This window comes from Ruditapes philippinarum, unplaced genomic scaffold, assembly GCF_026571515.1.
Source record: "Ruditapes philippinarum isolate M1 unplaced genomic scaffold, ASM2657151v2 ctg167_1_1_1_1, whole genome shotgun sequence".
Taxonomy (NCBI): domain Eukaryota; kingdom Metazoa; phylum Mollusca; class Bivalvia; order Venerida; family Veneridae; genus Ruditapes; species Ruditapes philippinarum.
The window spans coordinates 390,701-506,852 of NW_026851615.1; the positions used below are offsets into that span (position 1 = coordinate 390,701).

Sequence of the window (116,152 nt, forward strand, 5' to 3'; positions counted from 1 at the left end):
TATTTGACATCCAAAGGAAAATAAAGTCTATTACGGTAAAAGTTTGATTGAAAATATGTTTGACAATTATAGTCAATAAAATGCTCATTGGTGTACAATTATAAAAAAAAATCGAATTATTTTTCCAACATAGTCACTTTAAAGGAACAAATGATAATAAATGCAACATATATGTTTAACCTATTTTATTTATGGTTGGCATAAAATTTCCGTCATGACTGGTCATTAAGTAACATAAAGTTAATAGAGTTTGAACCTTTATATAAAATAGAATATTATAAAATAGTTTTGCTTCGTCATCGATTGCAAAAACCTGTAATTTTATGTTAGATTTTCGCCATATCGACGGCTGAATAAGAGCATTAAATATTCCAGACAATCTGTTATAGAATAATATTAACAAATACATGTATATCAATTATAATATTATATGACTAATACTCATATCCTAACAGTCGGAAGTGACATTTTATATATTGCTTATATATGCTTCGGTAGCTTAATATGTTTATTAGATATAATCAATTAAAATTATGTTTCAAAAAAGAGACAATGCGCTGACAAATGCCAGATATGATATACACTTGATATCCGAAGCTTATAAAATATGTTTTATAAATATTATCAATAAAAATTAGTAAAATTTTGAAAAGACTGATACAGCCATTTGTATATATAAATACATTTATCAAGCATATCACGATCAAAACTGCCATAGAATGTCTAGGACATTCCAAACCAGAACAATTACTCAACAGGTTTGATCGTATATTCGTCTTAGGAATACTGGCCGCCTACGTAAAACCCCTTTTTTAAGAGGAACCGTAGCATCCGTTGGCATGCACGGAGGAAACCTCCTCAGACTATTCCTCGGAATATAGAACAACGGACCTGCTCAGATATACCAGTAAACATATAAAATACAAAATACATACAGCTCAATAAAGAGAAACGTTCTTTATCAGAAAAATTATTATTTTAATTAAATAGTAGTGTGATATGTAATGTAAGTAAACTTGCTTGAAACCATGTATAACAATGTAATGATATGATAATAACCATTATATCAATACTTTTTTAAAGACAATATTTGTTTTATTTACACATGGGTTAATTTAATTAACAGTGTTTTGTTTTGTACCGACATCGGTTACAGGTTATCTATTGACTATTCTACAAATATCCGAAAGTCAGTTGCATCCCACAGATGTTCGAAATGTTTATGCTTACGTACAGGCCAGTTAAATGTATGTTTTGAACCGACGTCGGATTCAAATGATAGGGGTCTGGCAGTCGACGTTGGTAAATTTCCGGATGTCGCAAAACAAATAATGACTGTTGAAATGATAATTCCAGCCATGACGAAGAAGGGCTAAGTATCGCGGCTGTCATTATTACCTGAAAACAGAAAAAAGAGACAACAGCAAAGCAAATGGGAAGGGCGGGTGGGTATTTTTCCGTGTTAGTTCACGGCAGCTTCTGGAGCTCGGAGACTGGATCGAAAAGGAATTTGCAGAAGCGTGCTCGGTTTATATACCCAGTCTACTAAGCATGCGCGAACGAGATTGAATGAGTTAGGAGGAGGAGCCAAATATACAGGTCATTGCAAAAATACTGTGACGTATAGTGTAAAAATAAAGAGTTTAAACTCAAGCGCTTAAACTGAATATTAATGTCAACAGAAATAGACATTTTGTAATTTCGGTTTCTACAACCATAAAATATGTAAATAAATAATGTACTGTTTACCAGAGCTGCATTACTTGTACTGGTACTGGTACTGCAGTAGGTACTGCAGCGATTTTGCAAGTACTGGTACTGATACTGAATTACTCTTGCAAAATTTTGCTACTACTGGTACTGGTACTGCATTACTGTCTTAAAAAGTGGTACTGCTATTGCATTACTAGGCAATACTTTTGGTTTTGATAAAAATAGCATCAATTTTTCTCATAAAATAGAGCTGTAAATTACATTTTATTTTATTTTTGTGAAAAAGTAAGTTATCAAATCTGCAATATTCCTTCAAATGTTAACATAGTATTCATCGTAAAAAAGCACCAAGGACTTTATGTAAAAATTAAATTGAGATAAACAGACTCAATAACTCTTTATCCTAAAATATCCTTATCATATATCTGGTATAACGGACAATAGTTCTTTTGATTGTGAAACACATGCCAATATAGACCATACTTCAAAACAGCCACGTTTTAAGCTTAAACAAATACCTAACGATTTCATGGAAAGCGATATGGTTAGGTCTGCCATCTTCAATATGATTGATCGCATCGAGAAATGCAAGGAAACGCAGAGTGAAATTGACGCTATCTATGATAACCTATGCAAACTGATTACTCGAGAAATGCACGACAAAATTCCGCAAATAAACGCATCTAGGAGAACACAAAGGCAACGAAATCACTTAAAACCATATTGGAATGATGAACTCCAGTCCCTGTGGTATAATATGAATACAAAGGAAAGGGGCATTTTTAAAATGTAATCAAAATAACCGTTATAGACAGACATTGCATAACGAATATATCGGTGCACGTAAAGGTTTTGATAAGCTCCTGAGACAATGTGAACGAGCGTATAGGTATGCAAAGGCGATCGAGATTGAAGAAATATCGACTTCTAACCCGAATGACTTCTTGCAAAAGATTAAAAGTTTAGGGCCTCGAAAGGACTCCTCTTTACCGATAGAAATTATTGATGAAAATGGAACTCATATCAGAAATGAGCACGAAGTTTTGAATAGATGGAAATCGGATTTTGAGAAATTATATAACGGTACAGATATTGGTAATTTTGATGATATACATTACAGGCAGTGTTTTTCCTCTTAACTCATGCTATATCCTTACAATAAACAACAAACAATATAATACTATTTGAAAATGTATTATATGTATGGAGCACTTGGACGATCAGTGTGTAGTGTGTAATACATTCACATTTCAATCATTACATATAACAATACATAGTTACTATAATAAATGCATCAAAATATATATATATTCATTTTAACACATTCATAGACAATAATCTTAAAGTCAGATAATAAAGTCATCTTACAAAATATATTTCATCTAGATGGTTAACACTGAAACCTTTATTCAAAACACATTTCTTGCCAATTTTTAATTTTTTAAGCTGATATTGCCTAGTCGATCGTCCAAAGCTGAATGACCAATACTACACATTACTTTAGCACGAAAACTTCGTGCACGAAACTATGCAATAGGATACTTCATTCGACCAATGGAAAATAATTTTCCTCTAATTCGCTTTCGCTCAACCGTGGAAAATTATATTTCCTCTTAACTCATACTATATCCTTACAATAAACAACAAACAATATAATACTATTTGAAAATGTATTATATGTATGGAGCACTTGGACGATCAGTGTGAATTTAAAGAACGGGAAAACAAAATTAAAAATTGGCAAATATTTCTCCTTAATAATGTAACAGATCAAAATACTGACATTTTTCCAATATAATATTTATAGTCCTAAAGATAAAGAAACGGCTAAACGCTCCTTTAAATTGTCTTTAATGTAACCATCTTTCGCATTTTCGCTGACCCAACGACCATGTCTCTTAAACATACGTTCTTTAATTCCACATTCACTATTTGCAGCAGCGGTAGCACCACCGCTTCGTAAAGAATGTAATGAATATTTACTTATATCTGATACATGTGGTTTCAAAGCGTTTAAAAACATCTCACGCAAGTTCGTGTAAGAAGTTCTACAACGTCCATTTTCTCACTTTATATCCTGATTTCGTTTTTGACAAATTACATAATAGAAAATCTTCACCATTGAGCTCTGCCCATTTTTATATAATTTAACACATTTTCACAAGGACATAACAGAGTTCCCGTTTTCGCAATCATTAACCAATGACCATCTCTATATACATCCGTTTTACTTTTCTCAATAAAATAGCCATATATGACTGTTCAAACACTATATCCGATACCTTTATATTCAATAATTCAGCACTGCGCAAAAAACCTGCATAAGCTAAAATAATAGCACATATGATTCTTTGATTTTTAATATTTTTCTTTTCGTAAAGAGAATTATAAACAGCCAAAATATTTTCCAACTGTAATTGGCTCTTTTTCTGTTTACAGGTTTTGCTAAAATTCTTTTAGCAGCTTCTAAAATATTTAAATTAATTTTAGAATCAGTAGGGGAAACTAAACCATTCAAATCATGGAACCATTTAATAGCGTAAAAAGCTGTTATTACAGGAGCAGGAGTACGCGCAGTTTGAATTAATGAAGATAAATAAAGTGCCACAGTTAAAGTTTTAGCAGGTAAGAAATCCCCACTCCCTAAAGAATTACACAAACCCCACTTTATCCAACGATTAAATGCCAACTCATATTTCTTACAAGTATTAGCCGCTCTTGACTTCTTCAAAATGTCTGGGAGTAGGTCAATCTTATCCGCCAAAACCGGTGGCAATTCATCAATATCGTCCTTATGAATCTGAAAAAACAGATTTAAATTGAGAAAAATTTAATAAAAACAAATGTTCAAAACATGCTTACTGTGAAATACATCAATATGATTCTAATAACACTTTGTTACTTGTTGTTATGTAATTCCTTAATATGTAAGAATTTATAAGAAAACATTTCATGTTATATCGTGTACAATTAATTTTATAATTAAAATTATCACGAGTCTAATAAAACTTAAAAAACATAATAATAGATCTAAATTGATACGATAACATGAATACAAACTTTCTTCAATATGATAAAATATAATACTTATGTTTTAAACAATCCAAATAACTAAGAAAAAACTCCATTCAGCAAGTTAAGTGAAAATTAAACTGAACATTTATATCAAAAACAGCTCCAGAAAGCAAATTGATCTTAACATCGACTCCAGTGAGCAAACTATTATTTTATAAATTCCGATAAGCTTTTGATCTTACAGCTCCAGTGAGCAAATAATTAAACCACTCCAGTGAGCAAAATACTATTAAATAATTTTAACTCAAGTGAGTTTTTTGTCCTTACAGCTCCAGTGAGCAAAATATAAAAATACTCCGGTGAGAAAATATTATTTTTATTAACAGGGTCAATGAAAAATCCGCTCCAGCGAGCATAATATTTAAAACTGCTCTAGTAAGCAAATTTTTAATATATAACAAGAGAGCAAAATAAAGCGATAATAATATCTACAAAAACATCATGAATCAAGGGAAACTACTCAATCTTACTAGGTTTATGACTCTGTCAGAGTAAACTCCCCTAACAATTAACACGTAAAGCCAACATACCGAATTTTAAATCGATATTTCCAAAAATTCCATGACCATTCTTACATTTCGTGTAATATTTAGCCCTCCGTAGGCAACATAATAAATTCTTTAATTATGTTAATGAAACAACCATTTTGGCATAATAACGGCCAGAACGGAGCTGATTTCCATAGAGGGACAATTAATATTCCCTGTGCCCGATCTAAAATCATCTTATTCAAAACCCTGTGAATAAGATAAAAAGGGGGAACAAATAATCCAAATTCTCCAGCCCAACTTACTGTAAAAGCATCTACACCTTGAGAACTAGGATGCCAAAACTTGGAATAAAAACGCGGCAATTTATGATTATATTCTGAAGCGAACCAGTCTATACTCATTTTTTCCAAATTGTTTTTCAATTAAAACAAAAATTTCTAGTGATATACCCCAGTCATCATTATCGACACGTTTTAACATATAATCTGCTTTTTATTAAGGGAACGAGGTATCCACTCAATTTCTATTTCAAGAGAAAAAGAGTTATATAATTTAAAATATATAATGAAATCTCTTGTAATATTTTGTTCATGGAGCCTTTAGTGACTATTGAAACAACACCCTGGTTATCCGAAAACCATTTTACACGCTGATTCATTAACAAATGCGTAAGTGATCGAAGTACAGAATACACTGCAAACAGTTCCCTCCAAGTAGAGGATTTTTTACTCTCTTCTGGGGACCATTGAACATGGGAAACACCGTTTAAAGTATTTACTTCATAACCAGCAAATTCCTAGTGATGAAGCATCACTGTAAACTACTCTTGAACAAATCTGAGACTGGAAAATGTTCCGGGAATTTACATTATCTAACTGTTCAATCCAAAACTTAATTTGCTTAATACTTTCCTGAGAAAGACAAATGTAAGAATCCCATGATAGAGAATGTAAAATGTCAATACTCAAATAACGGGTCATTATCTGTGTCACATGACCTATAACAATTGTCATGGAAATGACCTGACCTACTAAACTTGCTACTTTCCTAACTGGCGCACGCCTGTGTACCTTCAAATCATGCAATAACTGAGAAGCAGTTAACTTAGCCTTATTAATTCTTTCCTCAGAAACCATTATAATTCCATCTTTAGAATTCAAAATGGCCCCTAAAAAATGCAAAACCTGTGTTGGAAGCCAACACATTTATTTGCATTCGGAATAAATCCTGACAATAACAGATCTTGTTTAACCTCATTACTAAGCAACAATGCTTTTTCATAATCGCTCGCACAACCCAAACCATCATCTAAAAAAGTTAATACCAATTTTCCTTCACTTCTCCATTTTGCAATTAAAGGTCTAGTTACTTTTGTAAAAAATGTAACACGCACTCGATAACCCAAACGGTAAAAAAAGAAACTTATAAAAAAATCACTTGACCGTCATCTCTAACCCAAGAAAATCCCAAAAATTCAGTGTGTGGTTCAAAAATTTCAATGAAATGATAAGCACTAGTAATATCAAATTTAATCATAAAGGAACCCTTTTGCAAATACGATAAAGCTATCCTTAAATCTTCAAATTTCACTGATTGCTTCCATAAATGTTTATTCACATTACGAAGATCTAAAATCAATCTCTTTTTACCACTATTCTGTATAGATACAGTTAAGGGATTAACAACTTGTGGAGGGCTAGAACAACGTACAATAAGAGATCTATCTAACAAATCCTGAATTGCACATGAAACAAATTCTTGTTCAGATAAAGCAGATTTATTATTTTTACAAAAAGTAATAGTAGGTGTTGAATAAAATAGAATTTTATAACCAAATTTCAATACGTCTAAAATAAAATCAGACGCGCCTATGTCACGCCAAATTTGAATATTTTTTCTCAGTCTACCTTTAACTATTATACATTTTTGACCTTGTTCATACTCATGAAAGTCATGTGTAAACATAGTATAATCAAATTGATACTCATCTTTATACACAACTTCATTTTTTGATTGTTGACTGGTTCCCGAGTGATTTGGCTGTGAAAGGACAGTCTCGTCGGAAATGTCCGAATTCTCCACAAGCGAAACAGGGTCCTGTAGCGGTCGAGCCATAGTTCTCTGAAACGTTAATGAAACGTGGTCCTCTGAGATAGGGGCGAAAAAGACTCCCTCTACCGAATCCCCCGGAAGTAATCCTCGATGATGAACCGTAGAAACCGGGGTTATTACGTACTGGAAAAGCAAAATCCATGGGAGTATACCTCGGAGAAGCAGAACGTTTATTGGCGGGAAATTTGCTGCCTTGTTTCTCTTTCTTTCGTTTAAGAGCCTTGTTCTCAGCTCTGGTGATTTTCGCTTCATCATCTTCATCACTCGCAACTGGATTACTGACATAATTTCTGACCGTGTCCCAGCCTGCCGTACTTGTGTCAGCTATTCGGATATGCTTGTTGCGTTCTTTAACTAAGCTTATAACCTCTTCTTAAAGCTCACAGCTATACTGATATTTGCCGTTTTGTATTCCCCACTTAGCCTGCTTAACTTTTTCGTCAATACTACTATTAAGTTCGTACTGAATCTTGTGTCCTTCAAATTTCCATGTTAAAACTTTCTCTGATTTTAATTTGTCTACTTCTGAAGATAAAGATCGTGACTTGCCTTGAACTTCGTCTCTTAAAGTTTGAAAATCCTGCCTCTGTGAACGCAGTTCATCCAAAACAAGCTGTAGTTGATTATTATAACCATGAGAGCTGCCTTCTGCTTGCAAGTCAAGACCACGTGGTGAATTGTCCAAGTTTTCTTCCGACATTCCAAGGACATACAAGTTACACACTACACAGTTAATTTAAGCTGATATTGCCTAGTCGATCGTCCAAAGCTGAATGACCAATACTACACATTACTTTAGCACGAAAACTTCGTGCACGAAACTATGCAATAGGATACTTCATTCGACCAATGGAAAATAATTTTCCTCTAATTCGCTTTCGCTCAACCGTGGAAAATTATATAAACCATAAGGAAATGATAGAGCGTAGAAATGAGGATCCGTTATATACCCCGAATGCATTAATGAACCGAAATATTTCAATTGAAGAAATCTCCAGCATTATTATGAAAGCTAAAAGTGGGTCAGCTCAGGGATTTGACCGTATTCCGTATGATGTATTGAAATTCCCAGCAGTCATTGCGGTGTTGAAGGAACTTTTTCAATTGATATTTGAATGTAGCATTATCCAATCAATTTGGCGTAAATCGATTATATTCCCAATTCTTAAGGATCCAAATACTGATAAACGAGTACCCTTACATTATAGAGGAATCAGTCTACTGTCTTGCGTTAACAAATTATATACTGCGTTTATTAACAAACATGTTTCTGGATACATGGAATCAAACAATCTTATGGCCGATGAACAGAATGGTTTCCGAAAAGGCAGGTCTTGTGAAGATCATATTTTTACACTAAATAGCATTATACGTAACAACAAAAACACATTCACTGCTTTTATAGACTTAAGAAAGTGCTTTGATTTTGTTGATAGAGACTTACTTTTGTATAAACTGTTACTTAACAATGTCGATGGGAGAGTTTATAATTCTATTAAAAACATATATGCTAGTGCATCGGCTTGTGTTCGCATAAATAATAGCGGATTACCAAATTATTTTGTCCATACTGATTGGTTCGATTGTACTACTGGATTAAAGCAGGGGTGTACGCTGTCGCCGACGCTCTGGTCCGTGTTTGCAAATGACCTCATTCACGAAAATAATAGCCTTGGGCTTGGAATTAACGTTGGTTCTATGATAGTATCTACATTGTTCTACGCGGATGACATAGCGCTGATCTCAGACTCAGACATAAATTTGCAGCGTATGCTTGATGTTGTACATGAATGGTGCAAACGGTGGCGCGTCTTATTTAATACTAATAAGTCCAAATGTGTCCATTTTCGTAGAGGACCTACACAGCGCAGTGAATTTATTTTCAGAGTTGGTGAAAATGTTCTAGAGACCGTTGATCATTATAAATATCTGGGCATAGTTTTTGATGAGGAAATGAACTTTAATCTTAATAGTGAATCATTATCTAAAGATGCTGGAAGAGCTTTAGGGAGCATAATCTGTAAAATTCACAATCTGAAAGATACTGGAATTAACACATTTGAAAAACTGGTAGGCAGTTGTGTGAGTCCAATATTGGAGTATGGCGCCTCCTCGTGGGGCTTCAGGTCGTACCAATGTGTTGACAATGTCTATCACCGCGCGCTAAGATACTTTTTTGGTGTACATAGATTTGCACCACTCGTAGCAATGTATGGAGATTCAGGATGGCTACCAAGTGTGCTCAGACAGAAACTGCCTATAATACGATTTTGGAACAGGTTGTTGTTGTTATCAATGCGGGATGATAGACTAACCAAAAAAGTGTTCTTATAAGATTACGGTAAATGCAATACATGTGAAAATTGGTCTTCAAATATAAAAAAGATTTTTATTGATCTTAATTTAGAACAGCACTTTACAGATTTAACAACAGTTAGTATGTCTACTGCTAGAGATAAAATACGAGACCTGTACTGTAATAAATGGCAGACCGATTTGCAATCATGTAGGAAACTTCGTACATATAAACTGTTTAAAGATACCTTTGATAAGGAAGATTATGTTTCACTTAATTTAAGAAAACATGAACGGTCACTTTTATGTCAGTTCAGATTTGGCATTTACCAATACGTATTGAGACTGGGCGTTTCGTTGGAGAAGCAGTGGAAGACAGAATTTGTCGTTTTTGTGAAAGAAATGAAGTGGAGGATGAGACTCACTTTTTGTTATCATGTGATATTTATAGACACATAAGAAACGATATATTTGTTAATGTTGACTGTGTTCAGGACATGAATATAACCATTTCTTAAAAAGTATGTGTGTTGATGACTGATCACATAAGAAAGACAGCCAAATATATAATGAAAGCTTACTTGTTTAGACGAAGTATACTTTACTCTAAACTTATGAAAATAATTTAGGTTTTGCATTTCAACAAAAATTATGTCTCACAAAACTATTTTTTTGTTATACTAGTATGTGCATACTATCATATTTGGTATCAATTTGGTATTGTTTTACCATAACCATTTCCCTCACGTTATCTGTCATATCATGTAAAGTTATATGATTAATGTTATTTATTATAAAAGGTGACTAATATGTCCATTGGGCCGGGTGCATAACTCTTTGTTTAAATGTATTGTACTGTATAAATGTTCATTGCATATGTCACTATAATAAACAATTATCTCTCTCTCTCTCTATCTCTCTATATCCAAATCATTGTATTTACTAGTAAAAGAGCAAAATAATCACTAATTAATTGATTCTATTTTAAATAATTCTATTTCAAGTGATATTGTTAGCACCATAAAAAGTTGTTATTTACTTTGGTTTAAATTGAACAGAGGTGTGAAGGTGTGAAAGGCAACAAATGACTTTTGTGTTTTAAATGAAAGATGATTGCATTGTATTACAGTTGACTGGTTACGAAACAATAAGATATGACATGAATATATGTTGTAAATATTGTTGGAAAAAAGTATGTTAAAACTATAAAGTTGTAAAAATGTTATGTTAACTTTAAAGTAAATTATGATTTTATTTCTTTGCTGAATAATATTTGCAATTATTTTTTTTGACACTGTTAATTCAAACTTTTGAAAAAAAGTAACAACAATCACACCAAAAAAACCTTACTGCAATACCAAAACTAAAATTTTAGTACTGGTACTGGGAATGGAATGGACTGCATAACCAAGTACGGTACAAACACACCCAAGATGCAGCCTGCTGTTTACTTTATATAAAATTAACCCTTTAATTTAGGTGGACTTTTTCCAATATTGGAAAAAACTTGGGGAACAACCGCATTAAAATTTCTATTTTTTCTGACGAGACCCAATACGAACTTTTTGTTTTTTATTTTTATTATTATTATTATTATTGTGTTCCATGTTCTCATCTATAGTTTGACTTGAGACAGTTAAGATGCTATTGGTACAGAGAGGTACCTAAGGGTTCACATATCAGTAAACCTGAAAATTTCGAAAATGGGAAGATCCGAAAGCAACAATCAGAGTTGTGATAAACTTCCCTTCCACAATCATCTCGAGTTAGGTTAACACGCTAAAGATGTTATGTGCGAGAATGTTTTACAACAAAATGATTTATCATATATTCCATATTAATGTGACGTTTAGTGTATTAATTACATTGTCAACATTTACCCTCAGTTTTGGTAATATTTTATTTGTATTCATATTCATAACTCATGTAATTTGAATATTATATATGATATATATGCTCGGTGCCGGAATGAACCATATGTTCGAGATACATTAGTGTCCATGACGGTCCGCATCTGATGCCAACTTTTTCATGCATATTTCCGCAAATCATGTCGTACATACGTGTTGGTACCCGGAGAAGACGACAGCAGCGTCCAGACGTCTTTCTTTCAAAATGACCGTTTGTAGGACCTCGACCTCCCGAGTTAATCACTACAGGTCAAACAATCATCCATGAGACTTAAGATGACTTGACCATGACTTCCTATGCGTCATGTACGCCTCAAAGGGAATCTGAAGAAGGTTTAAAAAGTCAAGCGGATATACATTTTATTACAATTAATGCATAATTAATAAGTGATAAAATTAGCAAATTATATTCAGGGAGTTTAATCATACTTGAATTGCATGATTATCAAATTATTTGCGACAATCGAGAAGGAAAGCTTGCAATTGTAATTTAAACGCGATACACTTGACAATGTTGGTGAATATCTTTCTTTGTTGTCTTATTATTCAAAGTGAGTATTTTTCGTTTATGGTAGATTTATTGAATGTTTGTTGCTTTGATTAATCTTTGACATGAACTTTATCTATGATGTTAAGTTATTTCGTAATTTACCATTGCAATTTGTTTAAATCTGATTCTACATATTTGGTATACCTATTTTTTCATTTCTAGAAAGAAATATCTTAATTTGTTTAACGCAATACTTGTTTAAGCTAAAATGAACACTGTATGTTGATATTTTAAGGTGTATATGGACGCAACCCAGAAAATGACTTATCAAATGATGACTGTACAGGGTTTTGTCCTGCTAATTGGGATCCTGTGTGTGGATCCGACGGGAAGACTTATGGTGAGTGTTTTGTCATATTTTAAATTCTCTGTTTAAGTATAAAATTCTATGTGATGGGAAATATTGAAAATAAATGTCTCAGAAGACGTGTTACTTCTTTTACGATTTAAATGTTCCAACCTTAAAATGGAATCTTCCATAAAACTAACTAGAAACATGATAACGCCTCGAGACTTTGATCTAAATATTTCTATCTTTAAAATTTGGAATAGCATGAAATCAATGCGTAAGTTTCGTGAAAATATTGGGAAAATAATATATTTTTGCACACTAAAACTAGGTAATTGCAATAATATTGATGACGTTAAAAATCAGTAATTACACATTACATTTAAATCATAACTTGAATCTTCAATCCTTTACTTTTCCTAACAACTTAGTTCATTTTTCTCAAGTTTGATTCTTGAAATATTTTATTTTTCTTGACTCATCTGGAGACACGAAACATTAACACAAGGTATACAATTACCTAAAATTCTGGAAACAAAGTGATCCCTCGGAAGCATTAATCACAACAAAATAACATAAGAATTGCAGACTCGGTTTGATTGAGTCTGTACATGAGGGATAATGAATAAGTGCAACATCCCTCACGCCCCCTAGCACCGGCTTGAGCGGTACTCAATTCAATAATTCAATAAAAGTTAAATAAAGATATCCAAATTTATGTTAATTAATGAGTAAAAAGTTCAAAACATATCTTTTTTTCAGGAAATGCTTGTGAATTCAACTTTGGACAGTGCAAAAACGAAGAACTTAAATTAGCTGGTATTGGACCATGTCGTGTTTAGATGAATGGAAACATTATAGTGTTGGAATCTATTAATAAAGATGAAGTCTGAAGAATGGAAGTGTAATTTTGTTAAAAATAAAGATAACGTCTGCAAATCTTTGTTGTTTTATAAAAGTGATATCCTCAGTTCAACGAGATATTACATTTTACTGTGTTCATTAATGAAAACTACTTAAACATAAGTATAAACAATTCATTTACATGACAATTGACAAACAATAAACTGTACGGATTGAATACGAAACTTGAAAAGCCTTTTTTAGAAACTCTCTCCGTAAGCTCTATCTCAAAAGGATGAATGAAATTGTAACAATTATATATGCATTTTTTGTGTTAAATATACATAATTTTTTCACTATAAACTTGCTCTCTTACATGTACACGAACGTTAGCAATTTGAAATCAGGTTGTTCTAATCGAACCGACCTTCATAATTAAGTATAGACATAAAAATGTAAAGGAAGACCCTATAGCTCTGTAGCATAATACACGTAAGTGATAAATGCACAAATTAGTACGTTTTTAAAAACTAATCAAGAATAATAAAAGAACTTTGAAACATGCTGATAAATCACAGAAAACAAATATGGAAATGAAAGTTAATTGTTGAAAGTGTTGGGTAATAGAAGGAATGAACGAAGAAGAAAAAACTTGAACATTCGATTAAATACTAACGTTTCTATAAATAGTAAGTGCTTACGATAAAGGTTGTCCAAAATTTCAGAATTTACACCGTGATATGTTCAATCATTGGTGACATCTGTTTTTCCTACCGCCTCCGTGGTCGACGGGTTAGAGTCGATGACTTCTAATCCAGTTACCGCTCTGGCGTGGGTTCGATCCCCGGGAGATGCTTTGGTAGTTTAGCACGGAGGAAGGTAGTCTATTACTGGTGTAACTCTCCAGGAACGATGGTTAGGAAACTACCCGCCTTTATGACTGAAATACTTTTGGGAAAAGGCGTAAAATGAAACAAACAAAACTTACCGAATCTGTAATTTTCATGTATTTTAGATGTGATTAATGCTTCCAAGTGATCACTCTTTTCCGGATTTTTTTAAACAAAGCAACTTTTTCAAAATACACTCATGCCTACATTTAAAAATGAAAATATTGCAAGCTTGGTTTGATTGAGCCTGTTCATGGTAGTACTGGAAAGTGTATGCTACCGTCCACGCTCACTAGCACCGAATTAAGCAGAATTCAAAATTTAAACACGAAAATGGTAAGGTTTTGAATTAAGATACAACGGCAAATATATACGGCGGATATCATGGGACCTCTAATGTGACAAGTTCATGTCATTCCACGAGAACGGCATATGGTCACAAAGTAAAAGAATGCATGTGCCTTAACGAGAAAACAATAAGCGAAACTAAATAAAAAGTAATTTTGAAAGATGGTTATAATAAAGGCCTCAACAGACGGTAGGATTTTGAAGTACAACACCAATTAAAACTAAGATGTACAGACAAATCTTAATGTGTGAAGGCTACTATTTCTTGATTTCGGAAACCTTAAGTCTAGGTGTAAGGGATAGGACATGTTCTATTTTGAAAATCTTGTCGTACAGATTTTTACAGACCTCCCACAATGACAAGTAACAGATAACCAAATTATCTCCTGATAATGGGTGTAATGAATGAAATTCCAGAACAATTAGGGCTAAAAGGTAAACATAGTAGTAAGATGGGGTAAAAATGATGTTGAAAAACTCTTCAGGAGACCCAAAGTTTTGTTATGTTCGAATCCCAAATTATTCCGAAAAAGATTATGTCTCGGTATTGAATTGTTCTCGAATTAGGGGCGAGGAGGTAGTTTGTATGCGGCCAGATAGCTTAGTCATTAGAGCCGCAGTCCGGTATTCCGAGGGTCCCAGGTTTGAGTCTCGGTCAGGCTTCACATTAAAAAAAAAATATATATATATATTTTTTAAATGAAGGTGTTTCAATCATTACTCATGGCGAAAAAAGTATTTAGTGAGTAAAGTATGTAAAGGCTCAATGTAAAGGGATCCTTTTTAGGGGAAACCTCAGATGATTCTTACAGTGTATAATTACCGTCTGAATGCAAGTAAATCCTACCTTCTGTTGAGGCCTTAATGAAGCCTGCATATTAAAGATAAGACATCAATAGACAGGCACCATATCCTAAGAATGATTATACAGTATGCGAGTAGGAATACTGGAACAACATAACTGTAAAAGGTTAAAATAGAATAAACTAAAGATTCCACAAACACGCACACACAATAATGATGCCGTGCTGAATGATCTGAAAGGATTGAAAATACTGCATCTTTGATCAGAATAACTAAAGAACGCCCAAAAGGACACAAATAAAATGAAGCAACACATATTGTCAGTGACGTTATTTTGCAAAATCTGAGAAAGCTCGCATATGCTACAATTTATTCATATATTTATTTTTGGCAAAGAATAGTCAAATGTGTTTATTTTTGTGTTGTAATTTAAAGCATATTTAGGAACTTGTTAACCAAATGCATATAGTATAAATTTTGGCAATCTGTTTAAAAACTTTTTCTTGTGCGTTTATATCAGAAACAGAATATACATCCATAGACAGCAATGTCAAGCATAGCAAATACCAGGAAAGAAATGAACCGCGTCACGATAAAACCAACATAGTGCATTTGCGACCAGCATGGATCCAGACTAGCCTGCACATCCGTGCAGTCTGATCAGGATCCATGCTATTCGCTATCAGTTTCTCTACTTGTAATAGGGTTTGTTAGCGAACAGCATGGATCCTGATCAGGCTGCGCGGATGCTGGTCGCAAACCCATTATGTTTATTTTGTCGTGACGCGGCTCAAATCTTGATAACCTTTCCCACCACAATGAAAAGTAATTGGTTAAGTCCTGGATACAGTGTCATTTTCATTTTTCAGTTCAATCTGGTACCATAGGCTAACACAGGTCTTTAAGATTAAGCTCTTAACAACACAGACAAGTTTATAACGTAACTGTAGATCTCATATAGGTGCAGAACAGTTCTGGATGCTCATTGCTAATGCAGATCATTTCTTCTTTACTTAGTTAAGTTAAAGCATTCTTGTGTATGATAAGGTCGCCTTTTTCAATTCCTAAACTCAAAGGTTTTGGTTCAAAACCATTTTGCTTTTAAGGTTGTTCATTATGGATTAGGTTGTTAGTCAATATGACTCAAACTAACATTTTACCTGCTTTTAAACTTTCTCTTAAACTTGCTTTAAAACAGTATATATTGTAGATAAACTTCGTCAGATCATATCATACACTTACTATTAATATTTTATTTAAGTAGGTTACGTTGCATGAATAAAGTATTTTATAATTTCTTTGATAATTGTGAAAATTAAAATAATTATCATTGCTCCTTAGTTCATATCACCAACACTTAATATAGAGGGTTTTCTGGTATCTATTATTCCTTGTCGAACGGTATATTGTATATGTTCGCATATTTTATGGTGCGTTATGTTTGTTTTATAATACGAGTAATATTAAGCATAGTCAAGTACAACACAGAGCCGGTAAGATAGACATAGACAAGTATTGTATGTTTGATATCATAACCTAAAGTATCGATTATTTAATTATACCTATTGTTTTGAAATGGTGAAAAATAAAGATGTAAATGTGTTGGTACAGCAGGAAAATAACAGTAAATGAATAGAAATAACACAGTACAAACACAAACAAATTTGTGCTTCTTTCCTATATTAATTCAGACCTGGTTTTGATGATGCTAAGGCAAAAAAAATCTTAAAAAATAAGCAAGCAAACCGTTTAATTTCGGTTTCATTAGTTTGAACGACTAAAATGCCTGATATAACAACTGAATGTGTAATAAATAAGTGATAAAATTAGCCAAATTATATTAATAGAGTTTGACGTCATTTCCATTGCACTTTTATTATATCAAGTTCAATAATCTAGACGGACAATTTGCTATAGAAATCTGTACGCGAAATCTTTGAAAATGTTGGTTTGCATCTTATTTTGTTGCCTTGTCATTCAAAGTGAGTAATCTTTCTTTTTCTTTTTTGAAATAGATTTATTAAATTTTTAAATTATTTAAATTGTTGTTTAGATTGTTCATATAATTCAAAGAGTACATTTCTACTGGTATAAAAATGTTGTCTGAAATTTACAATTAACTGGTTATTATTCGAATCCTACAGAAGTACCTAGTATAAAGAAATGATTTTTGTAATGTAGCAGGAAACAAGCTGGAAATGCGTTAAACTTTCATAAACTAGTAATTAAATATTTTTATCAAGGGCCGTATAATTATTCAGAAATTATATTTTGGTATCAGATCACAGTGATTGAATGCTCATTATTATATTTTGTTGGATTTATGATTTTATTTATTTATGGTTGGAAGTAAAAGTAAAAGTGTCCATCCCTGCTATTGTTAACTAAAAAGGTGACATGCCAATGCTACATTGAATGCATAATTTGCGATAAGAAATTGATAAATCAGACATTGAACTGCGATATTTTAAGGTGTAAGTGGACATGATCATCAAAATGACATACCGGACGCTGATTGTAACCAAATATGTATTGCTATTGGGGCTCCTGTATGTGGATCTGACGGAAAGACATACGGTTAGTGCTTTTACATTCATTTGACAAAATACTAGTAATATCAAACATTTTTATTAACATGTTATTAAACATTTCGGTGATAAAGTTTGAAAACGTTAATTTTTATGCAATAGAATATTAAATTCATAAAATGAAGTTCAAGTCATCAAAGTATTTAGTAATTATCATTTCCATTTCTCGAAAAAAATTTTCTGTTATAATTTCCGGAAAAAATATTGGCCAAATGGTTGAGCAATATTTTGCTCCTTTTACTTTTCTTTTTGTTATATTCGTTAGTAAGGGGGTAAAAAGTAGCACCTTTTAAGGTTTGCTACCTTTGAAACAAAAGTTATCACAATCAGTGCAACCAACTTCCAGTGATAAACTGATCTTAACTACTATTAGAAAATAATTAAGCACATGTTTGCCCATATTAACAAGAAAATTATTCATTTCTGAGGCATAATGTACCTTTACCTAACTCTATTTCTTCGAATTCGAAGTTTCATTAAATGAATTTGTAGTTAAGACAAAAAGGACTGAAAAAGATTTGTGAAAAAAATTGATGAAGTAAAGCATGTAGTGGAACATTTAACCATTTTGTGCACTTTTTTTAAATATCATTTTTGTTCTTTTTTATTTAGTTTTTTATTTAATTCATTTGATTTTACAAACATTAAAAAATATTTTATATTCATGAAATATCAATAGAAATACTGTAATAAAAACTTGTTTCTTCTAAAACAGACTTTCGTAAAAAATGATCTTTAAATTATTATTTTAATAAAGCATTTTTTTTGCAAATACAATGTACCTATACCTTGAAAATATATTGAAGAAATTCAGTAACCGCAGTATTCCTAAATATGTCAATCAACGAATATGCATACATACAAATTATGTTCAAATGAACACATGAAATAAATTTATCTTTGAAAAGTGCTTATCCTTTTAAAAAAAACAATGAAGGCCTAGGCATTTCATTAAAGTGTCCCTTTTGTGAATCATGAAACTTCTTTTTCGAATTTGAATAATAAATTCTTGGTTTATTTGACGCTTCTTTATTAGCAGGAAATGGTTCATATCAAACTACGTATGAAAATATACTGATTAATTACTCAGAAATGACATGAACTAGATGTTAAAGTTATAGGTCTGCATAATTCAGAATTATTTGCATATCTACCTGTTATTGTATCGTTAAAAAAGCTGAATGGCAATAACCTGAACACGAATAGACGAGCTGCTACAAATGTTATTCAATTCTACTGCACAGTATGAAATAGCATAAAAGCCAAATAAGAAAATCCTTCTGGCTGAAAAATCAGTCACATAATCTTAGGATAATCAAACATCTAGATATATACTAACACACTTCAAGTTTAAAATCATCAAATCAAATATATTTCAGGAAATTTTTGTGATTTCAACAATGGACAGTGCAAAAACGAGGAACTGAAATTAGCTCATACTGGACCTTGTCGCGTCTAGATGAATGGCAACATAATAATGTTACAAATAAAGATAAAGTCTGCAAAAATCTTAAGTTGTTTGTATCCCCAACTGTTCAACGATGTTTCATTTTAACATCTACTGTTTGATTATACAACTTGAAGTCTAAGTATCTTTTTTAACTAGAGTAATTTAAAGATGTTGACATAACAGGTTGCCCAAAACTTTAGAATTCACAACATCTTATGTCCGATCTTAGAGATACATAATTATGTTGAACCATTTTGTTTTACTGTATGACTTAATCTCATAAACAATTGCTAAAATAAATGTTTTTATATTTTTTTGTTCGATGACAATGTAAAATTTATAAACCTACATTTCAAATGCCAGCTTGCTATTGTAAGCTAAAATGGTTTTACTTTACAAGTGTAAGGTATTTTTTGTTAAAATTCAAGAATTATTCGAAGAATCTTCATATTATCCAAAAGTGTATAAACACCATCAACGGATATATATAAATAAAGGAAGTAGAGATATTTAGAAAATTCCATTGTCATGCTTCCTAAGAAATCCACTGATAATGTGTGTTATCCAAGAAATGCACCACAATTTGCTGTTTTATGTTTCCTTTGAATTTATTATAAGCGGCTTCTCATTTAGTCTTCTTTTATAGGACCAACTAACTTAGAGGATTGTGCTGTTATCATCTTACTTCATTTAGTCTCTACAGAGATATACCTAGGGGGGGGGGGGGGGGGGGGGGGGGGGGGGGGGGGGGGGGGGGGGGGGGGGGGGGGGGGGGGGGGGGGGGGGGGGGGGGGGGGGGGGGGGGGGGGGGGGGGGGGGGGGGGGGGGGGGGGGGGGGGGGGGGGGTTATTTAGTTTTTTATAAAAAAACAAGTAAAGGTTTGTGTTTTCCTTTTTTTTTTTTTAAAAAAATTTTAAAGGGCCAATTTTTAAATCTTAAATTGTACTGACAATATGAGATAGAATTGCAAAGATGTAAAATTTATAAATTTATTAATTTCATTTTGATATTTTAATAAAAATCATATGCTTCATACAGATTGTCCATCACAAGAACCATCATAAGCCACCTTAAGGTTTCCATCACGGCAATGAGCGGAGTGAAACTCACACATGTTACCTGTAACATTATTAAGGAAGATTATCGCTTCGTCTAATTTCTGTAGAACAGCACGGATGAACATTAACATTTACTAAGGAAAAAAATAAAGGATTTTAATGACACGAGTCATGCTGAAAGAAAAATTATCAATGATATGTTATACTAAAAAGTAAATATTCGTCTTTCACTTGGCCCACCACGCCCTACCATCATGTTTTTCCGTGAAAGTAATCATTGCAAATAATATAGACAACAATGTTACTTCAATAGGTGTAGGATAAACATTTTTAAGAGTGATCCTTTACATGCACCTCGAAATGAATTATTTCATTTTTGCAGTAGTTATTCATATGATTCTTTCTATCAATGTCTACATACAGACGAATATTATGTTCAAATGGGCTCTAGAAATGTGTCTTTGTAATACTAAAATTACACATCCTTGGTTTTATAAAAGTGTTTTCCTTTTAGTAAATCAAAAAACTTTAAGTCTAATTGAAATGACTGTTTGGTTTATTTGACATCTTAAAATCATTCCTCGAAAGCAGGAAATAGTTTATATCAAATTATCCTCGAGTGACCATTTTCGACGCCATTAAAGATTGTTTTGGATGCGTCTATAATCAAAGCACAAAAGGCGCTGAATTTTTTTGGGTCCCAGAATGTCAGAAAGGTGAAGGTTGTGAGATCATAAACCAATTTGTTTGTACATGTATAGTGTCACCAATACTGATTCCAGTTTTATTGCTATAAGACTAATTGCAACACTGATATTCAATTCAATGTTTATTTGGCTTAAACAATTAAAATAATATAATTAAAAAAAAAAGAACATATGTTGCCTGAACTCCAGACCTCTCGATTCCAAAGCGAGCACGTGTAAACCCCTCGACCACAGTTTGTTCTAAGATAACAGCTTAAAGAATAACATATTATTCTAAATTAGAGTTTGTAACCCTTATTAATTTCGATATATTTGTTCACGGTTAATCTGTTGTTTAACACTGAAGTAATTTATCATGGAGCTGAATATAAGCATGTATATCTATAAGAATAACACAATATTAGTAATCTTCGACCAATCGGGAACTATTTTTTCGTTAACGTAAAAAAAATCGACAACACGTACAGGTTGCTTTAGGGTGAAAAATGCGCCCAAACAACACTATTGGGTAATTTTACTGCCACGTGACCTGAGAATAAGGAAATGAGGTCAGCAGACAGGGAGGTATTTTCCATCCCATTTTTGCAAGGAAAACATGACATAGTAAAGTGAGGGTCAAAATTGCATTAGTGAAATCATACAAAAATCTCTTGAATAAGGTATAACATGCTAAATCTTACCTTTGGATGTCTTACTTACTAAATATTGTTACCTAACCAAAGGAAGGAATCTCCTATAGCGTAGTACAGTAATGATGTAAGCGGCCGCTTATATCAATTATGAGGCAAAATATAAATGTCGTTGAAATAGAGCAGCGTAAAAAACGGGTCACTCGACGATGTATAGATTGATTGGTTAATTACTCAGAAATAACATATACTAGTACTTAATGTAAATGTTCTAGGTCTACATATTTAAAAATAATTATTTGCATCCCTGCGTGTTTATGTATGTCTCAAAAACAATAAGATGACAATAATAAGAATCAAACTAGACGAAATTGCAATAGAATTTTAAACATGTAAAGATATAGTATACATATATTATATATACAGATACTTTCTATACATTCTCTCTTTAAAGGCAGCGTTAACATCTTAAGCGCTTACACAGAGAAGATATGTTACAATTAAATACACATTCTACACGCTACAGATAAAAGTATGCGTGCAAAGCGTCATTAAAAAGCTGGCGTTCTTTTTGAAGAAAAGACCAAATTTATTTGACCAGAAATTTGGCACATAGTATGTACAGATGATTTCACCAAACATTTCAACATGCAATCATTTCCATATTATCAGTTTTACAAAACATCATAACATCTTCTATATTGGTAATTTCAAGTTTAAAATTTTTTCAACTTTTTTTTATTCAGGACATGCTTGTGAATTCAACATTGGACAGTGTAAAAATGAAGAACTGAAATTGTCTCATACTGGACCTTGTCCTGTTCAGCTGAATGGATACAAATAAAGATAAATTCAGCGATTCTTTAGTTGTTTATAAAAGTTGCATCTTTCTAATTATCAACGAAATGTTTCATTTGTAACATGTTCTTATTGGACATAAAATGTAAGGACTATGGCGTTGAATTTAGAGTAAGATGCTGAACAAAACTTCAGAACTGACAGCGTGATATGTTCGATCATACAGTTTTTGTTTTACTATCTCTACGATATCATTTAATAAACAACTGCTGGAATTAAAACAGAGAGTGTAATCTTGATAATGTAAACTGAATGTATATATTTGACATCCAAAGGAAAATAAAGTCTATTACGGTAAAAGTTTGATTGAAAATAATTTTGACAATTATAGTCAATAAAATTCTCACTGATGTACAATTATAAAAAAAAATCGAATTAATGTCAACAGAAATAGACATTTTGTAATTTCGGTTTCTACAACCATGAAAATAGGTAAATAAATAATGTACTGTTTACATTTATATCTATAAATTAACTTAATTTAGGTGGACTTTTACTCAATATATTGGAACAAACTTGGTGAACATCTCTCTGCATTAAATTACTATTTGTTTCTGAGCGTAGACCGAAGTACTGTATACGTTTTATGTATTATTATTATTATTATTATTATTATTATTATTGTGTTCCAAAAATAATAATATTATTATTATTATTATTATTATTATTGTGTTCCATGTTCTCATCTCAAGTTTGACTTTGGTTTTGGTAATATTTTATTTGTATTCATTTTCATAACTCATGTAATTTGAATATTATATATTATATATATGCTCGGTGCCGGAATGAACCATATGGCCGAGATACATTAGTGTCCATGACGGTCCGCATCTGATGCCACCTTTTTTTCATGTCGATCTTTCCGCAAATCATGTCGTGCATACGTGTAAGTACCTGGAGAAGACGACAGCAGCATCCAGACATCTTTCTTTCAAAACGACCCTTTGCAGGACCTCGACCTCCCGAGTTAATCACTACAGGTCTAACAATCATCCCTGAGACTTAAGATGACTTGACCTTGACTTTGTATGCGACATGCATGCCTCAAAGTGAATCTGAAGAAGGTTTAAAAGTTCAAGCGGATATACATTTTATAACAATCAATGCAATGATAATTAATAAGTGATAAAATTAGCAAATTATATGCAGAGAGTTTGATCATACTTTAATTGCACGATTATCAAGTTAATTGCGACATTCGAGAAGGAAAGCTTGCAATTGTAATTTAAACGCGAAACACTTAACACTTGACAATGTTGGTGAATATCTTTATTTGTTGTCTTGTGATTCAATGTGAGTATTTTTCGTTTATGGTGCATGTAAATTTATTGAATTTTGTTGTTTTGATTTATCTTTGACATGAACTTTATCTATGATATTAAGTTATTTCGTAACTTACCATTGTAATTTGTTTATATATGATTATACATATCTGGTATTCTTATTTTTAGTTAGTCATATCTTAATTTGTTTCACCAATACTCGTTTAAGCGAAAATGAACACTGCATGTTAATATTTTAAGGTGTATACGGACGCAACCAAGAAACTAACATATCATATGATGACTGTACAGGGTTTTGTCCTGAAAATTGGGATCCTGTATGTGGATCCGACGGGAATACTTATGGTGAGTGTTTTGTCATATATAGTGGCAGGAGTTGGGAGGTACATGGTGTACAAGAATAAGGTGTCTCATCAGTCAGGCTGGCCCTTTCAGTAGGGTTGACACTATAATAAACAAGACCAAGACCGTTAAAAAAATCTTTGTATAAATTTCTTTGTAATGCGAAATATTGAAAATGAATGTCTTAGAACACGTGTTACTTTCATAACGAATTAAAAGTTCCAAACTTAATATAGAATGTTCCATAAAACTAACTAGAAACATTTTAATGCCTTGAGACTTTGATCTAAATATTTTTTGTTGTTGTTTTTTTATTTGGAATAAAATAAAATTAATTTGTAAGTTTCGTGAAAATATTTGGAAAATAACATATTATCTTCATCAAGATAATTGCAACAATATTGATGACGTCAAAAACGTAGTAAAAACCATTAAAAAGGAATTTTCCTGTATGTCTAATATTTATTATAATTAGTTTGTAAATACATTTTTTGTTTATGTCATTTAGAGATTTTCTTTTTAATTTGGAAATTCAATGAAAAAAGATGTTAAAAAGTTAAAACATTGTTTTTCGCCACATACATGATTTTTTATATTTGTATACATGTAAGAATAACGAGATTTGTGCATTTTTTTATAACTTTTGGTTTAATTGCACCTTCTTTTATATGATAACAAATCATTGCAGACAAAAGTAAATGCTATATCGATGTCAAAACAGATTGATTTAAAATATTACTTGAAGTGACAGAAAGACGAAATGAAAATATTAAGATCTACATATTTTAACATTATTAGCATTAAATGTTCTGCATGTCATGTATCCTTCATAAATAAATAATTAATTTGAATCACCGGTGACGAACTCGGTATAAATTTGAATTTTTTCAGAGGTTTCGAAGTAGCATGTCTTCAGATTTATGCTAATGTTCATGGTGATTTGAAAAATGTATTTAAAAGTAGAATATTGTGAAAGGAGCAAAGAAAAACAGCACTTGCAATCCACATTAGCTCTTACTGCTAAGTAAAATATGGTTATTTACGTGAATACTGCAAAATCAGTCATTGATTACACATAACATGTAAATTATTAGTTGAATATTAAATCCTTTTACTTTTCTTAACAGCTTAATTAATTTTTCTCATGTTTGATTATTGAAATACTTTATTTTTGACTCATGTGGAGACATTAAATAATAACAATTACTAAAAGCAAAATAAAACTATCCACTGAACAGTTAAGTTAATTCATTAGTAATATAAAGTTCAAAACGTATCAACTTTTTTCAGGAAATGCTTGTGAATTCAACATTGGACAGTGCAAATATGAGGAACTGAAATTAGCTGGTATTGGACCTTGTGTTTAGAAGCATCGAATCGTCATTTTGTTAAAATAAAGATGAAGTCTGCAAATCTTAAGTTGTTAAAAAAGTCATATCCTCAGTTAAACCAGATGTTACACTGTGTCCATTCATGAAAACTGCTTCAACTTTCGAATGAATACTATTGTTTCTATAACTATTAAGGTGCTGACGATAAAGGTTGTCCAAAATTTCAGAATTGACACCGTGATATGTTCAATCATTGGTGACATCCGTTTTTTCCTTACTTAACGACAACAGAAAATGCAATGGGGGATGTTACACTTTCCAGCCCTGTCCGTGAACGGGCTCAATGAAACCGAGCCTGCAACATTTTCAATTTTGTCGTTTTTTTACCCCATTACCCCATGAGCATTTTGTGAAAAATGGCTGTTTTCATTGAAAAGTCTCCCGTTACAAGTTCAAGTTGCTATAAAACTATAAAAACTGCTTCAATACTAATCAAACTTGGCACAAATGTTGACTGGACCTTTGCCTTTGTAACAACATGCTCAGTCTGAAATTTCCTGTTACCATGGCAACTAGGGGGCATCTCAAAATTGCCAAAAATTACTATTTTGCGTTGATTTTTTCCATCAAAATGGATTTCAAAGTGCTGCCACTTCTCAATGGATTGAGATAGAGTCAAAGGCTTTTCAGCATTGATTACACGTTACCTTATGATCGACCTGGGGCCATTTTTAGCTTCCCACAAGTCCAAAATTTTCTTGGCGATGAGGGGGACTCCCCCCCCTTCAAAATCCCCCAAACAGAGAAAGAAGGGGGCACATCCCCTTCTGGCAACCCCCTGATGTATCTTTTGGATGGGGGGGGCCGCGCCGAAAAAGTGGTCAATTTTTTTTAAACAACATTTATCAAACAAAACAAGTGTTTGGGGGCCTAAATAAGGCATTTTTTCACCATTTGAGAAAGGAAAAAAGGGGTAGGGGTGAAAAGGCGTAGAAAGGCGTATAATATCTGGTAATGGGTTAAAACAGAAAATGATGAAAATACCTGAAATTACCTAAAAAACGCGTATTTTTTCCATGTTAAACATGGCCTAGCATATAATTTTGAAGAAAAAATTGCCCTTTTTGTAGATTTTTTTTTTTCATTAAACCCATTACCCATGAGCATTTTTGTGAAAAAATGGCTGTTTTCATTGAAATCTCCGTTACAAGTTCAAAGTTGCTATAAAACTATAAAAACTGCTTCAATACTAATCAAACTTGGCAAAATGTTGACTGGACCTTTGCCTTTGTAACAACATGCTTCAGTCTGAAATTTCCTGTTACCATGGCAACTAGGGGACATCTCAATTGCCAAAAATTACTATTTTGCGTTGATTTTTTTCCATCAAAATGGATTTCAAAGTGCTGCCACTTCTCAATGGATTGAGATAGAGTCAAAGCGCTTTTCAAGCATTGGTTACACGTTACCTTATAATCGACCTGGGGCCATTTTAGCTTTCCCACAAGTCCCAAAATTTTCTTGGCGATGAGGGGGGACTCCGCCCCCCTTCAAACCCCCCAAACAGAAAAGAAGGGGGCACATCCCCCTTCTGGCAAACCCCCTGATGTATCTTTGGATGGGGGGGTCCGCGCCGAAAAAGCGGTCAATTTTTTAAACAACATTTCTCAAACAAAAACAAGTGTTTGGGGGCCTAAATAAGGCATTTTTTCACCATTTGAGAAAGGAAAAAGGGGTAGGGGTGAAAAAGGCGTAGAAAGGCGTATATATCTGGTAATGGGTTAATAGCATTTTCATGGCTTGGAAAAAGCAGCATGATTAACTGCGGAATGACATTAATTTTGCCAGTATTAAAAACTATTGCAAAGTAAATAAAAACATTCTCATGCATATGCTAGTCTTATTGTACCAATTTTTTTCAATTTATTGCATAGAACATTGGATATTTACATTTTTGTCCATTCGACGAATAATATTTTCTTACCTCCATAAACAAATAATGGACTGCTTCTCTTATTGATTTCTTATAAAAAGGAATCTTTTTCAGACAACCAGACTAAAAAGCACTAAAAATGATGACGTGTCAAATTCAGCTTAAAACACGTTGTCCATCTATTTAAAGAGGTAATGTTTTGCATTGGACAACACTGCATCAGCGTGGGGATCGTATGGTTATAATATATTCCAGATAGTTGTAGTTTGTAATTTCAATTGCTTTACTACTCTTTTTACTTTACTTCTATTACCTGCACAAACGTATTTTTGAATTTACACTCCCGTTAAAAAAGACACACAGCGAATAGAACGACGAAACCACTGCGCTGAATAGATATCTACCAGTGCGACGTTACTGAATTTAGTTGCTATGTGTGAGAACGCTTCCCCGAAATGCACTCACTTGGCCTAAAAAGCAACAACAACAACAACAACAAAAAAATATTATTAAAGAAATAACTACACCATACATAATATGACGCGAATTTAGTGGTCTAGTATATTTTAGTATTTGAACGGGTCAAAAAAGTACTATCATGTATTCCTACTTTTATGACTAATCATTTCTTTTTTCAGGTAACATTTGACTTATTCCTTTACATTCAACAAATTCCTTTGCAGCCATTTACGCTTTTGTAAAACCTCACTCGTGGGTGTTTTTTAGGGATTTCCTTTTTCTCTATTTGGTGAAACATATGAAGAGATATTTATAAACAATGAAAAATAAAATAAACAACACAGAATTCCTAAAGAAATTGACGGTTTATGTCAAAATTATATCCATCATTTAAACAGAATTGCTATGTAAGAAAGGTCACATGTGTCAATTGCTTGACCCACAATGCTCACATGTTTCTATTGTGACAGTTAACGTTTTATAAAATACAGAAAAAAAATCCCTAAAGAACACCTAAAACGACAAAAATTAAAATGTTGCAAGCTCGGTTTGATTGATCCTGTTCATGGCAGTACTAGAAAGTGTAAGTTACCGACCGTCCAAGCCCCCTAGCACCGGCTTAAGCTAAATTCAGAAATTAAACATGAAAATGGTAAGATTTTGAATTAAATAACAACCCGAGATATATACGGCGAATATCATGGAACCTCCAATGTGACACATTCGTGTCATTCCATGAGACAAAGAAAACAATAGGCGGAACTAAATAAAAAGTGATTTTGAAAGGGGGTCATAGTAATGAAGCCGGCATATCACAGATAAAACGTCAAAAGACAAATTTAAAAGACAGGCACCATATTCTAAGAGTGATTATACAGAATTGGAATAGGAATACTGGAACAACCTAACTGTAAAAGGTTAAATTATAAGGACCTAAAGATTCAACAAACATGCACACACAACAATGATGCCGTGCTAAACGATCTTAAAGGATTGAACTTTTTGCGTATTTGATAAGAATAACTAAAGAACGCCCAGAACGAAATTGAAATGAAGCCACCCATATTATCAGTAACGTTATTTTGCAAAATCTGAGATAGCCCTGTTAAGTAAATTACTCGCATATGCTACAATTACTCATATATTTATTTTTTGGGGGCCAAAAATAGTCAAATGTGTTTATTTTTGTTATAGACACTATTATGAATTTGATAAAAACATTTTAATTTGATAAACGTGTGGTAATTTTAGGCATATTTAAGAACTTGTTAACCAAACAAAATGTATATATGTTGGCAATCTGTTTAAAAACTTTATCTTGTGCGTTTATATCAGAAACAGAATATGAACATCCATAGAAAGTAATGTCAAACATTGCCAATACCAGGAAAGAAATCTTGAAACCTTACACACCACACTAAAAAGTAATTGGTTAAGTCCTGGATACAGTGTCATTTTCATTATTCAGTTCAATCTGGTACCAAAGGCTAACACAGGAAGATTAAGCTATTAACAACACCAAACAAGTTAATAATATAACTGTAGATCTCATATAGGTGCAGAATAGTTCTGGATGCTCATTGCTGAAGCAGATTATTTTCTGTCAAACTTGCAACATTTTCAATTTTGCCGTGTTGGGCTTTCTTTAGGGATTCTGTATATATCTATTTTAAGACCACATCCGTGTTATTTGTGCCGTGTGGCGGCTGTAAAAAGTCTCCCCGTACATTTAATCAATGATGTTATATTTTCGATCCTTGAAGATCGTTCAGCACGACATTATTGTTGTGCTTGTGGTATTTTAGTTTCAACTTTTCGGCATTTTCTAGTTGGGTGGTTCCAATATTCATACTTTAATAATGTTGAATCACCCTTAGGATATGTTGCCTGCTTTTTAAATTTGTCTTTTGACGTCTTATCTGTGATACGCAGGCTTCATAATCTCTGATCCCCTTTCAAAATTCCATTTTATTTAGTTCCGCCCATTGTTTTTTCGTTTAGGGCACACGCTTTTTATTACTTGGGGACTATACCGCGCTTTTCATGGAATGGCACGGAAGTGTCACATTGAAGGTTCCATGATAACCGCCGTATGAACACATCTGCGGATGTTTCTAAATTCAAAATTTTACTATTTCACGTTTAAATGTTGAATTCTGCTTAAGCCGGTGCTAGGGGGCGTGGACGGTAGTTTGCACGTTACAGTACCGTCCATGAATAGGCTCAATCAAACCGAGCCTGCAACATTTTCAATTTTGCCGTGTTGGGCTTTCTTTAGGGATTCTGTATATATCTATTCTATTGGTATAGCCCCAGCTTATAACAGAGATATTTTACTTCTAAGTTAAAGCATTCTTGTGTATAATAAGGTCGCCTTTAATTCCTAAACTCTAAGGTTTTGGTTCAAAACCATTTTGCTTTTAAGGTTGTTCATTATGGATTAGGCTGTTATTCAATATGACTCAAGCTAACACTTAACCTGTTTTAAAACTTGCTTTAAAACAGTATATATTTTAGATAAACTCCGTTAGATCACATCATATACTTATTAATATTTTATGCAGGCAGATGCCGTTGCAAGAATATAGTATTTTATAATTACTTTGATAAATGCGAAAATCAAAATAATTATCATTGCTCCTTAGGTCATACAAACAACATTTAATATGGACGTTTTTCTGGTTTGTAGTATTCTTGGGGATAGTATGTATTTTATTTTATATTGTATATGTTCTCGTGCTTCATGGTGCGTTATCCTTGTTTCACTACATGGTGTTATAATATGAGTTATATTACACATTGTCGAGTACAATAAACAGTCATCAAACCAATATAGACGAGAAGCTACCAGACACAGAAAAGTATTGTATGTTTGAGATCATACCTATAGATAACTTTTTGTCTTGTCGAATATTTAACAATATCTTTTGTTTTAAAATGGTGAAAATTAGATATATAAATGTGTTGGTACAACAGGAAATTACAGTATACGAATAACTATACGAGTATAACAAAATATAAACACAATCAGTTTTGTGCTACTTTCCTTTATTAATTGAGATCTTTTTTGATGATTTAAAGGCAAAAAATAAGTTAGCAAACCGTTTTATTTCCGATTTCATTAGTTTGAACGTTAAACTGCCTGATATAACAACTGAATGTGTAATAAATAAGTGATAAAATCAGCCAAATTATATTCATACAGTTTGACGTCACTTTCATCCACTTTTATATGCAACAATCTAGACGGTTAACTTTCTGTAGTAATCTGAACGCGCAATCTTTGACAATGTTGGTTAGAATGTTATTTTGTTGTCTTCTCATTCAAAGTGAGTAAATTTTCTTTCTTTTTGTAATAGATTAATTTATTTTTTATTCTTATATCAAAAATAAACAAGTTACTGTTTGACATACCTGAATTAAAATTTGTTTAGATATTCCAAACGGTACAAAGCCAACAGTATGTTATGATTGTCTGAAAGCTGCAAGTGTTTGATGATGCTTGTAATGTTTCACGAAGGCGAACTGCAAATGCGCTAAATTTTCATAACCGTAAAATTATTAAGAAAGTATATACAACGTATATGTCAGAAATGCTATGTTTTTTTTTTTAATAATGACCATAGTGATATAAAATCATTGTGACTGAATGCTCATTTTTATATTTTGTTTTCATTTCTATTATCCTTGACATTTTTGATAAGACATTAATGACAATAAATGATGAAACAGACATTGAACTTTGATATTTTAAGGTGTATGTGGACATGACCATCAAAATGACATAACGGACGCCGATTGTGACCATGCATGTATTGCTCTTTGGGCTCCTGTTTGTGGATCCGACGGAAAGACATACGGTTAGTATTTTGCCATTCACGTTTTAAATCTTATCGTGAAACTATCAACGATATGAAATTTGACAATAATATCATCAAAGGATGATAATATTTCAAATGCTAGTAGTTTTATTAAACATTCCGGTGCAAGGTTTGAAAATGATTATATTGATGCATCCATCTAACAATGTAATATCAAATGTTATTAAAGTTATTATCTTTTGCTCCGTTTACTTTTTGCTTGGCAATCAATAGTAATAAAGAATTAGTAGTTTGTACAGAAGTAAAAATACCACTTTTTATGACAATTTTTTATAAAAATCAGCGCTACTTATGCCCAGTGATAAGAATATTAACTGCTTTGAGGCTATTATTAGCCCGTTCTATAAAAGAAGAAAAAATATTCATTTTTGAAGCATAATGTGCTTTTACCAAAGTCTTACAATTCTTCGAATTCGAAGTTTAATGAAATGAATTTGTAGTTTAGAGAAAAGGAAGATAACTATTTGCAAACTGAAACAAGATAATTATGTGAAATACAATTAATGAAGTCAAAAAGGTACTGGACAAATCAAAAACATTTGTGTGTGCATTTTTGTTTCTTCATTTTTATGTAGATTTTTTAATTCATTTGTTTTACATACATTTGTAAATATTTTATATACATGAAATATCAGTAGAAACACTGTAATGAAAATATGTTTGTTTTTCAATAGCTGTTAAAAAACATTTTTTAACTGATTTTAAATTATTATTTTTAAAAAGCATTATTTCCAAGTACTTGCACCTTGAAAATATATCGATGAAATTTTGTAACCGCAGTATTCCTAAATATGTTTATGTTTATCAACAGACAAATTATGTAAATAAATTTATCTTTGAAAAGTTTTATATCCTTTTCAAATTATACAATGAAGGCCTAGACATATCATTAAAGTGTCCCTTTTGTGAATCATGAAACTTCTCTTTCAAATTTGAATAAGTTCTTGGTTTATTTGACACTTTATTGCCTAATTCAAAGCAGGAAATATATCAAACTACGTATGGAAATAGACTGATTAATTACTCAGAAATGACATGAACTAGATGTTAAAGTTATAGGTCTGCATAATTCAAAATTATTTGCTTTTCTACCTGTTGTGGTAACTTAAAAAAGCCGGATGGCAATAAATTGAACAAAAATAGACAAGTTGCTACAGACTCTATAAAAATCAAATTCTAATGCACAGTATGAAATAGCGAAAAACGCAAAATAAGTTAAATCCTTCTGGCTGCAAATTGAGTCGTATATTCTTAATTTCATCAAATATCTTATTACAATATCGTTAGAAACTTAAAAACATTTCAACTTTTTTCAGGAAATGCTTGTGAATTCAACGTTGGACGGTGCAAAAACGAAGAACTGAAATTAGCTCATACTGGATCTTGTCGTGTTTAGATGAATGGAAACATAATAGTGTTACAAATAAAGATAAAGTCTGCAGAAATCTTATGTTGTTTGTAAAAGTTATATCTCCAAATGTTCAACGAGATCTTTCATTTTTAATATCTAATGTTTGAACATACAAGTATAAGTATTATTGTTTTTTTATGAGAGCAAGATGTTGACATAACATAACAGGCTGCTCAAAACTTTGGAATTGCATATGTCCGATCATATGTGATTTGATTTTTACGTCGATCCGTTTTTACTTTACTTTACGACACCATTTTATTTACAATTGAAATAACTGTGATAAATATTGTGCTACGGAAAAATAATATAAACCCCTATTTCCAAAGCCAGCTTGCTTAAGTGTCAGATATTCATTGTTAAAATTCAAGATCAAGTAACTTGCTTATACAAAAAATCTTTAATACGGAGATATAACCATATACGATTATACATAAATAAAGAAAGTACTGATATTTAGACTCCAAAATGTCAATACTTCCATCGTCATGTTTCCTAAGAAATACGCTGATCACGTGTTATCTGCACTGCAGATGTTTTGTTTTATATGTCTTCTGAAACTATTTTAAGCGGCTTCTCATTTAGTCTACTTTTTATAGGACCAACATACTTAGAAGATTCTGATGCTATTATCAACTTGCTTTGTTTAGTTTCTAGACAGAAACTTTTACAAGTGCTAATATTAAATTTACATTGTGCTGACAATATGATATAGAATTGCAGTAATGTATAATTTATTATTTTATTTATTTCATTTTAATATCTTTAATCGAAGACAAAGGGATCATACAGATTGTCCATCGCAAGAACCATCATGGGCCACCTTAAGGTTTCCATCACGGCAATGGGCGGAATGGAACTCACACATGTTACCTGTAACATTATTTAGAAAATCTGTTACAGTATGAAACATAATTAAGATTTAACGACTCAAGTCATGCTAAAAGAAAAAATATTAACGATTTTTATAATCAGTGCAGGTATCTCAGTTATGAAATGACTAGCAATTGACACAAGTTGAAAAACAATCTACTGAATGCACATATTCATTTAAACCAAATAAAATGTGAACTTTGTCCTGATAAGAGTTCAGATAACCAACAAGAAGAAACAATTTGCAATATAACACGAGTAAAACATTTTACCATATGTTTTGCCATCCGAGCCGCATAAGGGCATCCAATTGGCCGGACAAATCAAAGGACAAAAATCCCCAGTTTGGCGGTCTTCAATTGATGCCCCGAATATATCTAAAACAACAAATGACATTACGTAATTAAAATCGAGTCATGTTCTTAATCAAAAAGTGAAAACGTTAAATGAAATTGATACTAGTCCCATATAAATTCATATAAAAGCGAGAAAATATAAAATAAACTTACATCCGATCATGAAAAAGAAAACAAATATTTTTGAAATCATTTTGGAGCAGAGACACGTAACAATAAAATTGTAAATGGTTTGCAGGAGCTATCTACTGATAAGAGCTACTCGTTATAGGTCATAATGACCTAAATTTTGCTGTTAAGTACTGATAATGTTAAGTTTACTCATTGTATTTCATTTATTATTGAAATGCTGACTTATATAGATGTGAAAATTGTTATACTACTTTCAGTAATTAACCCTTCAAATGCTTCACTCAGAATTCCTTAACCATTTGTTGTTAATAGAAAACGAACAGGTAATGCAGAAAATATTTAACAAGGTTTTATTTATTCGCACTTTCACAAAATAACAAAAATGAAAATAGAACACATACCGTTATGCAACAGGACATATCTTATAATTGTTATAGCATTTCATACTATAATAAACGCTCTCCAAACGTAAAAGAAAAGTTAAAGCTGTGCACCTCGATCTTCAGCTGCTTGGCAGTTTTTCATTCAAGCATAAGCGTTACTGCACCAGTTAGTCATTCTATTCTTTAAAATTCACAGTACAGCAACTGCGTTGGTCCAATTTGCCGGTAAGTGATGGTGACACTTTTAAAATTAAGTTAGAAATAATAAATAAAGTAACTTTTACTCCACGATATTGTCAAAGTTGACAGGCAAGTTACAGAGAGAGGAACCAATTTAATTAAAATCAGTTCTAAATAACACTCCGCATTTTGATCTTACCGTGACCAAATACGAAATCGTTTCTGGTGACCTTTCAGACAGCCAATCATCGGCGAGCTTTCATAATTTTTAAAGCGACGTGGTGTTTAATTTTAACACTTGGAAAAACCAATACTGAGAAGGACATTTTGACGATTTCGAGAACAAACATAGCGTTGTCCATATAGCCGACAGGTAAACTGGCAAAACAATCTTTCCCATTAAAAGTTGTTAAAAACTATTTTAAATGTTTTTTTTGTTGTTGTTGTTGTTTTTTTCCTTAAAACTTCTTCTAATGCCTATGTAAAAACCGGTTTGATTGCATGGCTAAAAAAGCTTTCCCGGGAAATCCGAATTATAAAGATAGCGAAACATACACGATCGTCATCAGATCCATATAAAATAAATAAGTAGATCTGAACCTTAGTCAGATTGAGAGAGGTACATAAATAAAACTACAAGGTCCTTCAGAATATAACTGTCTATATTTTGTTCTATCGAAATGTCTCGTGATAATACGGGGAGTGTTCAAATGTGAATACAACTAGGCCAGTATCTCGCTTTTAACCATGTTTTGCACGAACTATGTACATGTATCGCATAGATGGTTGTGTAAGTTCTCAATTGATACAAAACATGTGTCTAGCCTTGACAATAGCTTCTCGTGTATACTAAAGCTAAAATTGTTTGGGAAAGGTCTCCTTTCACTGAAAAAATACGGTCCTATAACAAGAACCGCTGTATTCTTGGTATACAGGCGAAAGACATATTTAATGAAATATGACGTGTTTATTGGAACAATGAACTTTCTTTTTCGTTTATCACACGGTGGTGTTAGAAATTTTTAAGTGGTGTGATTTCAGTTAAAGATGCACCTAATGCCCGCCGTCCGAAAACTGCAACTTAGCAAAAAATGTTTGAAGAAGTAAAAGATTTGATTGCTTCTGATGTATGATTCACAACTAGTATAAAGCTAAATGCGTTAGTATCTTTGTAGGAGCCCGTCACACAATTCTTAGAATAAGAAGGATAAGTGCAAAATGGATACTCCATCTTCTTACAAAAAGCCTTGCTCGGATAAGAATCTCCAAATAATTGTTGAAACAGTTCCTAAATACAACAATTGATCTGTTGCAAATATCAGGTTCACTTTCATGAGCCCAAGCGAAAGATACATAACAAAATATAGGCAACCAAAGGAAGTCAAAGACCTTGCATAGCAAAACGCATCATGAGCGTCAAGAAGGTCACGTATGTAATTTGCTTTACCAATCAATGTCCTGCTATTCAAATATACGTACCAAAGGGTAACATTTTAAATGCCAAGTTTAACAAAGGCGAGGTCCTTCATAAATTAAAGAAATATTTCAAAAACCGCCGGCCAGCAACTGGTCTCCGTGGTGTCAAGTTGTTGCATGACAATGCTTCGTCACACAAAGCGGCAATTGTACGAGAATATCTGAAACAGGAAAAGGTTGTCCTGCTTCTTCGCCTTCCTTAATGACTAGATTTTGCACTTTGTGATTTTTTCCCTATTTTTGAGGCTCAAAAAAACACCTTGTTGAAATATATCAAACGCGAAAAATCTCGGTTAAGCTTTTTTGAAAATTGGCCCAGTTGCATTCATATTTGAAAACCCCTCGTAGACTATTTGTTGCCCAGGTTTTTATACTTGTATTATGTTAGCCTGAATGGCTTATCCAGATATCTTTAAGTTGTGTAATTTCATTTAATGTTTCTTTCGTCAAATACCTTACAGTCATATAAACTTATACGGATTCGTGTACAAATACAATATGTATGAGTAGGTCATAGCGACAATATCAGATATAATAAGACTATAATAAAAAAAATAGATGTTTTGATGAAAGCTCATAGATAAAATCATGTAACTGGCTAAAAAAACACACACAAAAAAGTAAATTGAAATATTTTTTTGAAAGAAGATTTTTACTCTTTACGAGTTTGAAAAGAAAGATCAACTAAAGAAAGCTGCCAAATTGATTATTTTCACGTGTACATTATCTGACGTTTATTGCAGTGTCACTTGCAGAATGGCACGAGCCTTGATAAGCCACTTTTAGGCTTCCATTGCGGCAATGAGCGGCTTGGAACTCACACATATTACCTGTAACAATATTGTAAACTCAATTAATTAAAACTTGCGAAGAAAAGCTACATAGAAATATCGAATTTATATCATACGGAAATAGACATGTTGATGTTCGATTTTTTTTTTCTCACCTTATACTATACAAAGAGCTATTTTCAGTTTTCCACACAATGGGATTATTATCCCCAATGAATCGGTTATTATCGAATTTTTGGGTAATCGATATAAACCAAAAGCTACACTCGTCTTCTTTCGACAGTTTTCGTTTTATCCTATTTAAGTACAATTCTATTTTCTTTTATGACGCTATTATTTGGCGGAAAATATCACTTTTTTGCATTCCACAATGCTTAATTATCATCAAGGATTGAATATGATTAAACATATGACGACCTGTCTGCTTCGATACGTTTCATGATTATCAACCTTATTATAAAAATACAAATTATTTAATAATAAAGTTTAGTTTTGCAAGTTTTTGTTTTGTTTGTTTGTTTTTCTCAGTGAATACATCTTCTAGGAGCAGCTTATTTCCTCTTGTACTGTATCTTACCATATGTGTTACCATCCGAACCACACAAAGGCATCCACTCATCTGTACAAATCAAAGGACACGAATCACCGACATTATCAACCAGGCGTTCTTTTAGTGATACCCCGAATACATCTACAATAAAACATGAAATAAATAATATTTGTAAGACTTATAAAACAGAAAATACTTTATAAAGAATATCAAGTAATTAACTCCGTTCTGTAGATCACACACAATTAAGATTTCTTTTTTCTTACATCCTATTAAAATAGTGAAGGTCAATATTTTCATAAACATTTTAAAGTAGTTCGCAGGAACAACCAGTTGTATAGCGAATTTGTAAATGTTTAACCACGATTTGACTGATAAGATTTGAAAGATAATTGTCCCATGATAAGTAAAATTTTGCCAGTTTTAGGACATCATGGTTTAAGTAAGACTTACCACTTCCGTCCACGAAACTGCGTTAGAATTTATGACTGTTTAAAAACGCAGTTTCTCTCTACGAAAAAAGAAACTGATATTGTTCTAAAAAACATGCTAACACGCCCACAGCAGATCACCAAACCGTCGCATGGTATAAGACACCGAATAACTGCGCCAAAGTTCTTTGATAAGGATATTTGAATTACCTCCCTTTAATCATGATATGAATGTCCAGATGTATGAAGACGGAAGCCGGACCGACAACACCAAAATACGTGTTTGATTAGCGTTTTCCGCGTATATAATTTAGGTACTTGATGACAAGCACATTTTATCAAAGTATTGACCGAAACATGGAAAGAAAACTATGCGTAGTACTGACTGTTGTTTCGATTTTGTGTTGCACATATGCCCGGTATAAAGGAATAGGGAGAGCATAGTCTGCATATGGCAACAGTAAATTATTCAAAAATGGCAACCACAACAAAATAAGAAGAAATAAAGAAATGAAACACAAGCATAAACAAAAAAAATATAATATATGATTCAGTAAGTATGCATGTATTGTCATTTTATTTTGTCTAAAGAAATACAAAACATGAACTCAAAACCCGGTAGAACAAGAAAGAACCCAAAACCCGGTAGAACAAGAAAGAACCCATAACCCGGTAGTACAAGAAAGAACCCAAAACCCGGTAGAACAAGAAAGAACCTAAACCCCGGTAGAACAAGAAAGAACCCAAAACCCGCTAGAACAAGAAAGAACCCATAACCCGGTAGTACAAGAAAGAACCCATAACCCTGTAGAACAAGAAAGAACCCATAACCCGGTAGAACAAGAAAGAACCCAAAACCCGGTAGAACAAGAAAGAACCTAAACCCCGGTAGAACAAGAAAGAACCCAAAACCCGGTAGAACAAGAAAGAACCTAAACCCCGGTAGAACAAGAAAGAACCCAAAACCCGGTAGAACAAGAAAGAACCCAAAACCCGGTAGTACAAGAAAGAACCCAAAACCCGGTAGAACAAGAAAGAACCCAAAACCCGGTAGAACAAGAAAGAACCCAAAACCCGGTAGAACAAGAAAGAACCCAAAACCCGGTAGTACAAGAAAGAACCCAAAACCCGGTATAACAAGAAAGAACCCAAAACCCGGTAGAACAAGAAAAACCCAAAATCCGGTAGAACAAGAAAGAACCCAAAACCCGGTAGAACAAGAAAGAACCCAAAACCCCGTAGATCAAGAAAGAACCCAAAACCCGGTAGAACAAGAAAGAACCCAAAACCCGGTAGTACAAGAAAGAACCCAAACCCGGTAGTACAAGAAAGGAAAACGCTGATCTGAAAACATAAACAGAATGAAATAACGAATGTACTGAATACTGAAATTAACATAATCATGTCTGAACGTGTATGATACATTGCAGTGATGAACCTAAAAACCTCAAGGAATTGTATAAAAAATGCCTGAGCGTTAAATAGATGACTAACAAAAGAATGACAAATTATGTACTTTACAGACATTCAAGTGCTTTATGCCTTCACTGATGCTAACTAATCTAATTACAATAATTGCCGAAAGAAGACATAAAAATGCGACACAAATTATAAAGAAATCAAAACAAAGATGCATTTACTGTAGAACATTAACACACAACGCTTAAAATACAGTATCTGTAAAAATGGCATATAAAACAACAAGAACGGTTAGTGGTAAGATATTTTACACCCATGTATCCGAAGAGACAAGCACTATGTTAAAATGATATATGACATATGTTTCAGTGAAAGAGCGACAACTACTTTCTGGAGCACAATGCTTTTGCAAACTGTTACATACCCGAAATAAACTAGACCAAACAATTAGAACCATAGTAAAATCATTGTAACTCACACACAGACATATATACAAATTTATAAAAAAAAACCAACATAAAGGAATATCATAGGACATTTTATGCTAAATGCATTTATTAACCTTTTTTAACAAAATACATCATAACAATAAAGACAACCAAAACATAATTCGCACATTCTCAATTCTTATATTTTAATAAAAAATGGGCTTAACTATGTGATCAATTTTGATATTTTCAAAATTATTATTATTGAATGTAAACAAGCCCACAAAAATCAACAAGAGTGAAACGTTAAAAAAAAAAAAAATAAAAATGTAAAATATTTACTTAATATTGTAAATAAATATCGACGTCTAGGAAATCTAGAAAATTTCTACATTTTAATTTATTATCATTATTATTGTTATTATTTATCTTTTTTATAATGATTATTATTATTAATATATATTTTTTTGATATTGCAATAATTCCTTCAAACGTTGTAAAATGTACAGTTATGCATTTTCCAATTACATAATACATGTACACAACGTTAAAAGATATAATCATGGCGCATGAATAATGACATCCGCTAGAAAATAACTTATGACCGTACTCTGATAAAACCACTTTTATGAAACTTAAACCAGTTAAAACCGCTTATGAAAGCCACGGGTAGGCTTTATTTAATTAAGTATACATAAAGGTAGGTACTAAGTCATTGTCCTAGACAGCTCCTGACTTATCAGTAGGGCATGGTGAGAACATCAGTGTGAGAAAATTATTTAGACTTATTGTAACAATCAATGGCCCTGCATGAGGCAATAGCATTGCCAATGTACCCAGCAACATCCACGCTACCTGGCATGACACCTGTAATTCATAAATCTGTTCGATGATTATTACAAATCTTAGATCTCATCTATTAAATTATGTGTCTCAATCAATTAAGATTGGTTTGATATATTGTTGTCTGTGATGTCAAAACTAAAGTCAGAGGATGCCATCAAAATTTTGTAAATTTTACAATAGTTAAAAAATTTGCAGGTAAACAGTTTAATCTTGTTGAGATTTTTTTGACAAATCAGGAATTTTTCGACAGAATTATACCATTTTTGTTTATAACCACTATATTTACAATCATATAAATAGTAATAATAACAATAATAATAAAAATAATAAAAATAATAATAATAAAAAAAAAAATAATTGCGCCTGCATATAATAATTTATGAAATCATCTTTCACTTTCTTTATTAGAAAAAAAAGTTAATTTCTTCTTATAGACAATTTACGTCTTGTTCCCATAATGCTTAAAAATCTCCCTTTTGTAAACTAGTGAATTGCCAACGATTAATTAAATTTCAATTGTTTCAACCATAGATAAAAAAATCCTCCTTTCATGGCACGAAGACTTGTGATAAACTATTTTATATATGAGCCGCGTCCTGACAAAACCAACACAGTGCGTTTGCGACCAGCATGGATCCAGACCAGCCTGCGCATCCGCACAGTCTGATGAGGATCCCTGCTGTTCGCTTACCAACTCTATTACAAGTGGAGACACTGACAGCGAACAGCATATCGATCCTGATCAGACTGCGCAGATGCGCAGGCTGGTCTGGATCCATGCTGGTCGCAAACGCATTATGTTGGTTTTGTCGTGACGCGGCTCATATATATTTTTTATTTGTTTACATTTCTCGCGAGATTGTTTCCTTTTTGTTAAAATTTCATGGGAGTCTTATCTTATTTTGGCGCAAAATTCATAAACATGTTGAAAATTTGAAAAGGATATGGAATAATGATAACAAACCTTACTGATGAGTGAATTTACTGAAGTATTAAAAGGGATGATATAAATTGTATCTCTTACATCGAATAACAATATATCACAGTTGTCTGTGTTTTAAATTTAGTGCATGAAAAAAAACAACAACAAAAAAAAACCACACACACACAAATTTTTACTACATTGTACAAAACAAAAAAGTTCAACCTTGATAACATTCATCAACAAACAAACAGAAAAAACCCCAGATAGATACCATTGAAAAAACAGGCCTGAAACGAACTTTTTAATAACGGAGAAATTTATATTGTTTTTGTCTTGTTTGCAATTTAAAATAATTTCATCATTGTTTAGTGTTTACCGTTCAAAAAAAAGAAAACAAAACGTTAAAACTTATATATATTGGCTATAACTGAACTTTTTTCGTAAAGAGTAATTATAATTAAGCTAGTTCCGGTTTATTTATGTTTCCTCTTCAAGTCTATCTACGTGTGCACTATTTGTTTGTCTAAAACATATACTCATAGATTACCAATGTTCTACTCACTTAAATAAACGTGTTTCTAAAGTCGTCTGGAATGTTTACTAAAAGTCTATTCCGATATAAGAAAGTACACCAGCATCAGTACGGCAAGGTCTGATAATAGGGTTTTACAGTTCTGCTGATGCTTTTATGGTCGTGTTTGTGATAGGTATGGGAACTATGACGTTAATGAATGTCTGGGGATAATGTCGAATAGATATGATACTAGATTTCATTATGCATTTATAATGCATGAATAAGAAACGGATTTCGTTAGAAACCTAGAATTTAAAATACATTTACTACTGTTGTCTCAAATGTGAATGAAACACATATTCAAAAGAAACGGGAAAGATATGTGCTTTTTTCTTTCTCTTTAAATATGTGTAAATGATATTTTCCTCTATACGTATATAAAGAGGTGTTGTGTATTCCATATGTAAAAATTAAAGAATGATCAATGGAAGGGAATGTTGTCCATAACATAAATGCCCACTGACCGAGACATACAGGGACGGACATAGCGGGTGACAGAACAGCAGCAGGACTATAAAATTTGTAACTGTCAATTTGGATATCTTTGTCTAACCCCAAAACTGACCTGGAATTTTATTTGATATGCAGTTAAATCGTTATTAGTTTAATGAGTGAAAACTATTTAATGAGTGAAAAGTATATAGCTAACGTTACGATCCAAACTTAAAGAAATCAAATATAGTTCAACATTTCAAAAAAGAAAAAAAAATGAAAGTAATTCCGTAGGAGACTTCAAATATTATCATATCTGTTAAATTTTAAAATACGAAGCGCATTAACCATAAAGCATACGGAAAAAAAAAGAAGCAAAAATAGCATATGAAGGTAATTTACATCAGTTCGAGTTCAACATGTGAAAAAATGTTTGGAATTAACTCATCAATGTAAAACTTTCAAGCAAGGATGATGTAATGGTATTTTGATAATAAAATAAACTTTCTTAGTAATAAAAATGTCGGCTTAAACACTTACTCTTGACATTATGAAGCAGAAGTATGGCAAAAAGAAATAAACACTCAAAAGAAATATATGGTATACATAAAATACGATGTTTTTCATGATGAACTTTCATTCTGAGAAGCTGTCGTACATCTTGATGCAATGTTGGTGGCATTTCCTTCAATCTTGCATATTATCATCCCCAAAATATACAAAGGGGGTTTGCTGTATAGTTTGAAATATATTCGACATGTCAATCTTGTTCCTATAGGTTCTTTTCTCAGTATACGAACTCGAATATCTTAAAATGTTCTGCTATTTCCTAGTTACACACTTCTGAGCTTCTGCCACACACCTTATTCACACGCTATATAGCTAGCTAAACAATACGTTATGCAATGCAATACAATATATAACAAATAACTTTATTGCAAATAAAATATTTTACAGTGTTCATAGCTAAAATATATTTGTTCATTTATGAAAATAAGATCAAACATGGCATGAAAAATAACAAAAACTAAAATATATGATGAACGAAGTAATCAGCGTTTAGCCCAAAAAGTATCCGTGATTTATAGGGTATTCTGTACATATATATACATAACTCGTTCTTCGATAAGCTTTGTTTAATATGTCCATCTTTGCTATGACCTGCATCCAATGAATTGTTGTGTAATTAAACTGATGGCAAATGGGTTCATATTTTCAAGACTGTATTTTTTAAAAAGAAAGTTGAAACAGTTTTGAAATTGAAAACAGTTACATCTGTTCCTTTTTCATTTTCAGTTTTTTCAAACAGTACTATTAAATTTGAATTGATGTAATTGCTTAAAAAGTTTTGAATCGCGTTACTGTAATAACGGTATATCTATTCTGTCATAAACTCTATCACTTTCTAAATTTTTGTGTTGATGAAATCATATTAAATTCAAGAAATGATATTGAGAAATTTTTTAAAAAGGAGGTTCAATAAAGTTTCTTTTTAATGAGCTATTTAACACTACATGATAAGATATATTCGCTTAAAAACTTTAAAAATTACATTTTTTTTATCAAGAACGGCACAACAAATAATTATATTCTTCGTTGAAAATGAATATTCTAAATTTATACAACTGTACAAACCATTATTTTTCTCATATGGGATCTGAAATTGATACACTTTATAAGATATAGAGAGTTCACTTTCATCCGGGTTTCATTGTATCAAGTATCACAATTCAGTTTCAAATGATAGAAATTATAGTGTTTAATTTCGGCCTGTAATAGCTTGAATATCTACGGATGAACCCAATCCCGGTATGTCTTTGTTCTGTCCCTGTCAAACGAAGTGCATCAAGCTGGGTATGATGCTGTACGTGCAGACATTTTTATTACCTGCACAATGTCCGATCCTCGTGCAATAACCTGTTCTTTTTACCAGATCGAGCATTAATCGTCCAACAATCTGGAATATATTTCGGATGGGTTTAGGCAACCAGCAATTAAACAACAAAAGCGCAGTGGAGGCAGAGTGTAATTTGGACAAATATCGGTAATTATGATACAAAAGAGCACATAAACATGAAGTTTATATCAGAACTTGATACTTCTAACACTTAGAATAGGGTAGAAAACATCCGACTGAGGTCAAATGATTTAAATACGGTTATGGAAGTATGAAAGAATATTTTTGCGATGTTATTTGTAATTTAATGTAACCGAGACAGCTTGTAAGGTGAATGACAAACAACGGTGAGACCCAGACACTCTTATGGGTAGTTTATCTAATGAGTAAGGGATGTTAATTTGAGAATAAAAATGTCTGCATTATTTACTGAACAAATTGCATTGGGCGAAAAAATACCCGAAAGACACCGAAAAAGTAAAGGATCGGAAGTGCCAGTGTTAATTAAAATGACTGTCGGAGGCATACCTGCATATAAATTAGATTTAAGAAATCAAAAGAAAATGCAACTGATATAAACTGCTTAAAGCGGAAAGCCTTTTAATAACGCTGTTAGAATGTGTCGATTGGATACATATCATATTTGCCAGATAATTGCGAAACATTTACCCATGTAACCGGAGATGAGAAGGGACAAATTGACATGCTTAAATAAGTGACGGTTTCACATAAAATTTAGGGAGGAATTGAATTATGATAATTTTGGTGCGCTATCAATAAAACATAAAAAAGATCTGAAGTCATACATTTCAATTTCAGATTATGACTCCAGCATCTAAAGAACACTTTATTTTGCATTTATACAACTTAGGAATAAACGACGACAGACGTCAAATGCTCTTTAGGATTAAAAACAAAATGCAAATTAAAAAGGACATTATTGACATTAATTGTGAATTGTATTATTCAAATAATGTCATTGACATATTTCATTAAATATATCACTTAACCCTCTATTTCAAAATAAATATTTTAAATAAATAAAATATAAATAATCATAAATATAAAAAATATTAAAGAAAACAACAACAATAAACACCAAACAAACAAAAAACATACTTTTACAAAATAATATCTGGTAAAAAGTTACATATCTAATTTTATATCAATTAGATGGTATTCTAACAAAACAGAGTTACCAACGTCCCCTGCCTAAGGGAAGTTTTACATGAAGCACAAAGATTAAAAAAAAGATTTAAGTATGGATCTGGACTTACAGTTCAAAATTTTGATCAATGCTATATCAACACATTCAACAATAAATTCATTAAAGAGATACGAAGAAACAATTTCTGTAGATGTGTCAACAGAAATAAATTTGTACAGATTTTATCACTATTTCACAACCAGAAAAATTGACAAAATACAAAACCAATATAGGGGTATGGTCTGTTACAGGGTATACTTTGTGTCCGGTTCGTAACTTTTTCATCAATCAAGGTATGTAGGCGATTAGCTTGACATTTTATTTGCTTGGGCCTGCTTTGCCATCATACTCTGTAACAGACCATGTTAGGTTTGACCTTCAAGTGTGACCCTATTTCACAACCAGAAAAGTTGACAAAAACAAAACTAATATAGGAGTATGGTCTGAGGGTATATTTCGTTTCCGGTCCGTAACTTTTTCATCGATCAAGGTATGTGGGCGATTAACCAATGACATTTTATTTGCTTTGGCCTGCTTTGCCGCCAAACCATGTAACAGACCATGTAAGGATTTGACGTCCAAATGTGACCTTGAGGTAGGGTCTGGATTTGCGCATGACACGTCTTATTATTGTGAACATGTGTGCCAAGTTGTTTCAAAATCCCTTGATAGATGACAGTTATGGACCGGACACAAAATTTACTCTATAACAGACCATGTTAGGCTTTAACCCCCAAGTGTGACCTTGCCCTTGGAGGTAGGGGTTCGGGTGCTGCGCATGACATTTCGTTTTAAAATTGGAAACATTTGTACTAAGAAATTTTAAAATCCCTTAAAACGATGAAAAATTATGGACCGTACACAAAATATACCCTTTAGCAGACAATCTAAGTTTTGACCTTTAAGTGTGACCTTGAAGGCAAGGGTCCGGGTGTTGCGCATGAAACATCGAATTAGTACTGTGAACACTTGTACCAAGTTATCCCAAAATCGCTTGATCTATGAAAAAATAATGGACCGGACACAAAATATACCCTTTAACAGACAATGTTGGGGTTTGACCTCCAAGTGAGATCATGACCTTGAAGTTAGGTATTTGGGTGTTGCGCACGACCCATCGACTTCTTATTGTGAACATTTTTGCCAAAATCACTTGATGGATGTGGAAATTATGGAGCGGACATTAAAGTGTGACGGACTGACAGATGGACGGACGGATTGACGAACGAAGTCCATTTCTAAATCTGTCTTTTTACCTTGAAAAGGAGGGGACAATAATGTCTTTATTCGTTTTAAAGTAGTCAAAATAAGACACAAAAAAGCGACAAAATTATTTGTCTATATAATACCAAGTACAGTAATCATAATCTATATACATTATATAGATTATGTAATAGTACACGCTAACGCTGATTTTATGATTAATGACAAATGTTCAGTTACAGATTTACTGTCAGTGCCAACTTCTATATATCATAGTTTGTTTCTAGTAGATGAAAAAATTCTAATACAATGACAAAACACTTGCTTTTAGTCAGCACCCTGAAAATCAATAACATCAAGTGTCTCAAAGGAATGCCAAAGCTAAAAATTTCAATAAAGTAATGCTGAAAATATTAAAGTTCCTAACCGTCTTGCAATCAACATGCGCTTCTGTTGTTTTTTCCCCTATTTATATGTCAGCAATTAAGAAGTAAGTTAAAGAGAACATTATTTATATATACGATGCCTTGTTGCCAACTTTGTATTTGTACTTAATCAATTTGAACAGTGTCATAATGGGTAATCGTAAAAATACAAGGTAAGGCAATGTGGAAATACACCATAAATCTATATCTGACACGTTCTGGAGATGCAACAGATGTTGTACCAAATAAATTTTGTCTATAAAACAAAATGTGCACATAAGTAAAAATTAAGTTTCGTGTCAATTGAACCAATGAATTATAAACTCATTGTGCCTTCTTTAATCAAGTTATAATTTAAAAAAGTTGAATGTCATGGCATCAACACACTCGGGCTGTTTTAACACCTGCAACACTTATATAATCGACAAAGATTATAGGGTAACTTCTGTCTAACCCTTTTTAAATATTACAACCACAGGTATTCAAAAATGTTCAGGAATGAATTCAAGCTCATTTTTATACACATTAAACTCATCAGCACAAAATTAGATAGTTTATCAGTTAAACTGATGCGTGCATGTATCTTAAAGTCATAGATCAAGTTAAGCACGAGTTAAACTCACAGCACGTCAATCTGTACTTGTATAAATTATGTGTTTATGTTCTTTATATCAGCCGACATCTAATGCATCATTTGCAATATTTATGTTATTTATATCTTACTATCAGGCCTGTGTTTCATAAAAATGAAATCCGATTGATAAAAAAGCATATTTCTGACAAAAATGAACGAAATATATACATAATTGGTGAAATGTGAATCCATGTTATATGAAGGACTATGAGCTACTGTTTCTCCGAACATCCGTGCATAATATTCATTTCACAAAGATGATATATGAACACCTCATTAGATTCGTTAACTGGCATCTTAACGTTAGTTAGGTTTTTATATCATGTTTTATGGGATCAAGTAGGCAACTGCAACTGCTTTAGTTCGAAAACTGACAAAAATGAAAGCTTAGAAACGTATTTGGTAAGAAAATATATTTCTGCGGTATAAAAACTTGAAGACAGTATTTTAACATCAATCAAGTGTTTAATCGTCTGCCATGAGGCTATAATCCAGTCATGATTACCTTACTGCCGCCCATATTTTATATCAAGGTCATGTGTCGGTCTTTTAATGTTGTGTTAATCGCTATAAATAGCTTGTCCATTTCTGCACCGCGCTTTGTGCTCTCCCTTTGTTTTGTCCCGTTTCTGTTCGTTGTCTTGCTTGCTGCCTTTCCGAAAGTCCTGTGTGACAATATGTCGTCGAGATCTGCCTCACATGAATGTTCTTTTACCGTGTTGATCTTATATGCATATTTAGCATGTTTGTTTGTTTGATTTAGTTTTACGTCACACCGACACAATATAAGTCATATGGCGACGTTCCAGCTTTTCTGGTGGTGGAAGACCTCAGGTGCCCTTCCTTGCATTATTTCAGGCACGAACCGGCACCTGAGTAGAACCACCGACGTTCGTTAGCTAGATTGATTCCTTCCTCACATAAAAGAATCCAAAGTCCATGTCGGGATTCGAACCAACAGCGGTGAGGGGCAAGTGGTTTGAAGTCAACGACCTTAACCACTCGGCCACGGACGCCCCTATTTAGCATGTACATTGTGTATTGGTTTCTTATAGATTTTAAGAATAAGTATATTTTGCCAAACGATAAAGTCAAATTATCTGTATACCATGCAAATTGTTTCACAATTGATAATATGGTACAAATCTTGCAAGAGAAAATAAGAGAACTTAAGTAACACATAAAAGTGCGGGTATCTTGTACACTTAATCGAATATATTTTATATAGATTTAGATTACCTTAGAGAAATTTTCAAAGACACGACATCCTTATTATTAAATTACTCTTGTTTTCAGTGCAATTTCTCGGCAATTTAAATACAATAAAATTTTTGATTTAATGATAGAAGACAAATATACAATAGTAGATTTAGTTCCGCTTCCAACTTCTATATGTCAAGTGGTGTTTGCCAATGAAACTGTCTGCAGAATTATAAAGAGAAGACTAAACATAAAGTGAATGTATCTGAGTGAGGAAATCAAAGAAATTCGTACCATGGACAAAGCAAATAAACTAAACTTTAAAAACATCTTAAGATGCTGGAAAGTCCAAAGTTCTGAAGGAATAGAAACCGGCTTTATGTGTTAAAACTCATTACAAAAATAAAATGAACACGTTGTATTCAACTTTCAATTTCATTCAAATATATATAACTCACTCATCATTATAATCACTGGTTTCTAAATCAATTGCATGGCAAAGATGGGTAGGACGTACCTTTGACGATAACTTAGATTTGGCCTGAACCCGCCTAACTATCTTAATATTTAAGTGTCAAAATACATTGATAACAAGTTAGAATTCTAGATTGTTTCCAACCGCCATGCCCTAAAGAATTCTAGATTGTTTCCAACCGTCATGCCCTAAATATCAAATATAAGTAGTTCTGACTTGAATATTTGTGAATAGTTATCTAAAAGCGGAAAAATATACAAAATAAAATAATCTTCACTTATCAAAATAACAATTATTTTTGTATGTTTTTAGGGATTTGAAATATCTTATAGAGCTGCTTTATATGTACTTGACATTAAAAGCTGAAATAAAGTTCAAGGAATGACAGCTAACAAGACAGACGGTAATAAATTGAAGGTTAATGTTAACGGATATCAGCAATGACCATGTCGCCTGTATTCATTATTTTACTTTGGAGCAAATTATGGTCAGAGGAAACCTAACTAAATTCTTTAATTCCACCCTTCATCTAGTTGTCCAGAATCCAGATGATATGCCTCGAATTAAATGTAAAATATTCGCGTAAGCTAACACTAGTGGCAATTGTAACCGCTTCGTAAAAATTAAAAGGAAAAGGCATAAATATGTTTATTTAAAATCTAACTTCAGCGGAAAATCAATTGTGACATTGTTTCATTCTTACAACTTGTTGGACCTCTTTAAACACCCCAAATGTGTCATTTTTCACTTCTTGTCAATTTGTCATTGTACTTTCATCGAACGCGGCGGGTTGTACTATACTTAGTATGTTGTTGCTTGCTTTCTTCTGAAATCACCTTGACTTATGCTTGACTGTATGATTTAACGTTAAAATTATTCTTTCTAAAGGTGACCTTCTAATTCTGAGCCATTATAATTAGAAACTATTCATAAATAAGGATTTGTTTAAGGTTTAGTTTTTATATATCTCAAACATCTCATTTATAAACCTTTTATAGTTTTAACTTTATTTCCTTTTGAGACGACGTAAATTCGAAAGAAGGAAGGTATAGTGTATAGCAAAGATAAAGGTTTTTAGACAGCAAAGATTTGTTCATCACGTACAGGAACACAAAGCATAAGCATATCATGCACAGAACGATGAAATTATGTAACCTTTTCTCACAGTTCCTTTAGTGTCTTCTTTGACGTATGTTTGCTGCCTAAGTAATATCTATGATATGTTTATCATTATCTTGACTTCTTTTTGTATCATGACTATATTCCATTGTTTGTCTAAGGTATACCATATTGTGTATTAAATTTCTGTTACCATTCGTTTGTTCTCTATGATTTATAAAAAATCATAACTTTGGACATAAAACAGCCCCCCTGGCATATCACAAGTCAAGACTTTCAGAGACATTGGAAAGTCAAAGTGGTCCAGTTTCCATAGAGTACCAGTGTAATGCCTAAATGTTCGTTTAGCTTGTCATTTAGGACTAAAAGCTCTAGTGCTTTAGTCCATTAAATATATAACACATTTATGAGAAACAATGTACTTTGTAAAAAGCGTACATAAACATCATTTTTGCAAGGCACGTATTCATATACAAGTACATGTATGTAAAATAGACAAGAAAAAAATCCCTAAAGACAACACATGAAAATTGAAACTGTTGCAGGCTCGGTTTGATTTGATCATTTGTGTCCACCACTTTTAATGTTGAAAATTTAGTACCGCTCAGGCCGGTGTTAGCGGGTGTGAGAATTATTATTATTCATGTACAGACTCAATCAAATTGAGTCTGCAATTTTCACGTAAGTTTGCTGTTTTTAATGCTTCCGAGGCATCACTTGTTTCAGATATTGATTGAGCCTGTTCGTGGACGGTTTTGGAAGCTGCAAGTTACCCTCAACGCCTCCTAGCACGGCAAGTTTACGTGTTCTTTAGTGTCTCTGTTACTTGATGATACTGACTTTCTTTATCTTCTTATAGTCAGTTTTTTAATTTAATTTCTATTGCTTTTATCATAGATAACCTTTTATTATCTATATTCGTTTTAAAGACAATTAATCACAAACAAAGCATCCTTTTCTTATTCGCTGACAATAAAATGGAAAACGTTATGCAGCTTACTGAACTGTTCTTAGCGTTTACTAATACAACATACTCGCACTGATTTAATGATAAATGACAAATGTACAATAGCAGATTAAGTGCCAGTGCCAACTTCTATATGTCACAGAGTGTTTCTAGTAAATGAAAACTGTCTACATAGCTGTAAATTATAGACAGAATACAATGTCAGTACATTAGCTCAAGGAAATCAACACAATTTGTATGTCTTGCTGTATGATTAAATCAAGAGGGGGAAATGGGTATTGATAACTGTGTACATTATCGGGTTTTTTCTGTTTTTACAAACATTACTTCGACTATAGTTTGTTCTGCTTTATCTTTACTAATTTGTAAAGAAAGTGTGCACTTTGTTTATACTTATTTCAGAAGAGTATCAGCAAATTTTGTGTCAATTTGTTTTGAAATATGTATTGACTGCACGATGGTTTACGATTGATTGTTGTTAGAATTTTATTTTACGTGTAAATAGCAGTGGAGTGAAGAGTGAAAGTTGTAATACTTGTGATTTATTTTTGTAAATACGTTAGTGCCTTTATATAATTTCATATTTGAATGGCACACCAGTCCAGTCAACATCATAAGATGTTAAGTCAGGTCCATATTGGCTCGATCATTTACGCTGATCCTGACACGAGGTTGGCATAAATTGTCAACAACTAGACGAAAATGCGAAACAAATCATAAGACTGCAACTTCTTTCTTTTCATCAATCGCTATTTACACGTAAAAAAGTTTTAATTAAATTTGAAAATAAAAAAGAAATGTGTAGTCAATAACGTTTTGTAAAATTGCATACCAAATTTACCAATTAATGCACAAGTAGCTAGTAACGAAGAGTTTTCCAGTAACGTTCAAACTCTCTTTTGTATGATTTCAACTTTGTATCGTTTACGTTCAGTAAATTATACAGAAATAGTTAATTCCTAATCAGATAACATAATTATTTATTCAGGATGTACATTTTAATGGTCGATTACAGACGGTGGTATAATTCAAAAGTGGTGAAAAAGGTTGTAAACTTTCTTTTTTTACATTTCCCCCCTAAAATTGGCTTAACAATGTATTATTATGCAATCTCATGTTGTTATCATGGTTAGGTGTATATGAGCGTATGCCAATGGAACTTTCGATCTTGTGATGATATGAAAGCATCTGGAAAGGTGTGTCATTTCAACGGATTAGCATTTTCGTATTTTTTTTAAAGAAAGCCTAGCTTCGAAATGATAATTTTTCATAGTTGCCACTAGCCCGCAAAATCCATTGGCATCATTTCCATAGGCCTTCGTAGGTTGTGGTTACAATGATTACTGGCAGGTGTATTTGAAAAAAAAGTTACATTCTTGACATTTCAAGAAAAAAAGAGATAGTAAAAATCAACAATAACAACAGTTTTAGAGGAATTGATATTATCAGTAGAAAACATGTAAGACTATTTCAGGAAAGGTGTCTAGTGATGTTCAATATCTATAAGAGAACAAATGGATGATAATTATAATTATGATCTGAAAAGTAAATCAAATACGAAGTCCGTCTGTTATCAGTTTAACTTCCTGTAAAATTAACAGTGAAGGACTGAATGTGAGAAGAATTTTCATTGGTCATTTTCAAATTACAAACTGAAGTCGGTGAATCTCATTGGTCATTTTAAAATGAAATGTAAAGGACAGTTCTAACCATTCTATAATAAAATGTAAAGGATAGTTCTTACAATTCTAAAATAAAATTTGAAGGATTGCTCTAAGATAAAATGTAAGGGATAGATTTTAGGTATTAGATAGGAATGGGTAAAGTTCAGTTAATTTGTAAATGATTACAAAATTTATAAAGTCAAAACAAGTTAAAGGGACACCTTAAATACGAGAAGTTATCCTACTTTGAAAAGTCAGCAATATCAATATGCTATAATTTAATTTCAATGTTTACAAATGAATATTTTCTTAGCTACAAGATATGATTATTATGTCATTATTATGCAAGCATTGCTAAGATTTCTTTTTGTATTGAAAACTTAGAAATAACATGATTTTGGATGTTTACCAGTTTTACTTCAGTCTAGTATCTTTTTTAAAGATACTTCATGTCGTCCATTTTGTAAGCATGTGGTATTAAATTGTCCAATCTGATTAGCTAAGGACATGCGGGGTACGGGTGTGGCCAAATCGGATTACTTTTATACATTGCCGCCTAAAAACAGCAACAATTCCTCTTATTTTTCTTGCTATTTTGTTGTTGTTTGTATCAATAGTAGGCATATAATATTAACATATTGATTAATGCTTTGTTATCAGGTTACTATTTTTTTCTATTTTTTTTTTATGGTGAAGGATGAATATTTGAATTCAGCTAGACTTAAGGGTCGAGTCTTATTTTTGAGATTAATTGTAATTAGATGCGTTTCATAAAAGTAAAGAGAAAGCATTAAAATACAATAAAAAAAATTATTTCGAACATATACTCTAAAATTTTAAGTAATACATTTGTCATGTTTGTAAAAATATCATTTTTGAGATTGATCAAAAAAGGAAAATTTATGCTAATTTCTCTCAATAAATATGTCGAAACTCGGGAAATAGCGGCAAAGTAGGTTAGGGTTTATAAAGCTAGAGCAGTATTTAAATTTGTATTTCACAAGTTATGATTATTTAATAATAATATGACTTTTTCTTTTATATCACCACTTACCAAAAATCCAAATATATCCGGTACTTCACATTTAAGAGGATTAAAGTGTTGCAATCATATTTTGCAATAATATTTTCAAAATTGAATAATCGGAAATGGTGGTACACACACCTGTGGTCTATAGATAAACTGACGGATTAAGAAGTGAAAGTAAGGAAAATTAAATTAGTGACAAATAAAGCGAATAAATCTAATAAGGTTACGGCGAATAACTTCAAACACGTTTTCAAATACCTGCGGAGGCTTTTACAATCCGTAAACACCTATTAGGGTGATGGCTTTTATCCCTGCTCGGAACACCGTATATTTCAGTTAACATCTAATTTGTACAGTATAATGACGGGCTCAAACGGGCTGTTTTCAAAGAAAGAGAAAGATGGTATAAACACACGTGCAAATATGTGATTTTACCTTCATAGTTTATCTTCTGTTGTGACTTGAAAGAAAAAACATGTGCTTGGCACAATATTCAAAATGTTGCAAAAATCACGCACGTGGCCAAACAGAACCCGTACTTGCTTTCACAGACAAAAATTGTACATGGAATGCAGTTAACATCAACATGAAATATACGCATATGAAAGAATATTTTACATTCGGGTTTTATGCGATCTGAAAAGAAACACTTTAAGGTTTGATTAAATGATATCAATTTTATTTTCAAGAAAACAAAGTCCTTAAGAAGCAGTACCATCACGAAATCCAGTGGCGACTCTTGAAACATTCAAAAACAGTCCTTGTTGAAAGGTGGTTTCTCGACACAAACATTAGCATACTTGGTGTTCAAACTGGAAAATAGCATTACAGCTTTATAGTAACAAGTATGTTTGAGGAATTATATGAACTTTGTCATTTATTGTTTCATTCCTTTTTAGCATATACAATGTATACTAATTTGCTACACTAGAACCTTAAAGTCCGTGTAGCACACAAGTATCAGTCCAGTCAACATGAATGTCGCTTCTGTTTGTTATAACTTATAAGTACATGTCCTTAATCTGTGAGAAATAGCGCAGTTACTCGTACCTTTGGCATCATCACTATAAGGTAAAATATGCTATATTCATTTTGATGAGACTATACATACACACTATATACCTGATTTAAGTTGCCATGGAGTCCAAACAGTGTATGCAATGCTGCCATCCTCCATAAGCATTCCTTCATTGTCGTCTTGACTGATTCTTTATCATCGGGTTCATGTTTAACAGGACCTCAGGTTTTTATGTATGATTCTTAATTATTTGAAAATTATCTATTTTAGTTTAACTTGACTTGACTTGAATTATTGGCTAAAATAAAAAGAAAAGTTTGATTTTTTTTAGATTTTTTTATTTTCTTTTATTATTATTTTCTTTCTTTCTTTTTTTTTGTATTTCATTTATTTATATATACTGAAGTAGCAAACGAATGGCAGTAAACATGTTTGACATATAAAAATTCGTAGTATACTGATTTTCAAATGGTATCTTATGTATGTGTCGTCATAGGAATGGATGTCTTTGGTTTTGAAGGTATTTAAAGCGGTTATAAGAATAAATTAATGACCAAATTTTAAATGTTATTTAAATGAAATTCCTTAAATCTATTGCGAGGGATTTTGGTTTTTACAAGTAGCGTTAGTCATAAACAGACTAAAGACTGTGTAATAACGAATAGACCTTAAATATGCGAGTTTAAAATGAAAAGAGATATTTCTCATTTCACAGTACAACACGTTTTTAAGGGTCCTTCAAGTCACTTGAAAATGTCACAAGCAGGATAAGTAGCGGGTAATACCACTGTATTTAACAATAAAAACGCCAAACGATTTTAACTGACCGCACATGACAAGGTATTGTGGGTAGCCTTATTTTCACAGATTTGTGCGTGCTAAACTTTACATTTGACAGATTTTGTTTTAATCACGGAAAAGCCTTTAACGCACGCTGTAAGACTATCTTAAATACTTTTTAACTCTTATTTTTACTGAAAGTGTAATTGCCCTTTTTACTTTTTTTTCTTTTTTTTTTTTTTTTTTTTTTTTTTTTGAAAAACACACGGTTTTACATAAACATAGATATTTATTATCAAATTCCTCTAAAATTATATGATCTTTTCCTTATGAGCAATTAATTTGGTCGAAATACTGAATTCTTATTTCCCCTGAGTTTACAAGAGTTGTCATCAAGCACGGGATTCATCATGCACGTGACATAAAATACTTAACAGCTTGAGATATAGACACATCTTTATTGTATGAAAGAATGTCATTTCTTTAATTTAATTTCAATTTAAAGTATCTTTTCTTACAGACTAAACTTTCACTGTAGAACGGAAAGGCAATAAAACCGAAATAACAATAATCTGTGATGAAAGAAATACTTTTTTTGTTTCTCTTAAACCTGGGTGAGAATTGAATATTTGCATATAACACGTTCATGTAGCCTTTGCAGTGAACACGGTGCAATATTTAAAACAAACTTCACACCTGCTTGTGAAAAGTTTCACTGCAAATAATTTTGTTTGTAGAAGGTATTTGAGTTAGCTATATGTAATCATTGTGCATCAAAGAGTGAAAGAAGTAAAACAAAGTTGAACAGCAAACAAGTACGTCTAGACTTGTATTTATATGTAAGCTATGTTGACCATACAAAATGTGATAGTCACCGAGCACCGCACTGTATCCAAAATATTTGTACCCGAAAACAAATGACTAAAAACTGACGCTGAAGATTCAAAGACTCTAATCTTCTTTGTCTAACTATTCATAACTGACTATTCTTTATTTCAAAGATATTTTGGTCAGTTATGGTTATTAGAACTAACTTCACAACTGTACTGGTATGATTTTGTTAAACATCATCATTATTTCGACCACCCGAATCAGTCCAAATTTCCGTCGCCGGCCGCTATCCAAAGTTATTATTACAATACCATTACATTTAACTCGGAAACTGATTCTTCCAATGCGACAAGTGCGGACCATTATCAGCCTGCATATCCGTGACATCTGATCATGGTCTGCACTGTTTTCTTGTTCAGTCCATATATATCTTGACATTTCCCCTAAAAATGAAAGACTTTTTACCAGGTTTATAGAGGAACACGTTCATATTTAAGATTTTCAGCGTGGTGAAGTTTAAACACTGTATAACCGTGTTTTTATCAAATAAGAATGACGGTCTTAAAGACTGGACAATTACATTTTAGGTCAGAAAACGTATAACATGAAAACCTTACAAAAGTTATTTTTTACTTTGTAAAGTTAAAGTTTGCTTCAAATAAATCGCTAACATTTTTCTAAACATTTCGTTGTGGTAATATCAATTATATACCTCACATAATGTTTTCATGATATGTTTTTAATTCACGGCTGACATTTAAGTAACTTTTTTACCTTTTCAAATCAGATTATCTTCAAAAAAACTTTGACAGCCCCTTACGACACGTTGAAGAAGAAATCTGAGAAACAAGAACATATAATATGAATTTCCTTGGTCAATATTAAACAGAAGACAGGTGTCAAATTGTTGTACAGTAAAAGAAAGATATTCACCGCTCGATGAATAATATCAAGTATGTGCGAAATTTTGAATAACCAAGTCAACAGCACGTTTTACTAGTTCAATCTATATACGTTATGCAAATTAAGAGTCACTCAATAGAATTCAACACATTAAAGTTGTACCGACTGGGGGAAAAAAGAAGACCTCTTAATGTATCAGAAATGCTACCGTTTAGTCATGTTTAATGATTCTTAATTCAAAAGCCAGGCTAGGTGGTTCATGATTTAAATTTGCAGTGTCACAATTCGGCGGATCTTACAAAGCAATCTTAGATCGACACACGGATAGGTTGAGAACAGATGAATCCTTTTGTGAAGGTATTTCTTTAAAACGGTGCGAGCGTAATGTAAACTTTATCCACATTTCGGTAATTGAATAGTGCATACCGTATTTTTTGCATTAATTTAATTTTGGAAAATATGAAAATGTAAACAATTTTTGGCAGTTTGCTAAACACATTTGAGATTATGATTGACATATGGGTAGGCGGGGCACGGAATTAGTTCGAGTGGATAATTCCTTCAGTAATTGAGACTCAGTTTTGATGGATATTCAAGAGCCGTTCTATCCTTTGACAAAACAATTGGTTGCCAATCAAATAAACGCTAAACGCATATGTATCAGTAGTGTGATAGATATCATTATATTGGTGTGTATGTAACGGATTGCACAAACTCTTGGGAATGTTTAAGCTAGGCTTTCACTTAATTGTTACTTTTCACACCTTATTTAAGTTGCGCTTATATTCTAAGTAAACATTTTATTTTGTATATTTATTGTAAACATTTTATTTGCTAAGTATTCTCTCACATTTGAAAAGGATAAAAGGGCACGTATCGAAAGTAGATTTTCATTTTTCAAAGTGATTTTGTCACGGACGTTCTCATTGGCGGATTAACGATTCAGTGTGTTACTACGCGGGTAAAGTCCCAAAGGCGAAACGGAAGATGCGTGTGTCATTGCTTTTATTGCATTTTGAGCTTCAGTTCACATAAAATAGTCCTTATCTAGATGCTCTGTCAATTAGATAGGTTTTAAAATTTCAACGATAACTATTGTACTAGCTGGAGTTAAATCATACGGAATTGGATCTTTGAGTCAAGTGTATACGACAATAATTACAACATATACATTTCAACAGGATTTTATAACAATTTTTAACAAATATACTTTGTAAATATTCTTCGGAATTTTGCAGTAACAGTGCGAATTTTTGGAGTATTTTTGCTCGCAAAAAATAAATAACAAAAAAACTTGGGTTTTATTAATTAAAATGTGAACGGAAAATACATATAAGCAAAAGATGAAAGGAGCAGTTATATGATTGAGTATTCCAGAACGGTGAACAGATGGCTGATTTTATCATCATTCTTTGAGATAATGAAGTCTGTAAGCGGCACGTGAGGTGGCCAGGGTGAATATAAAACAATTATTCCCGTCATATTACATTATTTGAAGGATTTATTTGTGTTTTGGGAAAAAATATATATCTATCGGATGGATCATTAAAATAAATGGAGGTATAAGTTTTGTAAATAAAGTCAGTTCTGTGTTAATGTTTTCATGCTTTTATAAGAAATCATCAAAGAGGACAGACATGACTAGATATATGAAGATGGAGTCATTTTTTCCACTTGGATTATTATATCTTATAGTTTCTGTGTCGTGCAACGCGTCATTTCTAGACATTTTTACAGACAACCAAATTCCCGACGACCCGTGCTACGACGAGGTTGACGAACCAAAAAGATGCATTCCTGACTTTATTAACGCCGCGTTCGGTAAAGAAGTTGAGGCTTCGAGCACGTGCGGAAACCCGCCAAGCCGATACTGTACGTCCAGTTCCGACCTAGAGGATAATATTATTAGAAGTTGTTATATATGCGATGCTAATCATAACAAGAGGCAGCATCCGTCATCATATCTAACAGACCTCAACAATCCAAATAATTTGACATGCTGGATGTCGGAACCGTTCGTGCAATTCCCGCACAATGTTACTTTAAAATTATCTTTAGGCAAAAAATTTGAATTGACTTACGTAAGTTTACAATTTTGTTCCGCAAAACCAGATTCCATGGCTATTTTTAAAAGTATGGATTATGGTAAAACATGGATTCCAATACAGTACTATTCCAGCGACTGTAAGAAAATGTACCAAAAATCTTCTCGTGCGGTGGTCTCCAAAGCGAACGAGCAAGAAGCCCTCTGCACAGAGGCTTACAGTAGCATAGACCCGCTGAGCGGCGCACGGGTCGCATTCAGCACGTTAGAAGGTCGTCCTTCTGCCTATGACTTTGACAACAGTCCAGTGTTACAGGATTGGGTAACTGCCACTGATATCATTATAGTTTTCAACAAGCTTAATACGTACGGCGATGAGAGAAATCAAGCTGTGATTGCACGTGAAAGTTACTATTACGCTTTGTCGGATTTTGCTGTCGGCGGTAGATGTAAATGTAATGGACATGCATCCAAATGTATTACCGACCGCGATGGTAACCTTGTATGTGACTGTAAACACAACACCGCCGGGCGGGATTGTGAAAAATGCAAACCTTTCCATTATGACCGCCCATGGGCACGTGCAACTGCTCGGCAACCAAACGAATGTATTGGTAAGTAAATAACTTATATCAAATTAAAATTTCAAACGTTATTATATAGATTGTATACATGTTTCAGTAGTTGTCATAGCTTTATTATACCGTCTGTTAACATGCATGTTCGCATAACTTTGCGGTAGGTTTTTTTTTCAGAAACTTTACACAATATACCGATAAATGCAATAAAAACATTTGTGTCATACTAACAGAGAAAGTATATCTTGTAAAACTATCCCATCTGTCCTGTCATTAAAATCTTCTAGTTTTATCGAATTACTAAAACCTGGATATAATTGCAAATTTATGTGCATTTTCATGCAATAATATGTTAGCTAACAATATGTTGTTATATTGAGTAAAAACGACGTCCTTAACTTACCAAGTACCTGTTATTATGGTCTTTATTACCTCATGTATTTCTTGAGGTTATAAAATTTGCGATTGTTATCTTCCATATGATGCAGCAAAAAACATGAATCCATAGCTTGATAATCCTGTTTAAAAAGGCGAGTTTAAAAGATACGAATGTCAGTATCGTTCTGCTAGTAAGAAAAAAAAGGTTGTGCCAATTTTTCATGATTTATTTGTAGCAAGAAAGGCGGAAAGGTGTCACTCGACTATGCATTTCCAAGTCGATTATATCTTTCAACGTCTGTACAGGTTAAATATGTCACAGAATGTTCTGAGTATCTAGCAACAATGACTTCTAGCTTAATTTTGACAGCATAAAATGTTGAAGAGAATATTTTGCGTTCTTTGGTTACCTTTGTGTTAATTACTTTTGTATTAATAGTTGGATTAATAACTTTAATACGACTTTTAAAGTAATAAGTCTGCTTTTTGATGGGAATAATGCACTGAAATTAACGCAATTGGTGTTTAAGGGTTGTATGAATTATATAATAATGAAAACAGTGACTTATTTACCAGTCACCATGCACGTGAAGTAAGATGCCTATTACAGTCAATACCCACTTTAATATTGAACAGACGTGTTGAAAAGATCATATTGAATTTGACTGATTCTTTCGTCGACAGACTAAGCAATAAATTCTTCCCTACATCTTTTTCGGCAACAAAAAAAGTCTCAAGGAAATTTGTAGCAATTTATGTTTTTGCAATTTTCACTCAATCAGGAGAAATTCCAAAAATAAAAAAATGAAAATAAAATGCATGATGTGTTATATGTACGGTTGTCATTACTTTGACTCAACGTGTATACACTTGATATATATTTTTTACAGTGAAATTACGATTTTTCATGCCACTTGTTTAATTATGATGCATTTAAGTTTCCCACAGAAATCGTAGATTCTTTCTTGCGAGTTTTTGGCCCGTAATTAATCAACGGTGCCTGAAAATAAATAACACATTAGTATATCTTTATTCCCTGGATGTTAAAACAGTACAGAATGATAATATAGTTTGTAGGTGGGAAACCTTGGCATAGTCTTCTTAACCGCTTGATGATAATAAACGAAATATAAGCACAAACAGACAAAAGGTACGAGCCACCTGTTAGCCACTACCTTACTTTATGAACAAAAGCATGTTTTACGTTGCCTACGTTAAAATAACATTAAAAACATAATAACCAAGTTTGATAAAAAAAAAGTATTAAAGATAAGTTATCAAAAGAACTTATCAAAAAGTATTAATCAAATTAATATTAACGGATAATAAGATAAAAACGTGTTTATAATGCATTCTTTAAACAGATAATTAACACCTTTAATCGCGCCAATGTCATAAAAGGATTAAAATCCGTTGAGAAGGATTTTCAATAATATATATTTTTTAATTGTCTGACACATTCTACTCCATAATTTCATTAATCCTAATATCTGTCATTTAGCAGAAGTCAATGTTTAAAAAATGTGTCAGAAAAAGTAAGCATCATGCGCGAGACTAACTATTGAGAACTCATTATTAGCAGACACTTTTGACTATCAACTTTTAGTTGTTTATAAAAACACAGAATAATAAAGTCATAAAAGGAAATGACACGGATATTTATTTTGCATTTTTTATCCTTTTTTTATAAAAACACAATTACATACAATATATTAATGAGTCACACCTGGATTGATGTTTATGACACATAAATTAAATAAATAAATAAGTAAGTAAATAAGTAAGTAAATAAATAAGTAAATAAATTAGTAAATAAATAAGTAAATAAATATTTCATGATTAAGGCATTTTTTGAAACTAAACAAACTAAACCAATCTCTCGCATATACCAGTACTGAACTTTTCTCAGCATGTAACAACCAACTTCCACTCTAACATGCTATGACACCGTCTATTCATTCATAGTGATTCTTTCTCATTATTATACAATTACTTGAAGAGCCTATTTATTTTCATCGTATATATTCTGCATAAAATATTTATATGTAATTTACAATTATATCTTTTTGCCTACCAACATGCTTATATCATTGAGGAATTCTGCAACAAAGTAGCTATTGTATATTTTTTCATCTCTTCAGCTCAATTTTCGATGCTAATGAAACTGGCTTGTAGCAATAATAATTCAGCGGAATAAGCCATTTACAATGACTTCAATTTTTGTCTAATTAAAGTAATTGGGCTTCATTTGAAAAAGAAATTATGAAAGAAAAAAAGCTACATTTTTCTGCAATTTTCCTAAAATTCAACATCGCGTATACAACAAATTCTTTTCATTATGAATTTTCACAGCATTAAAATAGTGGCGAAAAATAACATTATTTATCTTTCATCTTAAAATATGCCCATGAATGTTGTTTATAATATTTTAGGCCATTATTAAAAAGTAATTGGTTTGTAGACGGGCTACGTAACTATTGAAAAAACTACTATTTTTTCCCTTTTAAGAAGCTGATTTTTTAGAAAAAATATATTCATACTTTAATTCAGAGCACCATGTTTAATTCAGAGTATACGTCACACCTTATGTTACGGTAAATACGGTAACGTCAAAATAACTTGTGTTTCACATTACGTTCAAAAATCAGAATATCTCTATATACTAGAAAAAAATTCTTATTCTTTCTCTGAAGGAAAATGTGTTAACTCTTCATCAGGATGGTAATAACTAATGTATCACTTACAGTGTTGAACATCTGAAGAAAACTACAAACATATATATCTTTATTAATAAATTAATTACCTTCAAACCCACGAAAAAGTAGTGGATAGCGCAACTACAACCAAAAATTATTTTTAATCATGGCCTTTATTGTATATATTTTCTCTCCTTTTATAAAGAAACTAGCTTGATGCTTACAAGTAGTCGCATAAACTAGATGATATCTTTGCAATGACATTCATGTACGGAATTATGTCTTGGTGTAGAAATTCAAAAATATGTGCAATTTTGGAAAATTAAATTCAACCGTTTCCCCTGTGTCATATCTGCCCATTAAATTAGATTAAAATCAAATCGATTACTGAGGTATTTAAATAGAGTGTTCTTGCATCATTACACACAGAAAATAGAATTTCGTCATCTTGCAGTTTTTTTTCCATTTTTTAGACATTTTATTTATATATTGTCAAATACTTTTGAAATAATTTAAATACCTATTCATGTATTTTAGTTACATAGTTAAAAAGCGTTATATTTTTAAAACTTTTAAAATTAGAAATCCCCATAATAAATACTTGAAAAGCTTAAATGCTAGATTTGTCATAGGGTACACCGACCGTCTCTGCGTTCTATCCTCCAACGCCCTGCCCCGCCCTCACTCCCGCCCCGTATATTCTATCAAAGGGAATCATTTACTATAGCAATATGAACTATATAAGTAAATGAAGCACATTTTTGGCCATTGAAAAATCTATTACGTAATTTGTCAGGTATGATGAATGTATTTAAAATGAATGGCTCAAGAAATTCCACCTTGGCGGATGCCTCCGAAAGTAATGAGTAAGCTATGTCAAAATAGTTTGATTTTTTGGTGAAGAATTAACGTATTTTTCCTTGGAAACCTTTTTATTTACCCTAAACCTGCAGTATTTGTGTAATGGATTTGCCCTGCATAGTCCATTCAAAGTTTAAGGGATTTCAATATCAAACTAGTACTACTAGTACTAAAATAGAGTAAACCACATTAAAGAGTCGGACCAATCTGCACTGATGTTGGGAATGGCTTGGCTATATACCAGTGGCAAAGGCTAGTCACTTTCGGTTTCAGCAGGTTAAGGGTTAATAATGGATGTACTTATCAAAAGCTTTGTCTGATAACTCTTGAATTGGTATATCTTTCTAACAACAGTTCAAAGAAAAGGTCATATTGCGTGGTTAGGTTTTTGAGGCCTTGCCGAAATTCATAAGATAAAAGATAAATTGCATTATCTTTCTTTATGTTTTAACGCTCGTTTGTGCCAGCACAAAATTAGTACACATTTTTAGCGGGGAATAAGTAAAAATCACATACTTTATCCCCGAAAGTAACTAATAAGTGGCTCTTAAACTCGGAATAAAAACGTTGAATTGGAAATATATTGAAATTAGACATAATTTGCTATTTTTACTTACTAATTACCTACTTGAGAGAATATTCAGTTTTAGGTAAAGTGGTGATGTTAGACATTCGTAAGATGTTAGACATCCAATTTGTGATAAAAAAGAGGGCGATGCACTGCGTATAAAAAAAATGTGTCGCAAATTTAAGTCAGTTCTTTTTGTCGCCTGTATACCTTAATAGCATCACATCCGTATTAAATTTAACTGTTATAGATATACAATGTAGATGTGTAGAACCTTTGAAAATATTTCAATTTTTCCCGTTAGTTTCTTTAAAAATATTTATAAAATAGCATTGTCTGTGTTTGGGTCTGTCTGTATACCCGTGTGTACACCTGCAAAAGCGATCGTGCGTGTACTTGTCTTTCTGCATTTCCGTTCATTAATTTTTTTTCTAGACCTTCCCCCAAAGTACTGTGCTTGCTAAATACTTCGACTCATGTAACTTAAAAGTAACATTATGATTTTTTAAGTTTAGTAAATGATTTCAAGTAGTATTTATGGACTAATCGGTATTGGTTATGTACGTGGCCTGACTAGAACTCTAACCCATGATTCCTGTTTGAGAAGTAGACAAGTCAACCACTTGTCTCACCTCTTCTCTTCAGAGTATGGTTATATATTACCTGAATCGTGCATAAATCATTGATGTGCTTAATATGAAGGCGTTGCTATTAAAAAATCACTACATTGATGTGTAATAATTAATTCAAAACACTCCAAAAAACGCACACCTGTTTTTGATGTATGTTTTCGTTTCCCGTGCATACATTTTTTTCTCTCACAAACTTTATATATGTGGTAACATAATACGAAAATTGTTCCCAATATCAATAAACAATTCTAGTGCGTTTTTAATATTTTCTAACATAGAAATATGAAACCGACAGTTTTCATCGGAAAAATAGTTTTTGAAAATAAACTTTTCATATTTTCAGCGTATATTCAAATTTCTTCATTATCAACGTTGATTTATGACACAAAATTAAGTGCTAGCCACTGATCTTCCATAAAGATAAACAATATTTTATAGCATTTCAATGATAAGGTATAAAATAAATACTTTATGATATAAACAACCACAAAAGATCAACACATATTGACCACGAAAGTGCTTTTTAGTGACACGCTTTTATTATCTTAACACCCTCATAATTTTTCAGTTACTTCTCCCCAAGTAGATGTTTAATTCGAGACATTCATTGACAAACCGTAGCAAAAACCTTTGAACTTTTATACCGCAGTCATCAAAGCGACATCCAACGTATACTTCCCACTGTACTTCTGTTATAAATCATTAGAATAAAGATGGAGTCGGTAGAATCAAAATTTTTACTTTATTAATTTTTCTTTATTTAACACTCCTAGGTGTTAACCACTGAAATGACTATCGTTCATTAATAAATAATATTTATCACCTCCGATAACAAAACCACAGAAAACACACACAATTGTATATTGAATTTAGATAGATTCCTATCTTAAAGCCATCCTGCGGCCAAAAAGAAATAAATTTGTTTCTTGTCACCTCCTTCAAAAAAGGTATGTAGGAACTTCCTTTATACTGAGTAATAATTTGTAAAGAAAAGGTTTTGAAAAAGCGGAAAAGTAAAACATTCTAGGGTTGGTAGTTTAGATTAGATTAGTTTTGACTGAAGGCATGGAGACTTGAACCGAAACTATTTTTGTCCTCGTTAGAAAATGCATATAAAAGAAAATAATAACGGATATGAAAACAAAATAAGGAGCTACATGTGTCTATCAATATTCTAAATATTAATTTAAAAGTTTGCTGCAAAAGAGCATAAATATGGCATAACTGAGTTGATTGGCAAAGGTTTTAATTGCGTGACGGTTTCTAATAAAAGAAAATATGAGCCGCGTCACGACAAAACCAACATAGTGCGTTTGCGACCAGCATGTACCCAGACCTGCCTGCACATTCGCGCAGTCTGATCAGGATTTATGCTGTTCGCTATCAGTTTCTCCACTTGTAATAGAGTTGGTAAGCGAACAGCATGAATCCTGATTAGATTAATTAATTATTAACCAGTCAATTTGTATTATAAACTTATCATGCCTTGTATATGGAGATCAGTAAAGTAGACGGACACACGTCCTAGCGGCGTAGAGTTTTGGCCTAGCGGTGTGAAGTAAACGGCCTAGCGGCGTGAAGTAACCGACCTAGCAGCGAGCTACGATAACGACCTTATGACAAAATGACGTAAACTTGCTTTATATCAAGTAATTTTCAAAGATTTAGATTTTAATGCAGAATTGCAGTCCAACCAGTCTCTTCAAAGACGGCATTATTGATTATGCATATCACTATTGCCGCTAGTATTCAAAGAACTTAAAACATATGAGCCGTGTCACGACAAAACCAACATAGTGCGTTAGCGACCAGCATGGATCCAGACCAGCCTGCGCATCCGCACAGTCTGATCAGGATTCATGCTGTTCGCTATCTGTTTCTCTACTTGTAATAGACGTTGGTAAGCGAACAGCATGGATCCTGATCAGACTGCGCGGATCCATGCTGGTCGCAAACGCACTATGTTGGTTTTGTCGTGACGCGGCTCATATATAGATATAGCAAAAACTATTTTATACGTCTTCGGCTTAATAGTATTTTCTTATACATATCTTACATTAGATCGTTATTTTGTTTAGTAGTTCACAGTTCTACCCATTTCGTTATGTATAACATGTTCAATAAACATGTCCGTGAATACATTCACAAAAAAAATCTTTCATTGTTTTGAATATAATGATATCAGAATATGTTATGATTCACTATTGAGTAGACGTATTAGCGTGTTTGAAATCGAAAAGTGCAACAAACTCACTTTTTTACGGAGTTCGTTTTGCAACTTTTTAAATATGTATTTTTTCATACGTACACACAACTAGCGATGTATATCATTTAGTATGAGGAAAGAGTTCGTTTACAAAATTTCAGACTAGATTCTTCCAAAGTTTTCATTTGGGAATAACTTGAACTGTTTATATAATAATCTCAGCGGGTGTACAATGCACTGAAATTGCATGAAAAATTTTTCAAAAGAAGAACACAAAATTAACCATTTTATAATTGTAAATTCAGATGCATTAATTTTAGATGTCGGCAAGCTCTGCATCGTTAGATCTGATTTTCATATAAGTTATGATAAAAATTTCTTTGATGTTTTCATCCAGGTCTTTTAAACGTAGATTTTAACATAGAATAATATGAAATTTCTTGTGGTGCTTATTAAGTTGGCTTGGTGCTTTCTTAAAGCCATGCTTATGATTTTCTTTTGGTTTTTGAAATCGGGTTGGTGCTAAACTCAAACTTTCTAAATACTGGCCCTGCCCCCCCCCCCCTGTCCCCCAAACTCCCCATTCTTTCGAAATATATTTTATATATCGCTGAAACATTGACAGAAGCTCTCTGTATCGACAATAAGTAATAAATCAGTGTTAATATGTTGATTAATGCGGATATTATTAGACAGTTGGCAAAGAGTCGCCAATCTTCTAAATAGTTTATATTGATTGATACGTAGATGGAGTAGGACAGAATTTCGTGCCAGAACGACCTGTTATGTGAAGAGAAATTTCATACGGCTGTCAACTAGCCGTAACAAGAAAACACTCAAATACCAGACAGACTCTTATATTCTTTACTTACTAAAATTAAAACCTGTCTTGCAACATGTATTACTGTATCGTAAAATGTCCGAACGTTAGCTCGCACTTATCATTTTCATGTATTACAACAACTTTGCTGACAGAACGTTTACGCACATGTAAATTTAATAATAAAGATATAAGCGTTATTTTAATTGCAGTTTAAACATTATCTTTTTTTTTTCTTCAGTATAATCATATACAAATCACGACCTTGAATACAACCGTATATATTCATGCTTGTAAAGTCACTTCCATCGATAAACCAGCCATACTTAGACAATAATGGCGGTCTGTATGGTCAGGTTTTGCTGTAATAAATAATACCTGTTGTCTAAAATTTATAAAGAGACAATGTTTTAATAACCTTTGGAAGACAATTAAAGCTCAAACAATGAAATAATCCTCAGAAGTTTTCAGTTGCATTCTAGGTTACCTGATTCATACATTTATATCAACATATGTACATATGTAAAATGTTGCTACGGCAAGGAGGTGAAAATATTCGTTGAAGCATTTTTAATACATTTGAAATGAAAATTACGTTCTACCATTACATATGTATTTACCTATATCATTTACAGTCTGGTGAAAAGGGGAATAACTAATGAAGCACTGTTTAAATTTCTGATATGTATTTTGGCAAGATTTCAAAATGAAACTCAGACTCTAGATCATTTAAATTACAAAGCTGACAAAAAATGATAGTTAAAAGACTTCCGTGGCAGATGTTTACATTTCGCAAATCTAATGATGGTCGCTTATAGCATTGCCCCAAAATTCCATCAGATTTTGTAAGATTAGGGTAATGCCTGTTAATTTTATGATAAAACCATCTTTAATATATAACACACAAAGGGAACGATGCATGGAATAAATGTGTTAAATTTATGTTAAAATGTTTAATAATTAATGCAGGATTACCATATGTACTTCCATATATTTATGCAATTAGTGAGTACTAGGCCTTTAACAACGTTTTTTTTACCTTTAATCTCGCACTTTATTAAATTTTCAAAGACCTGTTTGTAGATATTAATTAGCATCACACATAATAATTTGTTTATTGGGTTCTTTACTGAGCTGTAAAGTCTTTGATACAAATGTTGCATGTTTTACGAAGCCTCAACTGCCTTACAATAATACCCATTTTATGCCCCTTTTTATCACGCATCTTTTCTTTGACGTCTTGACGTGTGAAGATTTCGATATGCACAATAAAAAACAAACCGTAAGATTTTATCATAAATTAGACATCTTCCACATATTTAGCAAAGTTTTATCAATATGATAATCTCTTTTTCAATGTTGCAAATCAAATTTAAAGCGGTTGATTCATGCTGGTTTTACAAAAATTTACAAAGTGTTTTAGTTGTACATTAAAGTAACAATATTGTCATGTTAAAGGCACATTATGCCTCAGAAACAAATATTTTTTGACTTCTTTAGAAAGGGAAAACATTAATTTTCCACTGTTTAAATAATGGTGTTAGAGAATGTTAGATGCTTGTTACCTAAAGTAACAGTACTGTGAAAAAAATCTGTCGCGAAAGTAGGAAAATGTAAACAAAGTATTATTTTGACGTCCATACAAAATACTAATTCACTATAATTGTACTGACATTGCCAGTTGAAAAGATGGTTAAGATAATTGACCAATGAGTAACTTTTTAGATACTGTAAAAGTATACAAAAAATATTTGACAAATAAAAAGCCAATTCCGTGTTTAAACAAATAAATAATCAGTTATGCTAGCATAAAACACTAACAATACAAAACATGCTGAAGTAGCCCACGGGGCAGAAATACGGAAATGATTACGAGTCAATATTGTTATTGCAATTGTATATAAAGCATTATATGGATTTTGAATATTTGAATATTTACATACATTTATATCTGAGAATCCTGATACATATCTTTTTTCTAAAGTTTCATGTTTTTAAATTTTATTCGCTCATCTGAAGGTGTGTAACTTTATGCAAAGGTGGCTTAAAGGAACTGTGGCATTTATTTATATATCAATTCTTGGTTGCTGCTCGCCATTATGCGATAATGGCCCGAAGATGTCCATAATGACGCGAGGGTCGCAGGCAAGATGGGCATTATTGATTCGGGGACTGTTACAAATACCTTCGGATGCATGTGAAAATTAAAGTCGTCTTTAACCATGTATGAGTCCAGTTCACCTATACCACTAACTTTTCTTTTGAAAAATAACTATATTGATGAAATAAAAACTCAATAACCTTGGCCTTTGATTCTTTAGAGATTTAAAGAAACTAATGGTAAGATATTTTACAACATTGCATGAATGGCTCTCTTTAATGGTTCACAATAGACCGAAGCTTGTGATATTTGAGTATCTTATGTAATACGAGCAAGACTTATGTGTTAACAAATGTTCAAACGCTGTATATCAAGAGCGAACTGACTTTAAACGTTTTTATTAATTTATTTATGAACCTCCGGTAGCTGAGCATATCATTGTGTGTGTTAACGTTTATCTCGAGAGTTTACGAGACTATTTCATTGCTTATTTTATCAGTAGTTGTGTTTAACTTCAATGTTCAGTATGACAGTGTGGTAAATCATACGTGGCTATGATTGAAGCACACCTGTTTAGGTACCTCATTGATCTTATAATCCTCAACAACACCAAAATAAACACGTTGTATAACTTCGACAGTCTTATTGGACTACATGCTCGAATCTTTCTCTCATAAATTTTTATTCAAGTTCTTAACATGTTTTCGCGATGATCAGGCATAATCAGAAATACTTTAAACGAAATTTTGATTTTCAACCTTATAAGAATGAAATGTGTTTACCTTTGCTATCGACATGGTATTGTTCCTTTAACAGCACAGGAAGGGTCAAAGTGAACAGGTTTTAATCTTTCGGGAGGACTCCATTTTGAAATTTGTCGCTTTCTCATTTTCTGTTCTCAAAATAGAAGAGCTTCTTCGTTCAAAATGGCGTAATTTGGCCAAATCTGTAATTGAATCAAGTAACCAGATTACTCGATACTGTAACATTGATTCATTTAATTTAGATATTTAATTTCATTTCGTACGCATTGCTTTATCAGGAGCAATACATAAAAATAAACACGTTAACAATCATTGGACAGGAATCCTTTTGTTTCATTTATCTCATTTTAGTCAATCCTGCTTAATCACTGACAATAATCTCAGAGATATGCCTAATTTAATATGAAGTCAATGATACACGATAACGTCCGAATCATTCCGATGAATTAAGCAAATAATAGACAATCTGTGTATAAATGTCATATTTGTTTGGCATGCAATGCGCTACATCTTAGATTGGTATCATTTAAATCGTTTACGTTTGTTAACTGTTTCGACACCTCAACCTTTTGAAATAGACCTAAATTTGTCATTTAATACTTCAAACCGTTTAAAGGTATTCACAATGTGTACCTTTGAACCAGATCTCTCCGCAAATTACATTAAGGCGAAAAATTTAAAAATGACGTCACTAACAGTTATAAAAGATCCAGATGCATTAAGTTTATTTTTCAATTTAATTACATATCATATAATGCAAAGAAATATTTTAAGGAACGTTATATCTAGTTTCGTGCCCTTATTAGCTGAAATGTTATTGAATTTTAAAGTCAACCTTAATGACCCTGCTTTTATTTCATAAATGCCGGCAATATTTTACATTCAAAGTCAAAAGAATGATACATTGTTAAACAATAATTCGTGTCGTATAGGACCAGTGTCAGAATACAGCCAAGTCACTCGTGCACTCGTGCGCTTCGAATAAAATCTAAACAATCTTTATATCATATACGGTATGATATTATGGTTTTCAATATAAATTTGAATGAAATACATTTAGAATTTTATCACTTTTTCGTACAAATAAAAGCAGTTATTTATAGTACGGTATAAAATCTCAGATAAAATATGTAGATATACTGATTCATACAATCTAAGTTTCACGTTGATGAGGAAATATATTTCTTGTTGACTGAAAACCTAATAATGTAAGACAGAAATCTAACTTTAACTTATGTTGTTTTTTTTTTAATGAATGGCGTGCATTTAATTCACGGCTTATTTACAATGTTTTTTAACAATAACGACAATAATAAAAATTAGAAATAAATAAAGTCAACAGTTTATCTTTCGGTGCAATTTTAACATAGTACGGTTTTAACAACACTATTAACGAAAAAGTACAAAGCACCAAGTACCTCCCAAATTATAATGACCTACCAGGCATCTCACAATTATTCAATTACTTAGCAACTAGAGGCCAGAGGATAACAATAACAGAAACATCAGCATTAACACCAGCATCACCATCAGCAGCAGCAGCAGCAACAACAACAACCGATGAACAATAACAACAAAACCCGAAAAAAAATATATTTCATGTTTAGGACAACATTAAATTAAATTAATAGCTCGATCGTAATAAAGATAAGAATTAATGAAGATCATTAACGAACAGTATGAATACTGTATCTGTATTTGCTTACTTTTTTGACAATAAGTTTAAAAAAAAGAAATATTTGTAAAGAACCTGAAAATTAAATAATGTAAGATTGAAATTTAAGAATTACTTTTTTTAATTCTTTTTTTAAACATGTCTCAACACATATTTTCCAATCAGTTTATTTTGCAAAGTACCCACTGAACACCAAATAATAGTCACTCGCTTCATAATGTCCTTTTCAAACAAAAGGTATTATTTCTTTTACAATTAAAGCTTATATGTGTCAAATCTCACATTAAGCCATAAAAATACGTTAATTTACGTAAAAATCTTAACGTTGTTTTTTTCTAAGTTAAAATACTTTAAATTTATTTTGTATCTGTTCAATGAAGACAATGTGTTAAAATATTTCTATCTTCTACTGCTTAAGATTATACCATAGAGAATAAGATATTTACGGTGTTTAAAAGATTTATTTCACTATCAATGTAATTTATTAGTTCGGGACTATGGATATAGGAAAATAGATAATACCTCTGTATAATATCTTTTTATCAATAGAATTCCTACCAATTGTTGAGGTTGTCCGAGATTTTAACGTTTGCAATGTATGATTAAACCTAACCATCGGTTAAAATAAATCGTCTAGGGAAATACAGGGGCGTAAGGTCATTATAACGTTCGAATATTTTAACACGTTCAAAGACGGGTAGATTTTTCAAATTATGTCCTAACAAATCGTTTAATACAGTTTGATGGACAGCTCCATTATTTTGTTACGTAAGCAAGGTGTCTTATTTGAAGGGTTTATATGTTCAAAGTAACCGATTAATTATAATGGCCAATGGACAAATACTTAGCACGTACCCTGAGGGATGGACTGTATGGGAGAATTATAACACTCTAAGCGTTAACTAAGTCTATTTCGGATAAGTTACCCTCGAGGGGCAGTGTCATCTATATGAAATACTAAACTGACACCTTAAGTTTTGTAAATTTGTCATATTTGACACGTGCTTTGTACGTTACGTAACGTCATATAGAACACCCCGCGTTGTTCCAGTAGCTAAGTCTTTGAACGTCACGAACGCTTTAAACTGCATTATAACTGACAAGTGCTTGTAATTTACGTGCTACCACTAGAGGTATCAAGTTATAAAAAAATAAAATCACTGATAAACAAGCGAAACTGAGTGTAATTTTATTAATTTTATGGGGAGAAATTTTCCTAGTCTTAAAGGAAAACTATTAGTGCTTCCAGAACCCTGTGGTGATGTTACCCGCCTTTTGAAATAACATTACTCGGATTATCTCAGTTTTATTCATAGATAGGAATTCACAGAACTATCTAGGAAGGATGAATTGTACTGAAGTTTAAGGTTTTAGGATTTTTCTACATAATACGACATGGAAGTTTAGTTGTATCACTATCAAATGTAGTGTCGTGATCAAAACGATTTTGATACGGAAAAATCCAGTGACTCACTGTCAATTTGAATCGAATAGTTTCAAAAACGATTAAATTTGGATCAGATGTTAATAGAATAGAAGTCATGGACTAAAATAAACCCGCGTTTCTAAAGTAAACAATCGTTCATTTAACACTGATTTTGTGAATGGAGTACATAGTTCTTTTAATTAAGGATGAGTATAAAGTGATAGGATGTAAGCCAAAAAGTTGTGTTCTGTATAAAACGGTATAAATGTAATGATGTGATTTAATTCTTTTATTTTTTCCGGTAGTTAGATCTTACATAACGAATTCATTAATCCGCTGATAAAAACTCGTTTCGGGAAATAGTTTTACGTGTAAATGCTTTACAAAATATATAAATGTAAAGAAGGATATAAGCACATATGGCATACATATAGACTTTTACCAACCTATAAATAATTCTTTTCATTTGTTTTTTGGCTAAACAATTAACATGAACAGGTCGTTAAGAAATTGTTTCATCTCGCAGAAAGTTATGGAGTAATTACCAAAAGCCTGTCTTTAATAACAAATTAGACGAAGCACGTGCGAAATATTGCACTTCAGTCGTAAAAACATGGGATATAGTGTGTGTTTTAGTGCTCTTAACTCGTGCATTAAGATGCGTGGAATTACCCTTGTCGGGATTATGATTCTGGTGTTACGGGAAGTGACATGTTCATCGTCACTTTTGGATTTAGATATGTTTCAGAACCCTCCCGATGATCCGTGTACTAATAACACCCTGGCGATAAAATGTGTACCGACTTTTGAAAACATTGCATTTGGTAGGGAAGTAACTGCATCGAGCACGTGCGGTTCCCCGCCCACACGGCACTGTTTGCCAAGACGAAATGAAAATGAATTACGTAACTGCTTTATTTGTGATTCACGGCGACAATACCCGCCAAATTATCTCACAGATCTGAACAATCAAAATAATGAAACGTGCTGGATATCCAGACCAGACGTTGATTATAATAGCAACGTCACTTTAACTTTGTCGTTTGGTAAAAAGTTTGAAATTACTTATGTCAGTTTACAGTTTTGTTCTGCTATAGCTGATTCTATGGCGTTCTATAAAAGTACAGACTATGGGAAAAGTTGGATACCATTTCAGTATTACAGTAGTGACTGTAAAGCTATTTATAAAAAAGACCCTAAAGCAATAGTTTCAAAAGCAAATGAACAAGAGGCACTTTGTTCTGAAGATTATAGTAAGCTTAGCACTAGACTCGGTACACGTGTCGCATTTAGTACCCTTAAAGACCGACCATCGTCATATCATTTTGAAGATAGTCCGGTTCTACAAGATTGGCTTACAGCCACAGATATTAAAATAGTATTCAACAAAATGTTAGCACCCAAAAACAGTCAAATGGACGAAGATATTGAGGACGAAAGATTTTACGGCGTCTCAGATTTTGCCGTCGGTGGACGGTGTAAATGTAATGGCCATGCGTCCAAATGTATAAAAAATTCGGAAAATAAACTGGTTTGTGACTGTAAACATAACACAGAAGGGGCAGAATGTGAAAAATGTAAACCATTCCATTTAGACAGACCGTGGTCACGTGCATCAACTAAGGACGCTCACGAGTGCGTTGGTAAGATTATTTCCGTTTTTTATACGCTAGCGGTCGATTTGCTGCTATTATTAAATTAACGTCAAAAAGCTGTTTCTTGTTCACATCCCCTTAAAATATCTTCTTCTTCGAGGCTCTTCATTTAAAACCTACTGCACTTAGAAAATGTAACTATTCCGTACCGCCTTATCACTCAAAAGACATTTCAAGGTAATTTAGAATATGCATTCTCCCCTACTTTCAATAAATGAAATTTCTTAATAAAGATTGGAATAAAATCATCATAAAACGCGACTTATCATCATTCTTTTTCAAAGTGATATTTCGAGGCTATATAAAAGCATATCAGAATGATTATGTAATGTATACTATAGAGAATATCTCGATTCTAAATTAACAATTAAGATTACATCGGTTGCATTTTAATTGAATAACGTTTATTTGCCGAGTAGTCAATTATTTTATTATGTCAATATGTCATAAGGGAATATCTTCTCTAGATAAGTGGTAGATATAACATGCACATTTTACACAAATATCTCAGCTCAAAATAACAATTTTCTGATTATTTTTGGTTTACAGTTTTAATTAACAGTTTTTGTTAACAGTTTTATCGTCTTTTTTTTAGTTTATGGGTTTACTGGTCTTGAAATGTTTTAGTTTTCGGTTTTACTGTTTATTTGCGGTTTTACTGAATTGTCTTACTTTACAGTTTTGCTGAAGTGTCTTAGTTTACGGTTTTACTGACTTGTCTTAGTTTACGGTTTAACTTACTAAATTGTCTTAGTTTAGGGTTTTTCTGAATTGTCTTAGTTTATGGTTTTACTGAAATGTCTTAGTTTACGATTTTCGGTTTTACTTAATTATTTTAGTTAACAGTTTAACTGTTTACATAGGTTTTACTGATTTATTTTAGTTAATGGTTCAAGCGAATTATCTTAGTTTCCGGCTTTACTGAATGGTTTATAGTAGAGTTTTCAGAATTACATTTCAAAGTTTAACACACTTATTTGATTTTAAAACCTCAGAATCTTTAAAGGAAATCGTTACACAGATATACATCTATTATATCACCTTTATTATATCTAAATTTAAATTTTCTCCATTGCTTTAACGGTTAACGTGTAAAAGGCCCATAATGCCTCAGAAATGCTTTTATTTTCATGTCTCAATTTTTTTTTTAATTTTGGTGTACTTTTATAGTATCCAAAAAGTTATTCATTGGCCAATTACTGGAACCATCTTTTTCGATGTTACTTTTTGGCCATAAGTACAGTTATATTGAATTAGTATTTAGTATGGAAGTCAAAATACTTCTTTGTTTACATTTTGTTACTATTATAACAAAATATTTGCTATTTATCGCTACTTTTTTTAGCAAACAAGCATCTAACATTTCTCTAAAACCATTATTTAAACATTATAAAAATCATGTTAGAAGTTCAGATTTATTTGTTTCTGAGGCATAATGTGCCTTTAAATTCATTTCATTAGTTTTATCATGTCTTTCTCCTCAATGCTGTGTCTTTTCATATATGTATATTATCCATTCCTGTCTAATTAATTACCTAGACATATTGCCCTTCTGGTCACCCAAGTTAGTTTTTAATCTAAATGATGTAACAGATGTACATCATTATTTTAGACGTAAACGTAAATCATTCAGCTTTTCTTTTAGAAATTACTTTATTTTTCATACGCAAAATCTATCTTGGTATCAAATAATCGAGCAGAAACATTATAATATAATAGTTATCTTGTAAAAATGAACGTGATGTGGAAAATGAATTATTGAAAAAGTACTAGTAAAAAAAAGAACAAAAAATCACATAATGATAATAATAATTTAGTTCAATATCATTACGTCATAAATCTTCATAACTAGAAAATTGATTTTACAAATCAACATGTACAAACATTTACTTATATACTGTAACATAAAAAGAGTTGAAAACGCATTTTTCAATTTTCAAAAAAAAAAAATAATGTGACATTTTTCTCGTTGTTTTGTCTTACTTTATCGAAAACTGCCTCTTAAATATTCTTCCGATCAGTTTAAGTGTTTATTAAATCTTTAAATTATCGTCCAAATCTCCCTCTATTTTAGAGATTTTAGAAAGATTGTCTTTTATTAGCGCATGCTCTCAAAAACCATTTGAAAATCAACAATAACGCAGCACGGTTCCTCGCTCTGTTTTCCGTTTGGGCCTTTAGTATGATTGACGTCTCGCGCGAAGAAAAAACTGATTTATCGAGAAAGGGTGCAGAATTTCAAGCCATCATATAACCAAAATGTGTTTTCTCAGCATGTCCATATATTTACGTTTAGTTAGGATTAGTTCCTGCGTTGTTTAGATTATGTTAATATCCACATATCGGCGTTAGAAATGAATAATTAGGCTGCGTTATCAAAAGACCCAATTGTTTTAGAAAGGCAAACACTGATTTAAGAGATATTAAAAAACAATTTGTGTATGTTTTTTGGGGTTCTTTTTTTCGTTCTTGGAGAGACGCATGCATCAATGTGTGAATCTATTTTGTTATTCTTCCGCTCGCAGTATGAAATCTCGACAGCGATCAACATTTAAACAAAAATCTCTACGTATAATGTAGAGGTAAAACCAAAATTATGATATGCATCTGAAAGATTAACGCATTTTGCAGCTTTTATTTATTTGTAAAGCGATTAGTTTGATATCATTGCAACATGTTATACGCGTGTTTCACTTTGAAATGAGAGAAAATGGTGATCACACGCAAGAAATTTTAAAATGAAAGAAAAAGTGAAACTTTATAGAACCATTAAAATATATCACACACAATATTAATTATTTTTGAGTAGCAGAATAAAAAATAACAAGTTAAAAATAACCGTCGACAATATAAATATACATTATACATTATATTACTTGACCTCATGGGAATCGAAAGTAGTTAGCCTCTCGCCACAATGATATAGAGCCAGGCCAGCCTGATCAGACTCCGTGTCGCCTGAACTGGCTCTATATTTTTGGCTGATGTTATCTTTATGTTTTTATTTTGATATCCATAAATTCGATGCTGGACATGTCCATTACATAAACCCTGCAGGGTAAGGGTTAAAATGCCGGAATATAAGTACGAAAAGCTTATAATAATTTAATACATAAAACACATGCACATGGAAAATACATTAACGTTCAACGTACAAGTCGGAACAATCATAACTTTAGAAGATGTAATACTTTACTTCCAAGACAATAGATTCTTTTTCTGTAAGTTTTATACGTCTCTAGGCAAGCACATGCTGTACGTTTTATTTAGAAAAAAAGAATCTTCGACATCATGTGCACGAGAAGATTCATTCTTCACAACATGGTCTGCTTTTATTTCATGATCCCAAAATGACTAATAGTGCGCGTGCGTTCTGTTCTATCACACAATCATAAAATGTATATCATAATTCGCGACCAGAAATATAATGTTTTCATCACTTGCCAAAGTAACAAAACAATCCACAAGGTTCTCATAAACGCTTTTGTTTTTCTGTTTTACTCACGATAGAATGCTGTAAACCCAAGTGTGGTCTTTTGTTACACTTTGATCACGCGCATTACGTGCGTTCTTTGCATACGTACCGGGGTTTTATCCACCCTATTTTTATAGAAGTCATGCCGGTAATTTATTGTATCCGTATGTGTTAACCCCCAACCTACTGAATTTGTGTAATGGATCTGTCCTGCTTTGATCTAGGAACAGTCCATTTAAAGTTTAAGGGATTCCAAAATCAAAATACGAAACTTTAGTTACGTCAGTCTGGACTTTTCGGATTGATTTGGCTCTTTACTCGTGACAAAGGTCAATCAATTCTGGTACAGGAAATGATGTGTTAATTAGTATGTTTACATTACCTCGACTAACTTTTTTCTCTTCTGTAAACCCGTATACTCGAAAAAAATCAACGTAGTTTTAAAATACATATTACCATTTATACAGTTTTCGGTTACTAGTATCTGCCAAAATCTCATTACATGTTTTAATCTTTATCTGTTGAACCGTAAATTTTTTTGCAACATTTTACAAAGTTTTTAACATTTGAAGAGAGAAATTTATTACCGTAACGTCAATGAAACTAATGGCAAATACATTTCCTTAGTTATTCAGACGCCCAGTTTTTAAAAAAAGATGACGCCATGAAAATTATTTTAAGTTATATCTTTTTTAATTTGGTACATTTTTATTTTCAATACAGTCAGGTTCTCGTTAAAGATAAACCGTTTCCGCCATCGATACGATTTTTTATTGAGTTCGAATTAATGATGTAATTTTATAGCCTTCAATGGATCAATGGCAAGATAACTTAATTGCGTGTTTGAAGACATTTTTGGATGAATTTATATAGATGTAGGGAACGAGCTATTTTATGGTATTTAGGTATTTTATGACCCGCAACGTAAATAGTTTGTTTACCGCCGTTATACTACATATCTTTATAACAAAAACATAAATCCCCCGATTATCTGTATTTGATTTTTTTTTTGGTTTGTATTGTACAATCGTGTATAAAATCACATAGTGAATGATAGACAAAACGCTGGTTTAAGATGTTATACATTGCACAAGTTAAAAACAACAATTTTTCCTTTTTAATTTCAAATTTATTTCGAATTTCCTATAATTATTTTAGTATTTTCGAGCACTGAAATAAAAACAGAAACTTCCGTGGTTCTAAAATGAATGATACTTTATCATCAGGAACTTATCAGAGGTCCTAAAAGATCAGACCTTGTCCCTCTTAGAAAAGGCATTCTTAAATTGTTTGAATTAAAAAGGGGAAAGGTGGCAATCTTGCTATTGCTTTAAAACCGGTGTCAAATGAAGAGATCATACCCATCAAACATGCATGATTTGTCTTTTAACTAGTTATAATAGTGGAAAATTAATTGGAATAAAATATTGTCATGTGTTTCATTGAAATGATCTGTATAATTTGTATTAAATGACAGTTGGAGGCATGACGATCCTTTCTTTGTCTAAATTGTTCTCCCTTGAAAGTTTTGTTTACCTGTCATTTGGCAGACCACCTTGTTACAGCGCTAGCATGTTTAAATTTAATTAACACTTGAAAGTAGCAATCTGTCCGAAGGCTGGCATGTTTTCCGACCTATTACCCTCTCTCCGGCAATTCATTAACGCCCCGTGATTGTCGCTGTCTCGATTTTGAGACCTTTTACTCGCTTCATTATATTCCTTCGGAAAAAGCACTTGCAGAAAAATTGCTATTTACTTAGGCTTAATTTGACTGCTCTCTTCCTTCCTCCAAGGGTCTGTCGTCGCCGCCTGCTAGACAATGAGATTGTCGCCGAGGTTATAACATAGCTCTTTTTCGGTGTTAATTTTCCCACTTATTTACTTTTCATTGGTCCTCATGGCGGAGACACTGTCACCGAAGTTATTTGAAGTATTTTTTTTCTTGAGTATTTTGTAAAAAAAGGAATTTTCTCTCTGTGAGTGTTGATATTTTAGCGTTACATATTTCTAGTTTGTTCGTTATAAATATAGCCTATTTCGAATAGAGTGAAATGGGAGAAATAATATCTATACAAACAATATCATTCGAGTAGAAACTTTTATACTTTGATTTATATATTACTGTGTCATTCAGACTTTTCTCTTTAAAAAATAATGAGAATATGTTGAGTCGTTCGTGGTGTGCGTTTGAATAAGTAATTCGTATTTTTTATAACACAGATGTAACCCCGAGTTTGGCCACCACCCCTGAAAATGTTTAAAAAGCAATTAATTTAATCTGTATTGTATTATGAATATGTTTACATCTGAACTACGTATGGGGCATTGGAATTAAAACCTCAAAGTGCACTTAGTAATTTGTAATGCAATCTGTCACATGCTGTCTTTTGCTAAGTCATCTCACAAAATTAGGAACATTTCCAAAATAACTTTACTTAAACTGTTCGATACGTGACAGTTAAAACAGTTTGGCTCCGCTTATTGAACATCTGATGTTGCATGTCTCCGTAATTTAAATTTCAACATCTTCCCTCTATCATCGGAGTCTCTGATTAAATTGTTACAGGGCAAGACCCTCGGAGATGAAGCTCGTCCTGGTGAAAATTAAAACTATCTCGTTCTATTGTACGTAATTACTGGTCTTTCCCGACTAGGTATAATAACTTGCAATTTTAAGAATTGGATTTCAGTAAGAGGCTATTGTTAGAGAAATGATCAAAGGGGATAGATATAGTCTAAAGGTCACGTGAGGAGGGATGGCCGAATTGGAAATTAATGAGACATGCGTCGAATTCGTCGTGGGATTCGATTTAGTGAAACTCAACCGTGTTCTAATACGAGTGGGTGAAAAAATTTCAATGACTAAAATTTTTGCGGTGCTTGCATTGAGTATTTTTCATAATCTAATTGAAAGAGGGGGGAAATATTTACATATTTATTTTATCAAATAGAACACCTGTGAATCTGTTTGAAGGTCTGTCATGTCTTTTACAGTCTATGAAAATATCAACGTTTAGAAATTATAAAAACGGCGATAAAGCTTTTGTTTACATGTGACACTATAACGATGTTATGTCACAAGTAAAACGCGTATCATTTACAGTTCTAATTTTGATTATTTGTATATTGTTGTATAGCCTATTGATTTATTATTCTTCAAACAATTGAAATATCTATTTCATATGATGGCATAATTGCTTCAGGGTGTCATTTTCAATGGGTTTTATTATTGACAAAAAATGAATTATTTCTACATACTTTATAAAATTATGTAAGAAAAGGGTACTCATAACAAATCACATAGACGCTTATTAAAATTTATAAAGTCCAAATACAAATAATAACGAGTTGTATCGTTTTTTGCACTTACTACATAAGTGACCCCCTGTGTAACTTCGTAAGCGTTATTTCTTTATAAGCAGTAGCTCTTGATATTCGAGTAGACGTTGTAAGGGTTATCTTTCTGCTAAAACTGACTCCCTCGTTGTGAGATTAGCTTGTTTAAAAGTGTTAAAATTGAAGTATTAAGAGGGATAGAAGTGGTAATATAGGATAGGAACAGGTCTAATATAGTAGCCGTGTCCGATAACGACGCGTAGATAAAGCACGCCCAATAATTCATTACTTTGTTGAAATTGACGCTAAAATTTTAATTATTCCAATAAATGATAATAAATGGTGTTTTATAATTCAATAAATGCTTAAGAATTGAGACTGCGCTGTTTTAAAAATGTAAATGATTAATAAACCCCGCTGTTTATCATAAGATTTTTGTCTTCATTTTATAACATATTAGTGGAATGGGTTGGGAATATTAGATAAGATAGTCCTTGTACGTGAAAAGCACTGCTGTGCTTCATAAAATAACCTAAAAAATAATTATTTTATTACTTTTAAAATATATTGACTTTTCTTATATTGATATGTCATTGAATATTCGATTTAATTTTGTTTGGAAAAATATAAGTTTTCAATCTAAAAGTTCTGTCATATCCTGTTTTATTCTATTCTATTCTGCACATGTAAGATTCTCAAAGATTGATGTCTGCCGTGAAAACCCGTTTTTAAAGTAAACATTAAAGCTTAATACAATGTGAAACGCCCGCGTTCCTGAAGAAAGTGTTTAAATATTGGCAGGCAGCAAAATTTGTAGGATTACATGCGTCTAAGACCAGGTGTATAACCGTTGAGTGATATTCTAAATGTAATGTTTTTATTCATTCCACACCTTTGTACAGCATTACACCAGTTTCTACTGCCTCTTCAACCTTTAAAGATGTTCTTACTTTGTTTTTACATAATGAAAAATAAAACTCGTGGCCCATGATTTTTCCGCTGTAAATAAGCAACAAAAACAAATATCTTCTAGTATTTAAAATAAAAATTTCAAATACAACACAAAAAATCACTTTCTGGAATGAAAAAAAAATCTACAGAAGTTTTCAATGACGGACGGACAAAGAAATAGTTTTAATTTAGTCAATTCATCTCTTAGTTATGATGGGAAAATGTATTTGAGCCGCGCCATGACAAAACCAACATAATGGGTTTGCGACCAGCATGGATCCAGACCAGCCTGCGCATCGGCGCAGTCTGATCAGGATCCATGCTGTTTGCTATCAGTTTCTCTACTTGTAATAGAGTTTGTAAGCGAATGCGCAGGCTGGTCTGGATCCATGCTGATCGCAAACCCATTATGTTGGTTTTGACATGGCGCGGCTCATTTGGTTGTTCTTTTCATTTTCAAATAAAGAAAGAATTGTGGTTTCATCACAGTAAGAAGACAAATCTGTAATCCATTGTCGTAAAATTCTCATTTCGTCTGCGTAGTCAGATTCGCCTATAATATAACAATTTAGTTACCAAAAACCGTTGAGCGGTCAGTAAAAGAGATAATCGAATTTTGCAAAGTCATTATGGCGCGCTTTGTGAAATAGTCCGTCTGCAAAAGGAATTCTTTAGAGAAATCTTAAGGAAACGTAATAGCATTGGACGCTTCTACACAAATGTAATTGCCAGTGCCATGATTATATTTACGTTTTCTATTCAAGGTATTATACTATTTTATTATCCAATTACTTTGTCATTTATCGTTAAATTGTCCATTTTCTACTCTATTGACTTGCAATTCTCGTTTTTGATTGCGGTTAAATGGTTAGTTAGTGTTACTATCAAATGATTTAACAGATATCATTCTGATCGAAATTTTAGATCTCTTCTGATGACGGCGAACTACTTTTTCTGTCCGCATTGTATTTGCTCAGGAATATCTGTTAAAAACTATTGTAAGAAGTAATATACACTGTATAGTTTAAGCATTGGACTATGTCGAGATATGACGAAATATTTACATTTGTTGCTTTTAGAATTAATCATCAAAATCGTATTCGAACTTTGTTGATACCTTATACAATTCTGAAAAATGGACCGAATTTTATGATATTCAGCTCTCGTATATTTTGTATAAGACAGTATCAATGAATTGTGGCAAAAACATCTTTATAGTAATACTTAACAGCTCGATGGTGTAAAAGTGGAAGTCGGTTTATTTAAAAATGTTTGTGGTCTCATCTATTGTATTTCATTTCACTCAAAATTTTATATCGAATTAATCGACGGTGAATACATGCAGGGTGTATTTTAGTACAAAATACATCGCTAAAACCTTAGGAATGTTGCCATATGTATCAGATACCAAAGCCTTTGTATTTAAAAAATGGTCGCATAGAATTTACCGCACTAAATCACGGGTCTGCGTCATTTGAAGGAGGTAGACAAACACGCTTTTACACCGCACTGCTCGTAGCCTGTTTACACAGCAAACAAACTTTTTCTTTTGAATAGTTGTCATTCATTTAGACTTGTTCTGTTACTGTTCATTAGCCGAAATTTCTATATCCGAATATTCTCAAGTTTGCGGAGAAATAAAAAGTAGTTCCGATATAAGTAAATACGCATACACTGAAAGTTAATTACATTGAAAAAATACAAGAAAAGTTCGTTTAAATCGTTTGTAAAGGAAAGTTTGAAAATATGCTCAACGGCCATGCGTAATCTTCAAGTGTTTAAACAGGAATACAATATTTTTGGGAGTTCTTTTCATTAACATTGACAGATATGAGAACAGAAAAAACAAACGCCTTTAATGTTACGATTCTGTGTACATGGTCCGGATTTCAAGTCATTTTGATATAAAATATTGGGACAAAAACACTATCAAGTTATAAATTAATGAAGTCCCGTGTAAGTCAGTGCTTGATCGAAGTCGGAGTCAATGATAAGGTCTTATTTATAGCTCATTATCACGGTATTTTATATACAGTCAAAACATATATACAATACATATTGCGACCACCTTTATTTTGTGTTTAGCTCGACTCTCTTTATTGTTATTTTTTTAATATTTTCCAAAAAAGAACATAGAGAATCAAAGTTGTCTGAAATAGCAAAAAGGATAATTAATTATCTTTTCCTGCTCTATACTCATGGACGGAATATGTTAGATACAAGATATTTTTTATCATACATGTATAAAAAAATAAAAACGTTAAATGTATGAAAAACACAATTAAACAATAAACAAATATTTGATATACGTACAGTCAAACCTGTCCTGACGACTATAATTGAATAGATACCGCCTTTCCCCATCCCCCCAGCTGTTATATAAAGATTCAAGTTCGTTTGTAATGCATTTTACAATGAGAAGGCTAAATCCCAAATCATTTTTGCTCTCTCTCCCTCATTAGTGGCCATTTCAGTCTGATTTGACTTTAAGTATCATTATTAACAGTCCTCACTGAATCAAATTATATAGCAATTCAAATGATGTCTTATAGTTACGGTATGAAAGTACGAAATTGCTGTTCTTAATTAATGAAGCCACGCCTACTTTTCGGCAACACGTCATCAGTTTATTCAAATATGGCCGAATTCTGTGCCAATATTGCCATTAATATAATTTCAAGGTCACTATTTCAGTATTTCTGTTCTTTTAAGTTTATCAATGTAAATACGTTAAATTATTCTTTTGGCATACAAGATATGGTCTGGTTTTCTTATTACAGATACGTTTAGCGGCCTACATACTTATCCCTTTTTTACGTGTTTCTGTAATTGTTACTTTTCTATACGGTAAATAATAATCAAACTAATAACCCTTTGTCTTTACTGTATTTGAATCTATATTTGTAAACATGCCTAAAACTTTAATACACGAATAAAATTCTTTTTCCCTACAAAGATAACTCATTAGTTTAAATTTGTCACAGTGTTATGGGGTACAGCAAGGTTGAACTTTTCTATTTACAATGGTGGAGTTGCCGTCAACATGCGTTTGACACCTCGACAAATGTGGTTAAAATCAATACAGTAAGCGTTGAAACTGTCAAAATAACCCGTACCACTGTCAATAAGCCCATAACAGTTTTTTTAACCAAAACTATACGGAGGTCATTAACAAATTGAGATCTTTCACTCGATAATCACGACAAGATCTTGTTAAAATGCCAATTTCCCACAGCTTAACAAGTTTATAAAGTGCCCTTTTTGCTCACTGTATTTGTGCATATGTAATCCAAACTGAATTTAAATGTTGCCGTGTCAGTGGCCTGTCAGAAATTATATCTAAATGTCTGTAAAAGACCAAATATATATGCCCTTATCGTCTTCAATATGTATTTTTAAGCGGTTAATGCCTTTAATAATTTTAATTGATACATTTAATATGATACATGATTGTTTCATATCCGCCTTTTGATTCGATGGCAAGCACTCTGGCGATCTATGTCGGAATGTTCGCAACACTTATTTTCGCACTTTTTCTGGGGAATCATATCTGATAATATCCGATAACTAAAATAAAATGATTTATTTCCATATCAAATGTCTAGAAGAAAATTTTTGCTGAGAATTTTTTTTTATTTCCGGGTAATAGAGTGCATCATATCTATCCTGTTTATTTTGCGCTTTCCGCGTATTTTCTTTGGCATGAGGAATTTGGCACCTTTAATTTCTAGACATTGTTCGTCTAATTGTTTTCGATCTTTAGACTCGTGCGGAGCATCATTTCTCTCGTGCTTGTAACACACTGTCGATGCCTTCGTAAATATAGAATCTAAATTCAAATTTACATCTTCAAAAATAAAAATGACGTTTGTGAGGTTTGAAATGTTAAAAGTTTGAAATTTCGCTAAATACTCATTTCAAAGGGCATTTAACTTCTCTTGTGAGATTTGTTTAATTAAATATGAGCCGCGTCACGACAAAACCAACATAATGCGTTTGCGACCAGCATGGATCCAGACCAGCCTGCACATCCGCGCAGTCTTACCAGGATCCATGCTGTTCGCTTACAAACTCTATTACAAGTAGAGAAACTGATAGCGGACAGCATGGATCCTGATCAGACTGCGCAGGCTGGTCTGGATCCATGCTGGTCGCAAACGCACTATGTTGCTTTTGTCATGACGCGGCTCATATGAGTTTATTGTGCGAATCTGCATTCATTGAACATGAAAAAAGAAGAAGAAAACCATAAAGTAATGGGAAATTCTAAAGCATGCATTTTTTCATCCAGTAACATATTCACTAAGGTTCGTCGTTAATGACTCTAGAAGAAGTTCAATATTACGGTTAGCAGTTATTCTTTCCGTTTAATTAATTTCAATTTTCGCATATATTGTAATTTTTTTTATTAATTAAAGTATATTTCAAAAGGAATAATTATTACCGACCCTCCCTTATGTATGTTATTATATTTATGAACTTTAACCTCAATTCATCATAACGCAAGTGGGAAAATATGACTTCAGATATGTTTTAACTCTTTGATTACACGAGTATTCAATAACCCGTGCATTTTGATAGCTTATCAGTAACAGGGAATCATTTATTACATTTTGTAAAGCTGTGGAAATTACAGGGATGGTTTATCTCGTGGTATCAATTTTTCACTGATAAAGATCGTTTTAACTGCAGTTTTATTTGCACACTAGTTTTCATGAAACGAAATGTGTAAAATATTATATATTTATTCAGTTAATTGATTTTAATATACTGTGAAATTAACCATCCGCGCAAATCAAGTGATTTTTTCTTTTAAAAACAATTCATGTTAACCTTATAGTTATATATAGAACTCTTATAGAACGTTCCCTAGGAACCCTTGTGTGGTAGCAATGGGCAAAGGTTCAAATACATAATATTCAATACATATTCTCATCTTTTCGACTCATAAATTACCCATAATTCTGTGTTCATTTGATACGTTCTATACGGCTTCAATCTGAATGTTCGGACTTGTTATTTAAAAAGTTCGAGACGTTGCCTCTTCAGCTAAATTTACTTACAAGTCTATCATATCATATAACGAGGCAATGCATTGAAGATACGTATAGGATCTTCAAATCTAGATGACATTTCTAAAAATCGTTGTTATACAATAGTTGACTAACACTGTTGAAAATAAGACAAAATAGTTATTTAAAGATTACTGTTTGAAGCGAAAAAGACAAACTGATCTGTTGATAATGATATCAAAAAATGTGGTTTTAATTATGTCCCAAACTTTTTTGTTCACTGACCGTATATAAATATATATTTTTTGTAATTTTTAAGTAGTGTTTTGTCCTCGTTATATCAACTATATTGCGTGATTTCTTTCAGTAAAATATTGTAGATATATGTATTATAGTGTATATCAAATATCACTTCTAAACGATACTTTTCCCCCCTTATTTTTGTACATTTTAGTGAATCAGTATCAGTCTTTACCACACAATAACTAACTTTAAACCAAACTCATATTACCATATATAAATATGAAATTACTAAATGTACATATCACTTAATTTTCTAGATCAGAAATATTTTATTTTATATATTTTTTTAAAGCTTAACAATATAAAACTGTCTTCTTGAGAATCCGTCTTGAAAGGCTTTTTTTGTTATAACGTGGATCTGCAGTTTTTTTATATCGTCATGTAATAAGAGGGAACGCAAAATTAGCAGTCAGATCAGTGGTATAAAAAGTACCCAAAACAGATGTTAACATCATTTTCTTTTGTCGATCATCTTAAATCATTTCTCCATTGATATATCTTAACTACATATTATGCTTCAAATTTTTCCTTTTCACAATATTCGTGCGAAGTTTTATATCAATCCATTCCTTGCGAAAAATACATTTGAAACTGATAAAAAGTCATCAATTTTGAATCAGGCCACTAATAAATTTCGTATTATAATAAATATTCATAATTTTCAATAGATCCGCGGTTAGAAAGCTTACAACCGAGCCTAATGCTTTCAAAGCAGACGACTTTTCTTAAGAACGCAGTAACTATAAAATTGCCAGTGTAATGTCGCACCCAGGGAACCTTTTGTTCAACGTTATTGGCGTTTTCACGCGACCCAGTAACGCTGTGGGTTATGAATGCAACGTTGTCATTTCACGCGATCTATAACTTCTACCATGAAATTACTGTATACATACATTAATAACTTTACTAGTATACACGTGTCTGTGAATACAAGGTTTAGGATTAGAGATGTCGGGAAAAAACATTCAATGTTAAAAATGATAATTTGTTTTGAGCATAAAATCACTCTTTTATGAAAAGCAGCTTATTTTAAAGAAATATTAAGTGATAACATCTGAATTGTGTCTTTTAATGTTACCCTAAGTTCAATGAAAGAGATCGTACGAACGTAACATCATTAATTTTAGTTCATTCAAAGAAGAGCACCTGTAAGCTTTGATTGGTAATTATATACGATAAACAAGTTCTTCATTTAGTCAATTTTTTGAATAATGAACATGGTTAATATTTTTCAAAAGTTCCTTCGGAACATAACGTTCACTTTTGAAATACGTGTTCAAGTCTTATTTTGATTTTAAAAAGTTATGTTTTGTTCAAATTGAGAATTCACGAGAAATGTACATTCAGTATGTTTATTTTTTGTCTGTAGTTAACATTTGTTTTGTGTTTACATGCAGTGTTATTCTGGGACAGAAGTAAACAAGAATATGAAAATGGAGGGTATATAAACAACTCAAAATGTCAGTAGGTCCCTTCAGAAGTACCCTTTCCCACGTCCGATTCCAAAATTCAGTTTTAATATATGAGAATATTTATTCATTAAAATGGTAAACAAATATTTCTTTCATAGACGTTTTTTTTTTCTTACATTAAAGACCAACCACGACTTACATCTGTTGAAAATAATCTCCTGCATATATGATCAAGTGCGCAGAGATGTTAAGATTTTAAAATCTAGTAAAAATGAATTTTCACGAGACTTGGTCATTAGTATTAACAGATAGAAAGATACAAGCTTCATATACTTATTTTATATCTAATATTACTAATATGAGAGTAACTGTAGGAAACAAGATGGCAGTCGCTGTAGGTCTTTATTATTTGGCAAACGAAATGCATACATGAATTATACTAATATCCTAGGTATTGAGAAATTAATTTACCTAGGAAATATCTTGCCGTAACAAATTACTATTTGTCTTCGGTTACTGCCTCAAAATGTTACTAATGGATGAAAATTACCATGAGAAAATTACATCATTATATCAAAGAAAATATCAAGACTGGATGATAGCGTTTTGGGGGTATGAATAAATGATAGAAAAAAATATTTCACTGTTTATGCGTTTGTTTTCGTTCAAGATGTTCCACTTTTTGTCATTTTGAAAATGTTATTCTTATGAAGAAATTATAGTATGGGATGCTTTGATGATAAATATTGTTTTATTCGTGTATATGTTGGTGTTGATTATGTTGTTTATTGATGATGGTGATAATGTTGTTGCTGTTGTCTGTTGTTGTTTATGATGATAAATCTATTTATTATATTAAAAAATGGTATACAAGGACAGGCCTTTACTCAAATTAACCTTTACTATGAACTCGCTTGTAATTTTTGCATTCCATTACGATTAATTGATTAGATACACCCCATTCAACGCTATAAAAAGTATGTTTTTATTTGCAATATACTGTTACAACTAGATGTAAGATAAAATATTCTTTATAAAACCAAGTGTATAATGTTGAATAACATTCTATATTCATAGCCTCGTTCATGTTCTATATAGATATAACTTTGATATACAACACCAAACAAATACTGCCCATATTTTTACCTCCACTATCACACTCGTCATTTATCATTTCAACAATTTTTTTCTTAAATGCTTACCACAATTTTGAAAGAACATATCAAATAAGGCCTTTAAATATGTCCGTCTTTTCATTGTTGATTCATTAAATATTTTTGACTTCTAATTTCATGTGGGCTCTTTGGTAAAAAGATACGTATATTAGATAAATAGTTTAGCGTGATGTAGGGGCTAATGACATTAAAAATATTGATAGTGTCGCGACCACCCATTCATAGTAACCACCTCAAATTGACGCAAATCAATTTAGAAAAGTCTATACAGTAATTGTAGTTATATATTTGATATGATTCAATGTTAAAACACCGATACTGCAAAGACATTTTTGGAAAGCAACGTTTTGATAACAATATCAAAATTCATACTCATATGACCGTTACATTATCAACTAATAAAGGACAATAACGGCTTATATGCTAGTCCAGCGATATAATATTATGTAAAATGACATTTGTTTATAGATACATATACCCTGTATGTTACAAGTTCTAGAAAGAGAAGCACAGGTCTAGCTTTAATGAAAAAGATTAGTTTCTGAAATATATTTCTATGAATGAGACTAAAAAAAGTGTGGGAGGACCACACTAAATACCAGTAAATACTGGACAAGGCGTGATAAAATCTCGCCTTTTCACCAGACAACATGCATTTTAAATCGATTATTTCATCTCCGTGCACCGATTTATATACGATTATAAATGAAATATATAAGAATCGACGAAACAAAGTGATAATTTTCTACATTGTGATCACGATTTCTGTCAAGCGTCTAGAGGTACTGCTGAGTTAAATCCATTTTTACCATTTCCGTTTCTCTTATACTTTCAGCCTGTAACTGTAACCTTCACGCCAAGCATTGTCGATTTAACATGGAGCTGTACGAATTGTCGGGATACACAAGTGGCGGCGTGTGCCGGAAGTGCCGACATCAAACCGAAGGCCGGTATTGCAACCACTGTAAGGAGGGGTTTTACAGAGATAAAAGAAGGGATATTACCCATAGAAAAGCTTGCAAAGGTAAACACATACTTTCTACACACTATAGGCTATCTTAAACTATTCTTGTACATTGTTCACGTCAGTGATAGAAGCTTGACAACTTGAATTAAGTGGCAGATTTATTTTCAAAAAAAGGAGACGACATCTTGTAGAAGATTTTATATAACATTTGTGTTATTTTCAAAATATATCACCATTGAGCCTTTTTTTCATTGTTGAATGAAAAACAGTTTTTGTTGCAAAATCTTTTCGAAAAAAAACCCTCTGAAACAGATGTTTTTGAATGCCTCATTTACGATATTTAAAAGCATATGAGCGCACAAACTTGTACAAAGTTTGGAATATACATTTGCCAAGCCGAACTATAAAATTTATATTTAGATGAACAGTTTCCAGATTTGAACCATTAATTGGGCCATTATTTTAGACATTAACCGGTAGTAGAAAGAACGCTGAAAATTATTTAAAATGTCTTCTGTAATAATGAAAACACATCTATAAAATTATTATTCAAGAGGGGAGATATTGTACTTAATCAGATCCGCGTAGCTGTAAAAATATGCATGAAATAATACATATCCATCTCGAGTGGAACAAGTAGGTCACCGGTACTGTAATATCTACTATTCATGACAGTTGTAAGAACAAGGTTTACGTGACGGAGCATCATTCGAGTCGAGTTCCCAGGTAGAATTTCATCGAGGTGGTTTACTGTGTGACACCGTCTGTCAAAATCAGTGTCAGTACATCAAAAATTCTACCCGCGACTTCGTACATAATCTACCCCATTTTTCATCTTGTTTCAAAATATGTATACAATTACAAAGGGTGAATTTCTAAACGAAACTACCTTTTGTGTTTTAGGATACTTATGTTACTTATTATTAGTGATAATAAAAACAAAAATAAATGTATGTAAATGATCTGAACACTTTATGAAAACCAGTATCATTTAAGTAAATTGTAAATAACCATATGAACTTTTTTTATCTAAAATATTTTAAGTCACGGTTACTTTAAACTGAATGTGTCTGATCATTTAGTGACATCATAATTTTACGTTAACCAAAACCAATGAGAATTATTTCTATACATGGCTGTAAGGTGTCCTTATTGTTTTTTTTATCATAATTATTATAAGCATTCATTTCATTTTCGAAACATTTCATTGATAGCAAACTCGACCTCATTATGGCGTATGTCACTTCCGCATTAGTTTTGACATGCGTAGTGCAACATCCGTTTTCGAGATACGGTAACTTTTTTAAATTGCTGAGTTATTTGCAGGCATTCTTAAAATAAATTAGATTGTAACGTTTGTCTGATTCTTGCTTGTTGAATAATTAGTACAGGGAAAATTTATCTTCGAGAGATTAGAGAAATAAGTAGAATAAAATGAGAATATGACAAGCTGCACTTTGGGACAAAAGCATGCATCAGTTTTCATCAGAAATTTTAACACAAAATACCATACAAACTGGCATTGCAGTGAATGATTAAAGTTATTTTAAATTTCTAAAACACATTACAGTGTTATGGTTATATTATGAATAGTTTCAGTGCCATTTAAGTTCTGCCATATTTTTTTTTTGCACTGCAAACTATGAAAATAAGAATATAATATTTTAATATATTTTTTTTTTAATTTTTTTTTGAAGTAAGTGACGAATAAGACGAAAGTTTACAGCTATTAGCCTTTAAAATAATTAAAAAGCCATTTGGTAGCAATCACTACATGTTGGTCAGTTGTTGATAAATTATTCATATTAAATAAATAGTATACAGTACTTGTCCTTCAAAAAAAGTAGTTAAAATAACAATGATTTATACATTCCGTGGAGGTAGTGTTTAGTTACTTGTTTTATTATAACAACTCTAAAACTGCAACAATAACGATTCAGGCAAGTGCCACTTTTAGAGAGAACTTATTTATAGAATAAAGCCTCAAGCAAAGCCTTTTATGAGGATGTGTGGGGGTTTAAGACAACGGAAAGAATAATCTAATAGTATATCTTAAAAGTTCATAGTTGTAAAATCCTTCCTCGGTGTCTGAAGTGGTTTTAAAAAGGCACTTATTTCACATTCAAGTAACAAAATTGGAAATGCTAAGTACAAGTTGAACTCGTTGAAATTTAGTATTATTTACCATTAACCGAACCATTTCGACACAATTGATAAAGATTTTCTACGGAATGTGTGAATTGTTTTTTAGAACGAGATAATGACATATTTTTTAACATTATCCGGTTTTTTATTTTTTTATTTTTTTTTTTTTTTTTTTTTTTTTTTTTTTTTCAAATAAAACATTACACGATTTTTTTATTTGCCTGACTTTTCAACACTATATTAAACGAAGGTCAAGGTTACTTCCATAAAAACAAACATAATAACTGACATGGCGTTGTATTTGTGTATCAACAAGATGTTTATGTAAAAAAAATCTCTTTTTTTTTATTTTGAGACACAATCAAAAGCTTTATACTTTTTGTGCAAAATTCGGATCTTTAACATGCTAGTGGGAATAAAAAGGAATAAAAACGAAGTATGAAATACATTAGGATTGCATTTTATAGAGTTCAGATTATAATAAAAGCATCCAAGTCAAGTGTTTTAAGTTTTTAAGTTCAAATCGATCATCTAAATAGGAACATTCGCTGAGAAGCATATCTATTGATGTTTATATTATGCTAAAATGAATACCTTTATTAGAATCACAAGCATAAATCCACTTGAAATTACTAAATCGAGCTGTTAGGTACACCTATTTAAACGGTTAAGAATGGCGTCTGTATTTAAAAAATGAATCAATCTCCCTTTAAAAATTGTGAAGTTGATGATTCAGCATTAATTAACCCTCAGCATGCTCGCGACAACTGATCTTGCATGTACACATGCGACCAGTGCAGACCCAAGTTCATGATCTGCACTCTTTGCTATTCAGTCAGCACTTATTATATGAAATTTCCCTAAAATTTGTGAATGATTTTGACCAGGTTTTAAGAAAGACAATTCCATTTAAGATACTTATCGTGAAAAGGGTTCAAAAACTAATAATTGATATTTGGAAAATGCTTTTAAATATACTATTGTTTAATTATTTCAAAATGATAAATATAACTAATAAATAGCTTATGCTAAATGCGTCTATGCAATATAATGATCAAGTGAAATGATAACTGATGTTAAAGTTATGGAGATGAGAAACTCTCCGCTCATTTCTGCCTTATCATGATGCTCCTATTTAGAATTTAAGTATAATTTACTGGACAATAAACTATACTTTTAAGAGATTAACTTTCAACATTAAGGAGGTAATGTATGCAATAATAAAACATAAACCACTGGCAATTATCATTATTCTTGATCGATTAAGATTGTTAGAAAGATCTTAGTCGATAAAACCATGCAGAAATGAGCTTCTAAATAGGAAAAAAGTTCAAACCTGATTATTTGCAAAGGAAATGATATGTTCATGATGGGAACCAGTAGCCTTTATAATGGTACCAGAGGGACTACTTTCTCAATTACGTTTACTCACGCGCAGTAATTGCAATTCCCTAAAGCTCTATTGTTCTGGCTTGCAAAATAATGTTTAAACGAAAACAGTCAATGGAAACGTATGGTTATTTTGTTTTCCAAAACCGAAACAAACAGTTACAGTACAGTCTTTGTTTGTCTTCTTTGTTATTTCAAAGTTATAAGAAGGCTTGTTTATGTATGAATATTACCAATGTTTAATGCCTTTCTTTTCTGATTCCGAAAAGATTATATTTCTATGAATCCAGACATAGTATGTCTTTGCATTTTAGTACCAAAAATCAAAATAGAAAGGTTTCTTTTACCACTAAAAGTAACAAAAATGACACCTGTAAGTCCAATGTTTATTTTATTGGCCTTATTTACATTGACACCTTTCTAAGCAGGCGCACTTGGCAGGTCGGAACAGCTTCCTAGTTATACACCGCGTCGAGATCTGGTAATGCTAATCGAATCATGTTTTGTTTTAATTAATTCTTTCTGAACCGTTCTCCAACAGACTATTTGTTTTGTTTTTACGGCAACTGCAATCATTCTGTACTGATTCTGTTTTGTTTAACATACAAGGTAGATCCGGCAGTCGAACAAAAATCATATAAAAAGATATGTGTAAAACTCTCTAATTATGTTGTGTAGATTACCGAATTGTTGATACAAAAAATATAATGGTGTTTTTAAGTTTTAATTTCCCGTCGAACCAAAATCTAGATTTTTTTATTTTATTTTTTCTGTAACTTTGCTACATTTTTAAGAATATTCAATTGTGATCAAAATATTAACACACTTGCCGATTCGAAAGTCGATGGAACACACTGTTTTGATAAATCTTCTGGTAGAATAACCTTCATACGAGAAAAAATCATTCTATTAGGCTTCAAATATTATTGCTTTATTAGCCTTACAGGAAAGCTGTTGAGTTTCTTGTTATTTTGAGATCTCTGTGGACTTTAATTAGGTAGAATGGGAACATATACTGGCTTTGTTTAACAATATATGTGTGAGAGCGAAAATAATATATGTATTTTTACAAGAAATGAAAAAAAAAGTATTGCAAAAGAGTGACTAGTATATTTTTCATTGTTTAAAATATTTGTTTACCCATCATGTATATATATTTGCAGCATGCGACTGTCATCCAGTTGGGGCCCTTGGTAAGACGTGCAATGCAACTACTGGACAATGTCCGTGTAAAGACGGGGTCATCGGCCTAACCTGTGATAGGTGTGCACCGGGATATCAACAAAGTAAATCGCCAATCGCCCCTTGCATAAGTAAGTCAATTGTTAAAACTTTTTCTCTTAACACCATGTTAAAACATCATTGCCGTCATATTTGTTGAGGTCACGTGATTTAGAATCACATCCCCCATGCCACTTTGAGTTCGAATACCTCTAGATACGACGAATTATATCTTGTGTGAGGAATTGTATAAGCACATAAACTTTAGTTCTACTTCTACCCAGATGCCCATCCGTTCTAAAACAACATCTTGTTCATCAATAAATCTTGCAAATCGATTTAAGACCTCACACTTTATCAGTAAGACTAACAAGTAACACGTTATACCCAGATTTGAACCAACAACCTTCATATATTTAAAACACGAACTGAGATTTTAAAATTAAAATTTCAAATTTCCACAGACAGATACTTGATTAAATGTTTAGATTGTATATGAAAGAGGGACAAGATTTATTGTTTCGTCGATAAATGATATTAACCATTGCTTTCATCATCCCGGATATGATATAACATTAATCAAACATTAGATAATACAGGTTTTTTGTCAGATATTTCAGTATTTCTAATCAACTGTAATAAAAGCAGAAAACCAAAATGAATACGAACGCTTGATATTTCATTCTTTGCTTAACATTGCCGTGCACAAAATGTAAATGTATATATCAAATACAAAATAATGTACTATATAATTGAATACTATTGCATGTTTTTCGCGTTTTCATACTGCAAGTATACTGGTAACTGTTGTCTAGACACGTTCAAAATTCCGATTTATAAGCGAATCAATTGATGTAAATATATATTTTCTATTACAGAAATACCTCAAAAGCCAGGACCAGGTCCACGTCCAGACAAACCAGACCGTAAGTAGCACTTTATAATTTCATTATACTTTAAAATTAGCTTCGTGATTTGAATAAAAGTAATTCCATTTCATAATTTAATTTTAATTTCGATTTTTATTTGCTTTGATCAAAGTTACGGAGCTTTTATATACCTGTATATGCAATGATGGTTGTTAGCCTAAACAGGACACCGTAATCAACAAAAATGACCCTAAAATGGAGATATGGCGACTATGAATGTCTGATGCGTCCATTTACCATGTTTTTCTTTTGCTACTAGAAATCTTAATTCGTAGTAGGTCAATTTACATATTTTCAACTTTTTTTATTACTTTCAGGCGGTGCTTGTGACAATAAATGTAATAACAACAAAAAATTGAAACTGAAGAAATACTGCAGACGACACTTTGGTAAGCCGTAACAGCAACTTTTTATCTTTTTTGCAATTTAATCATACGTATATATAATCCATTTGTAAGCTGGGTATAAAGTCACACATTGTTGTATTGGTCAGTCTAGTGAAATTAAATTAGTGACCGTTGTTTACCCATGATCCTAGTATTAGAAACGATAGTGAAAGATTTTCTTCAAACTTAGTCGGATAAAAACTGTTTTCATAAAAGCACACATACAATATGTAGTTACAATCAACATTGGCCTCAAAATACAACCTGCGTGTTAGTAAATAGCAGGAAACTAAACAAAATATTAACAAAATAATGTTTTACTTTGTATCTTGAAGGCATTGTATTGATGTCATTGTATAATTGTATTAAGGGTCCTGATAAAATAGGTTGAATAATCAAACTTCTCCCTTTTATTACAGCTGTAAAAGCAGAAGTTGTTGCCAAACAAAATGTTGGAGAATGGGTTAAATTTACCGTCAACATCCTGAGCATCTACAAGAAATCCCCGGACAAGAATCTAAATAGGCGTGGCGAGACGTTACTGTGGGTACCAAAACAAGATCTGCGATGTAAATGTCCAAGAATTAAACTTAAAGAAAAGTATTTAATAGTTGGAAAATTGAATCCAACTGTGTCTAGACCTGGCTTAGTCGCAGACAGGCGAAGTATTGTTCGGGCTTGGAGAACAAAATGGCAGCGCCGGTTACGGAAATACATGAAAGCGGAAGCACGTGGTAAATGTCGGCGCGTGGGGTATGACGAAGACTAACGTATTACATGATATCTAAAAATATATGTAAATATTTAATATACCTCATTTTCCGTGATAAATTTTACAGAACATGGAAAGACATTTTTTATGAAAACGAAAAAGATTGTCCCGAAACTAAAGTTGAAAAGACATGTACTGGGATAAAACAAATACTCAAAGTAGTGAGAGAGGACTGTGAAGCGAAAAGTGTGAATGGAAAAATCTGACTTTTTGTGTGATGATTCAATGTTGGAAGACTAAATTAGACAGTGATTATCACAATACATTACAGGTGATACTGTTAATTTATAGTTTTTATTTACGTTTTAAAAGCTGTTGTGTATGTGCTTGTCAAATTCAGTTGAAGCGGCGCTTTTCTTCCATTATCAGAAAAGCTATAAATATGTGGTTGTGAAACGATGTTTATTTTCTTTATAAAAAAAAGTTTATTTACTATAGATAGCATTTCTGACTTGTTATTGTGACATTTATAGTAAAATTCATCGTGTAATTAGTGAAAATTACGAAGAAAAGTGTTAGTAGACATTGCTATTGGAAGGCAATTTAGTTTACGGATATAAAAGAGAAAATGTACACGTGGCGTAACATGTGACGTAATCTGACACGTGATTCCGTCAACGTTAACGAAGTATTCGGAATATTGCAGATGATATTGACATTAAGCACGTGACTGCGGGAGGCAGACACGTGACTTTGAGACACGTGGTAGCAGAGAGGCCAGTAGTGATAGATTTTTGCTAAAGTAGGATATAATTATGTATCCTACACAACCTTCACTTGGTACACTTATAGAAACACTGCAATTTTATTATTATTCTATATGTAATGAAAATTGTTCATGTTTGCTTTAACAATACATATATTCCCATACATTATAAAAGCTTGTTTATGACATGAAATTTTAGAAAAAAGAGCACCTTTAAAAGTATTTCCCTCCTATCTTTGATTAACTTGTATAAAACTATCAAAAATTAAAAATCAATGTACTATGATACATGTTTTTACAATCGTTAAAGTTTATTTTATGCTAGACACTATTTTCACTGTGTTGAACTTGCTAAGTAGTAAACCATTTATTTCTTGTCAAAGTTTTTTTCTTGTGTATTTTGATTTTTTCCAGGTAACGTTTAAAGTGAGATAAAAGCAAATTCGTAGATAACCGATGATTTTCTAAAATCATTATCTATATTTTTGCATTTGTGTACCTTTTTTCCGGAAAATTAGACACCTTTATTTGCAAAAGAAAAGTAAATAATAAAGTATGATATGAAAAAAAACACTGCAATTTATTTCTTACTACAATATTCGCACTTTCATATGAACTCTTTTAGTATTTATAAATTATCTATCTAATGTTTCATGCATAGACGCATTTATTTCTCAATCTTGCACGCACGCCAGACAGAATCTGAAATTACCTAGAAGTGAATGAATAAAGTATCAACAGAACATACTAATATTGACAAAAAAATTATAATTCATTACTGAGGAATTTTTTTTATATAAAAGGTGTTGTTAAAACTGTGTTCAAGTCGAAATAATTTTAGTTTTAAGAATTTTCATAGCTTTTTTTCTAAAGAATACTTTAGCTACTGAATCGTCAAATTTGTAGAATAATAAACCGGTTTTAAAATACAAAATTTTGTTACACAATATCTTTTATTTCAAATCTATTTTTATCAGGGTTTTTAATGGTAAAACGATGATCGGCCTGATGTAAGGTTCGTTTTGTTAAATCTTGTCATACACGTATATTGTCCAATAAGTTATATTTGTAGGACTTTCTGTTCTTTTAATGCAAAACACAGCTTATCAAACAACATTTTAGCTCGTGTCGCAATGATATTATATTTTCACATCGTACAGTACCCTTAAAATAAACTCATAATAAAAATAAATACTGTTTTTCAAAACATTTAATTTTTCTTGCCTGCATTAATGATTAATAAAAGGCTTTAGCCAAAGGTCTAAAGTAACACTATTTGGAAAATGAACAGTTTGTTATAGTTAATTTAATACGAGTATTTTCTTTCGAGTAGCGCTGTTTTTCAATCCAAATCAGTCCTTGGCTTTGTTGATACATTGGGGAGAACCTGGTTGCATTTAGTATGAAATAGAATATACTTTAGTTTAGCTATATTGTGAGATTTTCTTTAAGTATTTAAATTATTAAAAATAAGCAATCTTCAAATTAATAGTAAATTTGCTTAATTTTATTTACATCCCTTTTCTTACAAATAATTTACCCCCGAGCTGTTTCTGCATCGTATCTGGCGAAGTATTTAAGTTTGTTTTACTTTTAAAGGCCAATATCCAATCATCTACCATAGAAAATTTGCTTCTCCCATTTCTATTTATAGAAATTGACCTTTAATTTTCAATATAAAATATGATAAATTCATTTAACCTTTAACCTTCCTCTCATTATATTATAAGTTTATGTTTTGATCATTTTTGCGTCTATTGCCTCTTTAACATTCTCTTACATTTTATATGCACATTTGATTTTTATCTTTGTAAATAGAGAATTAATTATTTTCTGTAAAAATTTGGTCAGTTTTTTTTTCATTTGCGATCATATTTAACTGTTAGTCTTAAAATAACGACAATAACTTCATGTCTGTCTATACAATAAAAACAAAACAAACAACACTTGTCTTTTTGTTTCTTGAATCTGCCCTGAATTACAAAAAATAGTACAGCTGTCGTCTCGTAAACCTGACCAGCTTCGGCAATTTCCGTCTCATTTACCCGGCCGTGTCCGGCATATTCCATAACCCCGGCAAAGGTCATCATGTGCCTGGTAAACAGTAAGCTGGGAGCATTTTTGTTGCTCTATGTATATGATACACTTTTATTTATCGTTGCAACCAGAATAAAAGTTAACAAAGTAATTACATTTTTTTAAGAAGAAGAAGAAGTTGAGCATACATGTCTACATTCCAACATTACACTAGACCTAAGGTTTTAAATTCTCCCCGAAAGATTGTTAGTGAGTATAGTAAGAGTAGCAGAGGATCACCACTGAATCCACGAACCACTGAACTGAAAATAACGGAGTTTGTCGATTTTTCACGACTTAATGACGAAGGTATGGAACTAAATTCAAGGTTACACACTGAAATGATTTGTTGTTTGTTTGTTTTTGTTGTTGTTGTTGTTGTTGTTGTTTCAATGTATCAACAGGAAATATTTGATATGTCATTTTTTACAGTTTTATCGTCCTTCCTTGAACTGGTACAACCATTATCTATACCACACTTCCTAAAATAGCGAATTCCTAATCTGTCAGTCATGTGCATGTTGAAGTAAAAGATATAAGAAAATCAGCGCACATATTCTTTCTAAATTAATGACCTATTATCAGTAAGCACTTAGATACATTAGCTAGGAATGAGAAAAACGTAAAGGAATGGCGATGTTGATAATAAGAAAGAGTAATTAATCAAGAACGGACAGAAAAACAAAATAATTTATAAATTTCCAAACCATTTTGAGACGTTTTAGTGAATAGGATTTTGCATTTACTGGTGTATACAAAATGATGTAATGAGTTTTTTGAGATCATATAAAACCTGTCATAAAAAGCCATAAAAAAATGCCTGTCTTTGAGTCGAATATGCTTTCACCACGTGCATTTCATTTTCTTTGAATAACGTCATACTTCAAGAACACTTGGAACAATAAAAGATAAGAATGGCTTAATCTATGTTTTCGTTGAGAGAACAAATAATTCATAATAAGTTAAAGTAGATGCAAGAATGGGAAAACCGCGTGTCTCAGTCATAAGCCAAAATTTATGTACAATGTATAACCGTCCATCAAGCGTCGGCGCTCGACTTTGATTGGCACATGCCTGATCATTTTCTCATAAGCCCAGCCAATTAACGTGTTGATAGAGATGTTGTTTTGACAAAGACAGAGACTAATGCGGATTTCTCTACGCGGTTTTCGTGTCGGCAAGCATGTTCTTGTCAAAGTCCGCATGGTTGAGAATGCTGTAATCGTTTTAACAGGCTCCGTGTCACGTTTTACCAGTCTCGTTTGGATAGCTGAACAGGAAGTCGGATTTCAATTTTGTCAGAAATTATAACAACGGAGGCTTCACAAATCAATGACTTTGTATTTTAGAAGCGGAATTTATTTTAAATGAATAATGGGAATGGAAAATCAGAGATCGCTTCTCAGCATTTTGTAGATAAAAACTACTTTGAATTAAAATAGCTTTAACTTATAAACGTAAAAGTTCATAGAATGCAATATACAATGTATAAAAAAGAATTTCATAGAATGAAGAAGTAACGTTTGACTTAAAAAGTACAAAGAACCAACCGACAAAACTTATTTAGCTAATGCCTTGGATATACATCAAACGTTTTAGACCCGAAAGTCCGAACTATAATGTTCAAAACATTCAAAGTGCAGTCTTTGAAAATATCTAATACATTGTAGATGAAAAATAAAATTATTCATTTTACAGATTATTTTATTGTGAGTGACTTTTTTTTTGGGGGGGGGGGGGTTGCGTCACCCCAACACAGTAGAAGTCATATGGCGACATTCCCGTTTACTGGCAGAGGAATACCTCAGGTGCCTTCTGTGCATTATTACCGGCACGAACGGGTACCAGAGTAGAACCACCGACGTTCTGTGAGCTAGCTGGATAGCTTCCTCAAATGAAACAATCCATGGTGGATTGTCGGGATTCGATCCCTTAGCGGTGAATGACAAGTTGTTTGAATTCAACGACCTTAACCACTCGGCCACGGACGGCCTTCAAATAGCGTTCAATTAAAACATGAACCAAAATATAAAAAAGAGTCCATTTTGAATAACGGATGTTTATACTGTAGTCATTTGCAAATGAAACTTTACATTTCATCAGTTCTTGAAATATTTTGAAATTCTGAAATATCTTCTTGACTGGTTGATATATAATATTAAATAATAACTGAATTAATGTTTAGGTGAAGTCATTGATTTTTGTTTTTTATATATCTGTATTATAAGATTTTATCTTCGAAATGGTAGTTTAAGAAATTCAAAATTACATAAATTTCAATAGGATGATTTATAATGATTATTTAAATACACAAATATTTTCTAAAATATTTGTATTTCCTCGGTCTAAGTTTCATTGGGAAAAAGAATTTACAATTTTTGTTATAATAAGATCCATCTTAAAGTAAAATAAATTTAACCAATTGTTGAGAGTTTGGTATTAATATAACAAACGAACCTGTTTAGAGGGAGACAACTACATTTCCATAATGAGATTGATATATAAGAGTAGTTCCTCATTGAACTCAAGAAATGGTGAATCTCTTATATAGAACAAAGCACTAAAAGTGTGACTAATATGAACACAGTGTGAAATTTAAAATGTGCTTATTATAAGCAGAGCATGTACTGAGCATAAGAGAGTCGAATGGAACATAACTTACATACGTTTATTTATAGCCATAAAACATGAAATGCAACATATATAATGATTAGTTCAGTTTAAAGGCACATATGTCTTGGAAACTTTTACTTCTTAAGTTCGCGCAAACATGAATTTTATAATGTTTTAAAGAATGTTAGATACTTGTTACCTGAAGAAAGTAGTGATATATTTAAAATAATTTTTTCATAAAAGTAGCAAAATGTAAACAAAGCAGTATTTTGACTTTCGTACAAAATACTAATTCACTATAACTGTACTGCAAAAAAGCAACAGATGCAAAAGATGGTTCCGGTAATTGACCAATGAGTAACTTTTTAGATACTATAAAAGTAAAAAGTTTTTGAGGAATAAAAATAAAAGCGTTTCTTAGGCATAATGGGCCTTTAAGTAATGAAAAAAATCAACATGTATTGATAGCATAGTACAGCGTATCTATATGGTAAAGTGTAGACAGTAAGGACAGAGTGGGGATATTTTATTGTCGAGCATTAAATTTTAGCGAGTTGCTTGGTCTCCGGAAAGAACTATAATCGTAATTGGCCGAACAAAGTACTATATACCTGAAAAATACAATCCAATTCTGATATGACATATTCGGTGAAAAATTAGTAATCCGACCTTAAAACGGCTGCTTCTTTTGCAAACATTATAGAGACCCCCACTTCCAAGTCTCTGTCCGAGTGAGCACTCAACAGGAGTCTTTAAATCTCATGAAAATCTGATTCAGATCAGGAAGTTACGTCATGTGGGGGGCGTCATGTTATTGTATGAGCGACCAACGTAAAAGGGAATGAACTAGTATACGTGTTTCCTGCTTGTATAGTTTTGTCTTTTTCCCCTTGCTTGAACATTCATCATTCCGAAAATATTACATCTAAGCAGAAAAGGTCACATGCACCTTCGAATTCTTAGATGCATGTGTTCGTTGTATTATTAAATCTCAAATTTTCAAATTAGGCTTACGGAAAACAACCCTTCCAAGCATGTTGGTCTAGCTCCAACGAAGTGGTCCCCCTTCGCTTTGCAGCACTGCCATTGCAAAGTTTTTTTTTCTCTTTTTCTTTTATAAAAATATTTTGTGTGCATGTATTTCTTGTAAATGTAGTTAATTGATGGATACGTATGTGCCACGCTGAGTAAAATACATAGAGGATATTTGTTTAGTTCAGTGTAAGATCGGAATATATTTCACCGAGTGAGCACCAAAAGGTATATTTCACGAGTGGCGCAGCCACGAGTGAAATATGAACTTTTGGTGTTCACAAGGTGAAATATATTTCAATCTTACACTAAACTAAACAAATTTTCTTTTTATTATATGCAAAGAAACGTTTGAAAAAGACAATTAACCTAATACTGAATGAAAAGCGCGCCAAATAATAATACAACGTGACGTCATTTATGACGTCACGTCATTAAGTTGGTACCCAGTACTGTGCACGCTGGTATTTCACTAAAACAACGTAAGGGGCTTAAATTTAAAACAGTGAAATTATCAAAGTGGTAATTTCACTGTTTCAAACAGTGAGATTACCAGTTTTATATCACTGATATATTTCTATAAACCACCGAAAAGCATGTAATAAAATATATGCTTATGTGGATGGGTTCGGCCTTCTCGTAACAGGTTGTTAGTGCAGTGAAAGTAGGATGACCAGTGAAACATTTTCTTTTTTTTTTTGTAAACTTCTATTATCTTAACTTCACTTAGCATCCGAGTGATCATTATCCTTATCAAATCTCACTGTTTTATTCTACTGTCTACTATTTTAGTTCATATTACGGTAGTAATCTTAAAGGCTGATTATGTCCCAGAAATGCGAGATCTTTTATTTTTTATTTCTCAAAAGCTTCATATTGTTTGTGACCCGTTATAGTTTTAAAAATGATATTATTTGAACCATCTTTTTTGCAATTGGTATAGTTATAGTGATTAAGTATTTTGTATGGAAGTCAAAATACTTCTTTGTTTATATTTTGCTGCTTTAATTTCAAATAATTTAATGTTTAGCACGAATTTCATTTGACATGCTCTAAAATTAGGTTTTAAACGTTTTAAAATTTATGTTTGCCTTTTATAAAGAAGGAAAGATGTGTTCGTTTCTGAGGGATAATGTGTCTTTAAACAAAATATTCCCTGTTTGAGTGTCCCTCAGTGGTGTTTTTAATGCTCATTTTTAATTTGTAATCAATGTCGAGGGAAAAATGATAAATAATTTAAAAAATGTTTGTATACTTTAATAGTCAGAATCAGATTGCACGCCAAACTTATAAACAATATGCCATAGAAAAAAAAGAAAATTCAAACAATGCATTTGTTAATTCATTTATTATGGTTATAAGAGATGTTTTGATGAAATGATTTCGTGACTTAGTCATATTAAACGGTCGGGATACCCGTAGATTTCTCTGCTGCCAAGATGTTAGATGGTGTTTTATCAAGATTAATTAAGTGAGATGCCATATTGCAAAAATGAGTACATCTATAAAGATAACAAGTCGGTAGAATACCATGGTCACTGTGCTAATTAAGACCTACATTTCAAAACAAATAAGATAATATTATATTATTCTCGTTAGATATAACATATACTTCCCAGCTGTCCGTGACTTTTCCCCTATATTTCATAGTCGAATAAAGGCTGTTTCCCCTAGCCCAAAATAGGTATATTTTCCCTTAAAATGCTACATTTTCCCATTTAATGTCCCCCACCAACCCCCTGTGCACAGTCTTTTTAGAACCATGAGTTAACAGCAGCTGACTGACATCAGCTTGTTCATAAATTTAATTGACTGAAAAACAGAAAGGTGACCCTAAAGATAACATCTGCTATGTACCATATATGTTAAATTGAATTGGAATTGAAAATTTTATAATTTTCAATTGATGGAATTTTATTTCAGGTTTTCCCGCTTTTATGATTTATTTTGCCATATTTTCCCCCATTCAGAAAGTCACAGGTTGTTATAAAAATTTAAAAAAATTGTTGAATGGCGTATCCCAATAAATTTTTTATCATTCTCCATGCTTCAAACTTAAATTTTCATTGGATAATGATAACAGTGAAATTATCTTTTTGGTATTTTGTTCAATTCAATTCGCTGAAATAGAGAAAGATCTAATAGATTTGTATGTATACTTTAATCAGTCACGAAAAAACTTCACCAAAACAAAACAAAACAACAACAACAACAAAAAATGGTTTTGCTGATTGGCATCTACCATCAACTAGCAAATATTCACCACACTTGTACGTCTTCGTCAAGAAAGTGCGTCAATTAATATAAGTGTTTTCCGAATTATAGATATAGAAAATGGCGAATCATATTTTGACCAACGACCTCCAAACGTTAATATTGTGGAGGTGGTAAACTTTTTTATGATTCTGGTTACCAGTTCTAAAGCCAATGTCACACTTGTCTAAAGCATTGATTACACATTGTTTTTCGCTTAATTTCTCAAGTTTTAATTTAACTAAGCCAAAAAAAATATATATATTATGATATTGAAATCCCTAAATGTTTGATTGGATTGTTTGAAATTCACCACTGCAAATCAATTACACAAAAGCATCAGCAGGTTAATCATTCAAAACTGTGCATGCGATTATTAATTATCAAACAATTATAGATATATTTACTGTTGATAACCTTTTGCTTTCACTATAATATACCGTCTGTCAAAATTATAGTCAAATCTGTGTTTAAAGACCACCTCTTAAAATAGATAACCCTGTAATCACGGGCACTCTGCAATAACCCTTCATTGATGAACAAAGTAACCTCCAAATAAAAACCGCTTGTCTATACATGCAGAATGAGTTGTATGAATGTTCAGTATGTATGTTATGATCTATGTAAACACTGTCATTACCATTTAATGATTTCTTTTTTTTACATGTTATATTTTCTTCGATTGATATGATTTTATGTAGGGAGCCGCATTGTAAATAAAATGTCTGTATAAGCCTTTATGTGTTACCTTCTGTAAATAAAGTTGGTTTTTTATTATTATTATTATTATTATTATTATTATTATTATTATTATTATTATTATTATTATTATTATTATTATTATTATTTTTATTATTATTATTATTATTTTTAATATTATTGTTATTATTATTATTATTATTATTATTATTATTATTATTATTATTATTATTATTATTATATGTTTGGTTTCTCCCTTGGATGGCCTTTGTTCACAAGTTTGATTGCATATGAGATTGTTTTGTTTATCAGAGGGCGGACGGCAATGATAACAGCATTACATGATAACGACATAAATAATTTTATCACGGAGGTCAGTACGGTATGATTCTCTTCACCATCATACCAAGTTGATCTACATGTCACCATGATGTTGACGTATTATATAAACAACATAATTGTTGTTGTGTTTCTGGCACTATGTTGCTTCTCAGCGACAGACAGTAAAGTGTTGTTGATCTCTATGGATGGTTTCCGGTGGGATTATATTAAGCATGTAGATACGCCGAATTTTGATGCATTTGCCGCTGCAGGAACCAGAGCGGATTATATCAATAATACATTTGTGACGAAAACCTTTCCTTGCCATTATACCATTGCAACTGGTGAGTAAAACAATTACTTATGAAAGATTTTTTACGGCGCACCAACACCGTATAGGACATATGGCGTCGAGACAGAAAATATTACTTTGGCAAACATCGGGTGTTACAAACTTTAATGGTGGTTGCAATTCTGATGCCTCAACCCGTAAAGGCATCGGGAAGCAAGTAAAAGTCGCATAACTTAAATAAGATACATTGTCTTTTGGTATTAGAACAATTTTTTAATGAATGGCAAAATTTTTAATGAATGGCGATTATAACATATGTGTTGCAATTAGTTGTAAATAAGTTAAAATCTTATAGCAAGCCTTTTATACAAGCAAGAAAACAGTACCTTGTCTAATGTCATTTGTACTGTGAAGCAATAGTCCGAATTAAGATTTTAGATTATAATTTTTTTGAACACGATAGTTGACATAAAAATTCATATGTTCATTTTTCAATTCTTACCTGATAAATTGATGTTGTTGTTGGTGATATTTTGGGCATTTTTGGTTCATGAAAATGGTTATAATTGTTTTATTGAACTGATCACACTTATTGCTAATTGAAGGCCTCTATGAAGAAAGCCACGGGATTATATCCAACCATATGTATGATCCAGTCTTCAATGAAATCTTTGGAATGAGCAATAAAGAGACCAAATGGTGGGATGGGGGTGAACCGTTGTGGGTCACAGTACAAAAACATGGGCTCAGAAGTGCCGTATATTTCTGGCCAGGCAGCGAGGCAGAGATTCGAGGGTATAGACCAAATATTTACAAACCATACGAAGAGACTATCGGATTTGAGACCAGGGTAGATACAGTGGTCCAATGGTTATCCAACACTAGATTCAACATTGACTTTGCAATGTTGTACTTTCACGAGCCCGATCATACGGGGCATGAGTACGGTCCAAATTCACCTCAAGTGTATAGAAAGGTCAAAGAAATGGATAATATCTTAGGGTATATTGTCCAGAAATTTAACGAGGCTGATCTATGGAAGTCCGTGAACGTCCTTTTAACAAGTGACCATGGCATGACAGAAGTAGATTACAAAAATAGACACATAGATCTTTCCCAGCATATTGATATGACAGCAATTGACCAAATTCCGGTTGCTGGTCCAACATCTAACATACTGCCAAAGCCAAACAGGATCGATGAAATGATCAGAAACTTGACCGGTGTTGATCATCTTCAAGTATTCAGGAAAGAGGACATACCAGACAAGTGGCATTATAAAAACAATAGAAGAATTCTTCCGATCCTCGCGGTGGCCGATGAGGGATGGCTTATTGTACAGGTATTTTGGTATTTTAACGGTTCAAATGTAATAAAAAGTTATCTTTAAATAAGCATTTGGCTGATTTGATTTATCTTAGTCTTTTAAAATATTATTGATCTTTTGATTACTTATTAGACATACTCATACGGAGGTGTACCTTCATAAAGTAATGTTCACTGGACTTGCACTGTTAAGAATTTGGAGCAACTGTTTGCTGTTTATCACGAATTTTAGGTCTCCTTACAATGAAATATATCTAATACCTGATTGTTTTCATACTGTACTTGAAGCAATCTTATATTTTCACGAAAAGCAGATTTACCTCCTTAATTAATTCAATTATAAGTATGTTTTGTTTAATGTAGTATTTGTCAAAATTTACTCTTTTCTTCTTCATTTACTGTGCATTTATTAAAGCATATTGTTTAGTTTTATCTCTATATCCATTTCTTTTAAACAAAATATCTTCCATTGTCTTAGATATAACTCATATTTGTATTTTTTCTTCCATAGAGTCCAAGGGAGTATAACTACACACTAAAAGGCACTCACGGATATGACAACGCCCTTTCTTCTATGAAACCAATTTTTTACTCACGAGGACCAAACATCAGGGCCGGGTACAAGTCTTTCCCATTCAACTCTGTGGACATTTATCCGCTCGTATGTGAACTGCTCGGTATACCACCGTCACCGAACAACGGGACATTAGATAATACCAGACATTTTATTGTTCAGCAATCTGGGGCCCCGAACATTCAAGTGCATTTTGCGGCAGCTGCGTTGACACTGTTACATTTGTTGACAAGAAATTTTAACAGTTAGTTTTTTTCCTATGTCTTCTGTACATCTAATGAGTAAATATTGCATTATATGAGATCAACATGTACAGTCATACATTTATCGTCTGATATTGTTGCATACTTTTTGCAGTCAGGTGTTTGTGTATTTTCATTGTTTTTAAGTCTTAAAATCACTAAATGATCTTTTAAAATATCAATTTTTGACAGTTGTATTCGAACAATTATTGAGAAAGAAATGAAAGGTTAAAGTATTTAAAGTTTGTCATAGTGCTTTGCATTGTATCATATTTTGATTTTCACTCTCTCTCAGAATATTATCAATCTTACTGACATACAAACATTTGCAAGAATATTGTCTGAAAGGATTTTGTACTAACCTGGTCTTATTTTTAGATTCCTATTATGTCATATTAAGATATTTTTTTTTATTTCAGTAAGCTATTACTCACCAATATAATAAGTGTAAATAGATTGACTTCATTGTATGGTTCCGAGTGATCACTTTTTTCCAGATATTTATACATCTCAAGTGTTGTGTGACAGACGTAAAAAGTTGCCTCGTTCTTCACTGCAGTGATGTTATAATTTTTCTGGTCCTTCGGGAGTCCATCACTTTTAAGTGTTTAGAATTGAGTACCGCTCAAATCTGTGCTAGGGGCGTGAGAGATGTGACTTTTTTCATTATTCCTCATGTACAGACTAAATCAAACCAAGTTTACAATTTTCATGTAATCTTACTGTTTTTAATGCTTCCAAATGATCATTTTTTCTCCAGATATTTATAGCTTCTATTTATTCAGAAATGTACTTTTGAAAGAAGATTTATGGTTTACAACAATACTAAAAATAAAATTAACAAACTATGACAAAAATGTTCGTTCACAATTTCTTCCTGCTATAAACGCGGCTTGTGTTTGTACTAAAGGTGAAGCTGATAAAAAGTTATCGTGACGAGGACGGTGATAATGATGCTGATACGAATAATGATGATGCTGATGTCGTTGCTGTTGATGATGTAAATTATGATAATCTGGTTGTTCATGATGATAATGATGATGATAATGATGATGTTGACAGTGATAATGATGATGTTGACAGTGATAATGATGATGATTATGAATGATGGTGGTAACTATTCATTACGAAATAGTTTCATCCAAGAGCATAATATCAAAAGAAAATCGTTTTACCAGTGCTTTTTCATTTGTGGTTTTGCGTCACTAGATCCATCTAATGAAGTCCAAATAATTGAATTTCTTAAAAAGATCAGCTAGGGCACTTAAAACAGCAAGATGTGCAATAGATAATTTAGACATAAACTCAGAAATAGTTTATTCTTTGCTCGATTAATTCTAAGTAAAAAGCGTTGCAGCACTTTTTCAATTTGGGTTTATTTTAACAATTTGAATAATTATTTTGGAAAAACGATGTGATCCAATGATCTGAAACTTTGCTCAAAAGTGGTCTAGACCTATATCATACACAAATGGTATATTAATTTAAAAAAAAACATTTCCAGTCCCGTCATGTAAAAAAATCAAACTCATTGAAGTCCCTTTCATTTTTCGTAGTCAATTTGATTAAAATGCAGATGTTCTATGTCTTTACAATACAGTATAAGATATACACTAAATGTTTGCTTAAATCAATTTTAGATAAAATAACAAACGGAAAACAAATTGAATAAATGTCAATTTCGAGAATTTATTCTAACAATGTGATTTGGTTAGTAAAGATTTAACTTCCTGAATTATCTTAATGATCTATTAACATACAACTGCGCATGAGCAAACTATGTGATTCATACAGCCAATAATATATTAACCTGGATTGTGCAACGTTAGACAGGAAAATGCTATATTTACAGAGACTGGAACGCAAAAGCATGCGCAATAAAAAAAACAGGACAGGTCATTAACTTTTAGGATAATGCGTTCATAATAAATGGTGAGCATAGTCAACATTGAGTTTGTGAATTTTGAATGGAAATGAACGATATGCACTTAGCACAGAATTAAACAATTCAAGAAAAGTTAATGTTGTGCTCACGAAATTAAGAAAACTGAATTCTGTGCTAAATAGGTCATGAAACAATCTGTGCCAAATTCAAAGACATACGATTCTTATATTAGATTCAGACACCTACGGTATCGACATAGTTTTCCAACATTAGATAATTTTCGACAGTTACATACAAGCAACAACAATCAACTAAAAGACCTTTATCCATGTCAAACTTTCAAATTTATACCACTTGCCCATTGCTCCATTGATTTATATTACTGCTTTAACAATCTTTGATAAACTCGACTCTATTAATAGTTTCCAAATTGTGGCATCCATGAACCTTACGAGTGTATCTGTTCTAAGATTCTAAGACTGAGTCTGGGAGGAAAGAATAGCGTTTTCTTTCTCTTAAAAAATCTAGTTAAATCGAAAAAAAAAACAAACAAAAAAACTTCCATGCTTATGTCTCAAAATTAGTATTATTCTTTGTCACGTGATATGACGTCACATTTACGGCATGCAATTATTTTGCAAACCTACTTACATTGATAAATTAATGCAGTGGCCAAGAATCACCAGACATTCAGTTAAAATAAAATGTCGGCTTGTATGTCTGAGAAAAATATTTTAATCATAACTATTTATATACTTCTCTTACCGGAAATAATATTACGTCTGCGGTCAGGTACGGCTGTTCAATGCTGTTCAATATTTCAATGATTTACCGCCGATATAATTAATTGTAGGGTTACAGAAAAGCGATATCATAACCAATAAGCATGAAATTTGTGCCATTAATAGTATTACGAGCTTATTTAAGTTCAGTTGTGTTGTATTAATCATGCGTTCTCTGAAAGTTGAAGTTATTATAGCAAAAACAAACAAATCGTAAACTACTTCTTCAGAATTAGGAGTAGAAAATACAAAATCGAAAGTTATTGTTCATCAACAGCTATATCTCATGCAATATTTTTATAAAATGTAAACAGTAAAATTATATTGTTTCTATAATCTTATGGTGGAAGAGTTGTAATAAAGACTGTCTCTGTTGTTACATTAATAGAACACGTAAACAGAAAAAAAGGTCCAAAACAAAATATTAATTATTTTGATATTTTTATCGGTTTAGCAATGATTTTGTGCAAGAGCCATTCACTTTCAAAGCAATTTTCTACCATATTTCATTCACACATGTATTTTGGAAGTAGTCTATTTTAATATCCATGCAATATGTTTTACATGTAAAGCTTTATACACTTTAATGGAAAATAATGTTAGGAGAATGTGGCGTCTATAAACATAGATGTCTGTTTGGTGCGTTTACGTCATTTACTTTTTATTTATCATATCAACGGATGTTTAAATAAACTGGGTTGATTTGTGATGTTTTATCATAACATAAATACAATTGAATTACAAATAATTCAATATAATAATAATAATATAATTCAATATAATAACTGATCTTTCTACTTATTTAATCATTAAGTCGACTTTAAACAAAAACAAGTAAATTGCATTATACAGAATGCAGACTTTTGAACTTAATAATTAAAAAGAGAGAGAAAAGAAACGCTTAATCACAGAAGATGAGAGTCCCTCCAGTATAACCATCAGCTTATGTTCTTTTGCTCTACTCCTCTTGGAAAGGTGTTATAAATATTGCATAATTGTCAAATAGGTCATAATTGATTTAAATGTTCCAGCCGTATCTAAAGTGCCATTACATACATGGTGGTTGCAGAGGT

General features: G+C 32.1%; 6 protein-coding genes across 10 annotated transcripts; 5 read left to right on the plus strand and 1 right to left on the minus strand.

Annotated features, from left to right (window-relative positions):
• Positions 1-12,031: 12,031 nt before the first annotated feature.
• On the plus strand, positions 12,032-13,562 carry LOC132713108 (PI-actitoxin-Avd5a-like). Its single transcript, XM_060695611.1, has 3 exons — positions 12,032-12,147; positions 12,382-12,486; positions 13,198-13,562. The coding sequence occupies exons 1-3, from the start codon at positions 12,108-12,110 to the stop codon at positions 13,275-13,277; spliced, it is 225 nt and encodes a 74-aa protein (XP_060551594.1). The 5' UTR covers positions 12,032-12,107; the 3' UTR covers positions 13,278-13,562.
• Positions 13,563-17,187: 3,625 nt separating this feature from the next.
• On the plus strand, positions 17,188-23,043 carry LOC132713196 (PI-actitoxin-Avd5a-like). 2 transcript variants are annotated; one of them, XR_009623428.1, is made up of 3 exons: positions 17,188-17,302; positions 17,793-17,897; positions 19,288-19,648. XR_009623428.1 is itself a non-coding variant. In XM_060695719.1 (3 exons), the coding sequence occupies exons 1-3, from the start codon at positions 17,263-17,265 to the stop codon at positions 22,594-22,596; spliced, it is 243 nt and encodes an 80-aa protein (XP_060551702.1). In that variant the 5' UTR covers positions 17,188-17,262; the 3' UTR covers positions 22,597-23,043. The 2 variants fall into 2 exon arrangements, 1 of the variants encoding a protein (XP_060551702.1); XM_060695719.1 differs by lacking the exon at positions 19,288-19,648 and adding an exon at positions 22,499-23,043.
• A 705-nt stretch (positions 23,044-23,748) lies between these two features.
• LOC132715059 (four-domain proteases inhibitor-like) lies at positions 23,749-33,688 on the plus strand. 3 transcript variants are annotated; one of them, XM_060698067.1, is made up of 4 exons: positions 23,749-23,903; positions 24,134-24,238; positions 31,714-31,818; positions 33,156-33,688. In XM_060698067.1, exons 1-4 carry the CDS (start codon positions 23,864-23,866, stop codon positions 33,233-33,235), a joined length of 330 nt encoding a protein of 109 aa, XP_060554050.1. In that variant the 5' UTR covers positions 23,749-23,863; the 3' UTR covers positions 33,236-33,688. The 3 variants fall into 3 exon arrangements, 1 of the variants encoding a protein (XP_060554050.1); XR_009623655.1 differs by lacking the exons at positions 31,714-31,818; positions 33,156-33,688 and adding an exon at positions 25,526-25,648; XR_009623648.1 differs by lacking the exons at positions 23,749-23,903; positions 24,134-24,238 and adding an exon at positions 31,135-31,287 and having other exon boundaries at positions 33,156-33,678.
• Positions 33,689-37,339: 3,651 nt separating this feature from the next.
• LOC132713308 (PI-actitoxin-Avd5a-like) lies at positions 37,340-38,396 on the minus strand. Its single transcript, XM_060695880.1, has 3 exons — positions 38,258-38,396; positions 38,019-38,132; positions 37,340-37,480 (listed from the first exon to the last, which is right to left on the minus strand). Exons 1-3 carry the CDS (start codon positions 38,295-38,297, stop codon positions 37,374-37,376), a joined length of 261 nt encoding a protein of 86 aa, XP_060551863.1. The 5' UTR covers positions 38,298-38,396; the 3' UTR covers positions 37,340-37,373.
• Positions 38,397-58,697: 20,301 nt separating this feature from the next.
• Positions 58,698-102,928, plus strand: LOC132715217 (netrin-1-like). 2 transcript variants are annotated; one of them, XM_060698242.1, is made up of 6 exons: positions 58,698-61,057; positions 93,305-93,493; positions 98,134-98,283; positions 99,070-99,117; positions 99,438-99,509; positions 99,926-102,928. In XM_060698242.1, the coding sequence occupies exons 1-6, from the start codon at positions 59,995-59,997 to the stop codon at positions 100,273-100,275; spliced, it is 1,872 nt and encodes a 623-aa protein (XP_060554225.1). In that variant the 5' UTR covers positions 58,698-59,994; the 3' UTR covers positions 100,276-102,928. The 2 variants fall into 2 exon arrangements, with proteins under 2 accessions (XP_060554225.1, XP_060554293.1); XM_060698310.1 differs by lacking the exon at positions 58,698-61,057 and adding an exon at positions 74,735-76,791.
• Positions 102,929-110,000: 7,072 nt separating this feature from the next.
• LOC132715379 (ectonucleotide pyrophosphatase/phosphodiesterase family member 5-like) lies at positions 110,001-112,815 on the plus strand. Its single transcript, XM_060698410.1, has 3 exons — positions 110,001-110,322; positions 110,876-111,612; positions 112,108-112,815. The coding sequence occupies exons 1-3, from the start codon at positions 110,085-110,087 to the stop codon at positions 112,417-112,419; spliced, it is 1,287 nt and encodes a 428-aa protein (XP_060554393.1). The 5' UTR covers positions 110,001-110,084; the 3' UTR covers positions 112,420-112,815.
• Positions 112,816-116,152: the final 3,337 nt, after the last annotated feature.

Bases quoted from the DNA above. Each gene is read 5' to 3' on its own strand.
- LOC132715059 (XM_060698067.1), top strand. From the start codon at position 23,864: ATGTTGGTGAATATCTTTATTTGTTGTCTTGTGATTCAAT. The intron at 23,904-24,133 runs GTGAGTATTTTT...TAATATTTTAAG, and splicing joins TTGTTGTCTTGTGATTCAAT to GTGTATACGGACGCAACCAA. The intron at 31,819-33,155 runs GTTAGTATTTTG...AACTTTTTTCAG, and splicing joins ATCCGACGGAAAGACATACG to GAAATGCTTGTGAATTCAAC.
- LOC132715379 (XM_060698410.1), top strand. From the start codon at position 110,085: ATGATGTTGACGTATTATATAAACAACATAATTGTTGTTGTGTTTCTG. The intron at 110,323-110,875 runs GTGAGTAAAACA...TGCTAATTGAAG, and splicing joins CCATTATACCATTGCAACTG to GCCTCTATGAAGAAAGCCAC. The intron at 111,613-112,107 runs GTATTTTGGTAT...TTTCTTCCATAG, and splicing joins AGGGATGGCTTATTGTACAG to AGTCCAAGGGAGTATAACTA.
- LOC132713308 (XM_060695880.1), bottom strand. From the start codon at position 38,297: ATGTTTATGAAAATATTGACCTTCACTATTTTAATAGGAT. The intron at 38,133-38,257 runs GTAAGAAAAAAG...GTTTTATTGTAG, and splicing joins CTTCACTATTTTAATAGGAT to ATGTATTCGGGGTATCACTA. The intron at 37,481-38,018 runs GTAAGATACAGT...ATATTGTTACAG, and splicing joins TTCGGATGGTAACACATATG to GTAATATGTGTGAGTTCCAA.
- LOC132713196 (XM_060695719.1), top strand. From the start codon at position 17,263: ATGTTGGTTTGCATCTTATTTTGTTGCCTTGTCATTCAAA. The intron at 17,303-17,792 runs GTGAGTAATCTT...CGATATTTTAAG, and splicing joins TTGTTGCCTTGTCATTCAAA to GTGTAAGTGGACATGATCAT. The intron at 17,898-22,498 runs GTTAGTGCTTTT...TTTTTTATTCAG, and splicing joins ATCTGACGGAAAGACATACG to GACATGCTTGTGAATTCAAC.
- LOC132713108 (XM_060695611.1), top strand. From the start codon at position 12,108: ATGTTGGTGAATATCTTTCTTTGTTGTCTTATTATTCAAA. The intron at 12,148-12,381 runs GTGAGTATTTTT...TGATATTTTAAG, and splicing joins TTGTTGTCTTATTATTCAAA to GTGTATATGGACGCAACCCA. The intron at 12,487-13,197 runs GTGAGTGTTTTG...TCTTTTTTTCAG, and splicing joins ATCCGACGGGAAGACTTATG to GAAATGCTTGTGAATTCAAC.
- LOC132715217 (XM_060698242.1), top strand. From the start codon at position 59,995: ATGTTTTCATGCTTTTATAAGAAATCATCAAAGAGGACAGACATGACT. The intron at 93,494-98,133 runs GTAAACACATAC...ATATATTTGCAG, and splicing joins CCATAGAAAAGCTTGCAAAG to CATGCGACTGTCATCCAGTT. The intron at 99,118-99,437 runs GTAAGTAGCACT...TATTACTTTCAG, and splicing joins ACGTCCAGACAAACCAGACC to GCGGTGCTTGTGACAATAAA.